This window comes from Electrophorus electricus, chromosome 5, assembly GCF_013358815.1.
Source record: "Electrophorus electricus isolate fEleEle1 chromosome 5, fEleEle1.pri, whole genome shotgun sequence".
NCBI lineage: Eukaryota > Metazoa > Chordata > Actinopteri > Gymnotiformes > Gymnotidae > Electrophorus > Electrophorus electricus.
In genome coordinates, this window is record NC_049539.1 from 28,850,505 (window position 1) to 28,994,683 (window position 144,179).

At 41.5% G+C, this 144,179-nt stretch overlaps 1 protein-coding gene, 2 long non-coding RNA genes and 1 pseudogene across 5 annotated transcripts; 2 read left to right on the forward strand and 2 right to left on the reverse strand.

The window, feature by feature from the left end:
• The first annotated feature begins 7,125 nt into the window (after nt 1-7,125).
• Nucleotides 7,126-66,464, forward strand: LOC118241318 (annotated as a pseudogene).
• On the reverse strand, nt 15,448-34,085 carry LOC118241336 (NLR family CARD domain-containing protein 3-like). The gene is made up of 13 exons (XM_035526024.1): nt 33,776-34,085; nt 33,555-33,662; nt 26,936-28,894; nt 26,880-26,887; nt 25,725-25,730; nt 24,778-24,909; nt 24,660-24,684; nt 24,189-24,362; nt 22,336-22,509; nt 20,929-21,102; nt 19,578-19,751; nt 16,388-16,434; nt 15,448-16,305 (listed from the first exon to the last, which is right to left on the reverse strand). The coding sequence occupies exons 1-13, from the start codon at nt 33,820-33,822 to the stop codon at nt 15,767-15,769; spliced, it is 3,567 nt and encodes a 1,188-aa protein (XP_035381917.1). The 5' UTR covers nt 33,823-34,085; the 3' UTR covers nt 15,448-15,766.
• Nucleotides 66,465-87,813: 21,349 nt separating the features above from the next.
• Nucleotides 87,814-89,360, forward strand: LOC118241344. Its single transcript, XR_004775998.1, has 4 exons — nt 87,814-88,597; nt 88,753-88,836; nt 88,966-89,040; nt 89,176-89,360. It is a non-coding gene; the product is annotated as an uncharacterized LOC118241344 (long non-coding RNA).
• A 9,538-nt stretch (nt 89,361-98,898) lies between these two features.
• On the reverse strand, nt 98,899-105,619 carry LOC118241338. Of its 3 annotated transcripts, none has more exons than XR_004775985.1 (4): nt 105,534-105,619; nt 100,957-101,121; nt 100,588-100,693; nt 98,899-98,931 (listed from the first exon to the last, which is right to left on the reverse strand). It is a non-coding gene; the product is annotated as an uncharacterized LOC118241338 (long non-coding RNA). The 3 variants fall into 3 exon arrangements; XR_004775987.1 differs by lacking the exon at nt 105,534-105,619 and adding an exon at nt 105,413-105,527; XR_004775986.1 differs by lacking the exon at nt 105,534-105,619 and adding an exon at nt 105,118-105,358.
• Between the last annotated feature and the right edge of the window lie 38,560 nt (nt 105,620-144,179).

The window sequence follows — 144,179 nt, forward strand, 5'->3', positions numbered from 1 at the left end:
TGAAGTGTGAACCTGAATACACTCGGAGAGTGTCACTCATCTCTGTTGTTGAGCTGAGAGGAACAGCACCATCTGATAGTGGAGTTTTTACATGATCAGGGACACCAGTAATGAAGAGGTCATTCATACTTACACAGTTGAAAGGTGTGTGTTTAGTGTTGTTTCTGTAGGTTGTATGTCATCTATAACTATTGTGTCATGATGTTTTATTATTTGGTGGATTTTGGTATTAAGGAGCATCAGAGTGATGGTGGAGTTGTGAATGGTGGTGGTTATTGAAGTGGTTACTATTGTAACTACTGAAATTTTCTTTATACTGTTTTGGTAGCATGTTGTTGTTGTTGTTAGGCTGCTATGTGCAGTGGAAGATCAATGGTTAAGGTATCTGACTTAAAAAGTAATTAAAAAGTTACCAGTTCAAGCTGCCACTGTTGGGCACCTGAGCAAGGCCCTCAATTGCTCAAAGTTTTACCCAGCCATGATTCCAAGTCACTTTGAATAAAAGTGTCAGCTGAATGTTGTAAATAAGTGGTGGTGTGTGTCTAGTTGCTTTTCGAGGGAAGAATTCCCTGCTCTATCAGTTGTTTGTCTATCTGTCAGTTGTTTCTCTGGCTATCTTAAGCATCTACTCTGTAGTGTGGTGGTTCAGATGGATGTCCTTGTGAGGGCAGTGGTTTGATTCCTATACTGGGCTGGTCAAATGTGTCTTTCTCCAATCACCAAGCACTGTCTACCTTTGTGTGTTTCTTTAGTCTTTCCAGTATTGTAGCAGGTAGTGCAGTGCTCTGTAGTGCTCCCACTCTCTCAGTTCACTCCCCTTCCCTGTAGTCATCACATCTTTTGGTTGGCTTCTTCTTCTTCTCCACTTCCCTTTCCTCCTCTGCACTTGGGTCCATCTAGAATGTCCCTCCTTCCTACAGTATCCACCAGGCACACAGTCTGAAGGGGTACATCACCCCCAATCAATCTGACCGTCCTGCTGTCCTGATACAGAGGTCTGTGGTATCTCGTAATTAAAATGATTTGTTGAGTTTTTCTCAAAGCAGTTAGTAATAAGTAAGAGATGTCATTGCTTGTTTGCTGACAGGCAAATATTTCAAGCCTGATATTTCAAACATGAACAACTCAATGTGAACAACTAGCTAGGAGACCAGTTTCCAAATCATCTGATTTGGTTGGCTTTGTACATATACATATGATTTTACATCGATACTGATTAAATAGTGGTTCATATTTTGGTAGTTTGAAGTCTCCACTCTGGTACATAATTATACTTCAATACTGTTTAAATAGTGGTTCATATTTTGGTAGTTTGAAGTCTCCACTCTGGTACATAATTATACTTCAATACTGTTTAAATAGTGGTTCATATTTTGGTAGTTTGAAGTCTCCACTCTGATACATAATTATACTTCAAAACTGTTTAAAAAGTGGTTCATATTTTGGTAGCCTACAGTGTCAGACTGGCTTATCTTATTCACTTGGTATATATTGTATGATCACTTGTGTGTGTACCAGAAGTCCAGTCATGTGGAGATCAGAGCTCCACAGTGGCTTTGCTGTTGGTTCTGGTGGGGGTGGGGCTTGTGGCAGCAGGGCCACAGAGGAATAAAATTCAGCAGCTACAGAAAGGAAGTGCTGTAACCAGTAACCATGACAACAGAGGAATTAATATGAATGGACTATATAACCTTCCAGATGAAAAGCAGAGTTTTTCTTCAAATAACCTTGAGAAATCAATTTGAAATTATTGAACATAACCAGTATGAAGTTCAAATGAAAGGTGGGTAACCACAGAACAGAAGAAGAGATTGTTACCCACTAAAACTTCATTAATTCATTCATTCATTCATTCATTCATTCTCCCACTACTAATAACCAATATGTCTCAGAGAAAAATTCCACAGTGAACAAGTAAAAAGAGATTTTTTGATTGGTGCTTTTAGTCATGTGGGAGCTGGTACATTTACGGCTTTGTAGGTGAGTGTCAACATTTTAAATCTGATGTGAACTACTACAGGAGCCAGTGGAGAGAACACATCAGGAGGGTGGCATGGAGAACTTCAGGAGGCTGAAGACAAGCTGTGCAGCAGCATTCTTGATGAGCTGTAAGGGTCTGATGACACAGAGGGAAAGACCTGCCAGGAGAGAGGGGCAGTAGCCCAGTCTGGAAATGACAAGAGACTGACAAAGGACAGGTGCATTACACCTGTACCAGAACACCAGGGCTTCTGTGAGAGTGGTGTTTACACCTGTACCAGAACACCAGGGCTTCTGTGAGAGTGGTGTTTGAACCTGTACCAGAACACCAGGGCTTCTGTGAGAGTGGTGTTTACACCTGTACCAGAACACCAGGGCTTCTGTGAGAGTGGTGTTTGCACCTGTACCAGAACACCAGGGCTTCTGTGAGAGAGTGGTGTTTACACCTGTACCAGAACACCAAATATTTCAGAGGTTATTTACTTATTTATGTTTACATCAAGAATCCCATCATGACAAAGAGAATCAGAATTAATCTCTGAATTTGTGTGTTGACAGTTTACCTAATCTGGAAAGTGTTAATTAATTCACTGAGTCATATTTTCTCATAACTATAAATGTGAACTTATCTGATGTTTGCCTGCATACGGACTCGAGGAATAATTTCAGCCATCAGAAACGAGTGACGTTCAAAGGCACTCGGTGACTCAGGCAGACACATGCCTATCCACACAAGCAGTAACACCTGGAAGACACACAATACAGCAACACAGTCCATCTCGAGTTGTGAAGCACCACTCCAGGCGCGCTGGGTGAATTTAATCAGTCATTTAAATCATTTTAATCATATCATGTAGCCAGATAGTCAGACACTGTATTTCACACAGAAATGACCGACAGACCGGTTAACGAGCGGCTAGTTAACTCGGGCGGTTCGCCCATTAAATCTCACTTTTACAGTAAAGTCTTGACGTACCGAGACCGGGAATTAAAGCCAGAAAAAAAAGGACTCGAAAATGTAAAAAGGGCGCTCGGCTTCACTTACCGCACGCTGTAAAGCAGAAGTGAGACAAGGCAACAGCACAGCAACGGGATAGCAACAGGAGAGCCAATGAAAATTCGAGATGTAAATGGAACAGACCAATGAGAGGACGCAAGTATTCTGGAACATACTGGAACAAAATCAGGGTCAGTAGAATGGGGGTCGACATATAGAGACGGACAGAGCCAGAAAACGAAAGCAAAACACAATAACAAAGAACAAATACACCGACAGAAACACAACTGGGAACAGGTTACATGGCAAAAATGTGGAATAAAGAACACATGCTACACGAACAGCGAACACCACAGGGGCTTAATATAAATGGAGGCTTAGTGCAGTGAACACAGGATGAGTGAACAATAACCAGCGACAACACTAGAGACACAAGTAATATATACACGAGTTAACAAGTAATATATACACTAGTTAACAATAATATATACACGAGTTAACAATAATATATACACTAGTTAACAATAATATATACACGAGTTAACAATAATATATACACTAGTTAACAAGTAATATATACACTAGTTAACAAGGACTATATACACTAGTTAACAATAATATATACACTAGTTAACAATAATATACACACTAGTTAACAATAATATACACACTAGTTAACAATAATATATACAGGAGCTCGAGGGCTGTTTAGCTGTGGGGATAATTAGGGTTGAGTGGTTACTGGCTGAGTGGTAGTTGTGGGTGAGGGTTTGATTAGTTCTCCCTATAGTTCTGGCTGCAGGAGTGAGGGAGAGAAGAGGGTCTGTGCTGTTTAAATGAAAATTAAATCATGTTTGATTATGTTAAACGCTTTAAGAAAATGAAATTTGTGCATCCAAGTACGAGAAAGCTCAACCGATTTCTATTGACTTGCGGCGAAACGGCTGCGCATTTCCCATAAGTATCATTCAACGTTCATACAACATATAACACAAAGAGAAACGCTGTAATTTGACAAAAATGTTTTGAGGAATGAGGAACTAAAAACGAGGAAACTTATTAGCTATAAATAGCGAAATGTTCCGTCTATTATAACTGGTATCTTAGCTAGCCTAGCCAGCTAACTTAGCCAGCTAGTTAGCTAATGTACCTCAAGAAAGGTAGCTAAGCTAGTTAGCCAGCTAGCTAAATTACCTGGCCGCCTGTATATTTTAATCTTGCATAACGAACACATTTTAGCACAAATAGCAAATATTGTAGCTAGTAAGTTGTCACAAAATAGTGTTGTTCTTTGTAAGTATAATTTGGATCTATGGTGGTGTAATTCTGTCATGTTTATTAGCTAGCTAGATAGTTATTTAACGTTTTGAACATGACAGAAAACTCCTAGCTAACTGTATTAGCTAGCTATGTTACCTAGTTAGCCTGATAAATGTGTGTATGTTTGGTCCGGGGCTTGCTTTATTCAGCTACAGTCTTATTTGGTTAAATTAGCTAGCTGGCTAACTAACAATGCCTAATGAAATCTAAAACTGTGGGTGTCAAGGGGGGGTGTAGGTGTCTGCTTGCGTATCGTTTGCCAAGAGCTTGGTAGGCGAGCTAATTAGTCAGCTGACAACTGGCCGTTTAGCAGCTAAATTTAGGCCTGTGAGTGGCAGCAAACGTCTGAGGTATTTAAGTGAGTTGTTTTGTCATAAAAATGTTGATTCATTTTGTTTTGCAACGAGAAACACTGCATTTAACATTTTAACAGCATTAAATTCGAGAGGAGTTTTGTTCCTTAAACCAGCTAGTGACGTGATAGATTTTATTGCAACTATGTAGGTACATGATAGCATGCATACAACATATTAACTAGTTAAAACGTATTTGTATCTGGGTAAACAAAGCAATGCCTCAGCCCTATGTTGATATTATGCTTATAGTTATATGTTCTTATTATGCTTATATTAAGAGAATTGTGTTTCTCTTTCCATAGGTTAGTTTCTAAAAGTAAGATTAATCTTTCATATTAAGATGGACATTGACTGCTATAGTATTTATCTATAGCTGTTAGTAGTGATATTGATGCCTGTTAAGGTAACCTTTTTGTCAAATTTCTTATTTTGTTTGTCTTTTTTGCAATGTAATTTGCAGGTTTAACAGCTGGTTAGACTTGACGGTTTGTCTAAGTGCAGTTTGATACAAATTCATAATTCATAAGATTGCCAAGTGGGACTAATTATGTAGTGTATGGAGTGATCTTAGTATGACTTGATGGAAATTAATGCTCGTTATCATTACACCTGCAGTCAGTAGAAGTGAAAGATTTAATAAATGAACCTATTGGTGTATATGGAAGCAGCAGACAGCTCACTTGTTTTTTCAATAACTGTTCAAAATGCACTCTTAATATAAAGCAGGGTCATATGAATTGAAAGATATCTCATCTCTGTTGTTGAGCTGAAAGGAACAGCACCATCTGATAGTGGAGTTTTTACATGATCTGGGACACCAGTAATGAAGAGTTCATTCGTACTTACACAATAATACTTACTGAATAATACTTACTCATACTTACTGAATAATACCCCAGTAAACAATGTCACCGTTCTACAGGTCAAACTAATAAGAGGTTCACCACAGGCGTGTTTTAGCTTTAGGAGAAAAGGAGAAAGAGATTCAGCATCATCTACCCACACACACATTCTCCAACTCTCACTTACTTGCAATGCCATGAGCTGCTATGAAAGACTGATGATGTGGTGACGGACACAGTTCTGCTCAGCGCAATTCAGGTTGAAGAACAACGTTCAGTACTGGAGAAGTTAAGAGGGCATAGCCTGAATTTCCAGTTAGTCTGTGTTGTGTAAAGAGCTGTGTGCGTCTTTTAGTAAGTGTAGACACAACAGTAGTAAATGTAATTGATTTATTATTTATTAGCTAAATATATGCAGCTGATGTGCTGTGATGTCTTAGGGTTAATGTGATGAAAGTGAACCTTGATGGCAAAGTTATAGGTTAGTTCATTATGTAATGTAATGTAATATTGAATATAGTCTGATATTGTGCTCTCAGTGTACTAACTATACTAAGTTAGTTATAGGTTAGTTCATTATGTAACAATGTAATATTGAATATAGTCTGATAATGTGCTCTCAGTGTACTAACTAGAGTAAGTGAGTTATAGGTTAGTTCATTATGTAACAATGTAATATTGAATATAGTCTGATAATGTGCTTTCAGTGTACTAGAGTAAGTGAGTTATAGGTTAGTTCATTATGTAACAATGTAATATTGAATATAGTCTGATAATGTGCTCTCACTGTACTAACTAGAGTAAGTGAGTTATAGGTTAGTTCATTATGTAACATAATGTAATATTGAATATAGTCTGATAATGTGCTCTCAGTGTATTAACTAGAGTAAGTGAGTTATAGGTTAGTTCATTATGTAACATACTGTAATATTGAACATAGTCTGATAATGTGCTCTCAGTGTACTAACTAGAGTAAGTGAGTTATAGGTTAGTTCATTATGTAACAATGTAATATTGAATATAGTCTGATAATGTATTCTTAGTGTACTAACTAGAGTAAGTGAGTTATAGGTTAGTTCATTATGTAACAATGTAATATTGAATATAGTCTGATAATGTGCTCTCAGTGTACTAACTAGAGTAAGTGAGTTATAGGTTAGTTCATTATGTAACAATGTAATATTGAATATAGTCTGATAATGTGCTCTCAGTGTATTAACTAGAGTAAGTGAGTTATAGGTTAGTTCATTATGTAACAATGTAATATTGAATATAGTCTGATAATGTGCTCTCAGTGTACTAACTAGAGTAAGTGAGTTATAGGTTAGTTCATTATGTAATGTAATGGTGAATATAGTCTGATAATGTGCTCTCAGTGTACTAACTAGAGTAAGTGAGTTATAGGTTAGTTCATTATGTAATGTAATGGTGAATATAGTCTGATAATGTGCTCTCAGTGTACTAACTAGAGTAAGTGAGTTATAGGTTAGTTCATTATGTAATGTTATAGTGAATATAGTCTGATAATGTGCTCTCAGTGTACTAACTAGAGTAAGTGAGTTCCTTTATGTTTTCTTCTTGGAGACTGTACAGAAGTTTGGCTTTCCACTAAAGTCTGATCAACAAATAGATGTGGCTCACCCTGGTACTCATTCCTCAGTGATTGGAGCATTAGCTGTCAGTTAAAGATGTAGAATCTTATTTTTATGTTATATAAATGTTATACTGGATGGCAGCTGCTGTATTCTTCTTTTTTTGAGTAGTCTGATCATTTCAACCATTTACAGATTCTTTAGTTAAATAATTTGAAGTCCTTCTCTAAGCAGCGCTGGTGACAGCAGGTTGTTCTGGTGGAGTGGACACCATCACAAGCAGATGTTATGCTGCACTCAGAGCTACCATGAAGTGAGAAACCTCACACTGTAAAGTGTCTGTTGATCAAATAAAGACCAAAAGTCTGAAACTGAAAAAAATAAGATCTCAAAGTGGTTCTAAAAGTGAAAACAGAATTCCTTTGAATTAATAAATCATATTCAATCATTTAATCAAAGCTGTTGTATTCTTCAAAGTTCAAAATCAAAAGTCAGGAAATAACGAAGCTAGGCAACATTAATGAATGATATTAATGTTCGTGACGAACACCAACAACATTCAAGATGCCGATAGTGGGGGAGTGATTCAGAATCAGAAAATGAATCAGCCCAATACAAGTCCCGAGAAAGTAGACCCAGACGCAGTCTCACATCTTCAGCCTTTAAAATCTGGAAGAAAGACGAGTTTATCTGTTCTTAATTCAGCACCTGAGGTCGCCGTCAAGGTATGGTACATGTCGGCTAGCATGTCTGGGTAGCTAACGCTAACTAGCTTACTCGCTAACGGTAGCTCGATTAGCTAGTTAGCTAACCTAGCTAAATAACTTGCTCAGCTAGTTAACGCTACCTAGATAAATTTTATTTGACGCGAGTTTCCTCGTGTTGTTATGTTTAAAACCTTTATATAGGACTCATACACAGTGACATGAAGTGTGGTGTGCCGCCTAAAAGACAACAACGCTAGCGTAACTAAGAATATCATGAAGTAACACAATGTGTAAATAGCTTGCAAAGTAGCTAGCTAGGTGGCTATCTTAATACTATCCTTCATTAATGTTGCCTAGCTTCGTTATTTCCTGACTTCTTAAATAACCAGCGTTCGTTGGCCATCTAGATTGTTAATTTACAATGTCTTCGTGTTGCTGTATTGCAGGAAGATGTTGAGACGGGCACACACATTGATCCCTCACTCAAAGAGCTCCTCTACAACCCTACTTACGAAACCATGTTTGCACCCGAGGTAAGGTCACGGTCAAGAGAGTTTATATGCGGTAAAGGAACCATTTCAGTGTTTTGTTTAACAGTACTCATTCACTTTGTGAAGTATAATATAGTATTAAAGAGTACTCATTCACTTTGTGAAGTATAATATAGTATTAAACAGTACTCATTCACTTTGAAGTATAATATAGTATTAAACAGTACTCATTCACATTGTGAAGTAGAATACAGAAACAGCTCATTCACTTTGTGAAGTATAATACAGTATTAAACAGTACTCATTCACTTTGAAGTATAATATAGTATTAAACAGTACTCATTCACATTATGAAGTATAATATAGTATTAAACAGTGCTCATTCACACTGTGAAGTATAATATAGTATTGAACAGTACTCATTCACTTTGTGAAGTATAATATAGTATTAAACAGTACTCATTCACTTTGTGAAGTATAATATAGTATTAAACAGTACTCATTCACTTTGTGAAGTATAATATAGTATTAAACAGCTCATTCACTTTGTGAAGTATAATATAGTATTAAACAGCTAGTTCACTTTGTGAAGTATAATACAGTATTAATCAGAGCTCATTCACAACACAGAACAAATACTTAAAGGAATAAATATGAAACTATATACCATGAGGTGAGTGGGGTGGTCAGCAGATCACTGAGCCTGTCCAGCATCCCCTCTCTTCATCTCCTCCATCCACTGCTCCACGGTCTTCCCCACTGCTGTGGTCAAACTCCTTGGTCTTGGGCTGGCCACACTGTTGGCAGGCATGGTGCTCATGCTTTCGCCACTTAGCAGGGACGGCCTGTCCATCAGCAGTGGTGGCGGCGGTCGCCTCAGCCTCTGACTTTCTTGTATTCACTACAGGGCACTTGGTCTTCTGGACCAGGGCTCGTCACGGTCTCACCGGGAGGAAGAGGAGGCTGGCCTCGGACACGTCGAGAAGCCTGCCCAGACGCATCCGGCTGGATGTTCAAATCAAAGGCAGGGTGCCTGTGAGTTGGATGCTATGGGGGCTTACTTACAAAATGCAGCACAGCCTGTTAGCCTGTATCACAGTGTCAATACGATCCGGTAAACTCACCACTGGGTCAGTGTCCACTAATTCTCAAAAAGCTGAATATGGGTCTGGGCCATGAGGCCAAGGCTGCCCAGGACTACGTCCCTGATGACACCGTAGTCCCTCATGATGGCAGCCCACATGTTTACCCTGACACCGGCGATGGTCTGACCAGCCAGCTGAAGTCGACAAAGCACCAGGCAAATGGCCTCGACAAGGTGGCTGATGCTGGGCTACTGAGCAGAACCACTGCCTTGTCCAAGGAAGCAGCTGTGAAGATACAAAAGGACAGAGGCAGAAAGCATCAATTCATGACGCAGCTCCACCAGCCTGTTGGCCAGGTTGACTACGTGATGGTAGCCTGGAACACCAGTAGGTCCCAGGCTCTCCTGGAAATAAAAGACAGAAACATACAGACATCAGGTACTGTAGAACAGACTTAGTACACAACAGAAGAGCCCTGGCATGATTTAGCACAGTGACACTTTGTGACTGAAGCACATAAGCATTTATCATTGAAGGCCATTTTTTAAATGATTAGGACTAGTGTTATACTGTACGTGTAAAGACAAGTGAATACAAAGAACATCACAGAGGGGAAAACTGCTAAGTGTGTGTGTGAATATATGACAGAGAGAGAGGGAGGCTGTTACCTGTATACGCTCCAGGACTAGTGTAGTCCTCAGCCAGGAGCCCAAGGAGTTGCTGGCTCAGCTGGTTGGCGTAGTGCCTGCAGCTGGCCGCTGTAGCAGACCTGAGTAGGATCGCTTCCCTCCACTGCCGCTGCCGCGCGGTCCTCGTTCCACCTCACCAACCCTTCAAGTAGGTACGGAGGTGGCACCTCTGTCCTCCATCTTCTCACGGTCCAGAAGCCTCCTGTAGACGGGCCACATCCTCCGCTTCCCGCTCGAACACACAGAAGGAGAGGCGGCCAATGAAAAGGCCCTACAGCTGGTGACTGTCCGTGGTGACACCCGCCGCGAACTCTCTCATGAAGTGCCACACGTCCAGCCTGTGACCAGCTGATCCACTCGTGGAACAGGCCGCTGCCTTACTCTTGCCCACGCTGGACCAGCGGTCACGATCCACGTACAGGAGCTGGGGAGGGGCCTCTCTGGCTCGCTGGTACCACGCCATCAGCTGGTCACACTGTCCCCACCATAGTTCTCACCCCACTTTAAATGGACAAATAAAACACACAAATAAAAATAACAAGTGCAAACATACTGAAGGCAACATTACTGATCATTCATTCTGAATTCTCTCTTGAAGGCAAAAAAATGCACCAAAATCCATTTCAGTAATAACTGAAGACATCTCAAAGCACACAGGGTTGTAATCAGAGCTGACGAGTTCATCACGTGAAGTAATGAAATAATGCTAAAATTGTGCAGATTGCTACTCAGACCCCAGAACTGTCTATGGAATCATCTAAAGAATCATCTATAGAATTGTCTTGAGTGCTTAGACCTTAGTGTGCAGGGTGGAGTTTGCCCAAAACAGGCAAGTCTAAGTTATCCATTATTCAGCCTTTGAAGTCAAGTGTTTTGCTTGTGCTTGATATCCACTCACTGGGTGAACTCTACTGAATTTGGATTTAAATGCAACTGTCTCTTTTAAAGGAGGTAGACTAGGAAACTGACAGCAAATGTCCATGACTAAATATCAATGTTAGGATCATTTATTTTAACTGTTTCAAAGATAAAAACCTTTGTAATTGTTTACCTTTTACATCAGAAATCACTGACATCTCTAGCAGAAAGAAAAGATGATTATTACCATAACAAGAACAATAGCATGTTCAGTAACTCACAGGAATTAATTTTACTTGCATGTGTGGTTTTTATGTAGGCAGGAAGAGACTTCACTGGGAAAACAACTACAAGGAATTACAAAAGAATCCGTAAAAGGACCCATCTCAAGATGTATCCTAAATACCAGGAAATTAATTGTTGAAAAAATGAGAAGAGATACATTTGGAGAGCAAGACCCAAGCAAACCTCATAAAACCATATTACTGGTTGGAGAACCAGGATCAGGGAAGTCCACTCTCATCAATGCCATAGTGAACTACATGCTGAATGCTCACTGTAGTCAAAGAATTTTGTGTGAGATCATAGAGACAAAAGGAAACCAAGCGAAATCTCAGAGAAATGCAGTCACTGTGTATGATGCGTTTATCGATTAGAGTCTGTTCTCTCTCACCGTCATTGATACTCCTGGATACAGAAACACAGAAAGCACTGACAATGATTTAAGAATAGCTGCAGCTCTGTACGTCTGGAGTTCAGGACATTCATGCAGCGTGTCTGGTGGTTCCGTCAAGCACCAGTTGACTCACGAACAGACAGCAGTATGTTTTTGATACTGTGCTCTCCTTGTTTGGTAAGGACGTGGAGAGGAACATCATCTTGCTCATCACCCATACCTGCAACAAGCCTATAAACTCCATTAAAGCAATAATGGAATCCAAAGCCAGATATGCTGAGACTGAGAAGGGTTTTATCTGACAACTCTCACTGTGAATGTTTAAATGATTAATATCAAGAGGACAATGAAGAAACATCTAAAGAATATAAAGATGTTTGGGATCTGTTCACTTCAAGCAAGAAGGTCTTCTTTGCTTTTCTGAATAAGAGTAAAGCCGTGAGCTTAAAGATGACTGAAATTGTCCTGAAAAACTGCAAACAACTGACAGCTTGCATCACCAGGTTAAAGGATCTAATCAGTGCTGGAGCTTAGAAGAAATGAGATTAAACAGACCAGAGCAGTTTTGGAGGAACACCATAAAGATCAAGAGGACAAGAAAAACTTTGAATATGAGGTTGATGAGCTCTATAAAGAGAACGTTCCCATAGAATCTGAGTGGAGGCATCTGAGCAAAGTGATGACTTGCTGCAGAGTGTGTGAGGAGAACTGTCTATAACCCTAACCCTAACTTTAACACTAACCTTAACCCTAACCCTAACACTAACCCAAACTCTAACCCTAAACCCTAACCTTAACTCTAACCTTAACCCTAAACCCTAACCCTAACTCTAACCTTAACCCTAAACCTAACCTTAACTCTAATCTTAACCCTAACCCTAACCCTATCACTAACCCTAAACCCTAACCCCTAACCTTAACCCTAACCCAAACCCTAAACCCTAACCTTAACCTTAACTCTAACCTTAACCCTAACCCTAAACCCTAACCCATACCCTAAACCCTAACCTTAACCTTAACTCTAATCTTAACACTAACCCTAACTCTAATCTTAACCCTAACACTAACCCTAAACCCCAACACTAACCCTAAACCCTAACTCTGACCTTAACCCTAACCTTAACTCTGACCTTAACCCTAACCTTAACTCTGACCTTAACCCTAACCTTAACCCTAACTCTAACCCTAACCCTAAACTTAATTCTAACCTTAACCCTAACCCTAACCCTAACTCTTACGCTAACCCTAACTCTAACCTTAACCCTAAAACTAATCCTAACCCTAACTCTAACCTTAACCCTAACCCTAAACCTAACACTAACCCTAACCCTTGCCCTAACAGACAGGTATGTGCAAAACACACACACATCCAAGACAGACACACAAAACACACACACACAATATAACAGATAGACACAAACAAAACACACACACAATACAACAGACAAGGATGCGCAAAACACACACACATCCAACAGACAGACAGACAAAACACATACATCCAACAGACAGACACTCGCAAAACACACACACACACACAATACAACAGACAGGCACACAAAACACACACACATCCAACAGACAGGCACACGCAAAACACACACACACACAACAGACAGGCACGCATAAAAACACACACACACACACACACACACACACACACACACACACACAACAGACAGGCACGCGCAAAACACATACATACATACACACACACACACACACACACACACACAGGCACGTGCAAAACACACACATCCAACAGACAGACACGTGCCAAACACAAACATACAGACAGACACACAAAACAAACACGCAATACAACAGACAGACAGATTCAAAACACACAAATCCAATAGACAGGCACGTGCAAAACACACAAACACACAACAGACAGGCATGTGCAAAACACACACAGAATACAACAGACAAAGACGTGCAAAACAAACATCCAACAGACAGACACACACATCCAACACAAAGTCACGTGCAAAACACACACAAATTCAACAGACAGGCGCACACACACCCAACAGACAGGCACGTGCAAAGCACACACACATCCAACAAACACACACAACAAGCAGGCATGTGCAAAACACACACACAACATGCAGGCACATGCAAAACGCACACACACAAACACACACACACACACACACGCGCCAAACACACACCCACACACATAACAGACAGGCATGTGCAAAACACACACATCCAAAAGACACACACAAAACATGCACATTCAACAGACAGCCATACACAAAACACACACACAATACAACAGACAGGCACGCGCAAAACACACACACATCCAACAGACAGAGACGTGTAAAACACACACATCCAACAGGTACACGCAAAACGCAAAACAAACACATCCAACACACAATCACGTGCAAAACACACACACATCAAACTGACAGGCATGCGCAAACACAAATACCAGACAGGCATGTGCAAAACACACACACACACACACACACACACCAGACAGACATGTGCAAAACATGCACATACAGACAGACATGTGCAAAACACACACACAATACAACAGACAGACACACAAAACAAACATCCAACAGACAGGCACGCGCAAAACACACACACAAATCCAACAGACACGTGCAGAACACACAGAGAATACAACAGACAAGCACGTGCAAAACACACAACAGACAGACATGTGCAAAACACACACACACACACACAATACAAAAGACAGGCACACAAAACACACACATTCAACAGACAGACACGTGCCAAACACACACACAATACAACAGACACACTCAAAACACACACATTCAACAGACACGTGCAAAAACACACACACACATACACAACAGACAGGCACGTGCAAAACACACACATATCGAACAGACAGACACACATTCAACAGACCAGTTATCACACCTGTCAATAGACCAGTTATCAGACCTGTTATCAGACCCATTTTTAGACCTGTCATTAGACCAGTTATTAGACCCGTTATCAGACCTGTCATTAGACCAGCTATTAAACCCGTTATTAGACGTTATCAGACCGGTCATTTGACCAGTTATTACACCTGTTATCAGACTAATCATTAGACCAGTTAGTAGACCCGTTATCAGACCTGTCATTAGACCCGTTATCAGACCTGTTATTAGACCAGTTATCAGACCTGTTATCAGACGTCCTCCATGTGGTGAAATCCATCACTCTCCTACAGAAAAACACTCATCCCTACATGATGGCACTGGTCACAGCCCAGTCCCAACCTCAAATACATCTTCCTTCAAGTCTCATGGAAGACGAGCATCAAGACTCTTCTGACCATTTCCCAGATGGAAGTATGAACTAACTGTCTCTTGCTGTCTTCAAACGCAGACTGAAGACTCATTTACTTGTGGAGTATTTTAAGAGTATTTATGTATGGAGTATTTATTTGTGGAGTATTTTAAGAGTATTTGTGGAGTATTTTGACCACTAATCCTGCACTTATGGAAATATCATTGTAATGGTCCAGTGGTACAGGCACATGGCTACACTCCAAGTGGATACAAAAGAAAAGGTGTTTATTGGCTTCCAGTGCAAAAGAAAAAAACACAAATATTCAAAAAAGTAGAATTTAGCATTTACAAGTTCAAGGAGAAAAAATCCAGCAATCATAAATTCTCCAAGTTCAGTCAATTTCAAAACATCATTCTACTGAATTTTCCCTTATAAACATATACAGGGAAAATCAGGAAATTATGTGACATCACTTCCTGTCTTTGGGCAGCACAATTCCCCATAAAAGTCCCCTTCAACACAGGATATCGTTTCTTTTCCCTCCAAAACAACATGGAAGACTCTTCACAAAGATAATCACAGGTAAGTTAATTTTTCTCTTAATCTACTTTTGTTTTACCCATTTAGTTACAATATACAAACTCTCCTGGCCAGATAAACACTAAACTTAAGCTCTAGTAACATATTATAAGAACAATATTTAATCTCACATACGTACAGTAAATGTCTCGTCCCCTGCAGGTCCTCACTAAATAAAGCTATTTCCATGTTCACCATCATTAAATCACATCAGTAAAGGCTGATCAAACAATTCCTGTGTTAATTTGTGAGTGAGTGATGTGTAGTGTGTGATGTGCGTTTCCCTGTAGACTCAGGTGTTCTCCAGGACACAGGAGGCTATTCTAGCTCACACACACACACTGAGCAGTCAGAATACCAAACACCAAACCCTGCATAGAGGGGCTCAGTGAATGTGGAGTGGAATGTGTGTAAGTGTGTAAGTGTGTGTGTGTGAGAGGAAACTCTGTAGAAGGACAGAGTGCCTGCAGTCCAGTCCAGATACACTCCTACTCTCTTGGAGCTGGAGGGGGCATAGATGTTAGTGTAGTTATTATTGTGACTGATATAGTAACTGTTCCGAGAGCACTCCAGACTCCAGGACTTTATATTACATCCAAACACACAGCCACCAATGTGTCTTTTCCTGCTGATGCCTTTATATGTCACTGATATAACAGCCTCCCCACTCCACTCAGCCTCCCAGTAACAGCGTCCAGTCAGACTCTCTCTACACACAACCTGCTCATAGTAATCAAATCTCTCTGGATGATCAGGATACGGCTGATGCTCCTCCACACCCGTCACCTTTCTGTTCCCCTCAGACAGAGACAGACATGTGTGTGCTGTGTTTGGGTCCAGTGTGAGATCACACGCATCTGCACACAAGAAGAGACATTAGAGGACACACATACTGTGAGTGTGTGTGTGTGTGTGTGTATACACACATTTGCTTCTTACATTTTCTTAGTCCTGGTATGATTCTGATCTCCCCTGCATACTCCAACCTAAAGAAACACACACACACACACACACACACAGATAGTGCTCTCTCTCTCTCTCTCTCACACACAGTGAACCAAACCACTGTCACCAGTCTCCTATTATATACAGAACACAGTGAACCAAACCACCATCACCAGTCTCCTGTTATATACAGAACACAGTGAACAAAACCACCATCACCAGTCTCTCTCTCTGTTCTCTCAGAACACAGGACAGACCAGTACAACACAGGACAGAGCAGCTGCAGAGCATGGTACCCCAGCTAAGAGAAAGTCTTTCTCTCCAGGAAGCTGAAACATCTGTCCAACCCACCATCCAACAAACCCTCCCAGCATCTCAAAGATCAGCTGGACCAGTTAGGAAACTCACTGTTGGAACTGAGAGAAGTGCAGGAGCTCCAGAAGGACAGAGAGGCTCTCAGGAGGAGCTCAGTGCAGTCAAAGAGGAACTGCAGCTCAGGGACAGTATCATGATCACCCTGAGGGAGGAGCTACAGCTCAGGGACAGTACCATGACCACCCTGAAGGAGGAGCTACAGAGACTAAAAGCCAACCAGCAGACATCTGATTCTGCAGAGAAAGGCTCCATCACCCCTAAACCACAGACCACCCACACTGAGCCCCATCCGGTCCATCCAGAGCACTGCCCTGCCCAACCTGAGCCCTGCCACACCCAGCACAGAGCCCACCAGACTCAGCCAGAACCACACCACACCTCCACTAAGCCACGTCCCACCAATCCTGAGCCCAGCCCAGCCTAAACCTGAGACCTGTCTAGCCCAGCAAAAGCCCAGCCTGAACTACACCCTGCACACGCCGAGCCAGATAAAACACCTCATACAAATATTCCTACAAATGCAGACATAGTAATGTTATTTGATTCTAATAGAAAATTCTTAAATGTGGAACAGCTTTTCCCAGGATCCAAAGTTGCCAATGTTTGGTGTCCCTGAACCAGCGATGCCCTCCAGCTTCTCACATTTAGGTAATCCATTCGTATACATGAATGTCTGTACATATATCAACATAATCCTTCACTTTTACAGGTTTCTCTCACTTTGAATATATTTGTATCTGTATTTTTCCTTTCATACTTCATTTAAATAATGAAACTCTTCTGTCTCTCTCTGTTACATTCAAGGCATAAAGTCGTCCCTGTTTGGGTACAAAAGTATAAACACTGAATTCACAAATGATACAGAAGATAAGGACATTATAATTCTCCAGGAAACCTGGTGTAAATCTGATTGGGTGACTCACTGTCCTGTAAACTACCAGGAAATCATCCTCCCCGCTGTTAAGCCCCCTGCCATTGAAAGAGGGAGAGATTCGGGTGGAATCATTATCTGGTAGAAATCACAACTGTCGAAATTCATAATTCCTCTGAAATAGAAAAATCACACATTTGTCTTAAAATCAACAAAGAGATTATAAACACTCCAAAAGAAATATTCCTTTGTACAATCTCCAGTCCTCCCAGTGATGCCCTTATTATGATGAAGACATCTGTCCCAGTCTCCATGATCAGAGCAGTGGTTTCCAGGCCCAGGGACGTGTGCTGATCTGTGGAGATCTGAACACACGTACTGGATCTCTGCCTGACTCCAACACAGAACAAGGTAACACTCACATATTTGGACACCATTACCCAAGAAATATAACTAATCTTTCCTGATATAATTCTGACACACAGGTGAACAGAAATGGAAGAGACTTCCTGCAGATCTGTCATAGTCTGGGTCAGTACATTGTCAATGGTGGGCTACGAGGGGACTCTGGGGAGATGCACCTTTTGCTCACCTCTTGGTAATAGCACAGTGGATTGTATGATAACAGATTTAGACCCCTTCTCTCACAGTGTATTCACTGTAAAGCACGGTGGCTTGGTGGTCAGCATGTCTGACTCTCTGCACTAGGGTCTTGGGTTTAAGTCCCTATCTGGGTGGAGTTTCCATGTTCTGTCTGTGTGGGTTTCCTCCTGGGTCTCTGGTTTCCTCTCACAGTCCATAAACATGGAGGTTAGGTTGACTGGATATTCTAAAATGGTCCTGTATGAATGTGACCTGTGTAAGTATATGTAGATATGTATTACTGGAAACTGGTGTAGGGGGTAAAGCATATGACATTAAATCCATGCACACAAAGAGGTGCGCTAGAAAGACTGACATCAAAAGGACCGTGATCTTTTCTCAGGAGCGTGGAGTGAGACAAGGCTGCTGTTTAAGCCCAACATTATTCAACATTTACATCAATGAATAAGTCATCATTTCAGAACGCTCTGCAGCACCTGGTCTCACTCTACATGACTCCGAAAGAACGTTTCTGCTCTACACAGATGACCTAGTTCTACTTTTACCCACAGAGCAGGAGATACAACAGAACCTGGACCTGCTGGAGCAGTGCTGACAGACCTGGAACCTGGACCTACTGGATCAGTACTGACAGACCTGGACCCTGGACCTACTGGATCAGTACTGACAGACCTGGATCCTGGACCTGCTGGATACGCACACACACTAGAAACCTATTTTGATATTATGATTGAAAATTAGTTCAACAATTAGATCTTCCAGCAGTCAGTGAACTGAGAGTGAAAACACGCAGGGCATCTGTGCAATCAAACGTCAAATTCACATTCAAATACCAATTCAAATTTGGCTCAAAATATTCCAGTCCATTACAGAACCAATTCTGCTGTGTGGTTGTGAAGTGTGGGGGCCACTCACAATGGAGCAAACACCCAGCTGTAGATCTAAATTTGGCCAATTTCCACTATTACTCAAAATTCAGAAAAGGATGATTAAATACTGGCTACACTTAAAAACAGAGACCTCCACTCACACCACTACAAAGCCCTGCAGTGCCAAGAGCTGAGCAGAGAAAAGAGTCCCCTCACACAGTTGGTCCCCTCACACAGCCGCTCACCTCACACAGCAGAGAAAAGAGTGCCCTCACACAGCTGCTCCCGTCACACAGCTGGTTGTGACACTGAGTTCATTAACACACACTAACAGTGTAACACATCAGCACCAGTCTGAACCACAATAACACTAATGTTCCTGCTCCACTGTGTGTGAGAGCAGGTTGTATTTGAGAACACACAGTTGAGTATCAGATCAGATCAAGGACAGGGGATTTCTACATACCTGAGTGTCTCCAGTCTGCAGTGGGGATCCTCCAGTCTAGCAGAGAGCAGCTTCACTCCTGACTCTCCTGGGTGGTTGTAGGTCAGATCCAGTTCTTTCAGGTGGGAGGGGTTTGACCTCAGAGCTGAAGCCAGAGAAGAACAGCTTTCCTCTGTGACCAAACAACCAGACAGTCTGCAGGGAGGGAGAAAGAGGAAAATGTGTTTGCACGTAGCAGACTTTACTGTAAAGAAAAGTTTGGAATTACAAACAATGAAACTAATTTTTTTTATCTGGAAGTTAACATTTTTTTAATATTCTTAATTTCTTCATGATAAAATATGTCTATTATCTTCTTGATGTAAATATTCCCAATGTTGTTGAAATTTGTAATAATTGTTGGTAGTCTTTGTTTCCATAGCAACAGAAGTGTGCAGATCTGCCAAGAATGTTTTGAACTTTATGGTTCATTTTCAACATCACTATTTGTTATATTTATATTATTTTAATTTATAATTAGAAAGGAGAACTGCAGTCAACTCTACCCTTAAACAATTAAGAAAATATTTTTTGATGCAATAAAATTTTTTCCAGTTTGCTCTTTGGTCCTCACTGCCCTGATTCTCCAGTCTTGTTTCTTATGAGTTAGTCACTGTTTTTAAACTGAATTTTCAGTCACTGGCTAACGTGGAATAACCCAGCAGGTTTTTGTAAAATGGTGAACCTCCTAAGCTTGTCCCAGTCTGTTTTAGCTCTGTTCAGAGTTATTTACACATTGGTACTGGTACTGTAATCTTCAGTTTCATCATGTATCTCACATACCCATTTGTAAAATGACAACTCACTACACTTTCCCCAAACGCTTAAGATCCATTAGTCTTTGTACAGCTCACTACACTGTCCCCAACCCTTAAGATCCATTAGTCTTTATGCAGATTTCTTTAGATGTTTATAAACGCTGTGTTGATCTGGGAATATATTTGTTGTTAACAATATAGAGGCTCTTACAGCACAAACTTAAATTGTGGACTTCATCCCATTTGTATGGTGCAATGAAAGATTGGTCTACCTTCCTTCTCCAAAGTAGAATGATGTAAACATTAATGACTTGTGGCAGTTAGATAAAATTTATCCTTCTGAGGTATTATCACAAACTCTACTCTAGTATATGTCAGAAGTGAATAAAATAAATAAATAATACCTCTACCCTAAATAATTTCTGTTTAACTAAACTAGATTTTCTTGAACTAAGCCCTTTTTCTGAAATCTTATATAAGACTGGTAAATCTATATTTGGACTTTTAAAAATATGCATCACAGAAGATCACTGCATAAACTTTGCATTTCAACAATGAATTCACAGAAAGTTTACCTGAGAATCTCCAGTTTACAATGTGAACTCTTCAGTCCAGCAGAGAGCCACTTCACACCTGAATCCTGCAGATCATTGTTACTCAGGTCGAGTTCTCTCAGTGGGTTATTTGTGAGTTGTAGAGCTGAGCCCAAAATTTTACATGTCTGTTCTCCAAGATTACACATTTCTAGTCTGCAATGGCAACAATTTTACATTCAGTGAGGTATCTTTTAATGCATTAAGACAAAAGTGCATTTAGATCATGAAGCCTGAAAAACTTGTTGTTAATGTGGCTTTTAAGAAGATGAAATGAGTGTAGTTTGCTGTGCAATTATTGGATTCCTGCTGTACATTGTGTTGATCTTAAAAACATTTTCATAATACTGGTTAGGGTTAGAGTCAATAATGTTTTTTACTAACATAATCAAAGGAGTAGGGGTTAGTGGTTAGTAACAATCAGAGAGGTAGGGGTTAGTGGTTAAGGGTTAGTAACAATCAGAGGGGTAGAGGTTAGGGGTTGTAACAATTCCCATAGGAACAGGTGAGAGGCAGAATACATGTGCAGGGGGTGGTTTATTAACACGGGAAATACAAACATGAAAGCAAAATAAGCAGAGGCACGGGGTTAACACTGAGGGTAAAATGACATACGAACGGACTAAATGGAAACACAATGGCGACGACAGTACCAGGAACATAATACAGATGTGACAGAAGGAACGTGACTTACCAAAATAACCAACCAACTAGAGGACAAAACACAGGGCTTAAATAACCAAGACAATCAGGCACAGAACAGACTCAGGTGAACATGGGAACAGGGAGAACCAAAACACGGACTGGAATAAAGGAACAGACGAGGGGCGGAGAAAACGAAACTAAGGAAAGGAACCAGGGAGTTCAGGAAAACAGGCGACAGGGAAACCATGACAACAGGGGCGCCAGGAGGGTGGCCATTCCTGACAGGGGTTAGTAACAATCAGAGGGGTAGGGGTTAGGGGTTAGGGGTTAGTAACTTAATCAGAGGGCAGAAGAAAGGGGCTGCAGCATCGGCCCTGTTCTCGTGTCTCATTTCAATTCTAGTCTCTTTATTTATGGGAACTGCTATATCGCCTCCTTCCTGTAAAACCAGGTACAACTACTGAACCCTTTTCCTGATGGGTCTGTTTTTCCAGTATAATGTATAGTGTACAGTATAGTGTAATGTGAACTTATTTTACTATTTGATGTAAATTATCTCATTCACTATGGCATTTTGAGCCTCCTTTATTGAGATTGAGATAATACAGACATTCATCCAGGGCACAGCCAACTTCATTATCTCATCATGCTTCACTATCCCATCATACATCACTATCCCATCACACTTCACTATCCAATCTTTTCGTAATTTTCAATTCAGTAATGACTTAACAGAAAGTCCACCTGAGAATCTCCAGTTTACAGTGTGAACTCTTCAGTGCAGCAGAGAGCTGCTCCACTCCTGAATCCTGAAAGTCACATGTTGTGAGGTGCAGTTCTCTCAGGAAGGACTTGGCTGATGTCAGAACAGAGGAGAGACTTTTACTGCTGTCTGTTGTGAGATTACAGCCTGTAAGACTGCAAAGACACAGAAAATAAAGCCCAGTGTTAAAACAGCATGAAATCAAGGCACACAGAAATAGCAAACAACATTCTGTTAACAATAATTATTCACTTAATTGGTATTTTTACATGAATTAACATATCTGTAGACTAAACAATCAAGTGATAAAAATATTGAGTCAAAGAGGAAGATTTTTAGAAACAAATGATTATGAAGAAACTGTCAGAATCTGGTGAAAGTAAAATGTGTCAGAGCAGCTGTAGCACATTAATTCATGAAGGAAGGGAGGTGCTTCTCACTTGAACACAAGAAAATGATCCAAAAGCCCCGATCACCTAAATACATCACTTCATAAAGATATAACTGTTTTACTGTGAATACGTCACTTCATAAAGATATATCTGTTTTACTGTGAACACGTCACTTCATAAAGATATAACTGTTTTACTGTGTATACGTCACTTCACAAAGATATAACTGTTTTACTGTGAATACGTCACTTCACAAAGATATAACTGTTTTACTGTGTATACGTCACTTCATAAAGATATAACTGTTTTACTGTGAATACGTCACTTCATAAGGATATAACTGTTTTACTGTGAATACATCATTTCATATTCAGTTGTCAAATAAAAGTTGCTCCTTTTCAATATTCTTGTAAATTAACCTGATGCAGAGATATTTTGGACATATTTACTGACACAGAAGCATTTATTCTGGACAAGGGATCTTCTGCAGGAGACAGACACATATCAGACAGTATCAATGCATTAGACAATGTAATTGTATCGGAGCGTATCATTGTATCAGTGTAATTGTACAAGACTGTCATTGTATCAGTGTAATTGCATCAGACAGTGTCATTGTATCAGTGTAATTGCATCAGACAGTATCATTGTATTAGTGTAATTGCATCAGACAGTGTAATTGTATCAGACAGTATCATTGTATCAGTGTAATTGTATCAGACAGCACCATTCAAACAGCTGCACTGCACTCAGTGTACAGTTTATTAATAACAGCCAGACTGATTTACATTTGTATAACTGCACCTATAAAGATAACTGCCATGTAACTGATAATTGTAACTTTGTTACAACACTTTAATTTGTATTATTTAACATAATTAAGTATTTCTCTAGATCAGTGCCTTAGATATCTCAGTCTACTCATGAGAGAACAGTGTGTTGTGTTAATGTATTGTTAACTATAACAAACTACATGCAATAATACCCATGTACAAGAAAACTAATATAAGCCTTTAGCCATACTGTATTTTTCTCCCAATGAGTCTCCTAAGCTTTACTAATGAATGTGGTTTTGTCTTCTCTGATGATTATTATTTGGCAAACTACACTCTGAACTGGGAGGTGTTGATAAAGCTCATGGAGTCCACACATTTGACTCTGAACTGGTAGGTGTTGATGAAGCTCATGGAGTCCACACATTTGACTCTGAACTGGTAGGTGTTGATAAAGCTCATGGAGTCCACACATTTGACTCTGAACTGGTAGGTGTTGATAAAGCTCATGGAGTCCACACATTTGACTGTGAACTGGTAGGTGTTGACACATTATCATGCCCTTGTCACCTTGGGAAAATCTCCTTTACCATATTAAGATCCATTACGTTATGAGATCAAATGAAGTTAAACAAATGTCCTGAGTATCTCCAGTTTACAGTGTCTCACCTGAGCATCTCCAGTTTACAGTGTGAACTCTTCAGTGCAGCAGAGAGCTGCTCCACTCCTGAATCCTGAAAGTCACAATTTCTGAGGTGCAGTTCTCTCAGGAAGGACTTGGCTGATGTCAGAACAGAGGACAGACATTTACTGCTGTCTGTTGTGAGGTTACAGTCTGTAAGACTGCAAAGACACAGAAAATAAAGCCCAGTGTTAAAACAGCATGAAATCAAGGCACACAGAAATAACAAACAACATTCTGTTAACAATAATTATTCATTAATTGCTATTTTTAAACATGAATTTACATATCTGTAGACTAAACAATCAAGTCATAAAAATAGAGTCAAAGAGGAAGATTTTTAGAAAAAAATTATTTCCAGTGTGCTCACCTGAGCGTCTCCAGTTTACAGTGTGCTCACCTGAGCGTCTCCAGGCTACAGTGTCTCACCTGAGCGTCCCCAGGCTACAGTGTCTCACCTGAGCCTCCCCAGGCTACAGTGTGCTCACCTGAGCGTCTCCAGTTTACAGTGTGCTCACCTGAGCGTCTCCAGTTTACAGTGTGCTCACCTGAGTATCTCCAGTTTACAATGTGAACTCTTCAGCCCATCAAAAAGCAGCTTCACTCCTTCATCTTCCAGGGTGCTGATACTGATACACAGTTCTCTCAGGGGGGAATTTGATGATGCCAAAGTGGAACATACAGTTTTACACGAAATCTGTCTCCAGCCTACAGTTACCTAGTCTGCAAATACAGAGGAAACAAAGCACATTTAAAACAGAGTGAGACATCAAACTGCACAGAACTGGTTTGAACAGCTTGAGAAAGAAAACAAGAAAACAAGCAAGTCAGTCTAACCAAACTAGTGGCAGATACTGAATAAAAAGACTTGCAGTTAATGAACATTTTCAACATTAATATCTAATACCTGTTATTACCTGCTATTCACTTTATGGTATATAAATACAATCAGTATAAGACAGCTACATAGAACTAGAACTAGACAGAACTAATCAATGTCTGAAAGAGTCTGGAGCAGGTGTGTTAAAGAGACTCAGGATTTACATTAATTAGAGCTGTAATATTAATTAATGAATCAACAAACCTTGGATAAGTCATTAAATTATTACTACACAACACAAGATTAGAACAGTGATGTAACTGCTTACAAGGAATTAAAAATGAAGTAACAGCTAAAATTATGAGATAACCAAGATATAGGGACAGAATTTAGTGATCAGATAACATTCAGATTTCACTCTACCACATGAAATGCAAGTCATAAACAGCCAAGACACACTGATCACTGAAACCACAGTCAGAAGTGGTCAGAGACGGATGTTGATCGCATTTGATACAAGTGAAAATCTCTGTATCTGCGTACAACTACTCAAGTGGAAACCCATCTGCTGGCTGACTGCAGAAATTACATCTGCTGCCAGTCAAAGCTTCTCCTGCACTGAGGCAGACGGGACTGAATCACTTAACTGACAATTCACCAAGTTGTAAATTATCTAGCCTAGCTTATGGTGAACATTAATCACAACATCCTGTTTCAGTTAGTGGTAACATCAGCAGCTAGTTAGGTCATTCTCATAAGTCCATTTATGTGGTTTAGTAGTATTAACACAAAAGTCAGCTGCTTAATTGTTTTTTTAGATATACATGCTTTTTCATGAACTTTTCTTGCTTAGTAAACACTTCTGCCCATCACAGGGCTGATCCTCTCAGGGGTCTGATCTGTCTGTAGGGCTACAGCTGGACGCCTCGTTGCCAGTTGTAGACAGTTTCTGCCCATATCTGAGATTGTATAATACACTGGTAATAGTCTGCAAGGAATCTTGTTTACCATGTAGGTTTCAGGAAGCAAAACAGAAAGGATGTGTAGATTGGTGTGCTTTTAAAATATTAAAATAAGATCGAAGCACATCTGGTCACTCTGAGGACACATTTTAGTGAAAAGTGTAAACAGAATCCAGCCAAAGTGAATTCTGGTACAATCTGGAAATGAAACACCTTAATTTAAGGTGTAAACAGGCTATTTGCTTGCACAGCTGATGAAGGACCTCTGACCTAAATCTGGTTTCTCTGGAAACCTTGTGATCTCCCTTTCCATGTCTACGACTTCTATATCTTTAACTACAATACACTGTGTCATCCACATACGTACACAGGGTAAGGCAGGTATTGTAGAAAGAGCCGAGAGAGAACATCCTGTGTTTAACTTTTGTAGCTGTAGATTACAGTGGGTGTAATTAGCTTCATTAAAGACTCCACTTAATAGTATAGTAAAGTGCCTAAAGTTTGGTGTGATAAACTGAAGTCAGTAGCAGTCAGTAATCCTAGCAAAGTGAACCTAACTGAATCATAACCCTGACTGTACATTCATAATCACATACCTCCCACTAACACTCATTAAGCCTAGTTTTAATTCACAGTCACATACCCCCATTAACACTCATTAAGACTAGTTTTAATTCTGAGTCAGATACCCCCATTAACACTCATTAGGAACTGGTATTTTCATATTGAAATATATTAAATGTTTTTGCTGGTTGTACACCACCTAGTGGTGTGTTGTGGTGTGTGTGAGTTGAGGGAATACTGGACAATATGGAGGGACCCCAAATAAATGATCCAGTGTATCAACTCTAAAGCTGTGTGGCATCTTCCTTGTGAGGGTGAATGAAACATTTAGCCATCAGTACTCAATTTCTAATATACATTATTGAATAAATAATAGTTAAACACTCACAGAGCCTTCCTGCAGTTTGCAGCAGCTGGGATCAGCCTCCTGTAACCCTCCTGTGATGTGTTGTATTTCTCCAAGTCCAACTCCTCCAGCACCTCCTCTGCGGTCAGAAGCATGTAAGCCAGTATTGAACACTGTCCAGGAGAGAGCTTCTGTGCTGAGTGTTTCTCTGATTGTATATACTCCTGAATCTCTCTGAGGAGAGACTGGTCCTTCATTTCAGACAGACAGAGGAACAGGCTGATGGATCTCTCAGTGGGGAGGTCCTCTGTTTGTATTTTGCCTTTGATGTGCTGGACTGTGCCCAAGATGCTCTCTGGGCTGCTGTGTGTGTGTGTCAGTAGGCCTTGTAGGAGACTCTGATTGGACTCCAGCGAGATGCCCAGCAAGAAACGGAGGAAAAGGTCCAGGTGTCCATTCTGACTCTCTAAGGCTTTACACACTGCTGCCTTCAGCAGGTCACTGAGAGGAACATTCTTAGACCAAAACCAGGGCTGTAAATTAAAAGCCTGCAGCGCCCTCCTTTTATTGTTGATAAAACAGTGAAACACATAGAGAGCAGCCAGGAACTCCTGAAAGCTCAGATGTACCAAGCAGTAGATCTTCCTCTGGTACAGCACAGATTCCTCCCTAAAGATCTCAGTGCAGATCCCAGAGTACACGGAGGCCTCAGTGACACCAATGCCACACTCTCTCAGGTCTTCTTCATAGAACATCACGTTTCCCTTCATCAGCTGTTTGAAAGCCAGTTCAGCCAGTTTCAGAATCATGGACCTGTTGGATTCCAGATGTTTCTTTTGATCTCTTTCCTTTTCCCCCTCATACTTCTCATTCTTCCTGTTGATCTGAGTGTGCAGGAACTGTATGTACATCTCAGTCAGAGTTTTAGGGATTTCTGTATTAGTTTGTTTTAGTATTTTCTGAAGCACAGTGGCTGAGATCCAACAGAAGACTGGTATGTGACACATGATGTGGAGGCTCTTTGCTGTCTTTATGTGTGAGATGATTTTCTCAGCTTGGTCTTGGTCACTGATTCTCTTCCTGAAGTACTCCTCCTTCTGTAGGTCCGTGAATCCCTGAATTTCTGTCACACGGTTGATGTACTGAGAAGGGAGTTGATTGGCTGCTGCTGGTCGGGAGGTTATCCAGATGAGAACAGAGGGAAGCAGCTCTCCTTTGATGAGGTTTGACATCAGCGCACCTACTGATGATGTCATGCTTATGTCAGAGACTTTATTACACTGGGAAACATTCAGTTCAAATCTGCTTTCATCCAGGCCATCAAAGATGAACACAACTTTGTACATATCATATATCTTTGGGTCCAGGTCTTTGATCTCAGGGTGGAAGTCACACAGGAGTCTATGCAGACTGTACTGATTATCTTTAACCAGGTTCAACTCCCGGAATGGAAGCACAAACATGAAATCTACATCCTGATTGGCTTTTCCCTCTGCCCAGTCCACAACGAACTTCTGCACTGAGACAGTTTTCCCAATGCCTGCAATGCCTTTAGTCAGAACAGTTCTGAGCTTTGGCACTTCCGGGTCTTTATCTTCTTTTGGTTCTGTGTGTCTGACACCTTCAGCCATCACAGCTCTGATCTTCTCTTCCTTCATGTCTCCTTCAGGACCTTGTACAGGTTTAAAGATGTCTGAGCAGTAGATTGGTGTGTCTTGTACCAGCTGTTTCCTGGGTGTTTTCTCCATCTGTAAAACCTCATGTTCTTCATTTACTCCTTCACTCTCTCCCTCTAAGATGTAGAGTTGTGTGTAAACCCTGTTCAGGAGGGTTTTATTCTCTTGTGATTTGGTTCCCTCAAATAAACTCTCATACTTGTTCTTCATGCTGGTTTTGTGTGTGTGTAAGACTCTGTGTAGGACATTATCCACTGGTGTGCGAGAGTCCTGCTGTATGGACTCTTCCTTGTCTTTGTGTGGATGTAGAACAGGATGAGTTCTTCTGTAGACACATACAGTCATAATGGCAGTAATGAAACTACTGTATAATAAAGTACTAATGAAAACATTAACAGACTTGTGTGCTGAAATAAATGAACTTGGATAGTGATGGAGAACTGGGCATTAGTGAGGAACAGACTGATACACAGTAGAGTGGGAGATACACCGTGAGATTTACACTGTACAGTAACACTCAGGAGTCAGAGGTGGGCGGGGCTAGAGGTTAGTAGGATGTAACTGACATTATAAGGACATTCCTAATGACAGGAAAAATGGGTCATAATACACACGGGGTCATATGACAAAAACAAACACTGTTAGAACAAGCAAAACAAGAAGAAAGTCAGAAATGATGGAACAATGTTAAAGACTATAGAAAACATTAGCAAGAGTCTGAAATGTAGCTAGCTAGCTAGATAGATGGATAGATAGGAGAGTAACAATACTATACATATGCAAACATGCAAATTAATGATACTATACACACAATCAGTAATGAAACTCTATATATACAGACATGTAATGAGACCACACACACACACACACACACACACACACACACACACATCAGAGATGAGTCACTATACACATACATACATGACGTCAATGAGGAGACTATATATACACACACATACAGATAAGAGTACAGTTTACTAATTACCTCAAAAACTCTTTAGAGGGACATATTTAAGGGCAAAAGTGAGCATGTCACTAGAAACCCCAAAACTGCTGCTTAACAGCATTCACTAAAAATCAAAAATGATTATAGACAGAACCTAGTAGCACTACATCTACAGCACTGCCCCACCTGGGGATAGTCAGACTCTAGTAGCACTACATCTACAGCACTGTCTCACCTGGGGTCAGTCAGAGTCTAGTAGCACTACATCTACTGCACTGTCTCACCTGGAGTAATAAGTAATAAGTAACTGGATCTTTACTGTTATTAAATGTCAACAGCTAATGCTGATGATTAAATTTAATGTTACATAAAAATTTCAACCATTTTATGAGACTGGTTAAATAATTTAACTAGAACTTACACTGTCGTATGAGATTAATGCTATTTGGCAGGTTTGCAGGAACAATCAAACTGGTGAAATACCAAACCTCTTGATATCTTAACAGATGCACTGCTGGTTTCTGAGGGTAGTTCAGGATAACAGTGCATGTTATCTTCCCTGCATGCGATTTTAACTCATTTTACACACATACAAGGAACATTAAAACACATCCAGGCACCCTGGTTGGTTGTATACAGTGTTAGACTTTTCACACTGCTTCAAGCTCTTCCAGGAAAAATTAGAATATATAATTTTATATTTATGGACTGATCAAGTAATGTGTACGTCACGGGACGTTCCCCCCCACGAGTCACGTGGTACGGCCTGCTCCGTGCAGGGGTGTTCACCGTCAATTGTAACCAAGCAATTTTTGATTGCACGCACCTACACGGGTTACCGTCATGTGTCTATTTAAACCTCTGCTAGTGTTTGCATTGTGTTGGTCATTATTTGCTGAAGTCTGTTTAAACGTGTGTATGTCCATTGTTCAATGTTGTGTAACCCGTGTCTAATTAAATGTACTGTTATGTCTGTCCCTAATGTTGTGTGAGTGCCACCATTGTTGTTCGTGTTTTATGTTAATAAATGTTTCACTCTGTCGAGGGAGTCTGTGCGTCCTGCTCCACGCCCATCAGCATTCGGGCCAGCAGCAACGTTACAGTATGATTTAGTATTAGAATTTGATCAGAAAATACATCCATTTTTATCCTCTCTTAGGAAAGTAGTCCAGGGACAGACAGCCTAGAGAAGCCAGTCTGCGTTATGTTATTGTAACGATCTGAATGTCGCAGGACACACAGACTCCGTCGACGTAGACAGACATTTATTGATAAAGACGGAAGACTACGGCACTCACATTTAACGTCATCGAACACGAACATAGTGAAAACAGACATGAACACGTTTAACATTAACGCGGTGAACAAGTACTTCAACAACATGACCATAAACAAAGACAAACCATGAACAATGACTGATAATCCTGCACACACCAGTCTGGGTTTAAATACACAGACATAACGAGACTAAACCAGGTGCAGGTGTTTGCAGGCGTGGTTACAAACACGATAAACAAACAAGACCCTCCCACTGCACACGGCGGGCCAAACCACGTGACCTGTGGGAGGAGCGCATTCCCTGATAGCTATCCATTCACAAGCACATTTCCAAAGAAACACGTTCTGTTCTCAGCCAGACAAAATAGAGACACATGAATCTGCAGAAACCTCTCCACTGGCACCCACTGAGATAGATGAAGATTCCTCAAGGTGAGGAGACATGTAACTCTGGGTGGTATAAGATGACATTTAGTGGTGATATAGAGGTATTAACAGTATTAGACATGTAACTCTGAGTGGTATAAGATGACATTTAGTGGTGATATAGAGGTATTAACAGTATTAGACATGTAACTCTGGGTAGGTATAAGATGACATTTAGTGGTGATATAGAGGTATTAACAGTATTAGACATGTAACTCTGGGTAGGTATAAGATGACATTTAGTGGTGATATAGAGGTATTAACAGTATTAGACATGTAACTCTGGGTAGGTATAAGATGACATTTAGTGGTGATATAGAGGTATTAACAGTATTAGACATGTAACTCTGGGTAGGTATAAGATGACATTTAGTGGTGATTTAGAGGTATTAACAGTATTAGACATGTAACTCTGGGTAGGTATAAGATGACATTTAGTGGTGATATAGAGGTATTAACAGTAGGTGTTTACAAGACTAAAGCAATGCTATTCCTTCAGTTGCCTTACAGTCAGTGTCTCTCTTATTGAGATGATGTTTATTGTCTTATAGTCAGTGAGCAGACAGAGAGAGACTACCTGTACTACACACCAGACACTAAAAGATCAGACAGAGAGAGACTACCTGTACTACACACCACACACACACCAGACACTAAGAGATCAGACAGAGAGAGACTACCTGTACTACACACCACACACACACCAGACACTAAGAGATCAGACAGAGAGAGACTACCTGTACGACTCACTTCACTCATCACTCTCATCTCTAGATGATGTATCTTTGTAAACCAGTTTTCCATCTGTACATTTATAGGTACTTTACTAACAGAACTGTTGTAAAGTTTATGCAGGTCTCCATGCCAATAAAATCTCATGAGGCTCCTCTGGTGTGTACAGTAGAGTGCAGGTTACACAACCCCAGCTGAGTGTTTAGTAACACCTCACCCTCCTCTGCTGTTATGAACCCCAGTAACCACACTTAGCCCTGCACTGCCATGCGTACTTGCACACACCCCTGATCTGATTCACCAGAGTTCTAGCACACACCTGATCCTCATTCTCCTCATTACTGCCCCTTTATCAGCATCCCTCCCCTGTGTTCACGTCATGAACAATTCCTACTCGGTGCGTGCCGAGTGTTCTAGAATCTTGTTTGTCTTCCTGGTTTCCCGACTTCTGCCCGTTTTTCACACCTCGGTCTCCCTCCTGGCACCTGGACACCCCCCAGACTCTGCCCCGTGTTATTGACCTCGGAACAACCTGACCGCGAACACCTGTCTGACCCCCACGGATCGGTTTGATTTCACTATTAAAACCACTTGCAATTGGATCCTCTTCCTTGTGTGTGTGTTCAAAAGTTACAGGTGTGTACTGTAGAGTACAGATTATACAACCCCAGCTGAGTGTTTAATAACACCTCACCCTCCTCTGGTGAGTACTGTAGAGTGCAGATTATACAACCCCAGCTGAGTGTTTAATAACTCTTAGGAATGTTAGACACTGGAGCCTTTCTGTCTTCAGGCACCTAATGCAAGGTCTCTGCCCATCAGCCATGACATGGCAGCTTGACCGTGAGCTGGTCACCCGAGGTCATCCGCTCCCTCTTCTTGTCTCCTTTACCGCTCCCTTTCTCTCTCTCTCTCTCTCTCTCTCTCTCTCTCTCTCTCTCTCTAAGCACAGGAGTAGCTCATGGCTAGCACGGGAACAGCTCGTGGCTCGTTCATGCATAGAACATCTTTACTAACCTTGTCTCTTTCCTTTCTACGTAGGCCCTTAGATCATGCCTCGCTTTTCCCCCCCCGTCATCCTGCAGATTTAGATAGTAGATACAGGACACATATATACTCTGTGCTTTCCTCAATAAAGTGGAACTCTCTTGATTCACTACCTTGGTGTCAGTGTCTCGACTTCCCCGGATTGATCCGGCTACAGAGGACAGAGGGCTGGGGGGAACTTGGAGGAGATCGAACCTGAAGGACTGGTCACTTTGAACCAGGTTCTAAAAATAAAACCTCACTGTGGTCTGTTTCCCTATTAGTTATTAAGGTATTTAAAAAGTACACATATCACTTAATGAGAACTCATTCTCAGAGAGCTTAACTCTTATTTCCCCAACTATGTCATACATGTTGTCATTAAAAGGAGGAGCTGTATAACTGGAATTGTTGACTGTCATCATCACTCAGTGATCATCAGTAACACACCTTACAAATGAGCTTAGAATTGTAAACATGGAGTAGACCTTACATTACTGACAGAACAGCTACCCTCCACCCTTCCAAACCTACAATAATGTCACATTACACACTCAGAGTGTGCTGTGTCACTCACTTTGGGTCAGACGGCACAGGTCCACTGTTGAAGTTACGAGGAAGATCCATGGACACATCACTCTTCAGAGACACACAGCTGGGTGCTGGAGACTCTGCTCTCTTTACCCTGATGAAGATGAGGAAACTTTTGAGTAATTACATACTTCACTACATCCCATTTATCCTGAATATTCCCTCTTCCTGTTTTCTCAGATTAAGTGCTGATGGAAAGCTCCTCACTTTGGATCAGAGGTTCCTCCTCTACTGCTGGAGTTATAATTCCCCATTATGGAGAATCACACATACACCACTGGACACTGGAGATGCTGCTCTCTGCTTCCTGTCAACAGTTCATACACACAGAGTGAATCACACTGAATAAATTCCTGACAAAATTGACAACATATTAAAAATGAAGTACACACTGATATTAACAAGGTAGGTGGACAACTGAAATAGTGATGACAGCAGAACACTGAACACACTACTGGATTCAGTTACATATTCCACTAAATACATAAATAATGTTATACTGAATATATTTAAAATTCCCTTTAAACACACAAAAAGCTGTGCACCATTACTTGTATGTTTTTCTATTTTAAAGAAATTAAATAGCAAATCCCCATAATAAGTAATCAACTTTCCCAGAATGCTTCCCACAGGAGATGTAATGTTTCCACACAGTGGGAACTGAAGTCTGGATGCTTTAAATGTATTAATGAATTAATATTATATCAGTTCCCATTTGGTGAATGATTTTGTAAAGGTTTTCAGTGCTGGTTCTTAATTCCCAAAGCCCTGTGGAGACCTTCACTGTGTCTATGATATTTGTTCTCACGGACTGCTCCGCCCCCGTAAGTCACGTGGTGCAGGGGGCCACGCCCCCGTGATGACGCGCACCTCCCCGGGTTCAGCGTTGAGTTTGTCCGTCTCTTTAACCCGCCAGTGCGCGTCTCAGTGTTGGTCATTGTTAGCGGCATGTTCGTATCCATGTTTGTGCAGCCAGTGTTGTGGTTAAGAGTGTTTTTGTTCCCTGTTAATGTAACGTGTGAGTGCCGCCCTTGTCTTAAATGTTTAATGTCAGTAAATGTTTCACAAAGTGGAGGGAGTCTGTGCGTCTCACTCGTCACAAAAGTTACACACAGTACTACATGTAGTGAAATATTGTAGGACTGTCTGTTGCCATTTGAAACAGACTACATAAAATAGATAAAAAGTGGAAGAATAAGAACATATAAAAATATAGACACATAAAAAAGTTGTATGAAACATACATGTGGATGAGAACATAAAGCTCTCATATATGCGTCAAAGTTCCCTCAGGCCCTGGAGTGATACTCTGAGCACTCAGATACCGTAACAGACCGTATATATGTGCACATTATGTTGGAGTGTTATTCTGACGCGTAATGGCCCCAAATATGTGCACACTGGCCGTCAACTGCCAAAGCACCAAATAACACCAATTAGCAACCAGCACAACCAGTATGTAACACACCCAATGACAAAGAAATTCAAGTGTAATTTCATCATATTTACACTGAGTTCTCAACTTAAATTTACTTGATTCAAAGCTTTTCACTGCATACGGCACATTAATCTATAGAGAACACATGTATTTATACTAGTGATACATATGGTGTTTTAATCTGTGCATGACGGGAAGAGAGCAACCGCATAATTTCTGACACACACACTCTCACACCAGAGACAACGAGTCAAATATAAAACCAGGCTCAGTGGTTAAGGAACTTGACTTATAATTGGAAAGTTGCTGGTTCAAGCCCCACCGTTGCCACTGTTGGGTCCTGAGCAAGACAGAACACTACACAGGGTACACGCTAGCGAGATGACGGACAGAATCCATCAACGCTAGTCTGTGAAATATATCACTATGACATTTCATCATGGAAATTATCTGGAACATAAAGTGGTGCAGTTGCATTGAAGCAAGACACTATAGTGATGATTTATAGTTTCAGTTGTGTTATGCTGTGACTTTATTAATACACAGCTCTATAGCTATGTCCATGTTACCATTTTGTCAATCAAAAACTACAGAGTAATGCTTATTTCTTCAGCACAAGATTTGTTTATTCTGTTACTTGTTGCATTAACATTCTGTCACTGTTACATTTGGGTACAGCTGAAATAGTGATACTGAACCTGACAACATGTACATTGATTAAGGGCATATAACAGACATCAGTTGTTCACTACATTTACAGTACTCCATAGGTGGAGGTATCCTTGTCCTTAATCAGTGTACATCAGTAGTTCTCTACATTTACAGTACACTATAGGTGGTGGTATCTTTGTCCTTAATCTGTACATCAGTAGTTCACTACATTTACAGTACACTATAGGTGGTGGTGGGAAAAGTGAGGCTTTGCGAAACACTGAGATGTTTGAAGCAGTTGTGTTGAAAATAGTTTCAAGGTCTCAAAAGTGTAGTAAAGACTACTGTAGGGGACTGGGATGACTGGCACTGGTTGGCTTTATAACTGTGTTCAACCTGGTCTGTTGGCCAGAACACTTAAAGCCATACTGAGTTCAAAGGTGTAATAACAGGTATGGGCTTTGATGTTACAGAACTGAAGTAGGGAATAGGGTAATAATGCTAAGAGATCAAGCACAAATACAGATATTACTTTAAATGTCAATGTTGCTTGTAAATGACAACCTGCACAATACACAGAAAAGCCTTTTACAGTGGATTGTAATGTCTATAGTGAGATCAATATACAGTAACTGGTGCTTGGGTGCCATCTAGCGGCAAATCTCTAGAACTGACTCAGTGACTTGATAAACCAAGAAATGCACTGACACAACTAACATTTAAACTACTGATTAAACCTCCCAAACTCAAGGACTGATACACAAAGGAAGTACATCTCCCAGCTGATATGAAACAAAGTATTACCAGAGGAGAAATGTGGTAAATGCTAAAACATGAAACTAAACCTATACAGAGAGCTCATGGAGTAGTTTGTCTACTCGTTAGCAACTGTAAACATCAACTAAAATTGTTTTTTCATCACAAAAAAACAATATGAACTCACAGTAACACAAGCAGAGTTTTGCTGTTTGGGTAACACTAAACACCATCTGCTTCCTGCAAGAAATGATGCCTGAATGCATGCAACAATATAACTGATATCTTTAGCCAATGACACAGAGTTTGACTAGATAATTGAATTATAAAGGAAAAATATTTAATATTCATTTAATATGAATTCACATTATAAATCTTACATCATTTCTGGGCCTTTTCAACAGAAACAATCTGACACTCATCTCCATGGTGACAGCTACTGGCCACTTTAATCAAATCTTGATAGTGCTATTCTGTGAAACAACAGTCCCAACTAATTAGCCTAGATATTATTCTGGTGGGATATGCCAGGTTACCAATACATATGATCAATTAATATTTCAGAGAAATCACCAAACAACAGTTTTCAAATAGTTTTTCAGTAAATGTTTGTTTTCTGTTATGTTCTGTAAGGCATTTCAAATTATTGGTATTTCAGTTTCATGTTTAATATGTGAAAGATAATCTATTAACAAAAGGCCAGTATGTTTACTGGGATAAATAGCCTCATGGGCTTTGTGTGTTTACATGTACTCTGTAGGGTTGTGTGTGGGTTCACATGTACTCTGTAGGGTTGTGTGTGGGTTCACATGTACTCTGTAGGGTTGTGTGTGGGTTCACATGTACTCTGTAGGGTTGTGTGTTTGTTTGTTTCAGACACTGTCAGTCAAAGCTAGGAGCAGCAGGTACTGTATAACACCTGTAGAAACACAAGCTTAGTTCACCTGTGGTCACGTGACATGGCCGTTTTGAGCCACACCGGATCAGCGTTTCAAAACGCTGTGCTTCAAAAACGTCAGTGTCGACCGTCCCATCCTAACTACAGGTAACACTACAGCTAATGAACTATACAGAGAATCTGAAATGTCCACTGTGTGTGTCCCCTTGTAGCTCCTGAGGTTTCCATGCAGTTTACCTCTGGAGAATCTCTTATACTGGATGCTCCCATCTCAGAGCCAGTGGAGATGTTTATTAACAGGACTAGTGATGCCAGTCCAAACGCAGTCAGATTATGTGAGGTCATAGGTTGTGAAATTCAGTGTGTCTGAGTATGAGCAGAGAGTGTCATTCAGTTCCAGTCTGAAGCTGAAGGAGCTGAAAGAGTCTGACAGTGGCGTTTACATCATATGGGACATCAGGAATAAGGAGACTGTATTCACCTTTAGAGTCACCGTAGAAGGTAAGACTTTAACCTGCCTGAGCACAGTCATGTTCAGGATACTCTCAGGTAACCTCATGTGTTAATCAAATTGCAAGATTTAATTTTCTTTATGTTTCTCTCTGTGTGATTTTTGGTTGCTTATAAATCTGGTGTTGTAGGAAAGAACAAGACTTTGCCTCCAGTAAAAGGTGAGTATTTATTATAATCTGCTGTTTTATATTTTCATTATATACTTCACTATATACTTCACTATGAAGACAATCAAAATATAGTGAAACTCACTGTTTGGAATAATAAACTCATTTACTGTCCAGTAATATGAACCGTTCCTGTTGTTTTACGTAACTTAATAAACAGAAAATACATCACCTGTGTGTGGTCCATCTACACTGATTACATTGTACAGTAGAACGTCTCCTACATGAAGAGGTTCTAGTGGAGGGGAACCCTGCACATCAGAGTAGACTCTTCCTCCTCCTCCTCATCCTCTTCCCCTTCCTCTTATTAGTTACATAATAATATATACATTTATATACATTTCTCAGACTCAAGGATGCTTTACAGACAGATATCAGCTTTTACAAACACTCACACTGTAACGTTGGATGTTATATGTGAGTGCCAATGGGCGCGGAGCAGGACGCACAGACCCCCTCGTCTCTGAAAGACGTTTATTAACATAAAATGTGGACAACAGTGGCACTCGCATATAACATCTACGGAGAACATACTTAAATATTTAACACAATGAACACAATGAACACATACACATCAATAAGGAAGAAACACAAACCCACATTACTGCTGCGATGTACATACAGACTGATGTAAACACAAAGTCGTGAGAATGACCAACAAAGGGAGCACACATGGACAGTTTAAATAGACACACAAGACCTTAACATTAACATCTCTGTCACGGTATGGCCCCTCTCCGCACAAACAGCTCCATGTGTGTTCATCTGCATCGCCACGCCCTCTTGTGCTTCTCACCTGATCCTTGTTGTATGTCATTGTCGTGTGTCTCTTGTCTTATCATTGATGTTGTCGGTGTTTGAAACCTTAGCCTGCGTGCTACGTCTTATTGTTAAGTGCATTAATAAACATCTGTTTCAATGTGCCTCGTCCCCGCATCCTGCTTAAGCCTCCATACGTTACACCCTCTACATGTGTGTGCAATCCCGGGGGGCATGGTTACAAACAGAGACACAGTACATTTGTGAATGCCCCTGCACGCGGTGGGCTGTACCATGTGACTTATGGGGGAGGAGCAGTCTGTGACACACACACTGATGAGAGTACCACTTCATTCAGTATCTGAGTTATTACCACCTGACTACTGAATATAATACTAGGACCAGTTTATTGGATTAATATATCCTGTTAAATACTGGGAGGGTGGAGCGGCTGTTTCGTTTCTTTCATGTTATTTATTTTGTTTTTTCATCTTACTACTGTAAGTAATATTTATCTCACATGTGCACACAGTTAAACTAAAGTAACCAATCTAACCACACAAATCTAATTCGTTATAATAGATGAGGAAATGCGTGATTCTTCTGCCCCTGAAGACGCCCCCTTGAAGACAATGTGTGTATATTCAGGCTCTGAATAAGACCCCTTGAAAACAGTGTGTGTATATTCAGGCTCTGAATATGACCCCTTGAAGACAGTGTGTGTATATTCAGGCTCTGAATACGACCCCTTGAAGACATTGTGTGTATATTCAGGCTCTGAATACAACCCCTTGAAGACAGGGTGTGTATATTCAGGCTCTGAATATGACCCCTTGAAGACAGTGTGTGTATATACTGTAATGAATCTTCCTGTGAGAGGCTGTAATGGAGGATAAATGTAGACCTTCATAGTGAACAGGAGAGCTCACACCCTCAGGCATCTGCTGGCCATGGGGTCTCATACTGGAACTGGAACTGGAAATGTACTACGGCCATCAATCTCACTACAGCGTTAATCCCACTATAGCATTAACCCCTATGTAATCCCACCTACATCCAAATACATCGATTCAATTTAGCATTAATGTGACTTTAGGTGCTAAAATAATCAATCCCACTCTTTTATCACTAATCCAAACAGTATTTACATATTTCCATTTCAACATTACTTTCTTAAAATGATCAAAAGTGCCTTTGTAACGTCCATTGATGGGAACGTCACACCTTAGTCTGTGAAAAAGAAACGTTTTTTTTATGGAGTAGAAATAAATTTAGAAAAGGTGTGATTATCTCTCAGGCTTCACACACACACACACACACACACACACACACACACACACACACACACACACTGTAAGTCTTGCTTTTTTGAAAGGATTGGTACCATCACCTGTGAGCTGTGTCACAGCAGGGTGTTTATTTTAAAAAACAAAACAAAAACCCCAACTTTTTGGGTCAGCCAGCAACTTATTACGATGAACTTCCAGTCACTGAATGTTTTACCATTGTTGTCTTACCTTTGTTTCCAAGTATAGTATATTGTACTCAAGATCTGGCAAAGCTACTGAGATGACTGGTAAAAGATTTACAGGCAGGTGTATTGAGGACTGTCCATGATAATTAATCAGTTTATAGTTACTGAAACATTTCTTTTATATTTTATGTTCAGTGTGGAATAGTGGCACCCAGTCAGAGATGAGAGAATTGTTGGTGAAATGTTCTACATGTTCTCTTCACATGTCCACTGTAGATGGCCTTCTCATCCCATGATATTTAACAACCTGTTGGTACAATCAAAATCCTGCTGTATTACTTTGTTTCTTTTGCAACGTTGTTTAATGCTGTTGAGGTCATTCTCAGTGAAGGTCCTGATGAAATGTGCTGCATCTGTGGCTTTAGTTCTGCTTTCTAGATGACAATGTTTCCAATTATATTTCATATGTATGTTGTACATCTTGAAGCTTGTTTTGACCCCTATGACCCCTATGTGTACAGTTTTTAGCCACAGTAAGAGAGCTTTTTAAATATTTTTATGTTGTTCCATAACCCAAAGTCTGCCCTGCTATTGGGGGTTTGTGTGGCTGCCTGATCTGCGAGGACACGAGGCCATTAAACCAGTTGTATTGTATATGGTTTGTTTGCACCTGGAGGCAGTTTGCATAACTGGACACTGAATACAAAAACAAATAATATCAATATTTCTTAATTTCTAATGATTTTAAAAATAAACATACCCATACTATTTTTTCATGGGACCTCTGTATTTCAAAATATGTGCAGGAACATCTGTTTGTGAATGGAATAGTCATTAAAAACTATTTGGACAAAGCTAGTGTAATGATGCTAAGTGATTGTTAATTACAAAAAATTGTAGATGGTAAACTCAACAATTGTGTGAAAACAGAAATAGTTTTTTAAACCCTTAGCTAGATTTCTCAGAATGTGATTTCCTAATATATTTGTTCATTTATTTATTAATTTGTTTGAAATAAAAATGTATGTAACTTACCCAAGTCCATTTTTTATAATGCCTACTGCATAGTACTGCAAAAATATCAAATTCAATGTCTTTGCCGTTAAACGGTCATGAAGGCCTGTATTTTCATAAACATTTTCATAAAGTTTTTCAAATCCATTAGCATATTAGCTAACTATCTACTTTAGTCTGTCCTACACAGTAAAAATGAGTAGTTCCTTGAAGATTACTCCAAGAACCTAGGGGCTCCTCCAAGAACACAAATGTTCCCCAGTGCTTTTAGATGTGCCTGTAAGAACTTTTGGGATTCCTCAAAGAACCCATTTGAATTAAAGTTTCAAGGGGATCTTTAGGCTTCTAAACTATAAGGAACTTCTTGAATTATTCTCAATTAGTCTCTCAAGTAAACTTGAGATATTTGCAAATGTTTTTCTTTCCAATATCGTTAAAATGTATGCATGCTGTCACGGTGGCCAGTCCACCACTGAGAGGGACATGCCCACGTCAGATGGGGGCCATACCATTTTTCTACCCGATTCTCAATCACCTGAATACTGATTGGAGACACCTACTTCTCATCACTGTGTCTCACTATTTATACACCTGCAGGTCCTGAAAAACAACGCTGTGCATTAGTGGTCAAGGATACTACAGACTTCCCTCGGTGCATTGCAACTCGGCGTTTGTAGCATCCCTGTGGATTACTTTACCACTTACGTTGTTTGTCATGGATAATAAAGAGCACGTTAGTTTATCTTTGTCTCTCACTTTTTCTGTGCCACCACCATCACACATGCCAGATAACCTACACTGATTTAATTTTGTATGGGGTTTTTTTGTGTGTGTGGACTGTGTGCTCCTTTATATTTTAATATTAATCCTTAAGTGGAACAAGAAAGATTCTTTACATGAGCAGAAACTATTTTGAATTGTTTATTTTGGCCCCACCTCTAATATCAGGAAATGCCCTATTTATAGCAGACATAATCTTTTTAAGCATTTCTCAAGAAAACAAAGCTTGTAGAGCCAACAATTGTCAATTTCCTTATAAACTGGTCGAGTACTTTTCTAATTGTGCTTTCCACTGACACACTTCTCACATTTTTCAAGATAAACCCAACCATGTCTGTATAATAAAATTTTGCTTTGGCCTGCAGGTGCCCAATGTTAACAAAAAAGTCTAATGTCACACCACAAATGAGTCTGAGTTCAGAGAATAAATAAGAATAATACATTATATGAACAAATACAAATTTATATGAGTTAAATAAAACCAGAATGCAAGTTTGTATTTATTTCCATGACCTTGATGTTTTTTATTTAATCATACATTACAGCTGCTATCATACAATTCACATTTCTATGCAAATTCCTGGTTTTTGTAATAGTTTTTTTCTTAACTAGTATGTTCACTTGCAATTGTGAATAATGACTTTGAAGTTGACTTTGAACATTTTTAGTGACTTTAGATTTGACTGTGACTTGCACTAAAAGACTTTGAGGTGAGGCTAAGAGGGCTATAGGCTAAATGTTAAAGACTAAAGGATAAAGGCAGCCTATTGAAACACAGGACAACAGGCTAAAGGCTAAATGCTAAAGGTAGACTATTTAAACCATGGGTTAGTCATTTAATCCTGTTTCTGTTGTGGTTTAGTGGCTTAGTCCTGCTTGTTCTGTAAATTATTGGTTTAGTCCTGTTTGTACTGTGGGTTAGTGGTTTATTCCTGTTTCTAGTGTGATCTAATGGTTTCGTCCTGTTTCTAGGGGGGGCTAATGTTTTAATCATGTTTCTACAGGACTGCAGTTGACTACCATATTTTGTTTTTAAAACTTACATTTTTAAGCCTGTACAGTACTGACTGGGTTCTCCTGTCTAGTCTGTACAGTACTGACTGGGTTCTGCTGTATCCTCTGTACAGTACTGACTGGGTCCTCCTGTGTCCTCTGTACAGTACTGACTGGGTTCTCCTGTCTCCTCTGTACAATACTGACTGGGTCCTCCTTTCTAGTCTGTACAGTACTGACTGGGTTCTCCTGTCTCCTCTATACAGTACTGACTGGGTTCTCTATTGTCTCCTCAGTGTTTCATGGTCACATGGTGAACAAACTATAGTTCATGAATGTTTTTTATCCCCTTTTCATAATCTCTCTTTTAGTATCTGCACAGTCTTCAGCAAAGGTGAATCTTCATGACGATGCTACTCTCCCCTGCACTCAGACGAATTCTGGTCTGGTCACATAGACTGTGTATCATAAACAACTTGACATTCTGGCTCAGTGTAGCCAGACATCCTGCCAGTCAGAGGAGGGATTTCACATGATCAGTACCTGAAGGGAGATCTCTTCCTCACCATCACTAATGCTGATTTAGTGTACTACCACAACGCTAACCCTCTGGCTGTAACACAATTTAGTGTACCACCACAAGATGTTCACTGGTCCCATCTGTCCTCCACTAAATATTTTCTGCTGGCACCACTGCATAAGTAACCAGGGTTGCAAATTGTAACCGATTATTCAAGTTTAAATTTCTATCTAGCGTATACTAAATTCTGATTTTTTTATAGTCAAGTCAAATATAAAGTTGAAGAGGGACAGTTTCTCCTTGTATTCTCCACTCTCTCTCTGTATCTGCAGTTTTTTCCAATCATGTTTCATGTAATGCAGCACAATTAGATATGTTTTGGTGTTAGAGACTAACACAAAGATGTTAGTGACTTAGGTTGTTAGGTGTTAGTTGGGAATTTTGTTCAGTATTTCAAAGTAGGTGTTTTGGTATAGCAATGACTTATGCAGCCAGAAAGTATGAACTGGTTCTTGTGCAGTGATCTTGCCTCATAAATCATGAGCTTTTCTCACTTACAGTGGCCTGTAGTGAGATTAAATGTATAAAATGTTTTAGCAGGTAGTGTTAATTTGATGCAAATGTTAAGACTGGTTCAGATCTAGCAGCTGAACAAAGTTGAATATGTTCTGTTGAATGTGTTGAGTGTGTGCTGTTGAATGTGTTGAATGTGTGCTGTTGAATGTGTTGAGTGTGTGCTGTTGAGTGTGTTGAGTGTGTGCTGTTGAATGTATTGAGTGTGTGTTGTGTAACAGAAAGTTTGCCATCCCCCGTCTTCCCCTTTTCTCCAGTTCTTCATTCTGCATCATCTCTCAGCTCACTAAAGGTGAATCTTCATGATGCTGCTACTCTCCCCTGCATTCAGACGTGTTCTGGTCTGGTCACATGGACTGTGTCCCATAAACAACTTGACATTCTGGCTCAGTGTAACCAGACATCCTGCCAGTCGACGGAGGGATTTCACATGTCCCATGATCAGTACATGAAGGGAGATCCTCACCATCACTGATGCTGATTACACTAAGAGCACCTGGTACATCTGAACCTGTAATAGTAGAGGCATCTGCGATGTGCATCTACGGACTGAGTGTATACAATTGATTACCAAGTTATTGTTACCAAGGCATTAAAGATATATGCAGATAGAACTTTATTGATCCTGGGAGGGGCACGTTGCATCATTACAGCAGTAGAATGTAGAATTGTAAACATCACAACCATTAATTATCATTAATGTTTGGTATCAGATTTGCAGCTCTGTACTTACATGATCAAAGCAACTGTATATTATAATGAAGTTCCTGACTGGATTTCTCTTCAGCTTTGAATTCTTCAGTTCAGATTAAGCATGGTAAACCTCTGATGTTGGATTTGCTCATATCAGAGTCAGTGGAGGTGATTTATAACAACACAGGTGCAGCTGCCCCCTCTAGTGGACAGATCTGCACAGTGGATGGCCACTCACTGGAGTGTTGTTCATCTCTGCTGTTGAGCTGAGAAGAACAGCATCATCTGATAGTGGAGTTTACACGATCTGGGACACCAGTAATGAAGAGGTCATTCATACATACACAGTTGAAAGGTGAAAGGTGTGTGTTTGTGTTGTTTCTGTAGATTGTGTGTCATCTGTAACTATTGTGTCATGATGGTTTATTATTTGGTGGATTTTGTTATTAAGGAGCATCAGAGTGATGCTACAGTTGTGAATGGTGGTAGTTATTGAAGTGGTTACTATGGAAACTATTGAAATTTCTTCATACTGTTTTGTTAGCATGTTGTTGGTGTTGTTGGGCTACTGTAGGCAGTGGTACTGCAGTGGATGCCCAGTCGTTAAGGTATTTGACTTGTAATCAGAAAGTTACCAGTTCAAGCCCCACCACTGCCAAGCTGCCCCTGAGAAAGATCCTCAATTGCTCAAAGTTGTACTCAGCTACAAGTCCAAGTCACTTTGGATAAAAGTGTCAGCTAAATGCTGTAAATAAATGGTGGAGTGTGTCTAGGTTTTTTGAGGGAAGCATTCCCTGCTCTATCAGTTGTTTGTCTAGCTACCCTATGCACCTCCTCTGTAGTGTGGTGGTTCAGATGGATGTCCTTGTGAGGGCAGTGGTTTGCTTCCCATACTGGGCTGGTCAAGTGTGTCTTTCTCTAGTTATCACCAAGCACCTGTACCAGTACACCAAATATTTCAGAGGTTATTTACTTATTTATGTTTACATCAAGAATCCCATCATGACAAAGAGAATCAGAATTAATCTCTCAATTTGTGTGTTGACAGTTTGCCTAATCTGGAAAGTGTTAATTAATTCATATTAATCATATATTCTTATAACTATAAATGTGAACATATCTGATGTTTACTTTGCCTGCATACGAACTCATTGAATAATTTCAGCCATCAGAAAAGAGTCACGTTCAAAGGCACTCGGTGACTCAGTCAGACACACACACACACACACACACACACACACACACACACACACACACACACACACACACACACACACACACCACACACACCTCCCCACACAAGCAGCAACACAGTCCATCTCGAGTTGTGAAGCACCACTCCAGGCGCGCTGGGTGAATTTAATCAGTCATTTAAATCATTTTAATCATGTCATGTAGCCAGATAGTCAGACACTGTATTTCACACAGAAATGAAAGACAGGTTAACGAGCGGCTAGCTTACTCGGGCGGTTCGCCCATTAAATCTCACTTTTACAGTAAAGTCTTGACGTACCGAGACCGGGAATTAAAGCCAGAAAAAAAGGACTCGAAGAGAAAAATGTAAAAAGGGCGCTCGGCTTCACTTACCGCACGCTGTAAAGCAGAAGTGAGACAAGGCAACAGCACAGCAACGGAATGGCAACAGGAGAGCCAATGAAAATTCGAGAAGCAAATTGCAACAGACCAATGAGAGGACGCAAGTATTCTGGAACATACTGGAACAAAATCAGGGTCAGTAGAATGGGGGTCGACATGTAATGACGGACAGAGCCAGAAAACGAAAGGAAAACACAATAATATAAATGGAGGCTTAGTGCAGTGAACACAGGATGAGTGAACAATAACCAGCAACAAAACTAGAGACACAAGGAATATACACTCGAGTTAACAATAATATACACACTAGTTAACAATAATATATACACGAGTTAACAATAATATATACACGAGATAACAAGTAATATATACACTAGTTAACAATAATATATACACGAGTTAACAAGTAATATATATACTAGTTAATAATGTATACACTAGTTAACAAGTCATATATATACTAGTTAACAATAATTCATACACTAGTTAACAAGTCATATATATACTAGTTAACAATAATTCATACACTAGTTAACAAGTCATATATACTAGTTAACAATAATATATACACTAGTTAACAAGTAATATACACACTAGTTAACAATAATATATACAGGAGCTCGAGGGCTGTTTATCTGTGGGGATAATTAGGGTTGAGTGGTTACTGGCTGAGTGGTAGTTGTGGGTGAGGGTTTGATTAGTTGTCACTATAGTTCTGGCTGCGGGAGTGAGGGAGAGAAGAGGGTCTGTGCTGTTTAAATGAAAATTAAATCATGTTTAATTATGTTAAACGCGTTAAGAAAATGAAATTTGTGCATCCAAGTACGAGAAAGCTCAACCGATTTCTATCGACTTGCAGCGAAACGGCTGCGCATTTCCCATAAGTATCATTCAACGTTCATACAGAATATAACACAAAGATAAACGTTGTAATTTGACAAAAAATGTTTTGAGGAATGAGGAACTTTATTAGATATAAATAGCGAAATGTTCTATTATAACTGGTATCTTAGCTAGCCTAGCCAGCTAACTTAGCCAGCTAGTTAGCTAATGTACCTCAAGAAAGGTAGCTAAGCTAGTTAGCCAGCTAGCTAAATTACCCGGCCAGCTGTATATTTTAACTTGCATAACGAACACATTTTAGCACAAATAGCAAATATTGTAGCTAGTTAGCTGTCACAAAAGAGTGTTGTTCTTTGTAAGTATAATTTGGATCTATGATGGTGTAATTCTGTCATGTTTATTAGCTAGCTAGCTAGTTATTTAACGTTGTGAACATGACAGAAAACTCCTAGCTAACTGTATTAGCTAGCTATGTTAGCTAGTTAGCCTGATAAATGTGTGCATGTTTGGTCCGGGGCTTGCTTTATTCAGCTACAGTCTTATTTGGTTAAATTAGCTAGCTGGCTAACTAACAATGCCTAATGAAATCTAAAACTGTGGGTGTCAAGGGGGGTGCAGGTGTCTGCTTGCGTATCGTTTGCCAAGAGCTTGGTAGGCGAGCTAATTAGTCACCTGACAACTGGCCGTTTAGCAGCTAAATGTAGGCCTGTGAGTGGCAGCAAACGTCTGAGGCATTTTAATGAGTTGTTTCGTCTTAAAGGTTTTGATTCATTTTGTTTTGCAACGAGAGACACTGCATTTAAATTCGAGAGGAATTTTGTTCCTTAAACCAGCTAGTGACCTGTTAGATTTTATTATTGCAAATATGTAGGTACATGACAGTACGCATAGAACATATTAATTAGTTAGAGCTTATTTGTACCTGGGTAAACAAAGGAATGCCTCATCCCTATGTTGATATTATGCTTATAATTATATATTATTATTATGCTTATATTAAGATAATTGTGTTTCTCTTTCCATAGGTTAGTTTCTAAAAGTAAGATTAATCTTTCATATTAAGATGGACAGTGACTGCATATTAAGATGGACAGTGATTTGACTTTTTGTCAAATTTCTTTTGGAAGCAGTAGACAGCTCATTTGTTTTTTCAATAAATTTTCAAAATGCACTCTTAATATAAAGCAGGGTCATATGAGTTGAAAGATATCAAAAAAATATTTACAAGCCAGTATTGTTTAGTTGAGACTTTGTTTGCAAGATAAAAGAATATTTTTTTGAGAAATTTGATAAGTTTAAATATTTTGCTTATGTGTCTGTATGTCCATAGGTCTATGTCAGATCCATTAAAAGTGAGTAGAAAGTTATTAAAACTGCCATTTCTGCATAACTGCGGTGGTTCTGAAGTTACTGAGATTATGTGGAAATACCAGTATACTTGAAAGCATTTGTAAATTAGCAAAATTAACAATACACATATGAAGCTGAAGTGCTTTTATTATATAGCTAAGCATTGTTGTGCAGAATACAAAGAGTTAGCTGTCCACATATAAAACAGAAACAGACCAATGGATACTTTCACTCTATGCAAGACATGTTAGTCAGTCAGCTAACTTCAGTATGTATTTACATCTGGTCATATGTCATTGGATTAAACACATGTAATGTAGGTATTTGCTGCTATTAAAAGTGTCAACACACTAAGAACATATTAATTAATAACAGCTTATTCATAACATAATTATGACATTTTAGCCCACATCCAAGTTGCACTCTAAGCAGGACTTTAGCCTGAGTATTACTGGCACTGACCTCTCTATTTTCACATGAAGATCTGTATTTGATAGAGACTATAATGCACTTCTGTAAGTCGGCAAATGCTGTAAATGTACACTGATGTCCTCATTTATGTTTCTGAATGTTCAGATTACCTCACATCATCTCTAAGTAAGTTAAAGAATTACATTTGTGGTTTAGCCTTTGTTTCCTTTTAAATACTTCATAAAACTGGCATCGGTTTTTACCATCTAAATCATAACCTTCTGTATTCAGCGAATACAGAGAGCAACTGCAGCCAGTCTAAATGTAAAATGATTTAAATGAAGTAAATGACAAACATTCCTTTGAAGTATTTTGGCTCTTGTACAATGACACCATAATGTGGGGAAATTCTTTGACTCTTATTCAGTGACATTAGAAAAAAGACAAATTACAAGTATAGAAACATTGAGAGTAACTGGTTATGAAAGGGGGAAACTTGGTGACAGTATATTTAAAGCTAGCTACAACATGTCTCAACAGCTAAGAATCCTCCCATCCTCAACTACTCCACAGCAAATTACATTTCATGTTTAAATACCATTTAACAGTATTTCAGGATTTCGGCATTATTGCAGGATTACATTTAACATTTAATCATTGACATCATGTGATGTAGAGTAGATTTTAAAATCAGTTTATTCTTTTTTTAATATGACAAATGATGGATTATTAGTATAATCAATGTGGTTGCTATGGTGTCGCTAGGGTAAATGTTGAGGGATATATTTTTGTGGGGGTAATTTTTCTTGCACGTAAAATGGAATCCTGAAATACTGTTGACCTGTTAAGCCATTCCCAGGGAGTTGTTATGTGAATGGCAGGATGATACCAAATGGTTGCTATGGTGTCCCAGATGGCTGCTAGGGAATTACCAAGTGGTTGCTTTTGGGGTAGTTGGAGAAAGATGATGGGATATTTAGATGTTGGGGTAGTGTGGTTGAGGGCTGTTAGTCTAATGGGTTAATTGTTGTTTAGGGGTATTAGGCTGCGTGGGAAATGGTTGAGGGCAGTTTGGCTGATGGGGTAGTTGTTTAAGGACTGTTCAAGTTCAAGTTCAAGTGTGGTTTATTTGTCACATACACAGTCATACACAGTACAACTCGCATGTACAATGTATATGGTTGTGTATGTATATGTACACAATGTACAGAATGTACAGATCTATTTGTAAAATGATATATTTACAGTTTTTACAGTTTTTATGTTACATGATGGAATAGAATATCTATATATATACAGTTATGTTACATGGTGGTGGTGGTCCCCACAGTTTATCAGTTTCCCTGATTCAGGGCCCGAATGGCCTGTGGGAAGAAGCTCCTCTTCAGTCTCTCTGTCTTGGTCTTCAGGGAGCGAAAGCGCCTCCCTGACCTCAACAAAGAGAAGAGCCTAATGTTGGGATGGGTGGGGTCCTTCACAATCCTCCTGGCCTTGGTCTGGCCCCGCTTGTATTAGATGGTCTGCAGGTCAGGAAGTTCCGTGTGAGTGATGCGCTCTGCTGAACGCACTACCCTTTGGAGTGCTTGTCTGTCCTGCTTGGTGCTATTCCCAAACCAGACTGTGATGTTCCCCGTGAGGATGCTCTCGATAGTGCAGGTGTAGAAGTTCCGCAGTACCTGTGGTTGTAATTTGAAGTGAAGGCTAATTGGCTATGGGGTAGTGTCCAATGTCAGCCAGAGGAGGATGCCCCCCCCCTCCTCTTTGAGTCTTGTTTCCTCTCAAGGTTTCTTCCTCTTGGTCTGGGGAGTTTTTCCTTGCCACTGTCACCCTTGTCTTAGTCACTGGGGGCTTGGACTTTGACATTTGTAAAGCTGCTTTCTGGGGTAGGTGTTGCGGGGCTGTCAGTGGGCTATTTGGCTGTTGGGGGTATTTAGGTTTGAGGGGTAATAGCATCAAAGGAAACAAATGGGCAGCTCTGAAAGTTCTCTGTGTAAAGAACTGGCGGAGAAAGAGCGGAAAGCTCTTAGCATGAAGAAAGTGTGACGGAAGCACATGACAGCACCACACTCCTCCTCTTCCTCTCCTTCATCACTCTTTCTCTCATACACCCCATGTTCTCTCCTTCCTCTCTGGAACCCTGCTGTGCTACAGCACTCAGCTACTAGTGTACACCTCTCTCTCTCTCTCTCTCTCTCTCTCTCTCTCTCTCTATCACAAACACACACACACTACACCTCACTCTCACACAAACTACACATCTCTCTCACATACACACACTGTACCTCTGTCACACTCTATACCTCACTCTCACTCTGTCACATACACACACACTACACTTTTCTCTCTCTCGCACACATATACTATACCTCTTTCTCACACACACTACACTTCTCTCTCTCACACACATATACTCTAACTCTTTCTCACACACACTACACCTCGCTCTCGCTATGTCTTTCCCACACACATACATTACACCACTTTGTCTTTATTTGACATGTACAAAAAATCAAAGCAGTCAACAGCAATGAGAGTCAGCATTCAGGAAGTTGAGAAAATCAGAAGATGAACTTCTGTACTACTGATACCAGCAGGGGTTACTACAAAGGAATTCCTTGAGATCAACTGAAACTTTAATTCTGGGGTCTTTTATCCTTCTCCCTCTTAGTGAGTGTCATTCCTCCAATCATAGTCCTCTCTCTTATTTTCATATCTCTTAGTGAAGTATCATTCCTCCAATCATGATCCTCTCTCTTATTTTCATATCTCTTAGTGAAGTGTCATTCCTCCAATCACAGTCCTCTCTCTCATTTTCATATCTCTTAGTGAAGTGTCATTCCTCCAATCACAGTCCTCTGTCTTGCCTTCTGTTATTAATCTCACTTTCTCTTCTAAAGAGCTTTGGACAAACGTCCATTAATACCTGCTTGATCAGACCATCATTGTGTATTAACACCTGCTGTTTTGTCATCACTTTTCTCCAGTTGTTATTTATGATCCAGGTTATGGTGTGAGTGTGTGAAGGTCTACAGCATTGTTGCCCTGATTTACTGTCTTAAATGAAGTCCCAGGTCAACAGATTTACTGTGTTAAATTAAGTGAGAGCAGTAAAGAGAAGGGGGAGGTATATTTTTATCCTTTTGTTCAAAAAGTGCAAATAATTGGCCGCTTAAATTTGTGTACACTTAGTGTACACTTCTTTCTCTCTCTCTCTCTCATATATATATATAATCTCACACACACTACACCTCACTCTCTCACACACACTACACCTCACTCCCGCTCACACACACTGCCACCTCTCTCTCTCTTTCTCTTTCTTTCTATCACACACACATACAGATGCACACACACACACACACACACACACACACACACACTTCACTCTCTCTCTCACACACATACATTACACCATTTTGTGTTTATTTGACCTGTGCAAAAAATCAAAGCACTCAACAGCAATGAGAGTCAGCATTCAGGATGTTGTCATATCTCTTAGTGAAGTGTCATTCCTCCAATCACAGTCCTCTCTCTTATTTCCATATGTCTTATTGAAGTGTCTTTCCTCCAGTCACGGTCCTCTCTCTTATCTCCATATCTCTTAGTGAAGTGTCATTCCTCCAATCACAGTCCTCTCTCTTATTTCCATATGTCTTAGTGAAGTGTCATTCCTCCAATCACGGTCCTCTCTCTTATCTCCATATCTCTTAGTGAAGTGTCATTCCTCCAATCACAGTCACAACAGTAGACACAACAGTAGTAAATGTAATTGATTTATTATTTATTAGCTAAATATATGCAGCTGACGTGCTGTGATGTCTTAGTGTCAATATGATGAATGTGAACCTTGATGGCAAAGTTATAGGTTAGTTCATTATGTAACATAATGTAATATTGAATATAGTCTGATAATGTGCTCTCAGTGTACTAACTAGAGTAAGTGAGTTATAGGTTAGTTCATTATGTAACATAATGTAATATTGAATATAGTCTGATAATGTGCTCTCAGTGTACTAACTAGAGTAAGTGAATTATAGGTTAGTTCATTATGTAACATAATGTAATATTGAATATAGTCTTATAATGTGCTCTCAGTGTACTAACTAGATTAAGTGAGTTATAGGTTAGTTCATTATGTAACATAATGTAATATTGAATATAGTCTAGAGTAAGTGAATTCCTTTATGTTTTCTACTTAGAGGCAGTACAGAAGTTTGAACAGAAGTGAAAACAGAATTCTTTTGAATTACTAAATCACATTCAATCATTTAATCAAAGCTGATGTATTCTTCAAAGTTCAAAATCAAAAGTCAGGAAATAACGAAGCTAGGCAACATTAATGAATGATATTAATGTTCGTGACGAACACCAACAACACTCAAGATGCCGATAGTGGCAGGTTGTCTCGTCAGTGATTCGGAATCAGAAAATGAATCAGCCCAATACAAGTCCCGAGAAAGTAGACCCAGACGCAATCTCACATCTTCAGCCTTTAAAATCTGTAAGAAAGACGAGTTTATCTGTTCTTAATTCAGCACCTGAGGTCGCCGTCAAGGTATGCTACATGTCGGCTAGCATGTCTGGGTAGCTAACGCTAACTAGCTTACTCGCTAACGGTAGCTCGATTAGCTAGTTAGCTAACCTAGCTAAATAACTTGGTCAGCTAGTTAACGCTACCTAGATAAATTTTATTTGACGCGAGTTTCTTCGTGTGGTTATGTTTAAAACCTTTATATAGGACTCATATACGGTGACATGAAGTGTGGTGTGCCGCCTAAAAGACAACAACGCTAGCGTAACTAAGAATATCATGAAGTAACACTGTGTAAATAGCTTGCAAAGTAGCTAGCTAGGTGGCTATCTTAATAATTTCCTTCATTAATGTTGCCTAGCTTCGTTATTTCCTGACTTCTTAAATAACCAGCGTTCGTTGGCCATCTAGATTGTTAATTTACTATGTCTTCGTGTTGCTGTATTGCAGGAAGATGTTGAGACGGGCACACACATTGATCCCTCACTCAAAGAGCTCCTCTACAATCCTACTTACGAAACCATGTTTGCACCCAAGGTAAGGTCACGGTCAAGAGAGTTTATATGTGGTAAAGGAACCATTTCAGTGTTTTGTTTAACGTAAAGCACCGTCCTCTGTGTGTTGTAGTTTGGACCAGTTAATCCATTCAAAACGCAGCAAATAGCTGCGCCAAGGAACATGCTTTCTGGATATGCTGAGCCCGCCCATGTCAACGATTTCATGTTTGAACAACAAAGAAGGACGTTTTCCACTTTCGGTAAGGGACATGCATATTTTACATTTACTAAAGAGAATTTGTGTCTCAGAATGATTTGATCATGGTGCAATAGCCAGTGTTGTCAGTATTCTCACCACACCAGTTATATTGAGTATTATGAAATATTCATACTTAGTTTAAATCTTTATTTCTGAGCACGAGATGCTCACTATATTTTAATAGGGTATGCGTTAGACCATCTGTGGACAGCAGTCAAGTCTCATCGAGCAGCTACATAGGAGCAGTGGAGGAAGCAGAGAAAAAGAAAGGTACTAGACATGACCTGGTTTTTCTCTGCTCATTGGTTGCAATTGGTTGTGGGTCTGCCTGAAGCTACAACCACCCCATCCCACCTTCCCTGTTGCTGCTTGGACAGTTCTTTGCAGCTGTGCACATCTGTTCTCCACAGGGTTGACCGAGTTTGAGTCGGGCCTAAAGAAGGAGAAGAGGAAGCGGGTGAAAGGGGGAGACGCGTCAGAGATCGACAGCTTCTTGGGGCCCTGGGCCAAGTATCAGGATAAGAAGAACGTGGCCAAACCTTCAGAGGTCAGAGTTTGTCCACATGGGTTCTTTATACTCTATGATAATCACTTGGGCTTTTTTGTTTGTTTTTGTTTTTATCTTTGCTTGCTTTGCACCTTTTGGCAGGCTGTCTAATCCAAATTTGTTAGCCGTTACTTCACAACATAAAGGCTAGGTTTAGCCTAGGCAGCGCGTTTATATATCATTTACTTCAATTGCACTTTGAGGATCCCACTCTGTCATATTCTGTTTGATAGGAGGAGCAGAAGGAGCTGGACGAAATCACAGCAAAGAGGCAGAAAAGAGGCAAGAATGAGGAAGAGGCCTTTGCTGAGGAGAAAACCATTCTACACAGTAAGACACATGGCAGCTGTTCCAACCCATTACGCTTCACAGAGTCAGATTTACTTTTGTCCACAGCATGAATTTGTTCAGCTCCCGTTACTTTCTTAAAGCTAGCAGGACTACCATAATCCCTCTCAAGTTTCTCTGATTTTCTTTTTGTTGAAATGGCTAAAAGCCTCTTTCCTCACCCTTTGATGTGTCTTCGCTCCACAGTCAAAGACGCGTATGACTACCAGGGCCGCTCGTACCTGCACGTCCCGCAGGACGTGGGCATTAACCTGCGCTCGGCGGAAATACCCGACAAATGTTACCTGCCCAAGAAGCAGCTGCACGTCTGGACCGGGCACACCAAGGTGAGGAGGCATGTGTGTGTTCTTGTGCATTCACATGTGCACGCATGTTCACATGCGTGCGCATCTGCATTTATGAGTGAGAGTAGACCGACTCTGATTAATTATCTAATGGTGTGCATAATGATGATGGAATGATAAATTAGTTTTGTGCATGTATTTGGGAGTGAGAGAGCGAAAGGGAAATGCATTACAGAGGAGGATGCTTTTATGCTTGGTGGGAAATATCCGGAGAAATTACTTGCCTACATGGTGCCATTTTTGAATGGAAGTGTTTTTACGAAGTGGCACAATATGAACAAAATATTAATTTCAGCTATTTTGAATAGAGATTGCACTAATACTTGAGCTGGAATACATCCTGTTTTCAGTTTAGTCTCTATGAAATCATTGTTACATTTATATTGGACTTTTCTAGCCAAGGGTGCTTTATAAACTATTTTTAAAAAAGGGAAAGAAATTGTATATTCAATCAATATACTATAATGTAATTGATTTGTAGATTTATCTTAAGAGTGGTACTGTGGTCACAAGTTTTAATTTAAATGAACTGTGAGTAGTGTATTACATTACAAAGTTAGAATGCATGTCTGTGATTGGTCAGGAAGTTTGAGTAGCTGTGATTTGTTAGAACACAGAGTACATTCACCAGGGCTATCAGCTACAATTAGAGGGCCCTGGACGTATGCAGTGGTTGGGACGTTCATATGAAAAATACTCCCGTTTGTGACTTGCAGTGTTCTGAAGCATCAGCCAGTGAGAGAAACACAAACATAATTTTGGTTTTAATTTTGCAGTTAATGAATTGGCTCAAGTCTTGATTAGGATTAGATTTACTCTGTCTCACATAATGTCTGCTTTCAACGTGATTGGTGTTTGCCGTTTAGACTTGTGAACTCCTTAGCTTGGTCACAATGTTTTCTGGAGCACTGGAGGTCAACATACCTGTCTCTCTCCTTCTTTTCTTGCTCCTCCTTTCTTCTATCCCTTTCTTTCTTTCTTCATCTCTCCATCTGTGTGTCAGCCTCAGAGCACTTCCTTTATTTTAGTAAGTGTCAGAATGTTGATTTGAGATCAGCTCCCCCACATTCTTTTCTGTTCCCAGTGGCAATCCCAAGTCCAGAACCTTGGAGCTGTTGATGTCTGTGGGAGTCACATTGTATTGGCATCTAAACTTTGAATGTGAATACATTGTGTGATGTCAATTATGTCTGTGTGAAATCAAAAAGTGTTTGCACTTAAGCTAGCAAAGTGAGCTTGCTGTTGAAATGCCCCCATTTTACATGAAATATGTACAGAAAACCGGTCAGGGTGCTACTGAAGTTAGTAGAGTACTTCAGTACCCGTGTCAAGGCCTGATGCTTCTGTTACCACTTCTCCACTGTTCGTTATGGTGTAAAAAGCATCAGTCCAGGCTCATTCTATTAATGGTGGGAAATGTGGTCAACACTGGGTGCAGTCATTCGTTCCTTCAAAACACGCAACCACAGAATAATCAGGACGCAGCTCTCAATTAAGGCAGCACTGAACATTACATTTGTGGGCCATGACGCCAGTGTGCGAAAGAGTAGAAGCTAACCTCGTGGCCCTTGTAAATGGCTCTTGAAAGCAGGTGGTGTTTAATTGCACATGAAGTGCACACACACAGTTGGCTCATCTCCTCTCCACTCCACCTTCCACTCGTAGGGTGTCAGCGCCATTTAGTTGTTTCCTGGGTCTAGCCACCTGCTTCTCTCCTGCTCTATGGACTGTAAGATCAAGGTAGGTTTTATCCCTCACACTCAGACTTATTGAGCGTGCCTCTGGGGAAAACAAAGTGGTGTTCATTCTGATGGCTGTTTCTGAGGATGGTGGGTGGCTGGGGGGGTTCACAAATCGTTTTTCTAAGCAATTACTCTTTGTCTGTAATTGTTTTTCATAAGCATTCACTATTATAAGTATCGGCAGGGATGTGTTGCATAATGCCGAATACCTACACCTAACAGGCTCCTGAACGTGGGTATTCAGTGAGGAATATGATCATTTATTTAATTTATGTAGTACGTTTCTCACTGTTAAGGCCACTTTGCAATAGCAATAATAATAATGTTACAAATTAGTAGTCGACCAATTAATCAGCTGATTAATGCCATTTTGTGACAGTCGGCTTTAGCTGATCGCCCCCTCTCCACCCTTCACCCCTGTGGCAAAGTTAGTTTTAGAATTGCCTTTGGAAATTGTTGCTTTTTTTTCTAATTTAGTTGCTACATTTTTTTTTTTAAATAAGTGCACTACAGAGTGCAGATCTACAACAGAGATAATGCAGACAATAACAGGGTTAAATGTTCATTTAAATTCTGCAATTTTTGGTCGCATTTGTTGTTAATATTAAATTGTTGTATTTTATAAGGTGCAAAAAGTTATACCAGTATTATATATTGCCCATCTGCCTCCCTACTCTCTAAATATTGCCATCAGCCATTGAAAATCTTATAGCGGTTGCCCTCTAATACGAATAAAATAAGTTACAGATAGCTGGGTTCTATACCTAAGATGAGTGATTGATTTTTACTTTTGCAAAATAAATTGTTGCTACATGCAATATCTGATCCCTCTAACCCTTCAAGAAACTTTTGGAAGCCTGTATAAGGAGAGCTGAATAATGGCAAAACAGACTTGTGTTTTACTGAGCTTGGCTGTTTTTAGAAGTCTTCCTGACTGGATGTCAGTTATTTTCAGATACCCTTAGACAAACTTAGTCAGTAGAGGTCATTACTGCCTGCTTTACATTTACCTGACGATATTATCCGAAGCGACTTACAATGTTGACTGAGTACAATTTGAGCAATTGAAAGTTAAGGGCCTTGCTCAGGGGCCCAACAGTGGCAATTTGGCACCAGTGGGGCTTGAATTGGCAACCTTCTGATTACAAGCAAAGTATCTTAACCATTGGGCTATCATTGGCGGCTCTGTACAGAGGACAGCAAAGCAGAGTTCAAATGTTGGGTCATCTTCATAATTTGGAGCATTTTGTTCTTAGCCCACTCTGCAGTGTGATTAATTTGATCTATTTGCCCTAGCTTGCTGATTGCTTTTGCTTTCTTCAGCCATGCTAACAATCATTTCAAATAGCTGAAAGCAGAATTTAAGAAGAGATCATGGATGTGTCCACCAGCCAACCCACGCAAACATTTACGCACTGTTTCCTGGGAAGACATTTTAGCACTGCTTTCAGTTTCTGCCATTTGTCATATCTGTCTGGCATGGGATTTAAAGCTCTTTTTTTCCTTTTGTAGCTTTGGGAAGTCTACAGTGACAGGAGGTGCTTACGGACATTTATTGGTAAGAAGGGGTGTTTCCTGAGTAGCTGTTTCATAATCCAGAAAGCTCTTGACTCCATCTTAGAATGCTGTTGTAAAAGGACATTTAGGGCACAAATTTTAAAGGAAAAGAACTCAGGTTTGCAATGTACCTGCAGAAAGATCTGGTGCTCCAGATGAATATAGTGATGTTATTTTGTTTGCACCTCGAGGCAGAGAATTGATGAGACTGAGCTTGAGAACATGAAAGGCTCTCAGAACACGGTGCCCTCTGATCAATGTCTCTCCCTCTTTCCCTGCTTCCCTCTGTCTCTCCCTCCTCTGTTCTCTTTATTGAGCTTTGTCAGATACCACCAGAATGTTTTTGCTTGTGTTATGGTTTCATGAGGGAGCGTGCAGGTAACGTGTACAGAATCTTCTAATGTTTTCCCAGCCTATAGACAAAGTGGAGTAAAGTCGAAACGGGCTTTTCTACTGGTCCGGTTGTGCTTGTCGAGATCCATCCATCGTGTATTATTCAACAATGAGGCGGTTGCCGGGCGATCGAGCCCCGCAGCATGAGCACCGGCTCACTGGAGGCGTTGTTAAGGGGTCCCTGCTACCCAAGCCAGTATCTGTGGGGCACCGTCCCGGTTACATTCGCCAGCTGTTGCAGAAACCCCTCCAAACCAGTGCTGGGTGGTCCACAGCAAGTTTTGTCTCATAACTGTCACACATGTTCCATGTACAAAGAGAAAAGAATAGAGCAGGATACTCTGTCGGTGTATCTCTCTCTTTCACATTCTCTCTCACATGTACTGTCACATTATACTTCTTGTTCTCATGTCATTTTCCGCTGGTGATCTCAGTCTACCTTATTATATGTGCTTGTCCGGGACACAACAGTGTCAGAACAGATGAAGGCAAATGCTAATGGCTTGCTTTCTCCATGGCCCTTCTCCTTGCTGCAGGTCACAGTAAGGCAGTGCGCGACATCTGCTTCAACAACGCTGGAACTCAATTCCTCAGCGCCGGTTACGATCGCTACCTCAAGCTGTGGGACTCTGAGACAGGTGAGCACCACGCACACACCTTTTGGAGACCAACCTGTTTTCTGTGCCTCCCTAGCTTCCAAGTGTTTCTCTCACATTGAGTTGGCATGCAACTTTTCTGTAGTTGGCGTCTTTAAAGAAGCACTCTGCCAGTCATGCACTCTGCCAGTCACGTCTCTGTACGGATGGGAGTCTCCTTCACCAGCATATACTCGTCCCTTCTCTCTGCTCCTCCACTAGGAGGAGCCACTCGTACAGGGCGCACAGGGTTGTTCTTGGGTCAGATTCTGAAACCGGATGTGGGGTAACTCGCACCGCTGTGCTTTGATCAGTGCCATCCGTGTCTGAGCTTATGATTCACTCACTCAGGCGGCCTGCTTCCTTCCAACTCCGTACTCCTCTGGGGAGAGGAGTGCACCTCCTGTGTGCTGAAAGAGGTTGAGGGGTGGAGGATGTTCGTGTCTGCTGGCCACTCTTGACAGAATTCTTTCTGCCTTCAGGTCAGTGCATCTCCAGGTTCACTAACAGGAAAGTCCCCTACTGTGTAAAGTTTAACCCAGACGAGGACAAACAAAACCTGTTTGTTGCCGGAATGTCGGACAAGAAGATTGTGCAGGTAAGCTATATGCATGCATGGGCGGGGGGGTGTACGTGTGCACATGCCTGAGATAGACTGCCTAAGACTGTCCTTACCGTTCATCTTGCTGTTAGTTTTTAGGTGTTAGACTGTCCACACATGCATGCTCGCACATCCCCAAACCCACACCCAAGAGAAGCCTTGGTTACCCTCAGTAAATCTGAAGACAGGACCTTATTTCACGCTCTGTGCTTCCCTCAATAGAAGGAGAGAGTGTTTGTGTGTGTATGTGCAATGTGAGGAGGAGGGGTACTGAAGGATGGATAGATTCACATGAGGGAGAAGTTGAGGAGGAGAGCGAATGAGTGCAGTCCTTCAGCAGCAAACATGATGGGAGTAAATAATCAAAGCTGAAAAACTACTCACCTCTCCTTCCCTCAGTCTCCAGCTCCATCTCATCAGTGTCTGTCACAGGCAGAGACCAAAAGTCATCATCTGATCTGCTACCGTAGGGATACATTAGAGTGTGTTTGTATGTGTTTGTATGTGTTTGTATGTGTTTGTATGTGTTTGTATGTGTGTGTGTGTGTGTGTGTGTGTGTGTGGAGAATAAAGCCCTGTTCCTGCCCCGCTGTCACCTACCTAGTGGGACATCTGCTCTGGGGAGGTGGTGCAGGAGTATCACCGCCACCTGGGAGCCGTCAACACCATCACGTTTGTGGACGAGAACCGCCGCTTCGTCAGCACCTCCGATGACAAGCTTGCGCGTGTGGGAGTGGTGAGTGGGCGGTGCCACATTCACATATGAATGAACAACCTTTTGTTTCTCATATTGATTTTAACTTGGTGTGTTGTATGTGACCACAGTGAACTTGATGGGTTGCTGGTTAATGTGTGAGTCAAATGCAGAATTGGCCAGCAGTAGTTGGATTCAGTGCATATCGGGAAAGTTTTTAGATGCATATTTAAAATGTTTCATTTTCAAATGCAAAACATTGACTTAAACTGTGTGTATAGACACGCTCCAGCTGGCCATGTCACCATCTGTGTGCAGTATAATCTGTAAAAGACATTAAGCAAATGCACTGTTTTAATATTGTAATTGCATGCAGAACCGAGGTAAATAAGTTCTTTGCCATGAGACCTCCCTGCTTGAGGAGTCTCCATTGCTCTGGGCCCCTCACAAAAGCTGCAGGTCACAGTTCATGCAGTGGTGATCGTGGTCATGCTGCCACCTTCTTCCCCAGTGGTCCACGCTCTCGTTTTACGAGCCGGTCTAGCACGGTCTCATCAGCCCCGCGGATGCCCCACCCAGCCGCCCGCTAGGCTAGTTCTGCACCTCCACTCCACTTCCTGAGCCATGGAAGAATGTTGGTTTCCTAACAATGCCATGGGCAGAGGTGTGGGAAAAAATTACCATCTTTGCTTGCACATGCGTGCACACACGTTCACACTCAGTGAGGAACATCTTCAGAGTGGCTGGTTTGTAGAGGTTTCTGCTCTTGAGCTGCATTTCTAGAAGCTTTATTGTTGCTGCCACCCCCCCCCCCAGCTTGGCCAGCAAACATTTGAGCACAGTGTGCTTTGCTGAGCCATAACGTGGATTTGTCTGTTGTGTTGGGTGTCTAGTATTCAGACTCACAATGTGTGTGTGTGTGTGTGTGTGTGTGTGTGTGTGTAAAGAGCAAGAAAGAGAGAGATGGTGAATCAGCGCTGTAGGGAAAAGGTGGAAAATTTGTCCATTAGTGAAATGTAATGGTGTGGTTTTCTTTGGTGAATAGAATAAATCTTGAATCACTTACACACCCACATGTCATTTACCTATTTTTCCCTCCAGAGCTGCTGGCAGAGTGAAAGCAGGGGAAGATGGGAGCTCCTAGTAATTCCATAGCGCAGGCCTTTGTGAAAGCCTAGACTTTGTGCTGTTGCTATGTTCTTTCACTTGCTGATTACCTGATAGATTGCTACAGGAAGGGTGGTTGTCAGCTCAATTCCAAGACACTCGTAATAGTTTTCTTTTTAAATAAGAACCTTGTGTGTGTGTGTGTGTGTGTGTGTGTGTGTGTGTGTGTGTGTGTGTGTGTATGTATGTGTGTGTGTGTGTGTCTGTCTGCTTGGTTGGCAGCACGTGTGGGTGGGTGGTTGCAGTTAGTATTTTTAGTGATATAACTTTAATTTTCATATTCATCATTTGTCAGCAGATCTTTAAAACAATAATTAAAAATGTGTACTCAGCCCCTTCACCCAAGTTCTTGGTAGCAGTACTTTTGCTACCAATAACAGCTGCAGTTAACAGCTTTTCTCTTTCTTCCTTGCAGATTTACTCCGGGTTGTTCAGGTTGGTTGGATAATGCTTATAGAACAGCTTCCAAATCGTACGTCCAGTTTTCAGTTGGTTTGAGATCCGGACTTTGGCTTGGCTGAGTGCAGCTCACTCACCTTTTGTGTTGTTCATCCACTCCTACATTGCTTTGGCCTTGAGCGTGGGATCATTTCCTGCTGAAAGCTGAAACTTCATCCAAGCTTTAGCTTTTTAGCAGACTATAGCAGATTGTTCTGCAGTACTTATCTGCATTTGCATTATGCATTTGTCCTCGTAACTCTCTTTATAACAAGAAGCCCAGCTTCTGCTGAAGAAAAGCGTCCCCACATATGATGCTGCCTCTCTCATACGTCACAGTTGAAGAAATGTTGTGGAACGGGCAGTGGTGCACACGCAGCATTTTGAAAGTGCCAAAAACCTCCATTTCTGTCTCAAGTGCTATAGACAATTGTATTTTCACTCCAGTCTCAGTCACTGAACTGTGTAGCTCCTTCAGAGTTATTGATGTTCTCTCTGTGGTTTTCCTTCACAAGTCCCCTTCTTGCTCTGATACTGTAGTGAATTCATAAAACCTACTGCCAGATTTAACAAGATATTAATAACAAATAGCACTGCAATAACAAGATTCCACATTCATATGTGAATTACTGGCACATTTAACCCTTTTACCGTGATTATATGGTGCTACTGCATTTTGTCCTAATTTGCATATGGCGATAGAGATTCATAATTGAACAACCCTCTGCAAAAATATAAAACACCTGGGGCTAGTCAGTTATCTGTCTCTTGGCGAGAGTCTTTAGAGTGGACTTATTTACATGTAGATGTTGATTGGCTTTCAGCTTAGGCCTTGGTGGTAGTTTGACACTGGGGCACTAATTATTGCCACGGTAACTTTTTAAATAGGCATTAAATATCATGTATCGTATAGTGTGTGGCACAGGGCAATTACTCTCAGATGTGATGAATGTAGCAGTTTTTGGGTTCGGCCATGTCTAGGCATGATGCAGCTCCATGTCCTCACAGTTGATCCAGTAGCACTTAATGGTATATCCAAACACTTGAATACTATTTTGTGTGACTTTGCCCTATCTTGTGCATCCCTACAACTTTAGCCCCAATTTCCTTTAGAATACTCTTTGGTAATTATTTTCATAGCTTTTCATCTGATTTACAGTCTGACCAATGGTACTTGAATTAATTTTCTGGATAAAAAGTAAACTTGGAGCTTCCATTGTAAGTAATTAGTCATTTTTGTCAGAAAATTGTATCTAAAACCAATATCACTTCAAGGCAGGCAGTACAGTTCTCTTGGAGAATATATTAATCTGATTTGTTAGTAGTGTAATGGATCAAGGAGAACATGAACTTTTTCACATTTTCTTTTTTGTTGTCCTAGTGTCATTAGCTCTGAGACATTAATTTGCTGTTAACTTCTGTGCGACATTGCCTTTTGATGAATTTTCACATCAATACACTGTCTTAACTGTTTAAATCTCCACTTTCTGGAGATTTTCTTTTTTTTTTTTTGAGTCACTCCACACTGACATGTGCTCCCTAGGTGGTGAGACGGATGAGGATAAGACTGGACTGCAGTATCATTGTCTTACAAGCTACATTTTTCTCAGTAGATTTTGTAGCTTCTGCCAGTATTTGCGTTTTGTAGTCTGGGAAGGACTACAAAACCCACTGTCTCTCTTTGGGGTAGGAAAGATGACAAATTTACCTTCTTTGTCAACAGAGTGGCACTGGCTAATCAAGAGTGTTTAGTTACACAGCCAGAACAGAAAGGAAAGGAGGAAAACCACAATAAAATAAGTTTGAGGCTCAAATATTTAAAAATGTAGCTCCACATCATTTGCACTTGTTTGTGCAGGTCAAGTGGCCCGGTCTGCTTCCTCTACACCATAGTTTGGTGCTAAACATTAAATGCGCTCATTGCATGAACTGAAGGTGTCTGGTTTTCATAAACACCTCCTCTCGTTTTTTTAGGGACATTCCAGTGGATTTCAAGTACATTGTGGAGCCCAGTATGCATTCGATGCCTGCGGTGACGTTATCACCCAGTGGTGAGTGTGCTTTTGCTTGGGCATTGCTTCACTGGTACAATACCTCCTCTGCATGCACATGCACACACCCACTTTACTTTCCACTTTCAGACTTCCATTAAATTCTTTGTGGCTTGCACTCCCCAAAGTGAGTAGTTGTGCGCATTTTTTGCCTTTCAAATAATATTTTTCAACTCCATTTCTCTTTCCCCCAGTGTCTCATGCGGAGTTCTCAGATTTTGTTTTTACACATCTTGTTTCCTTCCTGGTAGTGCATAATTTATGGAAATCTTACGTACTCTCTCACTCACATAAAGACCAACTGTAGGAACGAAATGGAAAAGAGGCAGAAAAATGAACTCTTCCTCACCTTTCTTCCATTATTCTTTTTCTTATTTATTTATATATATTAGAGTCTATTTTCTTTTGTTTTCAATTTCTATTTTCCTTTAAAGCGTGCATTGAAGGGCTTGGGCCCGTACGCCGTTAGGGGGAGCCAGGCAGGCTGGTGCAAGTTTTAACTGACTATCTAGTGGGCCTAATGTGGGGCTCATGCAGACTGAGCAGGGAGCCGCCTCCCGAAGAACGCACAATAGATGAAAAGCAGCTGTTTTGCAGTTGAAGTACACACTCGAGTGCCAACTCGAGCTGATCAAAGGGATCGCTACTTCAGTGGCAAACGCCACCTTTGATCTCGCTGACAGCCACGTGTATCAAGGCAGGTGGAGGTTGCTTTTTTCTGCTCCTTCACACGTGCTTGTTCTCTTTTGAGGGGGATTTTGTGTGCTGATCTGTTTACATGCCCTTGCCTTCCTCTTCACGTGGGCAGACGTCTGAGTCGAGAGCACATCAGATACTCAGCTGGCTTTAGAAACAGCGCTGCTACCATTACAAAGTTTAGTTCACCACTGCACAGTTTTGAACTGGATATCTTTATCTGTATGTCTGCTTGCTTTCTTGTAGGCAAATGGCTAGCCTGTCAGTCCATGGATAATCAGATCCTGATATTCGGAGCCCAAAATCGGTTCAGGCTCAACAAGAAGAAAGTGTTTAAGGGCCACATGGTTGCTGGGTATGCCTGCCGGGTGGACTTTTCTCCTGATATGAGGTAAGTGCTCCCCTCAGTCACATGACTCTCTTTCCAGTAATGGATCTACCGTAAGTCTATAGTGGACGCAGTATCATGCTGTGCTGCCATAATGTGCTTGTCTCATCGCCCCCAACTGTAGTTATGTGGTGTCTGGTGATTCTGATGGGAAGCTGAACATCTGGGACTGGAAGACCACCAAGCTGTACCACCTATTCAAGGCACACGACAAGGTGTGCATCAGCGCCCTCTGGCACCCCCACGAGACCTCCAAGGTCATCACCTGCGGCTGGGACGGACAAATCAAACTCTGGGACTAACAAGACAAGAGCGGAAAGGAAGGGGAAGAGCCGGTGGAAGAGTGAGCCTTAACAGCAGAGGGAGGAGACAGTCAGGTTGCTCCATTTAACCCCCCACCATGGTCTTTGCTCAGCTGAGCAGCTTTAGCGTCTGCTCCTTAGTAGAGAGTGGCTCAGTTCTCCAACCCTTGCTGTTTCACTGATTGTATTTTATATTCTAGGCTTTGCTCAGTGCTGTGTGTGAATACTGAAGTTTATGGACTGGCATCCAGTCCTGATTTCTAGTGTAATCTCCCCCCCACATATGGGACTTTTAAATTCTCTTCTATATTTTCATTTCATTATTAAGGAGTCCTCCACTGCTAAAGCCGTGCATATCCGCACTTCAGTTCAGCGTGAGGCATCTGTTTCTGAGTGTAATAAAACATTTTGTACATCAGCCTGTTTGGTATCACTGGTGATCAGAATCAGACATGGCTGACAGCACAGAGGGTTGTCATTTGTATATTTGATGTAAATTGTCTCTATCCTCTGACTACGTTGTATGGGCTAACCAAATGAATCACCATAGCCAGTTCCTCTCCTCGAACCTGGTCTAACTGGATCTGATCAATATTATAGTTGTTTTACATGCAGCTGATATTTTAGGATGATTTTGGTCCTCATTTTCTAATCATCTGAAATGGGACAAATGTGTACAAAACATCTTTGTTTCCAAGCAGGCTGAAAGTGCTATAAATAATTTTTCTAGAAGACATTTGGCAGTTTCTGCCCAAACTTCACTATGGCCTTTAAACAAGGTGATACCAAACAGCCAACACAAAGCCAAAAGCAGATTAATAACATGGGGCTGGGAGGCACTAATCCGCCTCGTGTCATGAATCTACTGATGCAGTGACAAACTGCATTGCTTCCTTTTGATGATGAACATGCCTGATTCTCAAAGGCAAGTCAAATTTCCTTTGGATGGCGAGCGTACTTTGTGCACCACAATCCGATGATGATTTATTGTTTGCTTATCTTTGAACAAGAGGAGTCAAGGTGAGACTGCTAATGCAAAGCCCCTATTTTGCGCTCCTTTCTTATGCCACTTTCGTTCCCTGTGAGTACAGTTCATTTACTCGTTTGTTTGGTTTAATTAAGTGCCCAGAGTTCTGGCTTCAGTGAGGAGCAGATGCCTCGTTGGAAGCTATATAATCAGGCATTTGACTTACAAAGTGGTCTCCCCCTTTATAAGTGTGAAAGGCTGGTTTCTATAGTTTTTTGTTTTGTTTTTATACATAGGAGACCATAGTACTGAAAGCCGAAGCACATTGAACGCGCTTAAGCAAGCACGGCTTATGTCTCTCTCGCACGCATGCACATGCAAGGGAAGTCAACTTCCTGGGTCTCATCCATAATTTATCACGTCACTGTATTTCTGATACAGCAATGTCAAACCATTTCTGTGTAGTCAGCTAATATTTCAGAGAAGCTTTATGTGCTGATGGTGATGATACTGACAAAAAATTCTCCCCAAGGATGAGGGAGGGAACATTTGTCCAAGCAGTCTGCGTCAACAGCCCAGGGGCTCATTCACCTGTGCTTTCTGACCAACCTTAAATTGCAGGACCGCTCTGTAGTCAGCTGTGCGTCTCTTGGATTTTGACCATACCGGAGACAAAACTAGTCTGCTGTGTTCGGTTTCCTGCCTGTAGCTCTATTCCAACCTCATTATTTCTTTTTTTTTTGGAGCCTGTTCATTTGCCCGCCAGCCAAGACTCGCTCACCCTGCGTCTCCCAGAATGAAGGGTCATCGTTCTCGAACCAGATTCTTCCGGTAAGAGGCGGAGGGTCAAATGCCTGACCAGTAGCCAGCAGTAGACGGGCTCTCTCTCGCGGAAGCTTTTCTAACTGCGTCGCTGACCCTCTGGAAATAATACGACCTTTACATAAAACACTGCTGAGCGCTTAGAAGCACTTATAGCCCCCCTTTGTCCTCATCTTTTTCCCTACAAAGGATGATGCAGCTCTGCCATATGAAAACAGCACTACAGTGAACAGGCCAAACTATCAAATCTGAACACATCTGGTTTCAGCTTTTGGCCTCAAAGTTTACTTTGGTCAGCACAGCTGCCATGCCCTTCTGAACAATGTTCCCCTTAATTCAAATTCGTGCCAGGCAAGTCGATCTCCCTGCGGAGCGTAACGTGTGTTGACCCACCCCAGTATATAAGTGCTGCTTTCTGGGAACACCCCACAAGATCTGCCATTTTGAGGTGCTCTGACCCAAACTAGGCATCACAATTGTCAATGTCCTATAGTTCCTATTGGTTGCTCATTTTCCTGCTTCCAGCACATCAACATCAAGAACCTTGACAGGTGCCAAAGGGCTGAGATATATCAATGTTATTCATTTTCCCTATAAGTGGTTTTAACGTGGATGATCGGTGTATATTGAAGGTAGTCTATTGATTTGAAATGTTTAGTGGTACCACCAGGCAGTGGTAGCTCAGTGGTTAAGGTACTTCACTCGTAATTGGAAGGTTGCTGGTTCAAGCCCCACCACTGCCAGGTTGCTGCTGTTGGGCCCCTGAGCAAGGACCTTAACCCTCAAGTGTACTCAGTCATAATTGTAAGTTGCTTTGGATAAAAGCATCAGATAAAAGCTTAAACATCTGAGGTGAATTAAACTCCCAGCATGGTCTCCTGTGCTAAATCAGATTTCCCTCAATAAATTTTGTTTCCCCCAGAAGACCTTTCTTGAGATGGTTCACAGAGTGTGCACTTGTGAACTAGGAACCCTAATCCCAGCACCTGTTTTTCAGCATTCTTGGAGTGATAAGTGGCTCATAGTTCTGAGCAAACAATATTGGCCATTTTCCAGGACAAAACCTTAGTTCAAAGTTTAATAGTTTTGGCTTCAGGACATGAATTTTCAACCTCTGATTTAAATTCAATTATGGACTTTGCGGTAATAGGGATGAAACACTAATTATGGTGGGAGAGCTCAGAAGAATGACTAAGATAAGCCAGCAACAGAAACTCTCGGTATGGAAATTGGAGGGTGAATTTGCGTCCTGTCAACACAAGGAAGATACATAGACCTACTACTGAAAAACTCCACAGTGACCATTAAAAAACAAATGTAGAACTGAAATAATAAAACACAGTTAACAAATATGCTTTACAAAAGAAAAAACTATAAACCATATAGCACTATACAGCTGCTAACATTTCATGTTATAAATGCTAAGGAGTAATGATTACATAATACTGTCACCTTAAATGAGAAACTGTTTGCCATTTAAAAGCACCAAATTATAAGCCATCATCAGAACAGTATTGCTGTGGATGACCTCAAAGGTACTCCAGTCCTCAACAATTTATGTAGTTTCTAGGAAATTAAATTTGTGTAAATACGATTTGGCAAAATAAGTGGCTTAAAAGTCTGAACTTTCCATCCATATATATAGCGGAGGCCCAGTGGTTTATCTCCCTAATCAGAAGTGCAAATGGATCAGCAAATGGATTTGTTAAAATGTCACTAATTGTAGTTAATTGTCTAATGCCATCATGCCTTCCCACAAGAAAATAAAACTGGGGCACTGAAAAAGAAAAAGGAGGGAGAAATGTCCCACCTAACTAGTTTCTATTTGAATAAAGGTGAGCTTCATTTAAATGTATTATAAATTTGACTGTTTTTACTGTTTATTCATGTTTAATTTTTATATTATGTTCTTGGAGCAGTAATGACGTATTAAACCAGGGTGCCCAACTCCACACCTGGAGAGCCAGAGTCATGCACAGTTTTAGGAATTCCCAGGTGTGTTTCCTAAGTATGTTTGAACAGGCTCAGTGTACCTCTAATTTAAACCTTTTTGCATCATCTGTGAATTACAGTATGATATATACAGTACATGCCTGAACCTGAAACACATTCACCTCCAACTTTATCAGAAACACCTGCCTTGCACCTCTACTCAGTGCTGGACCCTTTTGTCATTACACCCCTTTTATGAGGGTGGCCTCAAGCCTGTGGTTCCTTCTGGCTCTCTTCTTTTAGCTATGCTGCCATAGATAGATCTGCTGGAGTCCATATTTGCACATTATAGTTTTCTAATTTACACACCCCTTTACCTGGATATGCCTAATAATCTACTCTCTCTTCCTGCCAAAGTACACCTACCCCTGATGTCATGATGTTATTGAGCCTCAGCCCGTTTCAGCTGCCATAGCTACTCCCACCACCCCCTGAGGTCCCCTGCTATAGCCCACCACACCTCCACCCTACCAACTCATCAGTTGCTCTTGATGGACGTTCTCGTACGGGATGGGTTTTGGACATACAAACACCATTGGGACCAGACTAGGGCTTCTGGAAAACATTTTATTTTATTATTATTTTTATATATATATATATATATATATATATATATATATATATATATATATATATATATATATATATATATTTATTTATTTATTTATTTTTATTTTTTTTTTCTTCACTACTTCTTATGCTCCTTATTGTCTCTATTGTTACTATTGTGGTGACCATTGTCAGCCAGAGGAGAACCCCCCCCCCCCCCCCTTTGATTCTTGGTTCCTCTCAAGATTTGTTCATCCTCCAGGGAGTTTTTCTTTGCCAGTGACACTCTTGGCTTGCTCACTGGGTGCTTGGACTCCGTCATTTGTAAAGCTGCTTTGTGACAAAATCTGTTGTAAAAAGCGCAATAAATACATATGATTTGACTATTATAGATGCATTTTATAGGTGTACTCTTACAGTCTGTAGTCTCTTGTCATGCACTATATGTCAGCCACACACTATCCCAGTCACCTGTGGTCAGTTTCTGACAGGATGTTATTTGGGTAGTGGGGCATTTTCAAAGAGTCGCTGACAGTGAGATGGTGGTGGCAGGGCTGTGGGTGTTGTGCCAGTATGATTGCATCAGGCACTGTAGTTTTTCCATGTGTCAGCTTCCTCCATGGGTTTAGAGTGGTTTGCCCCCGAAAACATCCAGGCAATAGGTCATCCTGTGGTCAGAAACCACCCAGTGAGTTTGAGGGTTACAAGCACAAACTGCACAGAAACAGAAGGGCTAACAGCATCTAATTGCACACAGTGTTTCTTATAAATAAATGTCACTAATGAAGTGGGTGGAAAGTATATAAACAAAGAGGCAGGAGACATCCCTTTAAAGAGCTGGTTTTGGGTCAAGAAAAGGGCGGAACCTTATTTTAAAGAGCTGGTCCTGGGTGGAGAAAGGGGTGGAGCCTTATTTTAAAGCGCTGCTGCAGGGTGGATAAAGGGGTGGGGCCTTATTTTAACGAGCTGGTCCTGGGTGGAGAAGGGGTGGAGCCTTATTTTAAAGAACTAGTCCTGGGTGGAGAAAAGGGTGGAGCCTTATTTTAAAGAGCTTGTCCTGGGTGGAGAAAGGGGTGGAGCCCCTGGAATACAGAGCATATACTTCCAAATTCATACAGAAATTTCAGTGACCACAGAAGCTTCAGAAGCCAAAGTGTCCACAGAAGCGTCCTAAACCCCAGTGAAAACCTCTGAGTTGCGCTAAAGACGAGAGTCCCCAGAGATTGTCTCTATTTTTTTCCCTTTCCTTTGAATTAAGATGATAAACAAGAAACATCTTTCACAAGAGGTTTTGCTTGTTTTTACCAAGGGTGTCAATAATTCTGGAGAGCACTGTATTACTGGAATGTTTTCCACCTGGGCCATGAAGCTTAATCGATAGAGTATAAAGCATCGACTTGCTGATGCTACGCACGAGAGCGTGGTTTGTAGGCTTTTCAGTGAAGGGCCGGAATTTAATTTGCAATGATTAAACTCAGAGCGCGAGAAGGTGGGAGAGTGATATATGAGAGTGACAAAAAAGCCTGGCATCTTGGGATATGGTGCATAAATACGAAGCAATTATCATTTTGATAAAGGGGTGGGGGTGGGGATATAGTTCTTTCTGTCAGAGCAAAGTTGAGAAAGACGTTGACTGATGAAATGGGCGTTGTGATATGTCAACTGTGAGATCATTGCACGCCCCGCTGACTGTAGGCATTTGACAGCGCTGTCGCTGTGATGTAGTGCAATACAAGCGTATCACTGCACCAAGTGAGGATGTGGCACCAGTACTGAAGTTCTTGGCTCGAGCTTTGACATGACATGGTAGCCTTTGCTTTAAATACGGGTCAGCAATTCATTAAAACAACTGGGTGTGAAAAGTTCACAATATTCATAGGGCACAGCACTAACACGACCTAATTTTCCACAGACATGAACCAGTGTGCTTGCGCTACAGACTCCGTACATACAGCTGTAATTTGCTTTGCAGACAGCTATCAGGCTGTGCGGTATACCAGGCAGGACTGCGAAAATTTCAGGTTTTGCTAAATGATAATGTGATGATATGCAAGGATAAACCCATTCAGTGGAGAGTGTCTTGCAGCTTTCAGGACTGAATGCAGAATGAGTCAGGATGGATGCCCTGATGACTATGAAGATGTCATCATGGGAAAAGCCCGTGTATGGGGTGCTGCTTTGGTCACAAATAACTCTCCACTTATGAATGATTATGCAGGATTTATCGGAGAACTACATTTGGTATTCCACCATCCCTGTCAGGGAAGGCTCTGCGGGCAATCACTTTTGTGCCTGAGGCAGGGATTGAGCTCCACGGCCAACTACGCCATGGAATTCCGGACCTTAGTTGCAGGAACAGGCTGGAATGAACCCATGCAGATTGACGTGTTCATGAATGGGCTGCGGGCGGACCTACAGGCGGAGCTAGCATGTAGACAGGAGGGGAACACCCTAAATGAAGTGGTTCACCTAGCCATAACGTATGACCGACTCCTGCAGGAAAGGCGGCGGTGTGTGCAGCGGGAGGCTACGCAACAAACAGGGGCTGGACCCGCCTGGCAAACCAACATGCCTGAGTAGCCCATGCAGCTGGATGCAGCCGGGCTACAGCGAAGAGGAAGAGGTGACAGTAGGATGAGTTGTTCTTCCTCTTGTTCCCTGTTTAAATTACCTTTTAAGGTATCGTGCAAAGGCTGTGTACTGTCATCTTATGCCCTAGTGGATTCGGGAGCTGCAGGGAATGTCATGGACTGGGGCTTTGCAAGGAAGCTGGGTATCAAGCCCATTGCTCTACCCTCCTCGCTAAGCTTACAGGCCCTGGGTGGGGGTCCGGTCGGCCCATGATACATCACCCAAGTAACTTCCCGGGTTCTCCTTGTCAGCTGGGAGGGACATACAGAACGCATCAGTTTCTTCCTCCTGCCTGGCCTGTCTCACTCTCACTCTGGGTTTGCCTTGGCTGCGTGCGCACAATCCACAGATGCTGTGGACGAAAAACCAGATCCTGCAGTGGGCACCGTCCTGCTATCGGAGGTGCTTCCCAAACAAGGCAGTACCCCTCCAGGCTACTTCAATAGAAGGCCCTGAAGCTGATAGGTAGGTGCCTATTCCTTTAGAGTACCAGGACCTGGAGCAGGTCTTCAGCTCCAGCAAAGCCACTCGGCTTCTACCGCATCGAGACTGGGACTGCGCTGTAACACTCAAGGAGGGAGCGGTGCCCCCTCGGTGCAGGATCTACCCCCTCTCTGAGGAGGAGCAGCAGGCTATGGGACAGTATATCAAAGAGGTGCTGCAACAAGGGTATGTCTGACCCTTGACCTCTCCGGCATCAGCAGGGGTCTTCTTTGTAAAGAAGAGGGACGGGGGCCTGAGACCTTGTGTGGACTACCGAGGACTCAACAAGCTGCTGGTACCAGCAGCACTTGAACAACTGAGAGGGGCCAGGTATTTCACGAAACTGGATTTACGCAGCGTATGCAACCTAATCCGGATCAAGGACAGAGATGAATGGAAAACAGCCTTCAGCACCTCCACGGGCCACTATGAGTGTTTAGTTCTGCCGTATGGTCTGGCAATGGCCCCATCGATTTTCCAGGTCTACATTAATGAGGTTCTTAGGGAGTTTTTGGGAAGATCCGTCGTCGCCTATATCGACGACATTTTGATCTATTCCCCCTCCCAGAACCAACATGTGCGTGACGTGCGGGCCATGCTACAGACCTTGTTAGTGAACCAACTGTATTGCAAGGCTGAGAAATGCAAATTCCACTGCAAGGAGGTCGACTTCTTAGCGTACGCTATTCAACAAGGGAGTGTGAGTATGGAACCAGGCAAGATGAAGGCGTGGCCAAGGCCGCTTACACCCAAAGCACTATAATGCTTTCTGGGCTTCGCCAACTTTTATAGGAGGTTTACTAAATCCTTCAGTTCATTGGTAAGGCCCCTCACAGACCAGCTGCAGGGACCTGTGCGAAGGATCAAGTGGACTCAGGAGGTCGACAAGGCCTTCGAGGAGCTCAAGAACACCTTCACAACCGCTACCGTCTTGCAACAACCGGACCATGAGAGACCTTTCTTGATAAAGGTAGATGCCTCCAACATGGGAGTGGGAGCAGTACTTTCACAACACACGGGAGAGAGAGGCGGCCTGTGTCCCATCGCTTACTTCTCTGCTGAGCTCAGCTTCCGAGAGAGGAACTACAGGGTTGGGCACCGTGAGCTCCTGGCTATGAAGCTCGCTTTCGAGGAATGGAGGCACTGGCTTGAGGGAGCAAGACACCCATTCACAGTTTATACTGACCATAAGAACCTAGAATACCTCCAGACCACCAAGAGACTAAATGCGAGGCAGGCGAGGTGGTCAATCTTCTTCTCCCGGTTTCAGTTCAAGTCACCTACAGGCCGGGAGAGAAGAACACCCGAGCGGATGTGCTCGCCCAACAATACACAGCAGAAGCATGGCCCACAAGCTCAGAGCCGGTTTTCTCGCCCACCTGCTTTTTGGCGTCCCTGGAATGGGAATTGGACCAACAGATGAAGGCTGCTAATCCTCATCCACAATGTCCTGCCAATCGCCTGTATGTCCCCCCGGCACATCGAGGCGTACTTATCACGTGGGCACACACATCCTTGGGGACGGATCACCCAGGCGCAGCCCACACCGCGCAACTGATCGGAGCACATAATTGGTGGTCTGCTATGCCCAAAGACATAGTGAGGTATGTGGCTTCCTGTCCCGATTGCGCACGCAGCAAGATGCCTCTGGCAGGGAAACTCTTCCCCTTGCCTACACCCCACTGACCATGGTCCCACCTAGCCGTGGACTTTGTAACCGACTTACCAGTCTCTGAGGGCAACACCATGATCCTGAGTGTTGTGGATCGGTTCTCAAAGATGGTTCGATTTGTCCCTTTGGTAGCCATGCCCACCGCATTAGAGACGGCTACTTACTGTTCCGCCAGGTCTTCAGACAATTTGGTCTACCCAAGGACATCGTTTCAGACCGAGGTCCCCAATTTATATCACAGGTATGGGAGGAACTACTGGGCAAGCTTAATATCACGGTTAGCTTGACGTCTGGTTACCACCCCCAGGCCAATGGGCAGGTGGAACGAGTTCACCAGGAGCTGGGTAAGTTCTTGCGCCTCTATTGTAACCACCACCCAGAGACACAGAGTACATATCCCCCATGGGCAGAATACGCGCAGAACTCCATGCAACACACGGGAACTGGTCTCACCCCCTTTGAGTGTGTTCTAGGCTACCAACCGCCTCTCTACCCCTGGAATGTCCCTACATCGGACCAGCTGGGGGTGGATAGATGGTGCCGGGAGAGCGAACAGACCTGGGAAGAGACATACCAGAACCTACGTAGAGCGATTGCTGCCTACAAGAAGAAGGGTGACCGGAAAAGAGTAGAGACCCCCAAGTATGAGATCGGGCAGAAGGTGTGGGTCTCTACCAGGGACGGCCGTGCAGGTGCCACAGGCAAGCTCGAGGCAAGGTATGAGCGCCGCTATTCCAGTACTGGCCGGGTTAATGAGGTAACCTACAGAGTGGGCCTGACGGGGAGTAGTTGGGCTTCCTGGGCCTTCCACGTATCCTCGCTGAAGCCCGTGGAGGAGGGGGATTCCCCGGATGTCCCTCCCCCGCCTCTGGAGACGGAGGAGGGCCCAGCATGCAGGGTGCGTTCTCTGCTGGACTACTGTAGGAGGGGGAGGGGCCTCCACTACCTTGTGGACTGTGAGGGATACGGCCCTGAGGAGCGCTGTTGGGTCCCGGCCTTCCAGATTTTGGACCCCGACCTCATTGCCCCGTTCCATAGGCGGCGCCCGCAAAGGTTTGCCCCGGGTCGGCGGGGTCGGCCGCGGGCCAAGGGCCGGACGGGGCCTTTGGGGGGGGGAGGAGTTCTGTCATGGTTGGCTGGTCCCCTAAAGGGGGGGACACGCCCCTGCCAGACCAGGACCGTGTCACTCACTTTCCCCGTTCGTAATCACGTGTCTTCAGACAGGAGACACCTGGGTCTCATTTACCTGTATGTGTATTTGTACACCCACAGGTTCGGAGGGATGGCGCTGCACATTATTAGTCAAACCACACAAGCCTACTGGAGAGACGTTACTCTGCTCCTGAAAAGCCACTAGACTTGGTATCGCTGCTTTGAGAGAATGGATAATAAAGATCCTGTTACTGGAACTTCGCCTCTCGCTTCATCTCTGCCACCGACGTCACACCCACAAAGCCTCGATTTAAATACCCCAGCATTAGGAGCTTGTGTTGTCTTTTCTGCGGATCTAGCAATCAAAACACTACTGACAGAACGTGACATTACAATATGCAGACTTCAGTGTATTTAACTGGAAATGCCGAAACAGATTTTATTGTGTTATTCAACATTTATTAATAACTGGCAGTGGTGACTGAAATAGTTATACAGGAACACTGTAGCTATGTGTTTTTTCTTGGTCAAAGCAGGGTCACTTTCTTAAAACATGCTGGAAACATTGCCATCTTGTGAAAAAATGTGCTTTGATCTTAAATGCTTCTTGGGTTTACAGACAGGAAGCTGTTTTTTTATCAGGACACACTGGTCCATAAACTTCATGATCAGAAGCATTCATTCTATTGATCTTTCTGAATGTTAAGAGAGCTTGGATTAAGAGGTCTATAATTCCAAGCAAATTCACTTATGTACACATGCTAATGCAGTTTGATTTTATTACTTCAAGAGTCAAATATGTGGCTTATTAACTTACAGCTGTGCATATATTGAGAGAGAGAAAGAACATGCAACGTATAAAGTCATAACATCCCCCTGTTATGCCATTACTCAGTGTGGAACCGAAGCAGTTTACACACAAAAACACTCAGAAGGGGGTTAATGTTCACGCTACACAGAACTTGCTGATTCTGCAAGTTGAGGAATACAGCGAGTCCTCAGTCAAAAAAACGGATCAAGACATGACCTTCACCACAGGAGCAATAGGACAAACTGTGTGTGTGTGTTGCTGTATGTCTGTGTGTCGGTGGGATGCATGACAATGTGAATGACTGAAGGGTGTAAATTTGAGGGGATATTTTTCCATGAAATGAATAAGACTGCAAAGACTTTCTCTTTTTCAGGCCCATTTTAGTTTGTTTTTTAAAATATTTTTACATTTTTATTTATGAAGTTTTATTTGGGTGCAATCCAAGTCTTCTGGCATATGAGTTGAATTCTATAAGATATTTATTAATTTCATCTTAAGGGGTTTGACTGGTCCCTTTACAAAATGTAATGTTTTTATGTCACTTTCTATCAAGAAGTTGAAACGTTGAAATCTGTCTTAGATGACCTGCAAAATACATTTCCCCATCAACCAGGTTTCACATTATCTCATTAGTGGTAGGTCTCTGCTGTATTTGAACAGTAGGAAAGAGGATTCCTTTGAGAAAAATCTTATCTATGTGCACATGTATGAATGCATGCACTGTGTGTGGGTGAGGACATACATGCATGTGTGCATTGTGTAGTCCAGCGTACAGACTGTAGTGAGCATTCATTTAAAAATTTGCCGTGTGATCACATGCAGTCTAAAGCACTCATTCCTTACCTTTTCACCTGAAATCTTCTTGGCTCCATATCTCGCCCATAAATTTTGGAAGCCGAAAAAGGATCCGTGGCTGACCCGAGTGAGCCCACCTGCCCTAGCTGTATTATACACACATATAAATACATACATACATCTTACTCTCTCTTGCTATCTGTGGAACGAAATCTGCAGCAATAGTTTCATTAATTTGAAAATGAACATTGCAGTTGAAAAACTAAATTGAAACTGAAACTTCAAGTTTTGATTTTGAACTTTGAAAAATACAACAATTTTATTCAAACTAAAAATAAGTGCAGGAAACGTTTCTGTTTAAACACAGCTTTGATTAAATGATTGAATATGATTTATTAATTCAAAATAATTCTGTTTTCACTTTTATAAGCACTTTGAGATCTTAATCTAGTTAGTACACTGAGAGCACATTATCAGACTATATTCAATATTACATTATGTTACATAATGAACTAACCTATAACTCACTTACTCTAGTTAGTACACTGAGAGCACATTATCAGACTATATTCAATATTACATTATGTTACATAATGAACTAACCTATAACTCACTTAATCTAGTTAGTACACTGAGAGCACATTATCAGACTATATTCAATATTACATTGTTACATAATGAACTAACCTATAACTCACTTACTCTAGTTAGTACACTGAGAGCACATTATCAGATTATATTCAATATTACATTATATTACATAATGAACTAACCTATAACTTTGCCATCAAGGTTCACATTCATCATATTAACCCTAAGACATCACAGCACGTCAGCTGCATATATTTAGCTAATAAATAATAACAAATAATAAATCAATTACACAACACACAACACATACTAACACAACAACTCACTGCTCTTCATACAACACAGACTAACACAACACACACAGCTCTTCATATAACACAGACTAACACAACAACACACAGCTCTTCACACAACACAAATTAACATAACAACACACAGCTCTTCACACAACACAGACTAACACAACACACACAGCTCTTCACATAACAGACTAACACAACGCACACAGCTCTTCATACAATGCAGACTAACACAACACAACACAGCTCTTCACACAACACAGAGTAACACAACACACACAGCTCTTCACACAACACAGACTAACACAACGGTGAATATTAATAGACTGTGAATATTACAGCAGGACACGTCCTCAAAGACACATGTAGACTGTGACTATTACAGCAGGACACGTCCTCAAAGACACATGTAGACTGTGACTATTACAGCAGGACATGTCCTCAAAGACAGTGCCCACAAAGAGGCTTTTATTGTAAAACACATTTAAAGAAGGCAAGAGGTGAGGAAACATCTCTGGTTATTCTAGGAAATATGACCTGCCACCTAAAGCTCCTGGAGCCCCAACTCCAAACCCTACACACAATAACCTAACAACATTCTGAACATTTACTTTAACTAAATGCAGTTCCATTGTTCCTACACATGTGCAATGGCACAATTCATTATCTAATTAAGCATAACACTTAAATACCCAATTAAGCATAACATCTGACTTTCTGATCTATTCATGATCAGATAATTATGAAGTGAGAGCTTAGATACATCTTATAAATGATTACTAATATATTAATTCATGGTGAATAACACTAACTCATTAGTTCATGATTAGTTCATTAAGATCCAGCTAGACAGTAACCATGATAAATAATTACTAATATATTAATTCATGATGAATAACACTAACACATTAGTTCATGATTAGTTCATTAAGATCCAGCTAGACAGTAACCATGATAAATGATTACTAATATATTAATTCATGGTGAATAACACTAACTCATTAGTTCATGATTAGTTCATTAAGATCCAGCTAGACAGTAACCATGATAAATGATTACTAATATATTAATTCATGATGAATAACACTAACTCATTAGTTCATGATTAGTTCATTAAGATCCAGCTAGACAGTAACCATGCAGCACACAGCCTGTTCACCGGGTTGCCATCCAGCAGGAGGGTCCGCAGCACACACGCAGAACAAACTAGCTGATAAACAGTTTCTGTCCTCTGGCTATCAGGCTCTTAAACAGGATGTGAAACAGTTAGTCCTTCCCAGTATCAGTTCACTGTGGCACTTTATCATTACTACTATTAATATATTTTAGCACACTACTACTTGAACATTTCTACATAGTCACTATTAATATACAGTGTGTAGTTTATCTACAGATTACCCTTGGCTAATATATTCAATAGTCACATTGTTTATTTTGTCGACTCCTGAAGTCACATTGTTTATTTTGTCTACTCTGCTGTTGTATATTTTGTTTATTCTGTTTATATTTAGTATATTATTGTCATCTCATCATTAGTTACATGTATAAATGTTAATACTGCTGCAGAGGAGTCACCCGAGCCTAACCACAAACACTTCCGTGCATTAATGTCCTGTATGTTTATACAAATGACAAACTTGACTTGACTTATGGAATCATTAATTGTGCTCATGTAGAAAAAAATGCTGTTTTGAGACTGTGAAGTTATTGTCAAGCTTGTGGGTCAAATGATCAATTTTAACCTTTACAGAAGAGGATTTGGGTCATATGATGATAAGTTGAGATTTGATGGACTGAAATAAATAAGAGTCACCTGAACGTTTCTCTCAGTAGGTGGTCTTGTACCAGTGAAGCCCCTTCTAATCTCTCATGTTGGACATGTAGTCATGGAGACTGTCCTCCCCTTTGCTTTCCCAAGCACTTTCACTTTCATAATGCACCTGCTTCAGCTCATGATGGGATAGCCAATTAGCACATGTCTTGAATCCATTATCATAGAGCAAGGAGACCACTAGGTGGCGGACTGACATTGGATTTGGTTGACTTCATTAAATGCATGTTTACTATATACACATTTTTGATGAGGAGAAATGCAGTGTGTCTGAACTGCAGGTTTACAGTGATGAGAGGGAATGCAGTGTGTCTGAACAGCAGGTTTACAGTGATGAGGAGGAATGCAGTGTGTCTGAACAGCAGGTTTACAGTGATGAGAGGGAATGCAGTGTATGAGCAACAGGTTTACAGTGATGAGGGGGAATGCAGTGTGTGAACAGCAGGTTTACAGTGATGAGAGGGAATGCAGTGTGTCTGAACAGCAGGTTTACAGTGATGAGGAGGAAGGCAGTGTGTCTGAACAGCAGGTTTACAGTGATGAGGGGGAATGCAGTGTGTCTGAGCAAAAGTGGAATTTCCTGATGCAAGAACTTTTTATCTTTCCCGCTGGACATGTTATGCCAATATCAGACTGTTCAGAAAGCTCTAAATAATCAATAATGTGAGATTTGTTGATTTAATCTCTTCCGTAAATGTAAATAAACATTCTAAAGTATTAAAAGAGATCACAGCAACAGAAATACTGGCATCAGATACTGCTGACATTATAGTAATGACACACCTAATATTATCAAAGGAATTTCCGTTTAGAATAAAACTGACCTGGTCCTTATGGATCAATGACACAATTACTCCGTCTAATCTGTTTGCCAAAATCTTGGACAGTATTCTAGCATCAAGCGGTATTAAGGAGATTGGCCTATAATCACCAGAGTCTTTATCTTTGTTTAATATTAATGTAATAAGGGACTGAGACTCTCTGCTCTTCTTAATTAAAATCACACGTATAAATAGTTTGTTTACAATTTTTTTAATTTGGAAGATTCAACTTCTAAAAATTGTAACATTAGAAATTTAAAAAGATGAGTGGTTAGAGCAGGGGACATTGGGTTGGTTCATAATTTTCAGGATCTGTTTGCTTTTCTTAGATCAGTGTCACTGACAGGTTTTCTTCCGGTGGGTGACGGGGTGTCTGGGGTGTGCAGCATCATGGGCGCTGCATCGTGTGCTCACCATGGCTGGCACACCCCTGCCCTGGATGTGTCATGGTTAATGGTTAATGGTTAATGGTCATCATGGTCATGGTTAATGGTTAATGGTCATGGTTAATGGTTAATGGATATCATGGTCATGGTTAATGGTTAATGGTCATGGTTAATAGTTAATGGTTAATGGTTAATGGATATCATGGTCATGGTTAATGGTTAATGCTTAATGCTTAATGGTTATCATGGTCATGGTTAATGGTTAATGGTTAATGGTTATCATGGTCATGGTTAATGGTTAATGGTCATGGTTAATAGTTAATGGTTAATGGTTAATGGTTAATGGTTATCATGGTCATGGTTAATGGTTAATGGCTATCATGGTCATGGTTAATGGTTAAGGGTTAATGGTTAATGGTAAATGGTAAATGGTAAATGGTAAATGGTTATTATGGTCACGGTTAATGGTTAATGGTTATTGGTTATCATGGCCATGGTTAATCGTTAATGATTAAAGGTTATCATGGTCATGGTTAATGGTTAATGGTTATCATGGTCATGGTTAATGGTTAAGGGTTAATGGTTAATGGTAAATGGTTATCAAGGTCATGGTTAATGGTAAATGGTTATCAAGGTCATGGTTAATGGTTAATGGTTATCATGGTCATGGTTAATTGTTAATGATTAATGGTTAATGGTTAATGGTTAATGGTTAATGTTTAATGGTTAATGGTTCATGGTTCATGGTTATCATGGTCATGGTTAATGGTTAATGGTTAATGGTTATCATGGTCATGGTTAATGGTTAATGGTTAAGTGTTAATGGTCATCATGGTCATGGCTAATGGTTAATGGTCATCATGGTCATGGTTAATGGTTAATGGATATCATGGTCATGGTTAATGGTTATCATGGTCATGGTTAAGGACAACAACCAAACTCTGGATGTTACAGCCAGGACTCGGTTTGTGGGTGGGCTGCCCCACTCTGGGACAATGCTGAGTGATGTGTAAGTGTGTAAGTTACTGAATGTGTGTGTTTAAGGCTGTTCATGTGATGTGAGTGATGTGTAACACTCTTCCTACATGTGTGTGTGTAGGGTTTGCCATGTGATGTGAGTGATGTGTAAGTTACTGAATGTGTGTGTTTAGGGTTGTTCATGTGATGTGAGTGATGTGTAACACTGTTACTGAATGTGTGTGTGTGTGTGTGTAACCCTGTTACTGAATGTGTGTGTGTAGGGTTGGTCATGTGATGTGTAACATTGCTACTGAATGTGTGCGTGTAGGGTTGATCATGTGATGTGAGTGATGCGTTACACTGTTACTGAATGTTTGTGTATGTGTGTAGGGTTGGGCATGAGCTGTGAGTTATGTGTAACATTGTTACTGAATGTGTGTGTGTAGGGTTGGTCCTGAGCTGTGAATAATGCGTAACACTGTTACTGAATGTGTGTGTGTGTGTGTGTGTGTGTAGGGTTGGTCATGTGATATGAGGGAGTGTGACACTGTTACTGAATGTGTGTGTGTAGGGTTGATCATGTGATGTGAGTGATGTGTTACACTGTTACTGAATGTGTGTGTGTAGGGTTGTTCATGTGATGTGACTGATGTCACCCTGTTACTGAATGTGTGTGTAGGGTTGGTAATATGATGTGAGTGATGTGTAACATTGTTACTGAATGTGTGTGTAGGGTTGGTCATGTGATGTGAGTGATGTGTAACACTGTATGACTCCACACAATCGCAGGTCTCTCATGTTTTACATCTTGTTTCTTATGGACTTCATCTTGTTTTCTCAGCCATAATCATTTCTCAGTTCTTTGCATCTGAAATGGTATCACTGAGTTTTAAATCAATACTTGGAGCAAAATTACACTTTTATCTAGTTGGTCCTTTAACATAAATCCACTGATCACTTTTTTTTCTTTAAGTGTGTTGTTTTTACTTGCTAATATTTGTTAAGAAATAACATCTATTTTACATGTATCATTTCCATAGACACCCCCAAATGATCAAACACTTAAAATGCCTCAATCATCATTAATCAACGTATTCATTTTGAGTCTGTTGTTGCAATACATTGTGTTCAAACTGAGACTTTTACTTATTAGCAGTAATGCTGTTAACATTTACTTATTCAAATTATCAAAATATCAAATCAGACTGTAATCAGCAGTTTCAAATGGGAAAATTAGAGATAAACAGACCATAGATGTATTTAAAAGATTATATTTTGGTAACAATGCATCAAGTATCAAAATACAGTAATACATTTAAACAAAAGAAGTGCCATAAAATATGATTTCTTCTTGTATGTAAAAATAAGCATCATTACATTATATGTCTGAGATTTAAAAAATAAACAAATAAATAAAACACATGGCCGGTTTTTACCCATAAGGCACTGCAAGGAAAGAGGTTGGCGAAAAAGAATGAAAAATAAAATTTGTCATTTTTAAAGATAAACATTAAGCAACTCCTGGCAGAAAATTTTGCACTGACGACATTTTATCTCCCTGAACTTGAAGGCTACAGCCACCAGGCTTGGCAAAGAGACCCATCAGTGGACCTCAAGCTCCAAACTGCATATTATACCAACAGTACTCGTCTGTGTACTCCTTCTCCTTCTCTCCTCTCCTTTCATTAATCCCTCCATCCTACCATTGGAACCATTTATTTTGATACTGGTCCTTGAAACTTTAATAAAAAATGTTGATAATTGGCAACGAAAATGTAAAGATGCTACAGGCAAAACTGCCTGTTTTTCCCATGACTTGACACAAAAGTATTTACATATGCATTAAATTACATCACAGGATCTCAGTAATATTTACATAAACATTTTTATATTGCATTTTTACATAAACATCTTTCCATCACATTTACAGTACTGGGCAGATGGTCTTATAGTGACTGATACATATTCATCAGTATGACATTACGTGTGCTCTCTGAGGATCAGACCATGATTCTGGAGATGCATCTTACTGTACCTGCTCTACCAGGTGAGTTCAGGAGTGCTAATGTGATAAAACTCTGATCACGTATGATCGAATATACACTGATCTCTGACCTGGTCTGGGCTTCAGGTGCTACAGCAATGAGATATTTGAACAGTGATACTGAGGGTGAAGTGTTTGTTGATTTATTGAGGGTCGTATGTAGAGGGATTGAGCTTCAGGCAGACAAGGCCAAACTAAAAAAACACATCAGCCACACTAGAAATAAAATATTATTATTAGTCGGCTACATTTATTTAGCACCTTTCGCAAACTCAAGGACACTTTACAGACAGAAATCAGCTTTTACACTCAAATCACACACAGACTGATGAGAAGCATCAGCGAATTTACAGTGTTCTCTCTATCAGAAACCACAGCCCCCTGGGGGAGTGCACCAGTGCAGGGGAAGGGGAGGAGGTTAAGACCAGGACAGACCACCAACCATAGCTGAACATACACACACTGTAACGATTGGCCACCCTCCTGACATCCCTGTTTCCATAGTTTCCCTGTCGTGTCTGTTATCCTTTACTTCCTTGTTCTGATGCTTGGTTTTGTTTTCTCCACCCCTCGTCTGTTCCTCAGTTCCAGTCCTTGTTTTGGTTTTCCCTGTTCTTATGTTCACCTGTGTCTGGTTAGTCCTTAATTGTTTTGTTTGTTTAAGAAATGTGTTTTGTCTCTCATGTTGTTGGTTAATGCGGTAAGTTTGGTTTGTTCCATTTGCTCACGCTATCTCTGTCGGCGCCCTTGCTCTTTCGTTTGTCTAGTTCATTTATCACTATGCCTCAGTGTTTTCCTGTGTCTGTTTATTTTGGCTCTATTGTGTTCCCTCCGTTATCATTTGATAAATAACCTCTTGCATCTACATTCTGCCTCTCGCCTCGTCCCTGCTAATACGCAGCACACACACCTATCTATATCTACATGCATACACAACTTACATTGATACAGGACAGTTTTAGAGGATCTAGTCAACCTAACCTCCATGTTTGTGGGAGGAACCCAGAGGAAACCTACGCAGTCACAGGGAGAACATGGAAACTCCACCCAGATAGAGACTCAAAGGCTGAGAGGCAAACTTGCCAAACACTAAGCCCTGCTGCACAAAAGAACCAACTGTCCCAATGGAACACAAACCAAATTAAGTACAATAACCCTCCCTAACTAACAAAAACGAATAAACACAAGTAAAGAACGGAGCAAATAAAAAAGTCGTCAAACTCCCTATTTCCCGACAACAATTTACACAGGACTACTATAATACTCCATACACAGAATGTACAACAGCAAACATGCCCAGAAAAGCAATAAGTCAGAATGATTTAACCAGCAGAGGACCAAAAACATAACAATCAGCAAACAACGCTCACTGAACAAACAAAACTAGCCACAGCAACAGCAGAGATGAATCTCTGTCTGCCGCTTTTTCCCGAGCTTCCCCTTATGCGTGGGGTAGAATGAGACAGACAGTCAAGACACAACACAGCAGTACAGCACAGGACAAAAGACTTGATCAGGTGGAGGAGCATCAAGAAGAGGAGGAGCCACAGGCTCCAACATAAACAAACACAAACAACCCTACACCTTAAAATACAGACACTTGAATTTTTCTCACTCATCACTCATAATTGTTTTGGTATCAGTAAGCAGGCATCACACAAAGTGCCGTAAAACATCAATGGCTGGATCTAAGAGTGTCCATCTGAGAATCCACCTCAAAGAGTCCAGTGAAAGTCACATGCTTTAGTGGGGATATGCTTCGATAAACAGCACCTCAATTAAGACCAAGACCTCAAACTATTACACTCAGTCCACACTGTTTGCATGATCCTGGCATTTATAGTCTAACTAATATTGAACCACAGATGTGCATGAAAAGTTATTGACACTACTCACACCCTCCTCCCCAACGTAAAGTAATTCTAGACAACATTAAAATCACAATAACTACACTTACCTTCCACAGTAACTGTTTATGTTTGAATAATCTCTTCATTCTTAGTGTCTCTGATGATGTAAACTCCACTATCAGATGGTGCGGTTCCTCTCAGCTCAACAGCAGAGATGAGCGACGCTCTGAGTGTATTCAGGTTCACACTTCAGTGAGTGTCCATCCACTGTGCAGATTTGTCCACTAGGGGGAGCAGCTGCACCTGTGCTGTTATAAATAACCTCCACTGACTCTGATATGGGCAAATCCAGCACCAGAGTTTCATTGGGCTTGATCCTAACTCAAGAACTCAATGCTGAAAAGAAAAACCATCAGGAACTTTAAAGGGGTTCAAATTTAATACATACTAATAAAACTAAATCATTAACGGTTCGTTAGCAAAGACTAAGAGAAAAAACCCTTACCCTCTATCTGTAGGCTCACATCACAGATGTCTACACCATCACACTCACAGGTGTACCAGGTCCTCTTAGTGTAATCAGCATCAGTGATGGTGAGGAAGAGATCTCCCTTCAGGTACTGATCATGTGACATGTGAAATCTCTCCTTTGACTGACAGGATGTCTGGTTACATTGAGCCAGAATGTCAAGTTGTTTATGGGACACAGTCCATGTGACCAGACCAGAACACGTCTGAGTGCAGGGGAGAGTAGCATCATCAATAAGATTCACCTTTACTGAAGAGAAGGTCAATACAGGATGTGAAAGAGATTAAGAAAGTGGAATTTAAAAAGACATTCAATAAATCAGACAATCAGAACCCTTTTAGACCAGATGAGTGATGGGGGACTTTGTTGCCTTGAAGGCGGACTGCTTTCAAACCCCCCACTGCACCCACATACAGTCACTGGATCAGGGAATCCCCACACCATGGAGATTAGATACGCTGTCAGAAAGTCTACCACAGTGTTTAATACTATTTGGCAACCTTTACTAACCTTTGCTGAGAACATGGAAACTGACTGTCTGATTAGCTCTGTTCCTCTCTCTCGTACCCAAAGGCAGCCTAGCAAGGTTGGATATTTCAGATATAAGGTAAACATTCATCTCGATCACTTGTTAAATACATCCAATACCAAATAATAATGGCTGCACATTTCATGCATCAATAACAAAATAACAGTTGCCTCAATTTATATTCTGCTAATTACTAAATGTTTTTATGCTCTTTGGCACAGAAGCTCGAGTAGCCATTTACCCTTCATGATTGATGGTCTTCATTACACACCCATTAATGAGACCATATACAGACACGCACAACAAAGGTGGTGGCTTCAGAAAACAAGTGCAAGCACATCTAGGTCTTCTGGCTTTAAGATGTTGCTATAGTTACTTCTGGTGCTATAGTGTAAGGTGTTGTAGTCCTCTGGGGAATACTGCTGTTCCTATAGTTACTTCTGGTGCTGTAGTGTAAGGTGGTGTGGTCCTCTGGGGAATACTGCTGTTGCTATAGTTACTTCTGTTGCTGTAGTGTAAGGTGGTGTGGTCCTCTGGGGAATAAAGCTGTTGCTATAGTTTAAGGTGTTGTAGTCTTTTAAGTTAATGTTGATTAGGGCACTGCATAAGTTAAAATACTCTCTAAAGAGGCTTGTGGAAGGGCTGTCCCACGCTCTAGAGGACGCGTGGTCTGGATACAGCTTGGCGCTGGCGCAGGTGAGCACCGATGAAGTAACATCAAACTATCCCAAATAATAATGAATTCTAGTTAATCTAGTTAATTAAAGGTCAATCACTGTCCTTGCGCAAATATCTAAATCCAGCACGTGCTCCGGAGTGTGCTGACAGTTGCACGTGATGTCTGTCTGCAGGTGCTGAGTGTGTTTGAGGAGATTTCACTTAAAAGCACACTAGATCAGATCAAGGAGAAACACAACCTGCAGACAGCCAAGAAGGTAAGAAATGTGTAAGAAAGCTAACCATAGAAAGTTGGGATTGTCAAGATAATGCCACCTCATCCTGTTGTGTTGGTGTCTTGAGTATCAGGTCTGTGTGCCCTTCTGAAACTCTTTCTCCTGTGACAGAAACAGATCTGAAATGTTGCGTTTGGGAATTTCTTTGGAGTGCTGGCCTTGTCTCAGTCCATACGACTACACAAGGTAAACACTTTAAGAACTAATTACTCATTTTCTTTAATCATTCTTCATGTTCACTCTCACACACCACCTCTTGTTCTCTTACTCTGTTGTGTGCTCTCTTTCCCTCTCTCGCTCTCTCTCTCTCTCTCGCTCTAGGAGCCACAGGTGCTGTTGGAGTGTGTTAAGCTGTTACAGAGTCTGGCTCAGTACAGGGATCACCTGAGAGACCTGCCCAGGAAGACCATGGTGGACATCCTGAGTGAGGTGACACTTCTCTGCTCAGCCCCTCTATAACCACACCTCCTCCATTCAGCCGGCGCAGTTCACGTTAATCCCCTACTACCACCTTCTGTAGCTGGTCTCTCTATGTTGAAATGGCCGTCCAGACTTAGTCTTTGAGTGTTGTTCACGCACATGGAAGGTGTTCATATTCTGAGTGAATCTTTTTACATGGTATTAGACCCCACATACTATGAGATGAGATGAGCTAGATCGCATAATCAGAAGAGGCGTTGGCCACGCCCCTCTCAGAGTTCTTGCAATATAACCAAGTCAAGTTGGCACTCTGTATGTCTTATATTTTAACCAAACTGGCCGCAGTACTTTGTGCTGCTGAATTTTCTATTTGTGCCATATAAAACCTTGTTTACATTGTGTAACTGGTGTGACACCATAAAGGTGGTGACATAACTAGTGTAAACAAACCGTGATGTGTCAAATAATATCTAATGCAGGAATGTAGAGTATTGGGATGGCAAGCTTGTGTAAAATGTCTTTGCACATATTGAATCTTTATAAAACAAACAGATCAAATGATCAAATAATCCACTAAATTCTTGAAATACACTCTCTTATGTAGTTACTTTTAGAATGGCTAAGTTATTTTTACTGTGGGAATTTGGAGTAATGGGATGGCAATATCCTGTTAAATGTCACTATATAGCACTACTTGAAGCTCTATAAAATACACAGATCAAACTCTTATCAAATTATCAACTGTTATTCAAGAAAGGATAGAGGCATCTAAAATCTTAAATATGAGCAAGCAAACCACATGGTGAATTGAGCAACACGGATACACCCACATCAGAACAAAGGACATAAGTCAGAGATCAAGGTTGTGGAGCTGTCTGGTTTACAACAGCAGCGACGTCAGTCTTCCTAAAACTGTTACAAATTCATATCAAAGCACATCACATACTCCAAATAAAACACATTCAGGACAAAGAGAAAGGAAGAAGAAATGGACCAACTAATGTACACAGGAACCAAAATGATGACTAGCCAATCACAACACACAAATGATCACACAGACCAATGAGGTTAAGGCTGGCTTTAATTTTTCACCTTTTTTCCCCAGACTAACACTTTCATCACTGATAAAATGCAAGCATAAAACTTCTGTACATTATGGAATCAGACACGGCCTGTAGGTGTGTATGTAATAAATCTTTTTGCTAATTGCACCGTCACAGGCATGTTATGATGATAGTATGAATTCAGTTTAATTTCTTGTCTACTCTGTATTGATCCCATAGTATCAGATATAGCTGGTAGACCTGTCTGTAATAGCTGTGTAAATAGTTTAGGTTCAAGGCAGAAATAAAGTGCTTGAAAGGTCAAACAGTTAGTTGAGAGAAGCAGCACAACCTAAATCTCTACATAAACTTATGCATCTTTGAGGAACAGCCTGATTTACTTGCACACAGCCAATCAGAAACTGATGCTAGGTATTGCAGATTGGATTGTTCGTGTAGTTGAGAGTTAGAAAAGAGAGAGAATTTATAGTGCACTATGGTGGCTATTGTGGGAGTTATGCCAGAAAAACACCTAAGATTTTTTGTCATATTTCATTAATGACTGTTTATGGTGGGTTAATGTATGTGTAAATCATGTAGAGATACTTGCAATTAGAGTCTGCAGGGCAGTAGATCTCGTGGAGTGGAGCTGGAACTAAACTCTGCTTACAGAACAGCAGCTCCTAATTCTGTTCATTTGTTTATACATGAAGTCTTGTATACAGCTCATATCCTCCTGGTCTTCATGGTGCCATTGTGTCTCAGATCATCCGCAACAGATGATGCTGTTCACTGTGCTGCTTCTCAGAGTGAAGTGGTGCAGGCAAAGGTGAACCATGAAATGAACACAGGAAAACTCAGCCAGTTTAGATGGTTGTGATTCATACTGTGTGTGTGGGTATGTGTGTGTGTCTCTCTCTGCTACACTCTATCTGGTTAAAGTGTTGAGGGGTGTGGTGAAGGAAACGGATACAGCACACATTCCTGCCACACAGGTGTAGTATAACACACCCACACACTGCTCCTGTGTGTGTGTGCTGGTCCAGCTGGTGCGATGATGTTGATTTTGTTGTTGTGTATGTATGCATGCAGGAGAGGATATGGGTAAGGTAGACGTAGCCAGAGTGACTTCCTGTTTCAGAAACGCCCTTGTGTCCTTTATGACTCGCTGAAAAAGCCCCCTCACAGGAGACATGTTCATCAGCGTCTTCAACAGATTCCCTGTGAGAGAACGAACACACACACAGCCTCACATACAAATTCAGCACATACTCAAAACATGCAAAAACACAGATTTGTTCATATTTGGCACCTATAGAATTGAATCTGTTCTGGTCTCAGTAGCTCAACAGTAGCTCAACAGAAACACATGGTACGGCCTGCCGCGTGCAGGGGGGGTTCACCCTATTTGTAACCACACCCTCCGTAACTGCACGGGGTTACCCTCGTATCTATTTAAACCCCTGCTAGTGTGTGTATTATGGTAGTCATTGTTTGCTGAAGTCTGTTTAAATGTGTGTATATCCATTGTTATGTAACCTGTGTGTCTAGTTATATGTACCGTTATGTCTGTCGCTAATGTTGTGTGGGTGCCACTGTTGTTGTTCGTGTTTTCGTTAATAAATGTTTCAGTATTGAGGGAGTCTGTGCGTCCTGCTCCACGCCCATCGTCACTGGGGCCAGCAGCAATGTTAGTTACTGTAATATAATTATAACATTCACATTCTCCACCTGCATCTGCTGGTGATGGAGCTGATCGAATAATGTTACACAGAAGGGCTAATGCTCTACATAACACCAGTATTGTAGTCAGTTTGCTACCTTAGCCAGACTACTTCAGTACACTGAAAAGAAAATATAGCTTTGTTTAGACACTTCTCACAACACACTCTTTTGTGTCCAACAATGGCTTATGAGAGTTATGCAAGTATTCTCGATCTGAAAACCCAAATCATCACTTCTCTAGAAGGAAAGCTCATCATGCACCACACAATTCTTCACATTTTCCCCTCTAAAAAAACTATTAAAAGGGGCAGTTAGACAAACATGTCACTATTCCTCCTTAAATTACCATATTACATTGACAACAAACCCCTACTGAACATTTATCTGGGCTACTCATGTTGTTGATTGGCTTAATAAAAAGTGATTGACAACTCTCTCCTGATCATCTTTTGCCATCAGAGCTTGAACAGCTTCCATCATTGTCAGAGGTCCAGAGCACCTGCTGTAGGAATGAAACACAGTGAGGTGTCCTCCACACCTTTACCTGCTATCACCATGGCAGCTCCTGTTACTATGGGGCACGACAAGGAATAGGCACTGGAACCGAAGCAGACAGAACATAACAAGAACCAACACAGAAACCGAAGGAACAGGACCTGAAACAGATGTAGCAGCAAGAGCAGAACCAACAACAGAAACTGACTGATGACGAGAACGTGCCAGGAGTGAGGATTACAAAAACGCAAAACAGACCAGGCACAAAGGAACCAGAACAAAAACAGACATGGGCACCAGACCAGACACAGACAACACAACAGGAGCAAAGACAAAACCAGGCAAGAACAACGAGGCAGCAGCAGGACACAACGGAGACACAGGAGGCCGAGGTTGGACGGGCAGGGAACATGAAGCCTGTGAGTAAGGAAACAGGTCCGCGGACACAGGCTGGCGTAACGGCAGTGGCAGCCTTTTGAGGCACAGGAGAGCTTCGAGGAGGGAAGCTAGCGTTACTAGGCACCTAAAGTTTTGTCTGTATGCCTCTGGAACCAACTCGTAGGCTCGGAGAACAGTGGCTTTAACAACCTCATAGTCTAAACTCTGTGCAAGAGTTAGCCAGGAACACACTTCTTGTGCTTTGCCCTCTAGTTTGCACTGTAGCATTAGTGACTATAGGTCCTTAGGCCATCTCAGAGACGCCGCAATGCGCTCAAATATCGGAAAATAGACGTCCACCTAATTTTCCCTGAGAACAGGCACAAGGCCAATTTGATGACTGGCATCAAAAGTGTCAGCAGCGAGAGTAGAGTTGGTTGGGAGCAAGGCCACTCGAGGAGAGCGTGGTTTAGGGACCGGAACAAAATTCCCGTGATGGGCTGGCTGGCATAGGTGAGGCAAGCTTCTGAGGAAGAGGCACCGGCCTCTCGGGACCCATACTCATCCTCATCAGCGTCACCTAGTCCGGCTCAATTTGTACAGCCCAAAACACACAATAGTTTTCACGCTCCTGTTTTTTTAAGTCATCTCCAACTCCAGCGCTAGCATAGGATCTACCCCAGGGAACACACACATACCAGGATCTATACATACACCAGCCTCAGAGTCATCAGTTGCCTCTGCCACCGGCAAACATCGAGCTGAGCCCATCGCAACACCAAATCAAGATGCCGCCGGTGAGGTCGGCTGCCGTCACGACTGCTCCGTCCACACCTGGCACTTTTTTCGCTCTTTTCACTATCCTTTTCGCTCTTTTCGCTCTTCCCGCTACCCCTGATTTCTCCGCAGCCCTTCTCTACACACCACGGCACGTATCTCGTACAGCAGAGATGCCCTTATTTCTCTTAATCTACATAGCACTCACCTCAAGCCGTCTGTAATCCCGGACCCAAGATGCCCGACAGAGATCCTGAGGGAAAACAAAAGACGCGGCGCGAGGAAAAGGCCTCAAGGGAAGCGAGCCGGCGTCAGGAACAGGCTGAGGGCTCGGGCACACCGAGCTCCCTTACCCAGCATCCTACTAGCCAACGTCCAGTCTCTGGATAACAAGCTCGATGACCTCCGGGCCAGGATAACGTTCCAGAGGGACATTCGGGACTGCAATCTCCTCTGCTTCACCGAGTTGTGGCTGAACCCAGCGGTACCAAACCACGCTATCCAGCCGGCCGAGTTCTTCTCGGTTCACCGCATGGACAGGACGGCAGGTTCGGGGAAGTCGAGAGGCGGCGGAGTGTGTGTGATGGTAAACAACAGCTGGTGTAACAATGCCAATGTTGTTATTCTCGCCTGCTCCTGCTCACCCAACCTGGAGCTGCTCGCCCTCAAGCTTCATCCTTTCTACCTTCCCCGGGAGTTCACTTCGGTCATTATCAACACCGTGTACATCCCACCTCAGGCTAACATGGACACTGCACTGTGTGACCTTCATGAGGCTATCACACAGTTGCAGGCACAGCACCGGGACGCTGCACTTATTGTGGTTGGGGATTTCAACAGCGCTAACCTCAAGCGTGCGGTGCCCAACCTTTACCAGCACGTAACCTTCCCCACCAGGGGAAACAGGACACTAGACCACTGCTACACCCCATACAAGGACAGTTACAAGGCACTAGCTCATCCACCGTTTGGTAAGTCGGACCACGCCGCCATCTTCCTCCTACCAAAATATAAACAACGGCTGAAACTGGAAGCTCCGGTTCAGAGGGAGGTCGCGCGCTGGACAGACCAATCAGTGGCCGCTCTGCAGGATGCTCTGGATGACGCAGACTGGGACATGTTCCGGCGCAGCACTGATGATGTCAGCGAGTTTACGTAGGCAGTAGTAGGGTTTATTGGGAAACTGGTGGACGACACGATCCTAAGAATCACCATCAAGAAGTTTTCCAACCAGAAGCCCTGGGTGGACAGAACCATCTGCGAGGCTCTGAACTCTCGCACTGCTGCCTACAATGCGGGGATCATCAGCGGGAACATGGACGAGTACAAGTCCGCAGCATACGGAGTGCGCAGGGCGGTGAGGGAGGCGAAGCGAAGCTACGGGAAGAAACTAGAGACACAGTTCCAGCAGAGTGGCTCTAGATCCCTGTGGCAGGGACTACGGATGATCACGGACTACAGGAGCCCACCCTCTGGACTGATGAGTGTGGATGAGTCTCTGGCGAACGAGCTGAAAACATTCTTTGCTCGATTCGAGGCTACATCTAGCAGCGCTAATGCTAGCAGCACAAATGCTAACGGCGCTAGTGCTAACAGCGCCAATGCTAACGGCGCTAGTGCTAATGGCACTATCGGCGCAGTCGATGGCACATGCGCGGGGCACACCATAGAACAGCGCCCTCTCATCATCACGGAGAGTGACGTGAGGAGAGTGTTTAAAAGGGTGAATACCAGGAAGGCGACGGGACCAGACGGTATCTGCGGGAGGGTCCTCAAAGCCTGCGCAGATCAGCTAGCCCCGGTATTCACCAACATCTTCAATCTCTCCCTGACGCTCGGTATTGTCCCGTCCAGCTTCAAGCGGTCCACCATCGTCCCCGTCCCGAAGAAACCTCGACCCTCCGACCTGTCTACCGCCCTGTCGCCCTCACATCAGTCGTGATGAAGTGCTTTGAAAAGCTAGTCAGAGACTTCATCACATCTTCACTGCCAGCCTCCATGGACCCACTGCAATTTGCATACCGCCACAACCGCTCCACTGACGATGCAATTGCACATCTGCTCCACTCTACACTGACTCACCTGGACGAAGGGAGGGGAAATTATGTTAAAATGCTATTTGTCGACTACAGTTCAGCATTTAACACCATCATCCCCTCCCTACTCACTACTAAGTTGGGAGATCTAGGACTGCATACATCCCTGTGCGACTGGATCTCCAACTTCCTAACAGACAGACCACAATCAGTACGGGTGGGCAACTGCGCCTCATCCACCCTCACCCTCAGCACTGGAGCTCCTCAGGGTTGTGTCCTAAGCCCCCTGCTCTACTCACTGTACACCTATGACTGCACAGCCACTTCCAGCTCTAACATCATTGTCAAGTTTGCTGACGACACCGTTGTCGTGGGTCTGATCTCGGACAATGACGAGAGGACCTACCTGGAGGAGATTAAACACCTGGAAAACTGGTGCCAGGAAAATAATCTCCTCCTAAACGTCAGTAAGACAAAGGAGCTGATCGTGGATTGCAGCAAGAAGCAGGTGCGGCACTACCAACCTGTGAGGATCAGTGGAACCACGGTGGAGAGAGTAGATAGTTTCAGGTACCTTGGCGTTCACATCTCGCAGGACCTGTCCTGGTCCCGCCATACCAACTCCCTGGCAAAGAAGGCTCGTCAGCGTCTTTACCACCTCAGATGCCTAAGGGACTTCAGACTGCCCTCCAAAGTACTGCGGAACTTCTACACCTGCACTATCGAGAGTATCCTCATGGGGAACATCACAGTCTGGTTTGGGAATAGCACCAAGCAGGACAGACAAGCACTCCAAAGGGCAGTGCGTTCAGCAGAGCGCATCACTCACATGGAACTTCCTGACCTGCAGACCATCTACTACCAGCGGTGCCAGACCAAGGCCAGGAGAATTGTGAAGGACCCCACCCATCTCAACAATAGGTTCTTCACTCTGTTGAAGTCAGGGAGGCGCTTCCGCTCCCTGAAGACCAAGACAGAGAGGCTGAAGAGGAGCTTCTTCCCACAGGCCATTCGGGCCCTGAATCAGGGAAACTGATAAACTGTGGGGACCACCACCACCATGTAACATGACTGTATATCTGTACATCTGTATATATAGATTTATACTCAATTACCCTGTTACACAACAACTGTAGATATGTTATTATATAAAATGGATCTGTACATTCTGTAGATTGTGTACATATATACCCAGCCATATACATTGTACATTGTGTATATAATCATAATATACATATATTGTACATACATTGTTAATATATTTTTGTACATACATAGAATATATATATTTATCTGCATATATATATTTTTCTCTATGCACCCCTCTTCCTCAGTTTGGACAGAGCACTCTCCACCATTTCACTGCACGTTATACTGTGTATGACTATGTATGTGACGAATAAACCGAACTTGAACTTGAACTTGAACACCCATCGGGCTACCCCTCTCAGGCAAAATCCCATCATGAACAAGACAAGACTCCAACACTAAATAAATGTCCCTCTTAGTCGCAGTACGAGGAACTTCTACATCAAAGAAGTCAGCTATTAGCAAAAGGTCAACCTTGCGGCACTTACTAAACTGTTCGAGCGATGGACAGATCACAAACTCCGTCAACTCAAAAGCAGCAATTCCAACAACAGAACAGTGCAAACCACCACCCACAAGAAAAAGAAAAAATCCTGGAAATCCTGGCAGTGGACCTGGAACACACATCCATCTTTATGTAATATCTCCTCTCTTGCCATGGTTACAGTTTCCCTTCAATGTACCTCCTTTCTGGAGCTGCTGATTTTTTTCCTCAGCTGCACAATCACCAGCCCTGCTGCCACAAGCCCTGCCCCCATCAGAGCCAGGAGCACCGCCAACACCGCCACTGTGGAGCTCTGATCTGGACACGGCTGGACTTCTGAAACACACAAAATTGTCAGTAAATATGAACTACTATTTAAACAGTACAGTTATAATCATGTGTGTATGGTTTTAACATGTGCCATATACTGTTTAAACTGTGGTTCATATGATGGTTCAGTGTTCACTCTGGTACATAATCATTACACCATCACTGACTACATTTACATATTAACACACAGCATAATGAGAACATTTACATGCACACAACAGCAGGACTAAGACCTCAGTATGAGAACCAGGACACTTACAACAGCTGTTGTAAAGCCCAGTCTGTTCACATTTACATATTACAGTCTGACAAACAATAAGCAGACCATTCATAAAGCAAGAAAGCAGTCTGACTTTGCATCCCCTTCATGAGAAATATTATTCATGCACAAGTTTACTAATTAAAAAATAAACCATACTACTAGGGTTTCGTAAGCTGACAAGATGCCATTATTTAACAGTCTGCAGTTATAATGCAGTTATTGAGAACTGCATTAAATTATCACCACACCTTATCTAGATTCCTTACTGACACTACGTACACTCTCTCCATAACAAAATAATTCTAGACAACATTGAGATCACAGTATTCACATTAAATACATACCTTCAACAGTAACTGTGTATGTGTGAATGACCTCTTCATTACTGGTGTCCCAGATCGTGTAAACTCCACTATCAGATGGTGCTGTTCCTCTCAGCTCAACAGCAGAGATAAGAGATGCTCTCTGGGTGTATTCATCTTTACATTGTAATGAGCTTCCAGCCACTGTGCAGATTTGTCCACTAGAGGGAGCAGCTGCACCTGTGCTGTTATAAATCACCTTCACTGACTCTGATATGGGCAAATCCAGCACCAGATTTTCATTGGACTTGATCCAAACTGAAGAACTCAATGCTGAAAACAAAAACCATCAGGAATTTCAAACAGGTTCAAATCTGATACACACTATTAAACCTAAATCATTAGGGGTTCATTAACAAAGACTGAGAGAACAAACCCTTACCCTCTATCCCTAGACTCATATCACAGATGTCTACACCACCACACTCACAGGTGTACCAGGTCCTCCTAGTGTAATCAACATCAGTGATGGTGAGGGAGAGATCTCCCTTCAGGTACTGATCATGGGACATGTAAAATCCCTCCTTTGACTGACAGGATATCCGGTCACACTGAGCCAGAATGTCATGTTGTTTATGGGACACAGTCCATGTGACCAGACCAGAACACGTCCGAGTGCAGGGGAGAGTAGCATTGTCATGAAGATTCACCTTTACTGAATAGGTCAATACAGGCACTGAAAAATTAAGAAAGAAGAAGTTTTATAAGGCATTAAATAACAAATATAGAATAAAAACAGAAACGAGTGCATAAGACAATGAGACTGCACCCCTTTTAGACCAGATCAGTTATGGAGGACTTTGCTACCTTGAAGCCTGCTTTCCTACTCCTCTAACCCCAATGTCACACCCCCTCCCCCAACACTACTGCATACATTTTGGAAATGGCCAAAGCTCTACACATTCTAGCAAATCATCTTTGAGATCTTCTCTAGGATAGTCAGCATTTAAATGGAAAGAACCCATTCCACCCACATACAGTCACTTGGTCAGTGAAGTCATGTCCCATCCCCATATCATGGAGAAGATTAGATATGCTGTCAAAGTCTACCAGAATACTATTCAGCAACCTTTCCTAACCTTTGTTGAGAACATAGAAACTGACAGCATAACAATATTGTTGGGTGAGCTCAAACCCACATCAGCTAGGTGATGACACCGACAGCCTACTGGGTGAGCAACCACGCTCTAATGATGGTGGGCCCATGAGCACAACAGTTAGACCTTGGAACAGATAAAACAAGAGGAAAAACTGAACCACCACACCAATCATGAAAAAAGGGAGAACAAAGGACAGCACAGGAAGAATGGCATCCCCAATACACTGGGGAAAACCAAACTAAAACTTCCCAAACAAAAGCAGAAACCTGGAGGAACTTTAATGGCTAAGGGAAGCCTCAGGAGAGAGACAGACTCAAAAGGGAAAACTAGAGAAAGAAGGGCACATGTAAAAACCCAGACACCTTTGCAAGAGCAGAAGAGAGGTACAGCACAAGAGCTCACAGACCTCAATACCCAGAGGTACCAGCTAGGACATTGGCTCAAAACTTTAGCAAAGACCCAGCACTAAGTGACTGGGTCACTGAGCGTTTACAGATCTAGCCCAGCTGTCAGGCATCAAGCCTGATTAGTAGTGTGGTTGACTCAAGTTCTCCTTCTGGTGGAAGGGGGCCTCGGCCTGGTGCCAGCCCTTACAAATATAACCTATTCTGTCCTTTGATTTTACGTGTATTGTCTGTTTGTCTTTTATAGAAGTCTGACAATGCATTATGTTTGTATGCTAATGTCTGGTATAAGAGAAGAATTAAGTTTTTTACACTTATGATATAATGTGAAAATTAACAGACACGCCCCACCCCTCCAAAAAAAAACAAAACAAAACAAAAACCACACCCACAGAACTCAAGAGCTTAATAGAGAGATACCAGAGAAATCGCAATAGATGAGCCCCAGGGTTTGGTCTCATAAAGGGGAGAATGACAAGACTGAACACCAGCCTGTGTGGGAGCATATTACTGAAGAGAGGCTCTGTTCCTCTCTCTAGTACCCAAGGTTGGCTATATTAGATATCAGGTAAATATTCGTCTCTATCGCTTGTTAAATATATCCAATACCAAATAAAATGGCTGCAACCTTCATGTATCGATAACAAAATAACATTTACCTCAATTTATATTCTGCCATTTACTAAATGTTTTCTATGCTCAGGATATGTTCTCCTGTTTTCTATGCTGAGCACAAAAGATATACAGTTATAAAACTGGATTATAATACAACAGAATAGGACCAAGCTGAAACATTTAGAAAACAAAGAAGCCATTCTGTCAACTTACCGGTTATGACCTTAAGCACAGATAACAGCAGGACCCAGGGACACATGCTATAGGATGGCATGGCTGAAGAGAATCTAGTCAGTACTGTAGGGATCACTGGAAGAATCTGGAAAATTATAATAAGCCACAGTTATTCAGTGCCCTAATCAACATTACCTTAAAAGAACAAGACTATCATAGTTTTTTAAAAACAATTAGTGCCTAATAATTATTAATGAGCAAATTGTCTTGAAATGTTGTCATGTTTTATATGAATCTCCTAAGAACACTTTAAACCATTTTCTAAAGTCATGTAAAAATATATTACGATGATAGGAGAGTGTTTAAAAAATATGTCCTCCACAGTGGACATTTGTACTTATTACCTACCTTTTTTTCTCTGTATTTTCAATTACGAAGGAAGGTATTCACTGTCAGAGGTAGAGAGAATGTTACTGCGAATTGTTCATGAAAACTCAGATATTGAGTTGTCTGATGAAAAAGATCAAGATGCAGTTTTTGAGGCAGAGGCCTCAGAGAGCTCAGAGGAAAAAACTGAGATAGGGCAAACAGAGGCAGAAAAGTCAGAGCAAGCAAAACCGTCCACATCCAGTCGCTGTCCACTTCGGGGCAGGACTACAATGTACACATTGACTTTATATTCTCAAGATAATATATGACCATTTACATATATACATATACATTTTTACTTACATTTTTTTTTCACAAAAATGATTTATTCTGATAATTTATTCTAACAATAATTGAGAGTAATATTCTTTTTCTACCTTTATTATTTTCCTAAGATTCAACCCTCAACTGGATAATTCTCCCATTGTTCAATTGTCCCATTAAGTAATGATGCCATAACACACCAAAATTGTACCCCAATGAATTATTTTCAACAGTACATTGATTACTCTGTGTTTGAAGAAATGGCTGTGCGCACAAACCAACGTGAAGTCCTTGTGTCTGGAACAGCACTAAACACCACTCCTGAAGAGTTGAAAACATTCATTGGCAGTTCTGTCTACGTGGCCTGTCTAGGATATCTAAATATACAGATGTATTGGGCCTCAAACACCAGAGTTCAAGTAGTGGCAGAATCCATGACCAAAAATCTATTCTATAAACTAAGAAATTCCATTAAGATTGTCAATGACCTTGATATTTCAGATGAGGACAAAAGCAGAGACCTCTTGTGGAAAGTCAGGCCCCTTCTGAACAAAGTGAGGCAAGGATGTCTAAATCAGCTTAGAACAGGAAAATTGTCCATTGATGAGCAAATGATTCCGTTTACTGGTCGCTGCCCAATTCGCCAGAATGTACCAGGCAAACCATACCCGACTGGATTGAAGCTGTTTGTCTTGGCCACACCAAGTGTTATGGTCTTAGATTTTGTGGTTTACCAAGGTAAGACCACCTTCAGAGTCACAGAGGGACTGGGCATTGGAGAACAAGATGCTCTTTATTTGGCAGAGACTGTTTCCAGAGGAACCCACCTGTTTTTTGACAGGTTCTTTACAAATGTCCTGGACACCATGATGGAGAAATGCTTGGGAGGTACAGGAACTCTCATGAAGAACAGAATTCCAAAGGAGTGTAACATTATAGGGGATCAGGCCATCAAAAGGAAAGGAAGAGAAGCATCTGAGATGATGGTCAGGTGAGATCCTGAACTTGCTGTCAAGTGGTTTGACAACAAACCAGTTAACCAGTTGCTAAGTTTCTATAGGATGGCCACTCGCACTCGGAAATGGACAGTGCATACAATTTTCCACTTTTTTGATTTGGCAATCACCAATGCATGGCTTCAGTATAAGACTGACTGACTGCTAAGTTCTGGCAAAGAAACCACTGCAGTTCCTTGAATTCAAATTGCTCCTTGGTGAGCAGATGATTACTCAGGTCCAAGTAGGAATCTCCAGTGAGAGTGAAGATGACACTCCCCCACATCAAAAGTGGAAACATATTAAGATTATGACATTGTAGTGTTTTAACTTTAGGAATTTGGAGTAATGGGATGGCGATATGTTGTTAAATGTCTATTCAGTTGACTATATATCACTACTTGAAGCTCTATAATAGTCTGAACTAGTTGCATTAAACAGTGACTGCGTGCGGGACAGGTGTCGGTGTTCGTAACGGACCTGCTAAAGACAAACTAGAGCAAGAAAACGGGCTGACAGGCCTCACCAGACAACAGCTAATGAGCTAGCAAGCGTTAGCGTGGCAGCTAAATATAAGAGAGAGATGGTGTGTAGCGTTTGGTCATATAGATAATACTTCGCATTTGATGGCTCGATTTTATCGACAGATAGTCTGTATAATGTACAGTCAGACGTCTTTATCGAGTGATGACGGAGCGTTTCGACAGGGCGCCCGGCGCTGGCAGGACACGGGGTGCGTCGAGCGGTCCTGGCCCAGGGGACGCGGGGACGCCCGTGTGTCCGTGTTCAGCCAGTGGGAACCCCGAGGACAGTGGAGGTAGAGCTGCCGGACAACCGCTGTAGCTGTGTTTAGATATCTAGACACGATACGTAACTTTAACTAATCAGCCCGTTGTAAATATCTTAGCCATGTTAGCGCCTGGCCTGTATCAGAAAAGCTAGCTAGCCTAGCTAAGCTATCCTAGCCAGGAAACTGAAAGTAACATTTACTCAGAGCTCTGCTGAATATTGGTAGCTTATCCAGGTTAGTTAGACTTAAGACGACCGTGTAGCTGTCCTAATATTCATGAATACTAGCCTATGCGAGCTATCTACTGTGGGATTGTATAAACTAAGTGAATGCTAAGATTACATAAATAGAGAATAATGCACAAAATGGAATAGGATTAATGCTTGAATTAATAAAATAATTGCTGTATGTGCAGACATAACAGGAAATGCCTTAGACGTGCATATGTGCGATTGTGCAAGAAAACGTGTGTACATGACAGTTAGACAGAGGCGACGGCTGAGATGGAAAAGTACTAAGCAGAAGTGGCGCAAGGCAAGAAAACTATAAGTCTGTGTGTTGCGAAGTTATGCTTTAGATCTCACTCGCACTGTGCTGTGAAGTGACATCTCCAGAGCTCTGCATTAATAAAAGGCCACAAGGTAATGCACTGTTTCCGGTCTCTTCTTTCTTGCATTAACAGACACGACACTACGCAGTTAACACTGGCTTACTATATTACTAGCTAGAGTTAGCTGAACAGTTAGAAGATAACGTCCACAGCCACATATCTGAATTAACCTTGCTCAGATGACATTGCTGTGTTAAACAGGTCACACACGATGTCAAGTTTATGGTTAGTTAGCTATATTTATTACATTACTGTTACAGAAACACCAAACCCAAATTATTTTAGCTGAGTAGCTAACCGTTTATTATTATGCTAAATGGGTGTTTTCACACACATCTGGACACACAGTGAGGTGAAGGCTTTTGGAGGATGGCTTGATGTCAAGAAGGGCCACAAAGATGCCACTTCTCTCCCAGAAAAACATTAAGGACAGACTGATATTCTGCAGGAAGTAAAGGGATTGGACTGCAGATGACTGGGGTAAAGTTACTTTCTCTAACAAAGATGTCCCCTTCAGACTGTTTGGGACATCTAGACAAATGATTGTCTGGAGAAAAAAGATGAGCGCTACCATCAGTCCTGTGTCATGCCAACAGTGAGGCATCCTGACACCATTCATGTATGGGGTTGCTTCTCATCCAAGGGAGTGGGTTTGCTCAAAATTTTGCCTGTGGTCAATCCTCAAAAAGAAGGTGGACAAATGCAGAAATTGTGATCAACTCCAAGGACTGATTAGGCAAGAATGGATTGCCATCAGTCAAGACTTTGCCCAGAAGCTAATATCCAGCATGCCAAGGTGAATTGCAGAAGTCTGAAATGCTTAATTGTACTTAGCTGTACCATATAAACATCTAATAAACTGAGGCAGTAAACTTTGTGAAAACCAAAATTTGTCAGTGTCGACTTTTGTGTACGACTGCACTTCTAGTATTTGATGATAACTTCCGAGATCTCTCTCTACATGGATCTGGTTTAGGGTATCTGAACAGTCATCATAATGCGTGAAGGATGGGACACTGATCAAGCCCAAGCATTAGTGCAGAAGGCCTCACACTTCTTAGATTAACGTCTATAAGAGCACAAACACTCCTCTTCGTGTCTGTTGAAGTTGTGTTACGGAAGGAGAGCCGGTGTAGGCCCGATAACTGTTGCTAACTTAGCAGAAATAGCGCTACAAGGTCAATATGGATTAAAGCATTTATATTTCATATGTAACAAGCCACACGGCTCTAAATGTAATTACTGGGGAACTGATGATCCCATGTAGAAATAACCGTCATACTACGATAGGCTACATTTCCAGTTAACCTAGCTAGCGTTGTAGCTACAGACGTTAGCGAAGCTATGAGAGCTAGCTAACAAGCACGGACCCGGAATGAGAACATTTCTGAGTTAGCGGGCATTCAGCAAACTAACGGATGTGTTTACACAAAATAAAGCTAAATCGTAACTGTTGTAATTCCATTTCATTACTTAGTTACCTTAAAAACAACCACCGGGTCTGAAATCAGTGTTCAGAGCAGCCCGTGGGTTAGCTAGCGTTAGCTGACCAAATCCCAAGCCGTTTTGTTGTAAACATATCAACTACTCACCACTCTGGTGGGTTTATTTATTTGTAAACATATCAGCTACTCACCACTCTGGTGGGTTTATTTATTTGTAAACATATCAGATATTCACCACTTTGGTGGGTTTATGTATTTGTAAAATTATTAACTAGCTACTCACCACTCGGTTGGGTTTATTTATTTGTAAACATATCAACTAACTACTCACCACTCTGGTGGGTTTACTTGTAAACATATCAGCTAGTTACCACTCTGGTGTCAAACAGCTCTCTGCGTAAGGAAATCTATAGAGTGACATTAGTGTCTTAGATATGAAACCACAAACTCACCCTGGAACTGAGCAGAAAAGCAGAAACGGAAACCACAAGCCACAAGTTTCCGGTGAGTCTGCCGTGCAGGCTTGTCACGAGCCCCCATCATCTCTAGAGGAGGTTTCTCGCTCCTTTAGTTCACACAATGAAAATCTAAAATAAACATGTTCTTCAGCTTATTTAAACATATCTTGGGTCTAATGCACCTAAACAAAGTGTGTGTTAAAGCATATGTAGATGAGAAAAGTCTTATTTTTTGGAAATTCAAACCTTCCATTTTTTCTGTTAAATCCACTACATTTATAAAGATCACTTTCTTAGCTACTCATAAGATTTCCTAATGGGTGAAGGTGGATAAAATATAGAGCAATATTGTGCAAATAGCTAATCAGTTCACTATAGTATATTTTAAAATGACAAAAAACACAAATCAAATGATCAGTTCACTCTGTGATATTCTTGGAAAACACTTTGCAACATATTCAAAATATGACATTGCAGTGTTTTTACTGCAGGAATGTGGAGTATTGGGATGGCAAGCTTGTGTAAAATGTCTCTTTGCTTCACTATATATATAGCACATATTGAATCTTTATAAAATAAACAGATCAAATAATCCACTAAATTCTTGAAATACTCTCTCTTATGTAGTTACTTTTAGTATGACTAAGTTATTTTTACAGTGGGAATTTGGAGTAAAACATGAAAACTTTGGTATTTAAGGCCTCCAGCATTTTAATATATCTGCAAAAATGCCTTCCCTTAAAACACATCCTCTCACACCCATACACTTGCAGTTTCCCCTTATGCCATAAACTTCCACTGGTGTGTGAGAGAGAGAATGAGAGTATGCGAATGTATGAGTGATGTGTGATGCAGGTGACACGGTCAACACAGAGGACGTCAGAAGTGAGAGGAAGTGCTTAGAAAGTCAAGACAGAGCTGTACTGATGTAACAACAAAAAGGAAAAACCCCAGTCTAGCTCTCTCTAGGCAACGTTGCATCTTCTAGAGACTCCGTAGTTACAACCGCTAATGTGCAGTGCTGTCTTGGGTTTAAATAGGGGTGAAAGGAAATAAGGAACAGGTGAACACAATTCATTGTTGTTGTTGTTGTTGTTGTTGTTATATATTAGTATTATTATTATTACTATATTTATGAATGTTAATTTTCATGACAAGGAATGGCTTTGCAATTAATTGCAATTCATCTGATCACATTTCACAATCTAGAATGCAAATTGCTGCCATGAAAACTGAAGCAGCAAACTTTGTGAAAACCAAGATTTGTGCTAGTTTCAAAACTTTTGACCATGACTGTATGCTTTATGCTGTATGCTTTCATGTGATTCACGTGCTGATGACAGTCTGACTCGTTACCCTTTAAAGGGGTATCACAGAATCTAATCTGCTGCAGATCTAATTGTTTTAAAAAACTATGATTGTCTTGTTCTTTTAAGGTAATGTTGATTAGGGCACTGAATAACTGGCTTATTATAATTTTCCAGATTCTTCCAGTGATCCCTACAGTACTGACTAGATTCTCTTCAGCCATGCCATCCTATAGCATGTGTTCCTGGGTCCTGCTGTTATCTGTGCTGAAGGTCATAACCGGTAAGTTGACAGAATGGATTCTTTTTTTCTAAATGTTTCAGCTTGGTCTGATTCTATTGTATTATAATCCAGTTTTATAACTGTATATTTTTTGTGCTCAGCATAGAAAACAGAGAACATACCTGAGCATAGAAAACATTTAGTAATTGGCAGAATATAAATTGAGCTAAATGTTATTTTGTTATTGATACATGAAGGTTGCAGCCATTTTATTTGGTATTGGATATATTTAACAAGGGATAGAGACGAATATGTACCTTATATCTAATACAGCCAACCTTGCTAGGCTACCTTTTGGTACTAGAGAGAGGAACAGAGCCTCTCTTCAGTAATATGCTCCCACACAGGCTGGTGTTCAGTCTTGTCATTCTCTTTATGAGTGCAGGTACCAGGCTGGTTAGGATAGTGGTATATATGAGGTTGAGTGCATTCCTCAAGTAACCCTTTTCTCTCAAGCTTCTTCCCTTTATGAGACCAAATCCCTGGGGCTCATCTACTGGGATTTCTCTGGCATCTCTCTATTAAGCTCTGAGTTCTGTGGGTGTGATTTTTGTTTTGTTTTTTGTTTTTTTTGAAGGGGTGGGGGGTGTCTGTTAATTTTCACATTATATCATAGGTGTAAAAAACTCAACTTTTCTCCCATACCAGACATTAACATACAAACATAATGCATTGTCAGACTTCTATAAAAGACAAACTGACAATACACGTAAAATCAAAGGACAGAATAGGTTATATTTGTAAGGACTGGATCTGTAAAAACTCAGTGACCCAGTCGCTCAGTGTTGGGTCCTTGCTAACGTTTTGAGCCAAGCTCCTAGCCGGTAACTCTGGGTATTGAGGTCTGTGAGCCCTTGTGCTGCACCTCTCTTCTGCTCTGTGAGGGTGTATGTGTTTTTACACGTCCCCTCCTTTCTCCAGTTTTCCCTCTTGAGTCTGTCTCTCTCCCGAGGCTTTCCTTAGCCATTCGAGTTCCTCTAGGTTTTTGGTTTTGTTTCGGAAGTTTTAGTTTGGTTTTCCCCAGTGTATTGGGGATGCCATTCTTCCTGTGCTGTCCTTTGTTCTCCCTTTTTCCACGCTTGGAGTGGTGGTTCAGTTTTTCCTCTTGTTTTATCTGTTCCAAGGTCTAACTGTTGTGCTCATGGGCTCACCATCATTAGAGCGTGGTTGCTCACCCAGTAGGCTGTCGGTGTCATCACCTAGCTGATGTGGGTTTGAGCTCACCCAAGAATATTATCATGCTGTCAGTTTCCATGTTCTTAGGAAAGGTTGCCAAATAGTATTCTGGTAGACGTTCTGGCAGCGTATCTAATCTTCTCCATGGTATGGGGATGGGACATGACTTTTCTGATCCAGTTACTGTATGTGGGTGGAATGGATTCTTTCCATTTAAATGGTGACTTTCCTAGAGAAGGTCTCAAAGATGACTTGCCAGAATGTGTAGAGCTTTGGCCATTTCCAAAATGAATGCAGTAGTATTGGGGTTACAGGAGTAGGAAAGGAGTAGGCTTTAAGGCAGCAAAGTCCTCCATCACTGATCTGGTCTAAAAGGGGTGCGGTCTCATTGTCTGATTTATGCTCTTATGCAGTTGTTTCTGTTTTTATTCTATATTTTTGTTATTTAGTGCCTTTTAAAACTCCAGTTTCTTAATCTTTCAGTGCCTGTATCGACCTCTTCAGTAATGGTGAATCTTCATGATGATGCTACTCTCTCCTGCCAAATAGTTGCCAAATAGTATTAAACATTGTGGTAGACTTTCTGACAGTGTATCTAATCTCTATGGTGTGGGGATGGGACATGACTTCCCTGATCCAGTGATTATATGTGGGTGCAGTGGGGGGTTTGAAAGCAGTCTGCCTTCAAGGCAACAAAGTCCTCCATCACTCATCTGGTCTAAAAGGGTTGTGGTCTGATTGTCTGATTTATTGAATGCCTTTTTAAACTCCACTTTCTTAATCTCTTTCAGTTCCTGTATCGACCTTCTCTTCAGTAAAGGTGAATCTTCATGACAATGCTACTCTCCCCTGCACTCAGACATGTTCTGGTCTGGTCACATGGACTGTGTCCCATAAACAACTTGACATTCTGGCTCAGTGTAACCAGACATCCTGTCAGTCAAAGGAGGGATTTCACATGTCACATGATCAGTACCTGAAGGGAGATCTCTCCCTCACCATCACTGATGTTGATTACACTAAGAGGACCTGGTACACCTGTGAGTGTGATGGTGTAGTCATCTATGATGTGAGTCTATGGATAGAGGGTAAGGTTTGTTCTCTCAGTCTTTGCTAATGAACCCTTAATGAAAATCTGGTGCTGGATTTGCCCATATCAGAGTCAGTGAAGGTGATGTATAACAGCACAGGTGCAGCTGTTCCCTCTAGTGGACAGATCTGCACAGTGGCTGGAAGCTCATTACAATGTAAAGATGAATACACTCAGAGAGCATCTCTCATCTCTGCTGTTGAGCTGAGAGAAACAGCACCATCTGATGGTGGAGTTTACACGATCTGGGACACCAGTAATGAAGAGGTCATTCACACATACACAGTTACTGTTGAAGGTATGTATTTAATGTGAATACTGTGATCTCAATGTTGTCTAGAATTATTTTGTTAGGGAGAGAGTGTACGTAGTGTTAGTAAGGAATCTAGATAAGGTGTAGTGATAATTTAATGCAGTTCTCAATAACTACATTATAACTGCAGACTGTTAAAGAATGGCATCTTCTCAGCTTATGAAACCCTAGTAGTATGGTGTTTTTGTTTTGTTTTTTTTAATTAGTAAACTTGTGCATGAATAATGTTTGTCATGAAAGGGATGCAAAGTCAGACTGCTTTCTTGCATTATGAATGGTCTGCTTATTGTTTGTCAGACTGTAATATGTAAATGTGAACAGACTGGGCTGTACATCAGCTGTTGTAAGTGTCTTGGTTCTTAAATTGAGGCCTTAGTCCTGCTGTTGTGTGCATGTAAATGTTATCTAATTATGCTGTGTGTTAATATGTAAATGTAGTCAGTGATGGTGTAGTGATTATGTACCAGAGTGAACACTGAACCATCATATGAACCACAGTTTAAACAGCATATGACACATGTTAAAACCATACACACGATTATAACTCTGTACGATTTATATTTACTGACAATTGTGTGTTGCAGAAGTCCAGCCGTGTCCAGATCAGAGCTCCACAGTGACGGTGTTGGCGGTGCTCCTGGCTCTGATGGGGGCGGAGCTTGTGGCAGCAGGGCTGGTGATTGTGCAGCTGAGGAAAAAATCTAATATCTAATATCTATGAAATACTTTGTTGCCTTGAAGGCAGACTGCTTTCAAACCCCCCACTGCACCCACATACAATCACTGGATCAGGGAGAGCACGAGGCGTGATGACAACACACCTCTGACACTTCTGCGTTAAAGTGGCACACACGGCCTGTGAGCAGGTCAGCACTCCCAGGTCTGCACTGACACACCTGCTCATCTGGGTCACCGGGACAGGAGGTCAACCCGGTGGTGCAGTGGATGTCTGGGTGCAGGTCTGGAGCTCCACTCTGCTGATGGAGGCAGTCTGATAAAGGCCACCAGTGCGCTGATGGGGTCCAGCAGGACTGATGCGTTGGGGTTTGCTTCCAAGGCTCTGATTGGCTGGTCCTACTCGACTCATAAACCCTGACCATAATTATCGCATCAACATCACTCAAAGGCTCATATCTCAGAACCTTCTGGCTCTATCCTTCTGTGAACATGTGTTGTAAAAAGCGCAATATAAATGAAATTTGATTGAAAAATAGATGCAGGAAAGCAGTTTCTCTTTATCCTCAGTCATAATGAAAGATCATGAATATTTTATGTAAATGTTTATGTAAATACAAGATTTTACACAAACATGCTACATAAATAAATAAAAGCATTATTGTTGTTGATGGTGTTAACAATACCCAGCATTAGAATACTTGATCAAATAAACTAAGATTATTAATGTATTAATAATGCAAACAAATCTATGTATTAATTTGCTATTTCCCATACAGTAGACAGCTCTGCCTTGACATCTGAAGTAAATGACTTTGTATGTAATATAGAATGTAATGTGAAAAATAAATTCTGGTTTTAAAGAGTTCTCTTTTCTACCACTAGGTGGTAGTAGCACTGTCAGTGTTACTACACCACCACCTATTGTAGATCGACTCAGTCTGCTTTTTTAGATCAATTACTTTGTCACTTTATCAGATGCCTAAATGACAGAAAAAATCCACACACACTCTGACAGGAGGTGAGTGTAAACAAGCAATGTAAACAAATATAAACACAAACAACTCCACCAACAAACAACTATGTACAAGACAAGCCTTATAGGTGCCAAGGAAACACAGAGGACCAAGGAGTGCAACTGAGAGAGATGAAAAAATATTTATCAGGAATCGCTAAATTACAGCTGTAAAACAGTTTTATTGTTTTATGATGGTTTGCAGTTTTTGGGAGATTTGTTGTTGTTTTGTATTTTTGTTGATAGAAATATCTGACTAGGGTTACACAAGGCAGTGTGAACTGCAGGGATCTTACACATGTTTCCTGAACTTCCATGGAGTCCCGTAAGGATGCAAGAATTCCCTGAGCACGGATGTGATGATTTAAATCAAAGAGGAAATATTTTGATCAGTTTTCTTAAAATCTAAATGCAGTTAGCATAAGTTACACATGGGATGACAGGCATGTTGAATTCTAACTTCTGCTCTTTGGATATGAAAATGTCCACTGGCTATGACTGTGAATTATTCTGTAATCTGAATTAGGGTGAAGTGCGCACGTCTAACCCGTCCTGCAGGGTAAGAGTTGATGGATGGGATTAAGGAATAACTCCTTTCGCCTCCGAGTGCCAGTGATGGTTATTAAAAATGTAATCACAAACAACAGAGATAACTGTGAACGTCTTGCTTCAGGTATCATTTTTAGATGTTATCATGGAAAAAAGTGACCTGAAGTCCCCTACAGATTCTATATGATGATGTGAACCTCTTCAGAAAACACGTGATGACGTTACAGAAAACATCACAGATCACAAGTCCAACTTCCCCAAGAGCGGATATTTTTACACTTGAATACCTCACTCTGTTCGGGGTAAGTGGGGTAAGTGAACTGAATAGTGGGGCAGGTTCTAAGGGGGGTTTGTCCTCCCTCAGAGTGTTGGTCACAATGCAGTATTAGTGGTGATATTCAATGATGTACGTTCCAACACCAACACATTCACTATGCACATTAATATACACTCAGGTTTGTGAGAAGTATGTGGATGATATGAAGTGAGAAGCATGTTATTAGAAATATGAGAAGTATGGTCTGGAAGAGAAAACAGAACATTCCAATAATAATTCCATCATTATCAATGCTAGGCACCCGTATACAGTAAAACATTAACAGGGAATCTACTGTGCAACATGAACATACCGTAATTACTTAGGTTGTCCAATAGCGCCCTCTAAGAGGGGGATGCGGTACTGCTCCTCTTCTTACAGGAGGAGTTCCAGCTCGACACAAAGCTAAAGTTTCTGTGCTAATACATCACATATATTACGCACATCACGACTAACAGTTCAGTCCACACTAATGTTGCCTCACGGCACTAATAGTGAGAAGTGACATCATTATAGGAATAATAATGACAGTATTGAATTAGCAACTCAATTCCATAATGTGTTTACAATGGTCAGTCTTCAGTAATAACACACACACACACACACACACACACACACACACACACACACAAACCAAACTAACACAGGATGTAACACTCTCTTTGGTTAGTGTTTTTCAGTAATAGTCACATGAATGCTTTATAGAGATTATGCTCTCCTGTTAGTCAAGAAATGCAGTAAACATTCACTGAGCCTCCTAAAGCTGGACTGCCTTCATATTACTGGGCTTTCCAGAAAAAAAGATATGATTAATACTTTGGTTCCACATCCAATATAATTTACTCCAGTTATTCTTTTTATGAGCCTATACACAAACACAAATATATAGAGAGAAAGAGAGAGAGAGAGAGAGAGAGTCAGAGAGGGAGAGAGAGACAGAATGGTTCAGTATGGCACCAAGGATTATTTTCAGATGAATGGTGTGGACTATCAGGTGTACAATATAACAAAGTCACTCTACAGTATCATCCAGCCGTGTAAAAATAACAGAATACAAAACAAAGGAGTAAAGCAAGATATCCTGAAATAACAAATAATGAAGAATATACTCCCATGGCAATCCCAGCCAGATAATTACTTTCAGTACAAGTAAAGTACAGTAATGAATGGGCACGTGAAACAAACATTTAAAAATGCAAATCAGGGTGGACAGTACCAAGATCAGCTGTAATTCCGTGACATGCCTGTGTGTGTTTGTGTTTGTGTGTGTGTGAGTGTGTCTGTGTGTGTGTGTATGTGTTTGTGTGTGAGTGTGTGTGAGTGTGTGAGTGTGAGTGTGTGAGCGTGTGTGTGTGTGTGTGTTTGTGTGTGTGTGTGTGTTTGTGTGTGTTTGTGTTTGTGTTTGTGTGTGTGAGTGTATCTGTGTGTGTTTGTGTGTGTGTGTGTGTGTGTGTGTGTGTGTGTGTGTTTGTTTGAACGTATGTGAGTGTGAACGAGAGAGACATTTTGTATGTGGAGTTATGGTGTGGACAGGGGTGTGTGCACACTTCACTGTGCTAAATGAGGACATGCCTGTGTGTGAGTGTGTGTGGGCATGTTAAGGCATTAGTGTAGGAGGTAGGGTATAGGGAATATGTTAGTGTAGGAGGTAGGGTATAGGGAATATGTTGGTGTAGGAGGTAGGGTATAGGGAATATGTTAGTGTAGGAGGTAGGGTATAGGGAATATGTTAGTGTAGGAGGTAGGGTAATAGGGAATATGTTATGTGATGTAGGAGGTAGGGTATAGGGAATATGTTAGTGTAGGAGGTAGGGTATAGGGGATATGTTGGTGTAGGAGGTAGAGTATAGGGGATATGTTGGTGTAGGAGGTAGGGTATAGGGTATATGTTGGTGTAGGAGGTAGGGTATAGGGAATATGTTAGTGTAGGAGGTAGGGTATAGGGAATATGTTAGATGTAGGAGGTAGGGTATAGGGAATATATTAGTGTAGGAGGTAGGGTATACGGAATATGTTAGTGCAGGAGGTAGGGTATAGGGAATATGTTAGTGTACGAGGTAGGGTATAGGGAATATGTTAGTGTAGGATGTAGGGAATAGGGAATATGTTAGTGTAGGATGTAGGGTATAGGAAATATGTTATTGTAGGAGGTAGGGTATAGGGGATATGTTGATGTAGGAGGTAGGGTAATGGTAATATGTTGGTGTAGGAGTTAGGGTATAGGGGATATGTTGATGGTGGAGGTAGGGTATAGGTAATATGTTAGAGTAGGAGGTAGGGTATAGGGAATATATTAGTGTAGGAGGTAGAGTATAGGGGATATGTTTGTGTAGGAGGTAAGGTATAGGGGATATGTTGGTGTAGGAGATAGAGTATAGGGGATATGTTGGTGTAGGAGGTAGGGTATAGGGGATATGTTAGTGTAGGATGTAGGGTATAGGGAATATGTTAGTGTAGGAGGTAGGGTATAGGGGATATGTTGGTGTAAGAGGTGGGTTATACGTAATATGTTAGTGCAGGAGGTAGGGAATAGGGAATATGTTAGTGTAGGAGTTAGGGTATAGGGAATATGTTTGTGTAGGAGGTAGGGTATTGGGAATATGTTAGTGTAGGAGGTAGGGTATAGGGGATATGTTGGTGTAGGAGGTAGGGTATAGGGGATATGTTAGTGTAGGAGGTAGGGTATAGGGGATATGTTGGTGTAGGGGGTAGGGTATAGGGAATATGTTAGTGTCGGAGCTAGGGTTTAGGGAATATGTTGGTGCAGGAGGTAGAGTATAGGGGATGTGTTGGTGTAGGAGGTAGGGTATAGGGGATATGTTGGTGTAGGAGGTAGGGTCTAGGTAATATGTTAGTGCAGGAGGTAGGGTATAGGGAATATGTTAGTGCAGGAGGTAGGGTATAGGGAACATGTTAGTGTAGGAGGTAGGGTATATGGGGTATGTTGGTGTAGGAGGTAGGGTATAGGGGATATGTTGGTGTAGGAGGTAGGCTATAGGGAATATATTAGTGTAGGAGGTAGGGTATAGGGAATATGTTGGTGTAGGAGGTAGGGTATAGGGAATATTTTGGTGTAGGAGGTAGGGTATAGGAATATGTTAGTGTAGGAGGTAGGGTATAGGGAATATGTTGGTGTAGGAGGTAGGGTATAGGGAATATGTTGGTGTAGGAGGTAGCGTATAGGGGATATGTTTGTGTAGGAGGTAGGCTAGAGGTAATATGTTAGTGTAGGAGGTAGGGTATAGGTAATATATTAGTGTAGGAGGTAGAGTATAGGGGATATTTTGGTGTAAGAGGTAGGGTTTAGGGAATATGTTAGTGTAGGAGGTAGGGTATAGGGGATATGTTTGTGTAGGAGGTGGGGTATAGGGGATATGTTGGTGTAGGAGGTAGGGTATAGGGGATATGTTGGTGTAGGAGGTAGGGTATAGGTAATATGTTGGTGTAGGAGGTAGGGTATAGGGAATATGTTAGTGTAGGAGGTAGGGTATAGTTAATATGTATGTGTAGGAGGTAGGGTATAGGGGATATGTTGGTGTAGGAGGTAGAGTATAGGGGATATGTTGGTGTAGGAGGTAGGGTATAGGGTATATGTTGGTGTAGGAGGTAGGGTATAGGTAATATGTTAGTGCAGGAGGTAGGGTATAGGGAATATGTTAGAGTAGGAGGTAGGGTATAGGGAATATATTAGTGCAGGAGGTAGGGTATAGGGAGTATGTTAGTGTACAAGGTAGGGTATAGGGAATATGTTAGTGCAGGATGTAGGGAATAGAGAATATGTTAGTGTAGGATGTAGGGTATAGGGAATATGTTATTGTAGGAGGTAGGGTATAGGGGATATGTTGATGTAGGAGGTAGGGTATTGGTAATATGTTGGTGTAGGAGGTAGGGTATAGGGGATATGTTGATGTAGGAGGTAGGGTATAGGTAATATGTTAGTGCAGGAGGTAGGGTATAGGGAATATGTTAGAGTAGGAGGTAGGGTATAGGGAATATGTTGGTGTAGGAGGTAGGGTATAGGGGATATGTTGGTGTAAGAGGTAGGTTATATGTAATATGTTAGTATAGGAGGTAGGGTATATGTAATATGTTAGAGTAGGAGGTAGGGTATAGGAAATATATTAGTATAGGAGGTAGAGTATAGGGTATATGTTGATTTAGGAGGTAGGGTATAGGGGACATTTTGGTGCAGGAGGTAGAGTATAGGGGATATGTTGGTGTAGGAGGTAGGGTATAGGGGATATATTGGTGTAAGAGGTAGGTTATACATAATATGTTAGTGTAGGAGGTAGGGTATAGGCAATATGTTAGAGTAGGAGGTAGGGTATAGGAAATATATTAGTGTAGGAGGTAGAGTATAGGGTATATGTTTATTTAGGAGGTAGGGTATAGGGTATATTTTGGTGCAGGAGGTAGAGTATAGGGGATATGTTGGTGTAGGAGGTAGGGTATAGGGGATATGTTGGTGTAGGAGGTAGGGTCTTGGTAATATGTTAGTGAAGAAGGTAGGGAATATGTTAGTGTCGGAGCTAGGATATAGGGAATATGTTATTGTAGGAGGTATGGTATAGGTAATATGTTAGTGTAGGAGGTAGGGTATAGGGGATATGTTGGTGTAGGAGGTAGGGTATAGGGGATATGTTTGTGTAGGAGGTAGGGTATAGGGGATATGTTGGTGCAGGAGGTAGAGTATAGTGGATGTGTTGTTGTAGGAGGTAGGGTATAGGGGATATTTTGGTGTAGGAGGTAGGGTATAGGGAATATGTTAGTTAAGGAGGTAGGGTATAGGGAATATGTTATTGTTGGAGGTAGGATAGGGAATATGTAGGTGTAGGAGGTAGGGTATAGGGAATATGTTGGTGTAGGAGGTAGGGTATAGGGGATATGTTGGGGTAGGAGGTAGGCTAGAGGTAATATGTTAGTGTAGGAGGTAGGGAATAGGTAATATATTAGTGTAGGAGGTAGAGTATAGGGGATATTTTGGTGTAGGAGGTAGGGTATAGGGGATATATTAGTATAGGAGGTAGGGTATATAGAATATATTAGTGTAGGAGGTATAGTATAGGGGATATGTTGGTGTAAGAGGTAGGTTATACGTAATATTTTAGTGTAGGAGGTAGAGTATAGGGGATGTGTTGGTGTAGGAGGTAGGGTATAGGGGATTTGTTGGTGTAGGAGGTAGGGTCTAGGTAATATGTTAGTGCAGGAGGTAGGGTATAGGGAATATGTTAGTGCAGGAGGTAGGGTATAGGGAACATGTTAGTGTAGGAGGTAGGGTATAGGGAATATGTTAGTGTAGGAGGTAGGGTATAGGGAATATGTTGGTGTAGGAGGTAGGGTATAGGGAATATGTTAGTGTAGGAGCTAGGGTATAGGGAATATGTTAGTGTAGGAGGTAGGGTATAGGGGATATGTTGGTGTAGGAGATAGGGTATAGGGGATATGTTAGTGTAGGAGGTAGGGTATAGGGGATATGTTGGTGTAGGAGGTAGAGTATAGGGGATATGTTGGTGTAGGAGGTAGGGTATAGGGTATATGTTGGTGTAGGAGGTAGGGTATAGGTAATATGTTAGTGCAGAAGGTAGGTTATAGGGAATATGTTAGAGTAGGAGGTAGGGTATAGGGAATATATTAGTGTAGGAGGTAGGGTATACGGAATATGTTAGTGCAGGAGGTAGGGTATAGGGAATATGTTAGTGTACGAGGTAGGGTATAGGGAATATGTTAGTGTAGGATGTATGGAATAGGGAATATGTTAGTGTAGGATGTAGGGTATAGGAAATATGTTATTGTAGGAGGTAGGGTATAGGGGATATGTTGATGTAGGAGGTAGGGTAATGGTAATATGTTGGTGTAGGAGTTAGGGTATAGGGGATATGTTGATGGTGGAGGTAGGGTATAGGTAATATGTTAGAGTAGGAGGTAGGGTATAGGGAATATATTAGTGTAGGAGGTAGAGTATAGGGGATATGTTTGTGTAGGAGGTAGGGTATAGGGGATATGTTGGTGTAGGAGATAGAGTATAGGGGATATGTTGGTGTAGGAGGTAGGGTATAGGGGATATGTTAGTGTAGGATGTAGGGTATAGGGAATATGTTAGTGTAGGAGGTAGGGTATAGGGGATATGTTGGTGTAAGAGGTGGGTTATACGTAATATGTTAGTGCAGGAGGTAGGGAATAGGGAATATGTTAGTGTAGGAGTTAGGGTATAGGGAATATGTTTGTGTAGGAGGTAGGGTATTGGGAATATGTTAATGTAGGAGGTAGGGTATAGGGGATATGTTGGTGTAGGAGGTAGGGTATAGGGGATATGTTAGTGTAGGAGGTAGGGTATAGGGGATATGTTGGTGTAGGGGGTAGGGTATAGGGAATATGTTAGTGTCGGAGCTAGGGTTTAGGGAATATGTTGGTGCAGGAGGTAGAGTATAGGGGATGTGTTGGTGTAGGAGGTAGGGTATAGGGGATTTGTTGGTGTAGGAGGTAGGGTCTAGGTAATATGTTAGTGCAGGAGGTAGGGTATAGGGAATATGTTAGTGCAGGAGGTAGGGTATAGGGAACATGTTAGTGTAGGAGGTAGGGTATATGGGGTATGTTGGTGTAGGAGGTAGGGTATAGGGGATATGTTGGTGTAGGAGGTAGGCTATAGGGAATATATTAGTGCAGGAGGTAGGGTATAGGGAATATGTTGGTGTAGGAGGTAGGGTATAGGGAATATTTTGGTGTAGGAGGTAGGGTATAGGAAATATATTAGTGCAGGAGGTGGGGAATAGGGAATATGTTGGTGTAGGAGGTAGGGTATAGGGAATATGTTGGTGTAGGAGGTAGCGTATAGGGGATATGTTTGTGTAGGAGGTAGGCTAGAGGTAATATGTTAGTGTAGGAGGTAGGGAATAGGTAATATATTAGTGTAGGAGGTAGAGTATAGGGGATATTTTGGTGTAAGAGGTAGGTTATACGTAATATGTTAGTGTAGGAGGTAGGGTATAGGGGATATGTTTGTGTAGGAGGTGGGGTATAGGGGATATGTTGGTGTAGGAGGTAGGGTATAGGGGATATGTTGGTGTAGGAGGTAGGGTATAGGTAATATGTTGGTGTAGGAGGTAGGGTATAGGGAATAGGTTAGTGTAGGAGGTAGGGTATAGTTAATATGTATGTGTAGGAGGTAGGGTATAGGAGATATGTTGGTGTAGGAGGTAGAGTATAGGGGATATGTTGGTGTAGGAGGTAGGGTATAGGGTATATGTTGGTGTAGGAGGTAGGGTATAGGTAATATGTTAGTGCAGGAGGTAGGGTATAGGGAATATGTTAGAGTAGGAGGTAGGGTATAGGGAATATATTAGTGCAGGAGGTAGGGTATAGGGAATATGTTAGTGTACAAGGTAGGGTATAGGGAATATGTTAGTGCAGGATGTAGGGAATAGAGAATATGTTAGTGTAGGATGTAGGGTATAGGGAATATGTTATTGTAGGAGGTAGGGTATAGGGGATATGTTGATGTAGGAGGTAGGGTATTGGTAATATGTTGGTGTAGGAGGTAGGGTATAGGGGATATGTTGATGTAGGAGGTAGGGTATAGGTAATATGTTAGTGCAGGAGGTAGGGTATAGGGAATATGTTAGAGTAGGAGGTAGGGTATAGGGAATATGTTGGTGTAGGAGGTAGGGTATAGGGGATATGTTGGTGTAAGAGGTAGGTTATATGTAATATGTTAGTATAGGAGGTAGGGTATATGTAATATGTTAGAGTAGGAGGTAGGGTATAGGAAATATATTAGTATAGGAGGTAGAGTATAGGGTATATGTTGATTTAGGAGGTAGGGTATAGGGGACATTTTGGTGCAGGAGGTAGAGTATAGGGGATATGTTGGTGTAGGAGGTAGGGTATAGGGGATATATTGGTGTAAGAGGTAGGTTATACATAATATGTTAGTGTAGGAGGTAGGGTATAGGCAATATGTTAGAGTAGGAGGTAGGGTATAGGAAATATAATAGTGTAGGAGGTAGAGTATAGGGTATATGTTTAGTTAGGAGGTAGGGTATAGGGTATATTTTGGTGCAGGAGGTAGAGTATAGGGGATATGTTGGTGTAGGAGGTAGGGTATAGGGGATATGTTGGTGTAGGAGGTAGGGTCTTGGTAATATGTTAGTGAAGAAGGTAGGGAATATGTTAGTGTCGGAGCTAGGATATAGGGAATATGTTATTATAGGAGGTATGGTATAGGTAATATGTTAGTGTAGGAGGTAGGGTATAGGGGATATGTTGGTGTAGGAGGTAGGGTATAGGGAATATGTTGGTGTAGGAGGTAGGGTATAGGGGATATGTTGGGGTAGGAGGTAGGCTAGAGGTAATATGTTAGTGTAGGAGGTAGGGAATAGGTAATATATTAGTGTAGGAGGTAAAGTATAGGGGATATTTTGGTGTAGGAGGTAGGGTATAGGGGATATATTAGTATAGGAGGTAGGGTATATAGAATATATTAGTGTAGGAGGTATAGTATAGGGGATATGTTGGTGTAAGAGGTAGGTTATACGTAATATTTTAGTGTAGGAGGTAGAGTATAGGGGATGTGTTGGTGTAGGAGGTAGGGTATAGGGGATTTGTTGGTGTAGGAGGTAGGGTCTAGGTAATATGTTAGTGCAGGAGGTAGGGTATAGGGAATATGTTAGTGCAGGAGGTAGGGTATAGGGAACATGTTAGTGTAGGAGGTAGGGTATATGGGGTATGTTGGTGTAGGAAGTAGGGTATAGGGGATATGTTGGTGTAGGAGGTAGGCTATAGGGAATATATTAGTGCAGGAGGTAGGGTATAGGGAATATGTTGGTGTAGGAGGTAGGGTATAGGGAATATTTTGGTGTAGGAGGTAGGGTATAGGAAATATATTAGTGCAGGAGGTAGGGTATAGGGAATATGTTAGTGTACAAGGTAGGGTATTGGGAATATGTTAGTGCAGGATGTAGGGAATAGAGAATATGTTCGTGTAGGATGTAGGGTATAGGGAATATGTTAGTGTAGGAGGTAGGGTATAGGGAATATGTTAGTGTAGGAGGTAGGGTATAGGGAATATGTTAGTGTAGGAGGTAGGGTATAGGGAAGATGTTAGTGTAGGAGGTAGGGTATAGGGTAATATGTTGGTGTAGGAGGTAGGGTATAGGGTATATGTTAGTGTAGGAGGTAGGGTATAGGGAATATATTAGTGTAGGAGGTAGGGTATAGGGAATATGTTGGTGTAGGAGGTATGGTATAGGGAATATGTTGGTGTAGGAGGTAGGGTATAGGGAATATGTTAGTGTAGGAGGTAGGGTATAGGTAATATGTTAGAGTAGGAGGTAGGGTATAGGGATATTGTTGGTGTAGGAGGTAGGGTATAGGGGATATGTTGAGTGTAGGAGGTAGGGTATAGGGAATATGTTGGTGTAGGAGGTAGGGTATAGGGAATATGTTGGTGTAGGAGGTAGGGTATAGGGGATATGTTAGTGTAAGAGGTAGGGTATACGTAATATGTTAGTGTAGGAGGTAGGGTATAGGCAATATGTTAGAGTAGGAGGTAGGGTAGAGGAAATATATTAGTGTAGGAGGTAGAGTATAGGGTATATGTTTATTTAGGAGGTAGGGTATAGGGTATATTTTGGTGCAGGAGGTAGAGTATAGGGGATATGTTGGTGTAGGAGGTAGGGTATAGGGGATATGTTGGTGTAGGAGGTAGGATCTCGGTAATATGTTAGTGCAGGAGGTAGGGAATAGGGAATATGTTAGTGTAGGAGGTAGGGTATAGGGAATATGTTAGTGTAGGAGGTAGGGTATAGGGAATATGTTAATGTAGGAGGTAGGGTATAGGGGATATTTTGGTGTAGGAGGTAGGGTATAGGGGATATATTAGTATAGGAGGTAGGGTATATAGAATATATTAGTGTAGGAGGTATAGTATAGGGGATATCTTGGTGTAAGAGGTAGGTTATACGTAATATGTTAGTGTAGGAGGTAGGGTATAGGGGATATGTTGTTGTAGGAGGTAGGCTATAGGGGATATGTTGGTGTAGGAGGTTGGGTATAGGGAATAGGTTAGTGTAGGAGGAAGGGTATAGTTAATATGTTGGAGTAGGAGGTAGGGTATAGGGGATATGTTGGTGTAGGAGGTAGAGTATAGGGGATATGTTGGTGTAGGAGGTAGGGTATAGGGTATATGTTGGTGTAGGAGGTAGGGTATAGGTAATATGTTAGTGTACGAGGTAGGGTATAGGGAATATGTTAGTGTAGGATGTAGGGAATAGGGAATATGTTAGTGTAGGATGTAGGGTATAGGAAATATGTTATTGTAGGAGATAGGGTATAGGGGATATGTTGATGTAGGAGGTAGGGTATTGGTAATATGTTGGTGTAGGAGTTAGGGTATAGGGGATAAGTTGATGGTGGAGGTAGGGTATAGGGGATATGTTGGTGTAAGAGGTAGGTTATACGTAATATGTTAGTGTAGGAGGTAGGGTATAGGTAATATGTTAAGAGTAGGATGGTAGGGTATAGGAATATATTAGTGTAGGAGGTAGAGTATAGGGTATATGTTGGTGTAGGAGGTAGGGTATAGGGGATATGTTAGTGTAGGAGGTAGGGTATAGGGGATATGTTGGTGTAGGAGGTAGGGTATAGGGAATATGTTAGTGTAGGAGCTAGGGTATAGGGAATATGTTGGTGCAGGAGGTAGAGTATAGGGGATATGTTGGTGTAGGAGGTAGGGTATAGGGGATATGTTGGTGTAGGAGGTAGGGTCTAGGTAATATGTTAGTGTAGGAGGTAGGGTATAGGGAATATATTAGTGTAGGAGGTAGGGTATAGAGGAATATATTAGTGTAGGAGGTAGAGTATAGGGGATATGTTAGTGTAAGAGGTAGGTTATAAGTAATATGTTAGTGTAGGAGGTAGGGTATAGGGGATATCTTGGTGTAGGAGGTAGGGTATAGGGGATATGTTGGTGTAGGAGGTAGGGTATAGGGGATATGTTGGTGTAGGATGTAGGGTATAGGGGATATGTTAGTGTAGGATGTAGGGTATAGGGAATATGTTAGTGTAGGAGGTAGGGTATAGGGATATGTTGGTGTAGGAGGTAGGGTATAGGGAATATATTAGTGCAGGAGGTAGGGTATAGGGAATATGTTAGTGTACAAGGTAGGGTATAGGAAATATATTAGTGTAGGAGGTAGAGTATAGGGTTTATGTTGATTTAGGAGGTAGGGTATATGGGATATTTTGGTGTAGGAGGTAGAGTATAGGGGATATGTTGGTGTAGGAGGTAGGGTATAGGGGATATATTGGTGTAAGAGGTAGGTTATATGTAATATGTTAGTGCAGGAGGTAGGGAATAGGGAATATGTTAGTGTAGGAGGTAGGGTATAGGGAATATGTTTGTGTAGGAGGTAGGGTATAGGGGATATGTTGGTGTAGGGGGTAGGGTATAGGGAATATGTTAGTGTCGGAGCTAGGGTATAGGGAATATGTTGGTGCAGGAGGTAGAGAATAGGGGATGTGTTGGTGTAGGAGGTAGGGTATAGGGGATATGTTGGTGTAGGAGGTAGGGTCTAGGTAATATGTTAGTGCAGGAGGTAGGGTATAGGGAACATGTTAGTGTAGGAGATAGGGTATATGGGGTATGTTGGTGTAGGAGGTAGGGTATAGGGGATATGATGGTGTAGGAGGTAGGGTATAGGTAATATGTTAGTGCAGGAGGTAGGGTATAGGGAATATATTAGTGTAGGAGGTAGGGTATAGAGAATATATTAGTGTAGGAGGTAGAGTATAGGGGGTATGTTGGTGTAAGAGGTAGGTTATACGTAATATGTTAGTGTAGAAGGTAGGGTATAGGGGATATGTTGGTGTAGGAGGTAGGGTATAGGGGATATGTTGGTGTAGGAGGTAGGGTATAGGGGATATGTTAGTGTAGGATGTAGGGTATAGGTAATATGTTAGTCTAGGAGGTAGGGTATAGTTAATATGTTGGTGTAGGAGGTAGGGTATAGGGGATATGTTGGTGTAGGAGGAAGTGTATAGGGGATATGTTGGTGTAGGAGGTAGGGTATAGGGTATATGTTGGTGTAGGAGGTAGGGTATTGGTATTTTGTTGGAGTAGGAGGTAGGGTATAGGGGATATGTTGATGGTGGAGGTAGGGTATAGGTAATATGTTAGTGCAGGAGGTAGGGTATAGGGAATATGTTAGAGTAGGAGGTAGGGTATAGGGAATATATTAGTGTAGGAGGTAGAGCATAGGGGATATGTTGGTGTAGGAGGTAAGGTATAGGGGATATGTTGGTGTAGGAGATAGGGTATAGGGGATATGTTGGTGTAGGAGGTAGGGTATAGGGGATATGTTAGTGTAGGATGTAGGGTATAGGGAATATGTTAGTGTAGGAGGTAGGGTATAGGGGATATGTTGGTGTAAGAGGTGGGTTATACGTAATATGTTAGTGTAGGAGGTAGGGTATAGGTAATATGTAAGAATAGGTGGTAGGGTATAGGAAATATATTAGTGTAGGAGGTAGAGTATAGGGTATATGTTGATTTAGGAGGTAGGGTATAGGGGATATTTTGGTGTAGGAGGTAGAGTATAGGGGATATGTTGGTGTAGGAGGTAGGGTATAGGGGATATATTGGTGTAAGAGGTAGGTTATACGTAATATGTTAGTGCAGGAGGTAGGGAATAGGGAATATGTTAGTGTAGGAGTTAGAGTATAGGGAATATGTTTGTGTAGGAGGTAGGGTATTGGGAATATGTTAATGTAGGAGGTAGTGTATAGGGGATATGTTGGTGTAGGAGATAGGGTATAGGGGATATGTTAGTGTAGGAGGTAGGGTATAGGGGATATGTTGGTGTAGGCAGTAGGGTATAGGGAATATGTTAGTGTCGGAGCTAGGGTATAGGGAATATGTTGGTGCAGGAGGTAGAGTATAGGGGATGTGTTGGTGTAGGAGGTAGGGTATAGGGGATATGTTGGTGTAGGAGGTAGGGTCTGGGTAATATGTTAGTGCAGGAGTTAGGGTATAGGGAATATGTTAGTGCAGGAGGTAGGGTATAGGGAACATGTTAGTGTAGGAGGTAGGGAATATGGGGTATGTTGGTGTAGGAGGTAGGGTATAGGGGATATGTTGGTGTAGGAGGTAGGCTATAGGGAATATATTAGTGCAGGAGGTAGGGTATAGGGGATATGTTTGTGTAGGAGGTAGGCTAGAGGTAATATGTTAGTGTAGGAGGTAGGGAATAGGTAATATATTAGAGTAGGAGGTAGAGTATAGGGGATATTTTGGTGTAAGAGGTAGGTTATACGTAATATGTTAGTGTAGGAGGTAGGGTATAGGGGATATGTTTGTGTAGGAGGTAGGGTATAGGGGATATGTTGGTGTAGGAGTTAGGGTATAGCGGATATGTTAGTGTAGGATGTAGGGTATAGGTAATATGTTAGTCTAGGAGGTAGGGTATAGGGAATAGGTTAGTGTAGGAGGTAGGGTATAGTTAATATGTATGTGTAGGAGGTAGGGTATAGGAGATATGTTGGTGTAGGAGGTAGAGTATAGGGGATATGTTGGTGTAGGAGGTAGGGTATAGGGTATATGTTGGTGTAGGAGGTAGGGTATAGGGGATATGTTGGTGTAAGAGGTAGGTTATATGTAATATGTTAGTATAGGAGGTAGGGTATATGTAATATGTTAGAGTAGGAGGTAGGGTATAGGAAATATATTAGTATAGGAGGTAGAGTATAGGGTATATGTTGATTTAGGCGGTAGGGTATAGGGGACATTTTGGTGCAGGAGGTAGAGTATAGGGGATATGTTGGTGTAGGAGGTAGGGTATAGGGGATATGTTGGTGTAAGAGGTAGGTTATACGTAATATGTTAGTGTAGGAGGTAGGGTATATGGGATATTTTGGTGCAGGAGGTAGAGTATAGGGGATATGTTGGTGTAGGAGGTAGGATCTCGGTAATATGTTAGTGCAGGAGGTAGGGAATAGGGAATATGTTAGTGTAGGAGGTAGGGTATAGGGAATATGTTAGTGTAGGAGGTAGGGTATAGGGAATATGTTAATGTAGGAGGTAGGGTATATGGGATATTTTGGTGTAGGAGGTAGGGTATAGGGGATATATTAGTATAGGAGGTAGGGTATATAGAATATATTAGTGTAGGAGGTATAGTATAGGGGATATCTTGGTGTAAGAGGTAGGTTATACGTAATATGTTAGTGTAGGAGGTAGGGTATAGGGGAGATGTTGTTGTAGGAGGTAGGCTATAGGGGATATGTTGGTGTAGGAGGTTGGGTATAGGGAATAGGTTAGTGTAGGAGGAAGGGTATAGTTAATATGTTGGAGTAGGAGGTAGGGTATAGGGGATATGTTGGTGTAGGAGGTAGAGTATAGGGGATATGTTGGTGTAGGAGGTAGGGTATAGGGTATATGTTGGTGTAGGAGGTAGGGTATAGGTAATATGTTAGTGTACGAGGTAGGGTATAGGGAATATGTTAGTGTAGGATGTAGGGAATAGGGAATATGTTAGTGTAGGATGTAGGGTATAGGAAATATGTTATTGTAGGAGATAGGGTATAGGGGATATGTTGATGTAGGAGGTAGGGTATTGGTAATATGTTGGTGTAGGAGTTAGGGTATAGGGGATAAGTTGATGGTGGAGGTAGGGTATAGGGGATATGTTGGTGTAAGAGGTGGGTTATACGTAATATGTTAGTGTAGGAGGTAGGGTATAGGTAATATGTAAGAGTAGGTGGTAGGGTATAGGAAATATATTAGTGTAGGAGGTAGAGTATAGGGTATATGTTGATTTAGGAGGTAGGGTATAGGGGATATGTTAGTGTAGGAGGTAGGGTATAGGGGATATGTTGGTGTAGGGGGTAGGGTATAGGGAATATGTTAGTGTCGGAGCTAGGGTATAGGGAATATGTTGGTGCAGGAGGTAGAGTATAGGGGATGTGTTGGTGTAGGAGGTAGGGTATAGGGGATATGTTGGTGTAGGAGGTAGGGTCTAGGTAATATGTTAGTGCAGGAGGTAGGGTATAGGGAATATATTAGTGTAGGAGGTAGGGTATAGGGAATATATTAGTGTAGGAGGTAGAGTTTAGGGGGTATGTTTGTGTAAGAGGTAGGTTATAAGTAAGATGTTAGTGTAGAAGGTAGGGTATAGGGGATATCTTGGTGTAGGAGGTAGGGTATAGGGGATGTGTTGGTGTAGGAGGTAGGGTATAGGGGATATGTTGGTGTAGGAGGTAGGGTCTAGGTAATATGTTAGTGCAGGAGGTAGGGTATAGGGAACATGTTAGTGTAGGAGATAGGGTATATGGGGTATGTTGGTGTAGGAGGTAGGGTATAGGGGATATGTTGGTGTAGGAGTTAGGGTATAGCGGATATGTTAGTGTAGGATGTAGGGTATAGGTAATATGTTAGTCTAGGAGGTAGGGTATAGGGAATAGGTTAGTGTAGGAGGTAGGGTATAGTTAATATGTATGTGTAGGAGGTAGGGTATAGGGGATATGTTGGTGTAAGAGGTAGGTTATACGTAATATGTTAGTGTAGGAGGTAGGGTATAGGTAATATGTTAGAGTAGGCGGTAGGGTATAGGAAATATATTAGTGTAGGAGGTAGAGTATAGGGTTTATGTTGATTTAGGAGGTAGGGTATATGGGATATTTTGGTGTAGGAGGTAGAGTATAGGGGATATGTTGGTGTAGGAGGTAGGGTATAGGGGATATATTGGTGTAAGAGGTAGGTTATATGTAATATGTTAGTGCAGGAGGTAGGGAATAGGGAATATGTTAGTGTAGGAGGTAGGGTATAGGGAATATGTTTGTGTAGGAGGTAGGGTATAGGGGATATGTTGGTGTAGGGGGTAGGGTATAGGGAATATGTTAGTGTCGGAGCTAGGGTATAGGGAATATGTTGGTGCAGGAGGTAGAGTATAGGGGATGTGTTGGTGTAGGAGGTAGGGTATAGGGGATATGTTGGTGTAGGAGGTAGGGTCTAGGTAATATGTTAGTGCAGGAGGTAGGGTATAGGGAACATGTTAGTGTAGGAGATAGGGTATATGGGGTATGTTGGTGTAGGAGGTAGGGTATAGGGGATATGTTGGTGTAGGAGTTAGGGTATAGCGGATATGTTAGTGTAGGATGTAGGGTATAGGTAATATGTTAGTCTAGGAGGTAGGGTATAGGGAATAGGTTAGTGTAGGAGGTAGGGTATAGTTAATATGTATGTGTAGGAGGTAGGGTATAGGAGATATGTTGGTGTAGGAGGTAGAGTATAGGGGATATGTTGGTGTAGGAGGTAGGGTATAGGGTATATGTTGGTGTAGGAGGTAGGGTATAGGTAATATGTTAGTGCAGGAGGTAGGGTATAGGGAATATGTTAGAGTAGGAGGTAGGGTATAGGGAATATATTAGTGTAGGAGGTAGGGTATAGGGAATATGTTAGTGCAGGAGGTAGGGTATAGGGAATATGTTAGTGTACGAGGTAGGGTATAGGGAATATGTTAGTGTAGGATGTAGGGAATAGAGAATATGTTAGTGTAGGATGTAGGGTATAGGGAATATGTTATTGTAGGAGGTAGGGTATAGGGGATATGTTGATGTAGGAGGTAGGGTATTGGTAATATGTTGGTGTAGGAGGTAGGGTATAGGGGATATGTTGATGTAGGACGTAGGGTATAGGTAATATGTTAGTGCAGGAGGTAGGGTATAGGGAATATGTTAGAGTAGGAGGTAGGGTATAGGGAATATGTTGGTGTAGGAGGTAGGGTATAGGGGATATGTTGGTTTAAGAGGTAGGTTATATGTAATATGTTAGTATAGGAGGTAGGGTATATGTAATATGTTAGAGTAGGAGGTAGGGTATAGGAAATATATTAGTATAGGAGGTAGAGTATAGGGTATATGTTGATTTAGGAGGTAGGGTATAGGGGACATTTTGGTGCAGGAGGTAGAGTATAGGGGATATGTAGTTGTAGGAGGTAGGGTATAGGGGATATGTTGGTGTAAGAGGTAGGTTATACGTAATATGTTAGTGTAGGAGGTAGGGTATAGGCAATATGTTAGAGTAGGAGGTAGGGTATAGGAAATATATTAGTGTAGGAGGTAGAGTATAGGGTATATGTTTATTTAGGAGGTAGGGTATAGGGTATATTTTGGTGCAGGAGGTAGAGTATAGGGGATATGTTGGTGTAGGAGGTAGGGTATAGGGGATATGTTGGTGTAGGAGGTAGGATCTCGGTAATATGTTAGTGCAGGAGGTAGGGTATAGGGAATATGTTAGTGTAGGAGGTAGGGTATAGGGAATATGTTAGTGTAGGAGGTAGGGTATAGGGAATATGTTAATGTAGGAGGTAGGGTATAGGGGATATTTTGGTGCAGGAGGTAGAGTATAGGGGATATGTTGGTGTAGGAGGTAGGGTATAGGGGATATGTTGTTGTAGGAGGTAGGGTCTCGGTAATATGTTAGTGAAGAAGGTAGGGAATATGTTAGTGTAGGAGGTAGGGTATAGGGAATATGTTAGTGTAGGAGGTAGGGTATGGGGAATATGTTAATGTAGGAGGTAGGGTATAGGGGATATGTTGGTGTAGGATTAGGGTATAGGGGATATGTTAGTGTAGGAGGTAGGTTATAGGGGATATGTTGGTGTAGGGGGTAGCGTATAGGGAATATGTTAGTGTCGGAGCTGGGATATAGGGAATATGTTATTGTAGGAGGTATGGTATAGGTAATATGTTATTGTAGGAGGTAGGGTATAGGGGATATGTTGGTGTAGGAGGTAGGGTATAAGGGATATGTTTGTGTAGGAGGTAGGGTTTAGGGGATATGTTGGTGCAGGAGGTAGAGTATAGTGGATGTGTTGTTGTAGGAGGTAGGGTATAGGGGATATTTTGGTGTAGGAGGTAGGGTATAGGGAATATGTTAGTTAAGGAGGTAGGGTATAGGGAATATGTTATTGTTGGAGGTAGGATATAGGGAATATGTAGGTGTAGGAGGTAGGGTATAGGGAATATGTTGGTGTAGGAGGTAGGGTATATGGGATATGATGGGGTAGGAGGTAGGCTAGAGGTAATATGTTAGTGTAGGAGGTAGGGAATAGGTAATATATTAGTGTAGGAGGTAAAGTATAGGGGATATTTTGGTGTAGGAGGTCGGGTATAGGGGATATAATAGTATAGGAGGTAGGGTATATAGAATATATTAGTGTAGGAGGTATAGTATAGGGGATATGTTGGTGTAAGAGGTAGGTTATATGTAATATGTTAGTGTAGGAGGTAGGGTATAGGGGATATGTTGTTGTAGGAGGTAGGGTATAGGGGATATGTTGGTGTAGGAGGTAGAGTATAGGGGATATGTTGGTGTAGGAGGTAGGGTATAGGGTATATGTTGGTGTAGGAGGTAGGGTATAGGTAATATGTTAGTGCAGGAGGTAGAGTATAGGTAATATGTTGGTTTTGGAGGTAGAGTATAGGGGATATGTTGGTGTAGGAGTTAGAGTATAGGGGATATGTTGATGTAGGAGGTAGGGTATAGGGAATATGTTAGTGTACGAGGTAGGGTATAGGGGATATGTTGGTGTAGGAGGTAGGGTATAGGGAATATGTTAGTGTAGGAGGTAGGGTATAGGGAATATGTTATTGTTGGAGGTAGGGTATAGGGAATATGTTGGTGTTGGAGGTAGGGTATAGGGAATATGTTGGTGTAGGAGGTAGGGTATAGGGGATATGTTGGTGTAGGAGGTAGGCTAGAGGTAATATATTAGTGTAGGATGTTGAGTATAGGGGATATTTTGGTGTAGGAGGTAGGGTATAGGGGATATATTATTGTAGGACGTAGGGTATATAGAATATATTAGTGTAGGAGGTATAGTATAGGGGATATGTTGGTGTAAGAGGTAGGTTATACGTAATATGTTAGTGTTGGAGGTAGGGTATAGGGGATATGTTGGTGTAGGAGGTAGGGTATAGGGTATATGTTAGTGTAGGATGTACGGTATAGGTAATATGTTAGTCTAGGAGGTAGGGTATAGGGAACAGGTTAGTGTAGGAGGTAGGGTATAGTTAATATGTTGGTGTAGGAGGTAGGGTATAAGGGATATGTTGGTGTAGGAGGTAGGGTATAGGGGATATGTTGGTGTAAGAGGTAGGTTATACGTAATATGTTAGTGTAGGAGGTAGGGTATAGATAATATGTTAGAGTAGGAGGTAGGGTATAGGAAATATATTAGTGTAGGAGGTAGAGTATCGGGTATATGTTTATTTAGGAGGTAGGGTATAGGGGATATTTTGGTGCAGGAGGTAGAGTTTAGGGGATATGTTGGTGTAGGAGGTAGGGTATAGGGGATATGTTGGTGTAGGAGGTAGGGTCTCGGTAATATTTTAGTGCAGGAGGTAGGGAATAGGGAATATGTTAGTGTAGGAGGTAGGGTATAGGGAATATGTTAATGTAGGAGGTAGGGTATAGGGGATATGTTGGTGTAGGAGTTAGGGTATAGGGGATATGTTAGTGTAGGAGGTAGGGTATAGGGGATATTTTGGTGTAGGAGGTAGGGTATAGGGGATATATTAGTGTAGGAGGTAGGGTATATAGAATATATTAGTGTAGGAGGTATAGTATAGGGGATATGTTGGTGTAAGATGTAGGTTATATTTAATATGTTAGTGTAGGAGGTAGGGTATAGGGGATATGTTGGTGTAGGAGGTAGGGTATAGGGGATATGTTGGTGTAGGAGGTAGGGTATAGGGGATATGTTAGTGTAGGATGTAGGGTATAGGTAATATGTTAGTCTAGGAGGTAGGGTATAGGGAATAGGTTAGTGTAGGAGGTAGGGTATAGTTAATATGTTGGTGTAGGAGGTAGGGTATAGGGGATATTTTGGTGTAGGAGGTATAGGGGATATGTTGGTGTAGGAGGTAGGGTATAGGGTATATGTTGGTGTAGGAGGTAGGGAATAGGTAATATGTTAGTGCAGGAGGTAGGGTATAGGTAATATGTTAGAGTAGGAGGTAGGGTATAGGCAATATATTAGTGTAGGAGGTAGGGTATAGGGAATATGTTAGTGCAGGAGGTAGGGTATAGGGAATATGTTAGTGTACGAGGTAGGGTATAGGGAATATGTTATTGTAGGAGGTAGGGTATAGGGGATATGTTGATGTAGGAGGTAGGGTATAGGTAATATGTTAGTGCAGGAGGTAGGGTATAGGGAATATGTTAGAGTAGGAGGTAGGGTATAGGGAATATATTAGTGTTGGAGGTAGAGTATAGGGGATATGTTGGTGTAGGAGGTATGGTATAGGGGATATGTTGTTGTAGGAGGTAGGGTATAGGGGATATGTTGGTGTAGGAGGTAGGGTATAGGGGATATGTTAGTGTAGGATGTAGGGTATAGGGGATATGTTGGTGTAGGAGGTAGGGTATAGGGGATATGTTAGTGTAGGATGTAGGGTATAGGTAATATGTTAGTCTAGGAGGTAGGGTATAGTTAATATGTTGGTGTAGGAGGTAGGGTATAGGGGATATGTTGGTGTAGGAGGTAGGGTATAGGGGATTTGTTGGTGTAGGAGGTAGGGTCTAGGTAATATGTTAGTGCAGGAGGTAGGGTATAGGGAATATGTTAGTGCAGGAGGTAGGGTATAGGGAACATGTTAGTGTAGGAGGTAGGGTATAGGGGATATGTTGGTGTAGGAGGTAGGGTATAGGTAATATGTTAGTGCAGGAGGTAGGGCATAGGGAATATATTAGTGTAGGAGGTAGGGTATAGAGAATATATTAGTGTAGGAGGTAGAGTATAGGGGGTATGTTGGTGTAGGAGGTAGGGTATAGGGGATATGTTGGTGTAGGAGGTAGTGTATAGGTAATATGTTAGTGCAGGAGGTAGGGTATAGGGAATATATTAGTGTAGGAGGTAGGCTATAGGTACTATGTTAATGTAGGAGGTAGGGTATAAGGAATATGTTAGTGTTGGAGGTAGGGTATAGGAAGTATAGACAGTTAGACAGACAGTTAGACAGACAGTTAGACAGTGAGTGGTGGGGATGGAGATTTATTCTGCCCATGTCTTTCTCTCAGGTTCTGTTCAGGCTTCAACCTAGGCATAGTTTGGGTTCTGAAAAGTGCTCACTCCTCTCCATATTAAACAGACTTCATCATCATTATCACCTGTTTGAATGATGTTTGTTTGTTTATTTGTTTGTTTGTTTAGCTCGTGCCTTTGCCGTGCTCTGCTTGTTGCTGGGAGCAGCATGGTACAGTCTGATGTCTAGAATCTGTGCTTGTTGTTTTTCTGCTCTGCAGGTAAGTTTGTGTGTGCATATGTGTGTTCGTGCATGTGAATGTTTATATGTTTGTTTGTGTACGTGAGTGTGTATGCGCATGTTTGTTCTGGCAACTCTGTACTCTGCATTCCTGAGTCACTACATCTCAAATCATCTCATGTCCTAGCTCCCGTGTGGGGAAAACATTTACAGGCAACACACAGAAGACACAATGGGAGGAACGCACATGCAGCAATGCAGTAAGATGACAGGTGTGCTGGTAGCAGTTAGGAAGTGACAGCAGGTGTTTTGGTAACAGATGTTTTGATGACTGGAGTGTTAGTGACAGGTGTGTTATTTTTTGCAGGAGTGTGGTACTGGTACCCATTTGTCAATGAAGAACTGTTAGACACTGTGGAAAAGAATAACTATTGATCCCACGCAGCTTCACACACATGTACCCTCTGGATGTGAGTACTCTCACTGCTTGAAGAGTCACTGCAGGACTGACACTACAAACGTTTATTGGATGTCCCCTATGTCCTAGAACACATACTGTTTTATACTATAGTATTTATAGAAAACCCACTATTTCAACTCTCTCTCTCTCTCTCTCTCTCTCTCTCTCTCTCTCTCTCTCTCTCTCTCTCTCTCTCTCTCTCTCTCTCTCTCTCTCTCTCTCTCTCTCTCTCTGCAGGCTGAGCTCTACCCTGGTAAGTGCTGGGCATTCTGTGGTTCCCAAGGTTTCCTGGTCATCGCTCTGTGCTATCCTGTCCGGATTACCTATGTTACCTTGGAATACATTCCTCGTAATGTGTCACCCACTGGACACATAAACAGCACTCCAAAGGACTTCACTGTTTATGTGAGTGTTGAAAAACACACACACACACACACACACAGACACACACACCAACATTGCCTGAGGCTGCTGTAAAGATTGTATTATGCATATGCATCTAATGTTAGGCATATGTATTAATGTTATGCATTATGCTGTGTGGGTATTTTAACCAAAGGTAATACATGTAGCACAATAATGGTTTTAATTAATAGTTTTAATTAATAATTTGCCCTACCATCTCAGATAGAGCTGCTCCTTTTTAAGGGGTGTATTGTGTTCACATGAAATCGAGGAAAACTTCTTGGAACATTTCATTATGATGGAGAACCCATCCAGACCTACCAACTTCACGTAAGAAAGTTAGACAATCACTCACTAAAACACAGAAAGATGGAAACATTTACAGATCAGTTTTTATTCCAATAATTTTATAATGCTTATATAATGCTAGTAGTGTTAATATAATTAATAATGTATTAATGGTGCTAGTGTATATAATGTGTTTATATATATTTTACATATTCACACATAATATTAAAAGTATTAGTAATACTTGCTGTACATACACCTAACCTGAGTTCATTTATGGCATTTAGCTGACACTTTTAACCAAAGCAACTTACAATTCTGACTGAACACAACTTGAGCAATCGAGGGTTAAGGGTCTTGCTCAGGGGCCCAACAGTGCCAAACTGGTGGTGGTTGGACTTAAACTAGCACCTTTCTGACTAATAGTCAAGTAACGTAACTGCTGAGCTACCACTGTGCCCTGAGTAGTCGTGTGTGCAGTGTCTGCAGGATGATTAGAATACTTATATGTGTTTCATATTATACTGTAAACTATGGAGAGTACATATTGATGATAAAATATTGACAAAGCATTTACTGCTGCTCTTTATGTCCTCCAGAAAGTGTGTAAAGAATAATGCATCACACATGCAGTGTGTTTGTGTGCAAGCACACGTGTGTGTGTGTGCGTGGGTGTTTGGACAAGGAATGTCCTTGATGTGCATATGCGTGTTTGTGCTGTATTATAGTGTGTAGTCCATGTTATAATGTTATATAATATTGTAGGATGTGGTGATATATTATAGTGGGGTGTGTTGTTTTCAGGAGTCTCCCAGTGAGGTGTACCACCTGGTGGAACTACCGGTCTACAGTAACTAGATCTTAAATCTCTGATGTCATGCTCAAAATCCTCCACTTGCTTACTAGAGTCACTACCCACACACCTTCTTAAAGAAATCCTACCTGAAGTAATCGAATCTTTACTAAATTTAACAAACTCCTCCTTAAATGTTGGCTGTGTTCCTAAATCATTTAAATTAGCAGTAATCAGACCACTTATCAAAAAATCTAACCTCGACTCATGTCACATGTCAAACTACAGGCCAATCTCAAACCTACCATTTATTTCCAAGATCCTAGAAAAGCTGTAGCTCAGCAGCTAAGCACATATCCGAATTGGAACCAAATGCATAAAGGATGTCAGACACTGGATGTTGAGAAACCTTCTCTCACGTAATGCTGACAAAACAGAGGTGCATCTATTAGACCCAGAGACAGCCAAGTCCTCTAATTACTCAATAAACCTCAGTGGAATCACAATCTTTTCTTCCCTAACAGTTAAACATTATTATGATTCCCAGTCTCTCGTTCGAAGCTCATGTAAATAATATTTCTAGGACTGCCTTTCTCCACTTTAGGAATATTTCAAAGATTAGGAACATGCTCTCCTCACATGATGCAGAAAAGCTAGTCCACGCATTTATCTATTCAAGATTGGATTAAATTAATGCCTTAGTATTGGGCTGTACCATTAAGTGCCTATACAAGCTCCAGCTAGTTCAAAATGCAGCAGCCAGAGAACTCACTAGAACTAGAAAATTTGATCCCATCACTCCTATCTTAGCTACAATACAATGGCTCCCAGTAAAATTTCCTATTGATTATAAAATACTTCTAATTAGCTACAGTGTGTCTGGCTGTGGTCCAGGAGGTGAGGGGTCTCTAATCAAATCTTATAAACAAGGGCCCGAAAAGGAGCTTCACATTTTGCTGTCCCAGTTGGAATTGCTCCGTTTTGTGAACAAAATGGTTCTGACCTGAAGAAGAGTCACTTTGGAATGTTCTAGAGAGGAATTTCTTGTGCTTACACATGGTGATAGAACTGTGCACTACAAACTGATGCAAAGCTGCTTGTCCACTCGGGTCATGCATGCTCTGCTGGCCGGGGGACTCAGGAAGAATCACCTCACTAACACCTCTACAGATGTGTGAAAAAGGTCATGCAGCCATTTGACCAAAATAAATGCCACTGTCAGAAGAGACTTTTAGTAGAAGACAGAAACACATTTATAGTACAGCAGAGCCCTGTCAATACCAGGCAGTAATAATGGAATCTAGACCAATCCCATTAGCTCTGAGTTTATAATCGAAGAACAGCATGTCAGTACATAGTATCTATACAGCTGGCTCTGTTTTGGTGTCATTTGAATGCTCTGTTGTTGCACTAGTTGTAATGTTTCCACTCGGAACAAGCGAGAGGCAGAATGCATATGCAGGGGGCAGTTTATTAACGGAGGAAAGACACAATCACTGAGGGCAAAATAACAGGGGCAAGGAGAAAACACTGAGGCAACACAATACACAAACTAAACAAACGGAAAAGCAACGGCGAACCAACGAGCATAATTAAACACGACAGAACAAACATAACTTACCAAATAACCGACAAAGTAGAAGAGCAAACACAGGGTACAAATAACCAAAACAATCATGCACTAAACAGACTCAGGTGAACATGGGACAGGGAGAACCAAAACACGGACCGGACCGAAGGAGCAGACGAGGGGCGGCGAAAACGAAACCAAGGAACAGAGCAGAGACGCAAAGGAAAACAGACACGACAGGCAACCAGGTAGTTTAAGGTAAATAGTAAATCATTTTTGGGCAGTCTGTAGTTGCTGCAGTTCTCATTTGTTCTGGAGGAAAGTGTGAGTCCCTGTAAGAAAGGGGATGGTGGAGCTCATGTGTTTGCAAGCTCCAGATGTATTTCTACTGTTTGTTTGTATTTTCTTTAACCCTCCAGCCACCCAAACAGCACTGTGATGGGAAACAACAGCGCTGGAGAAGCTCGCTCAGCTGCTGGGGCCTTCCCACCTGCTCACCGGCAAGGAGGATCTCAGAGAGCACTTCCTCACTGCTGTCTTTCCTAAATGCCCAGTCAGCTAGTTTTAAAGTTAATTATTCAAATAGAAAATAAAGATACAGAGTTCAGGATGAGTTGGAGAGAATATCTGGTCGTGTCCTGCAGGTTAACGTTAACAAGCATTATTGAAGCACCCTCCAGAGAATGTCTAACAATCACACACGAAACCCACATTTCATTCTGAAAAGACACAGAATCTCTATACTCCCTTATGTTCTATGTTATTAATGTCTAATGCAATGATAGGCCTCCTTTCCCTGTAAACTCTTTGTTTTACTTCATGTGCCACCGGGTGAGTCCTCAGCCGTTTTTTGGCTTCAGTTTCATTCCTGGTTTTCTTAGTTATTTTTTGGATGCACATGTTTCTGATTAATGAAGTTGTTTGTAGGGCTGAAAGAAGGTCTGTATATATTCCACGTTTTAAAATTCAAATTCTTATATGTTGTGTCTTGTTTTGTACATTGTTGTATGTCAATAGACAAAGTTGTTCTCATTGACAGCTCGTAGTATCCCACAGCAGCACACCTGTGCCCTCAGCAATGGCTGCAGGTCTGGAGAACAAGCTGTTGTGGGGGCCCATACTAGTGTTAATCCAGTAGAAAGGGAGTGTGTTTGTGTGTAACTCTGTGTGTGAATGGTGATCTAATTCAATAAGAAGTACATTACAATGTAAATGTGGAAGTGATGTGCAAGCTGTTTAGAGCCAAGTGTGCAGATGTGGGTGTGAATGCATGTCTGTCCAATATTTACATCTGTTGCTGTGGTCATGTGGAGAATTCATAGTCTTTTATCCTCCACGTAGCATTTTTTATTCATGTATACATGTATGTATGTGCTTGGTATTTATATACAGGCTGGTATTTGGTGTATAATGAAGTGTTTTCATGGTTCAATACATTGTGAGTTAGTGTTTCTTTACATGCCTTCTGTGTGTTTGATGGTTATCCAGCAGCAGGGGGTATTTGGTGAGTCTCTGTATCTCCGACACTAGAGGGTCTTTTAAAAGTGTTTCTACACTTTTTTCCCAGATTTGACCATCTATTTATTATCGTTTGTCACATTCTCATTATCTCTGATGAGGACACACTAAACAAAATCACACACCACATGACCATAGAACTATAGGAATTTACCTGGCACTTTGTGGGAAATGACTAATTTGATCAAGTTGTTCATTTGTGTCTTAATGATAGACCTCTCTGGGCTGGTTTCCCAGACGTGGATTAAGTTTAGTCCTAGACTAATGGAGAACTTGAAGATCTCTACTTCATAAAAAACGATTAGTCTAAGATAAGATTTATGTCTCCATGTCCGGGAAACGGGCCTTAAGTGCTCCAAGTCAGCAATGGCTGATTTGGAGTAGATGCAGGTATTTTGTATAAAATAACTATTGTACCACACATTCTGCATCAAGCAGTATTTCACCTAATGTCTTATTTTAGTGAATCATTTCAAAGTAAAGAGGCCTGTGTGCTTTTCATGTGTTTCAAAGCATAGAAATGTGCAGATTTTGAGCATGAAGACAAGATATAACATTTTCCCCCTTTTTCTCAGTCACGTGAATGAAACTGCTATCAGTCCCACAGAGAGACCATCTCTCACAGACTCTAAAGAAATGACTGCATGCCTGACTCCTCTGATTATCGTGTTAAGATGGTTCTCCCACTTCTTCCCCTCTCTGCACATGCAACACCAATATCTTGTTGCCTGTCTTGCCTGGACAGACAGCTGCATCTGCTTTTACTCCCAAAGCTATGAAGTCTTTTAATAGGGTGTTTAATTCACCTGATCATTTGTGTTTTTAGAACCTGACACTACCTCAGGCATGAAGAAGAAGGTTTTTGAGAAGGTGATGCAGTTGGAGAGATTGATGGAGGAAGAGGCTCTTGTGGAACCATCTTACAAGAATCTGCAGGGCTTTGAGGGTCTGCGGTTGTGTACTGTCAGATGACCTGACCACACAGCATGAGTACTTGAGACTCATCCTGGTAGCTGTGAAGGAAACACACCACCAAATGGTGGCAGGTTATGGTGTGTCTTATGAAGAAGACATTGAAGACTGATGTGAGGATGTCTCCACACATGCCTCAACAGATGTTGAATTCTAGACTCCATCTTCCCCACTGCACTTACCAGATTCATTTGAAATCTGGATACGAGTATAATACATTTTTAAAATGACCTATTTATCCTTGTCTCATTGTAGCTAGATTGTTTGTTTGGTGCTTTATATGGGCTTTTATTTCTCTTTATAGGCTATAGGAACATTCCAAAAATGTATGCTAACTTTTGTTTATTAATCAACAGTAATTCAATTTTGTGAAGATCTGAAAAGCCCCTTCCCATGTATAGAAACAACCTTTTGTGATTTAGACATGTTTCAGAACAGCCTCTGTAAAACCGTGTGCAGGCTATTTTGGGGCTGCCTTCCTGCACCTTGTTTCACTAAATTATTTGTTTGAATTATAAACCATCTGAAGGAGTAAAAAATGGAGCCATTGGGTCAGTGAAGGTCCCTTTACACTTCCTGGAGTCATTTCACAGATTCTGCAACTCTGTGCTTCCGTTGGACAAAATTCACCACATTGTGTAGGACCTGCCAATCCTTGGACATGCAAGGTGTGTAACGTACTTCCATGGCTTACTGTTTGACATGGAGTCATTAATTACAGCAAATAATGGGAATACCAGATGGACAAATTTCATAATAGGCTACTGCTTAAGAGCCTGGACTGACGAGTGGTACTGACTCATATTACTTTAAAGTGTGATCTCAGTAGTGCATGCTGTTAGTTCTATACCAAAAACAAATGACAGTAAATCACAGAAAAACCAAACATAATTGCTTTAAAATTAAAAGCTTTATTGTGAACATGTTAATTGAGGCCAATTAGGTGTTTAAAGTTGTCTAATAAGAAATATATAAATAAATGAGCAAACAAACACATACACACAGAAAGAAAGACAGACCCGTCTTGTGGTGCTGACAGTTATATGTCATAAATGGAACAAGCATCCCATCACTGGCTAGAAAAGGCTGGATTGAAAGACATGGAGGTGCTAATCATGGCAGCGCAGGAACAAGCTCTGAATACAAGATCAATAGAAGCTGGGATGTACCATGCCAGGCAGGACCTGTAGACTGTGCAAAGCTGCCCCTGAGACAATCCAGCACATAATAGCGTTATGCAAGATGCGAACATGGAACGCCATAACCAAGTGGCAGGCATAGTATAGAGAAACATTTGTAACAAGTACAGGCTCAAAGTTACAAGGTCAAAGTAAGATAGACCCCTGAAGGTGGTGGAGAGGAACTGAGTTAAGCTCCTATGGTACTTCAGATCCAGACTGACAAAATGGTACTGGCTAACCAATCAGATATAGTGACGATGGACAAAGAGCAGAAGAGGGCCGTAGTGATAGATGTAGCAATGCTGAGTGATTGCAACATCAGGACCAAGGAACACGAAAAGCACCAAAATAAGGAAACGATTTCCAAGGCCTGAGAGAAGAGCTGGAGAAGATGTGGAAAGTGACAACAGTGGTTCCTGTGATAGGGGCTGTGATCCCCAGACTGGGTGAATAACTTCAGCCAAGAACCATAAGATTCTATCGATTCTATTAGATTCTACGCAAGCTCCTGGGCTTGAAGGAAGACGAGACTGCCCAGAGAAGGACAAGTGGGAAAATATTTATATAGAGAGGAGGAAATTCTCTCTAATAAATCATCAGAGACAAGAGCTTGCTCAGAGTGAAATCTTTCTCTGTTGAGGAGAAGTTCTGAACCTTCTGCTCATCCTTGCAAACATCACTTTTTTATAAACCATAAAATAAGTCATTTATGTTGCCAAGAATGAACAAAAGTAACATCCGTTGTCATGTTTTAACTGATAGGTTTTGAAATTATTGTCAGATCTGACCTAACATGTTTTTCTGCATCATGTTTTAAACAAAATCCTTCCAGTGCATTGAGTGAATAACTGAGTACAACTGAAGTTTAGCATAGTGAGTTGATTCTCTTATATTATATCTCTTATATAAAGATTCTCTTATACACCTTTTGTTTATTTTTTGCATGTGTGTAAAGTGTGTTCAGTCTTACTGCATGCTTGTGCACATATATTAGGGGGTCAGTGGTAGCTCGATTTGGGGGCCAGTTATGGTACTTGGCTTACAATCAGAAGGTTTCCAGTTCAAGACCCACCACTTTGCGGTTTTTTTCAATGAGTGTAATTATTAATTATATAGTGTGACTAGTCACTGTTGGGCCTGAGCAAGGCCTTTAACCCTCAGTTGCTCAAGTTGTGTTCAGTCATAACTGTAAGTTGCGCTGGATAAAAGTGTCAGCTAAATGCCATAAATGTATTTGAGTATAGTATTTTATTACCTTTTATAAAATATGCTCCTTATTTCTTCATGTCAGCAGTCCCTGTCTTGGCCACCAGAGGTCCTCCTCTGGCATTCTGGTCCTGTCACCATGACTATCATGACTGTCTGGCAAGGAAACAGCTGCACAGACTCACAACCTATTTTGCCCTGTTGTGCCTCTACTGCTCCTGTTTGGACTAATCCTGGATCCCCCACAACTCTTATCAATAAAACTAACCTGCACATGTATCCCATTCAGCTCTTTGAATCTCATTTGTTACACTTGATTATATGTTAATCTCATAAATGAGACTAACACAATTTATGATGTGGTGATCAGTCTTACCCAGTTGTGAATTGCTTAAAAGGAGCCCATCCTTGTCCATTTTGTATCTGAGAAGGTCAGAGATTGATTGGTGCTACCACAGCGTGTGTTGGCCTGTCTGCGTTCTATGATTACCAAACCATGGTCATAAAAATGACACTACACCATTTTATGCTCTCCTGCTCTAATACACCTGAATAGTGTTATTGGCAAATAATTATCAAAACCTACTTGAGCTGAATCAGCTTGTGGGATGGTCTGTGTCGGCCACTGAGCCTCAACAGACGGGGCATCTGAGGTTAAAGCCAGCGAACCCGTCCGAGTCCTGCAGAAATGCCACTTCCAGCAGTTTTGTTCTGTGATCGTTCAAAGTCTCGTTCTGTGATCGTTTAATGTAATCAGCATCAGTGATGGTGAGGGAGAGATCTCCCTTCAGGTACTGATCATGGGACATGTGAAATCCCTCCTCTGACTGGCAGGATGTCTGGTTACACTGAGCCAGAATGTTACGTGGTTTATGGGACACAGTCCATGTGACCAGACAAGAACACGTCTGAGTGGAGGGGAAAGTAGCATCATCATGAAGATTCACCTTTACTGAAGAGGTCAATACAGGTACTGAAAGATTAAGAAAGTGGAGTTTTAAAAGGCACTAAATAACAAATATAGAATAAAAACAGAAACAACTGCATAAGAGCATAAATCAGACAATGAGACCACACCCCTTTTAGACCAGATCAGTGATGGAGGACTTTGCTGCCTTGAAGCCGGACTGCTTTCCATTATGCTTTCCTACTCCTGTAACCCCAATATTACTGCATTCATTTTGGAAATGGCCAAAGCTCTACACATTCTGGCAAGACATCTTTGAGACCTTCTCTAGGATAGTCACAATTTAAATGGAAAGAACCCATTCCACCCACATACAGTCACTGGATCAGGGAAGTCATGTCCCATCCCCATACCATGGAGAAGATTAGCTATGCTTTCAAAAAGTCTATGAGAATACTATTTGGCAACCTTTGTTGAGAACATGGAAACTGACAGCATGATAATATTGTTCGGTTGACTCGAACCCACGTCAGCTAGGTGATGACACCGACAGCCTACTGGGTGAGCAACCATGCTCTAGTTATGTTGAGCCTGTGAGCAGAACAGTTAGATCTTGTAATAGGTAAAACGAGGAAAAAACTGAACCACAACACCAAGCATGGAAAATGGGAGAACAAAGGACAGCGCAGGAAGAATGGCATCCCCAATACACTGGGGAAAACCAAACTAAAACTTCCCAAACAAAAGCAGAAACCTGGAGGAACTTTAAAGGCTAAGGGAAGCCTCCGGAGAGAGACAGACTCGAAAGGGAAAACTATAGACAGAAGGACACATGTAAAAACCTTCGCAGAGCAGAAGAGAGGTACAGCACAAGAGCTCACAGACCTCAATACCCAGAGATACCAGCTAGGACATTGGCTCAAAACTTTAGCAAAGATCCAGCACTAAGTGACTGGGTCACTGGGCTTTTACAGATCTAGCCCAGCTGTCAGGCATCAAGCCTGATTAGTAGTGTGGTTGACTCAAGTTCTCCTTCTGGTGGCCGGGGGGCCTCGGCCTGGTGCCAGCCCTTACAAATATAACCTATTCTGTCCTTTGATTTTACGTGTATTGTCTGTTTGTCTTTGATAGAAGTATGACAATGCATTATGTTTGTATGTTAATGTCTGGTATGGGAGAAGAATTACGTTTTTTACACCTATGATATAATGTGAAAATTAACAGACACCCCCCACCCCTCCAAAAAAACAAAACAAAACAAAAACCACACCCACAGAACTCAGAGATTAATAGAGAGATACCAGAGAAATCGCAATAGATGAGCCCCAGGGATTTGGTCTCATAAAGGGAAGAAGCTT

What these genes read in the sequence shown, in the direction of transcription:
- LOC118241336 (XM_035526024.1), bottom strand. Translation starts at nt 33,822, where the DNA reads ATGGGGAATTATAACTCCAGCAGTAGAGGAGGAACCTCTGATCCAAA. An exon ending in GGAGGAACCTCTGATCCAAA is followed by an intron (nt 33,663 to 33,775) that starts GTGAGGAGCTTT and finishes CATCTTCATCAG; the next exon opens with GGTAAAGAGAGCAGAGTCTC. An exon ending in TGTAAACTGGAGATGCTCAG is followed by an intron (nt 22,510 to 24,188) that starts GTGAGACACTGT and finishes GTGTCTTTGCAG; the next exon opens with TCTTACAGGCTGTAATCTCA.